Below are 144,179 nucleotides of genomic sequence, written 5' to 3' on the forward strand. Positions count from 1 at the left end.
ACCACGTTGGTAGGAATTTTAAAACTTTTCATATATTAGTTATATTCAATGAATCTTTGCTATATTAACATATTACATGTATGTGTTTTGTTTAATTCTTAGGACATAGCAGCATCAAAATGAAGTGAGAATTGTATGCTCTTATTGTTAGATAAGTTTCTTTTAAGGCTAGAAGTCATGAACCTTTCAAATGTAAAAGAAAAAAACTTACCACTATATCACACTAATATTAATAGTATGAGTTTCATCTATTAATATTTAAGGGGACCTTAAAAATTTAATCAAAAAATTTTAGAAAATATTGGGGTCTTGGTACCCCGTTTATTTCTACGTGGGTCCGCCCATGACTATTTCTCAAGTCCACAAGAGTGGAAACCCATGTTAGATTTTCTCATGTAAGTGGGGACAAAATAGGAGCGGTTGACTGCACTTTAATTTATTTTGTTTTATTTATAATTAAAAGATTTTCTCTTTTTAATATTATATTTAAACATAGGTTTTCTTTTCATTTTTGAACCAAACTATTGTGAAGTTGAAATTATTTATACATCGTGACTCAATAGACAAGAACGTGCGACCATAGTATTCATTGTTGTCCTCCACTCCAGCTTAAAAAAACCCATTCACAAATTTGTTTAAAATAATATTTCATAGTTTAAAGCAAATTTTCAATTCAATTGTTTTAACGGGGATTACACATTCACACCACCGGTCTTGTAAATCGTCTTCATTTGTGTTGACCACCGACAAACTAGCTACCAGATTTTCAACTTTTTTTCTCCTCTAAAATCACATTTCTTGTTTCATTTATTAGCCCAAGCTCATTTTGTCTTTTTTTATGACGTGATGCTTATAATAATCTCTTTATTCATTTAAAGCTTTTCCAATTTACTTTTGCAGACAATTGTGTAATATTATTCAAAAAGAAAAAAAAAACAACACTTTATTAAAAATTAGAATCACCCAACAATAAAAATAACAATAACAAAAACCATAACCATCCTTATAGTATAATATTATTAATTAATACAATAATATAATACATAAATTGGTCAAATCCAAGATTGAAAAATGTTACAACTTTGAAGCTGAATCTTTTCTAATCTAATTCTGAGTCCGCAATTCTGGGGTTTTTCCAACCCAACCCCAAGATCAAGAACCCAGATAAGTCTTCAATTCCAAATATTTATATTTAATTAATCTTCTTATAAGTTGAAATTGAGGGTTTAGAATGAATCACACACCAGCACCACATTGTTAAGGTCTTAGATTTGAATTCTGTTTGTGGGTTTGATGATTGATTTATCATCAAAAGAAGCATAATTGATAGACTTTGGCAATTTCAAGAAATTAAATCAGATACTTCTTGAATGGGAAAACAATCAAGAAAAAGCAAGAAAGTAGGATCAAACCCAACGGATAATGTTAATCTAAAGCAAAACAATCTTGATGAAGGTAATAGCGTCAAGATTTACGATAACGACACTGCGCTTTTCATTTCAATGGCACAGCAACTTAAGGAAGAAGGAATAAGTTATTCCAGACAAAATGTTACGAAAGCGCGATATTAAAGTACCAAAAAGCACTCAAATTGCTTCCTGGAAACCATCTGGATGTACCATATCTTCATAGCAACATTGCAGCGTGTTATATGCAGATGGGTATCACCGATTTCCCCAGGGCTATTCACGAGTGCAATTTAGCTCTTGAAATCACACCGAAATATAGTAAAGCGCTCTTGAAACGAGCCCGGTGTTACGAGGCTTTGAATCGACTTGATCTGGCTTTAAAAGATGTCAACATGGTGTTAGGTATAGAGCCCAATAATCTCATGGCAACCGAGATTCTTGAAAGAGTGAACTCCTGTATGGGGGATAAGTTTACCGAAGAGAAAGTCAATGAAGGCCAACAAGAAGTGAATGCAAGTCAAATCCCCGAACCGTTGAAGGAGAAGGCGCATAAGAAGAAAAGGAACAAACCCGACAAGAAACGTGAGAAACCTGATCGCGTTTTAAATGAGTTAAAAGATTTTGAAAAAGACGAGAAAAAGACGGAAGATAAGTTAGTTGTGGAAGAAAAGGTTAATGTTATTAATACCAAAGAAGAAGAACCGAAACGTGTTGTGAATTGGTATACGGGGAAGATATAAGATTTGCGAAAATCCCATTTAATTGTGATATTCTAAAAGTAAGAGAGATTGTAAGCGATCGATTTCCCGTTTCAAAGGCGGCTCTTATAAAATATAAAGATGAAGAAGACGATATGGTAACAATCACCACAAACGAAGAACTAAAATGGGCCGAATCATCAACATCCGGTCAAAGCGCGTTAAGGCTCTACATTGTTGAAGTCAACCGTGAACAAGACCCGTTCTTTGACCATATTAAAAATCGAGAGAAAAAACAAAAGCTTTTAAACTCGTCTGCTTGTATCGATGATTGGATTCTAGAGTTTGCGCAACTTTTTAAAAACTATGTCGGTTTCAACACGGATTCATATTGGGGTCTTCATGAGCTCGGTATGAAGCTTTACTCAGAAGCTATGGAGGAAGTTGTAACGAGTCAAGAAAGTCAAGATTTTTTTAATCTTGCAGCCGATAACTTTCAAGAAATGGTGGCATTGGCTTATTTTAATTGGGGAAATGTTCATATGTCACGAGCACGAAAAAGGGTATATGATACTGAAAACGATTCTCAAAGCAGTCCTAAAAATTCTGTACTTTTAGAGATTAAAGATTCATACGAGTGGACACAGATGGAGTATTTAAAAGCCGGTGAACGATATAAAGAAGCAGTTAAAATTAAGCCCGATTTTTATGAAGGTTTTGTTGCTTTAGGACAACAGCAATTTGAACAAGCTAAACTTTCTTGGTATTATGCAATTGGTACTAAAACTAATCTTGAAACATGGGATTCAACTGAAACAGTTCGGTTGTATAACGAGGCAGAAGATAATATGGAAAAGGGGTTAGAATTTGGGAGGAAGTGGAAATGAAGCGGCTTGGTGAAGTTTCGAGGCCAAATGAGGTGAAACTAGAGCTAAGGAAGACGGAATTGGGGAAACATGTTAAGGATTTTACACAAGATGAAATGGCTGAGGTGGCGGCCAATGTCAGGTCCCGGGTGAATGTTTTGTGGGGTACGATGTTCTATGAAAGATCGATGATGGAGTATAAACTCGGGGTTGGTGATTGGCGGGAGTGTTTGGAAATTGCGGTTGAAAAGTTTGAACTTGCAGGTGCTTCTCAAGCACATATTGGTGTTATGATAAAGAATCATTGTTCTAATGATACTGCACCCGAAGGTAATTTTTATGTTCTGGTTTTCTTGAAAAAAATATATTGTAGTTTAAAAAATATGATCAAAATGATGTTTATGTTTTTTAGAGGTGGTATGATGGGTGTCAGGAGGGTTGGTAACAATTCTGTAGTGGAGTTAGAACAAGCCAAGGTGGGTCGGGTTGACCCGAAACACCTTTTATCTATTTATTTCCGAACTTTAGTATTTGATAAATTAAATGTAAATGTTTTTATTTAAATAATCCATGTTTTTAAGAAAAAAGTCATATAGAAGCTTGTAAGCAACTAAGCATTAAAAATACAGTTAGGGAGACTTTTGACTTGTTTTCTTTTTAGCTAAATTTTATTATTTGACCCATTAGGGCGACTTTTAACCCGTTGCTTGTAAGCTAAACTTTTTATATAACCCATTAGGGCTACTTATGACCCGCTTTCTTTTTAGCTAAATTTTTATCTACCCCATTAGGGCGACTTATGACCCGTTTTCTTTTTACCCAACCTTTTTATGTAACCTTTAAGGGCGAATTTTGACCCGTTTTCTTTTTACCTAGTTTTTTTTTATCTAACCCATTAGGGTAATTATGGCCTGTTTTCATTTTAGCTAATTTTTTACCTAACCCGTTAGGCGACTTTTGATCCCATTTCCTTTAAGAGCTAAATTTTTTACCTAATCGATTAGTGACTTGTTTCCTTTTTAGCTAAATCTTTTGTTTCGCTCATAAGAGATGATACATGACCCAAACTGACCCATTCAAAACTAAACGAGTCAAAATGGGCACCTCTAATGTTTTCTAGAAATCACTTCCAAACTTCTGTGTTTTAAGTTTTGTGGACACAAGTTCTCATTTTTAGGGTGCTACTTGTGTCTTTATGATTCTATCGATGTGTACTACTTCATGTTTTCTATCATACATAATTTCAAGACATCTTGGAAGTGAATCTTGATCGTCCATTTTATGGTTTGTAGGGGTGGGATTCAATATTGATGAGATCGTGCAGGCGTGGAATGACATGTATGATGCAAAAATGTGGCAACTTGGTGTTCCTTCTTTTGTATTAGAGCCGTTGCTTCAAAGACGTGTTCCAAAGATTTTTCACGCCTTAAAACAAACATGAAGATTTACTATGTTTTTTGCTACTTTAACGGGATAGATCGTTGAAGCGTCAAACTAATAGAAAAGTTAAAGACTTTACCCTGCAATTTTACTGCTGGTGAAAGATTATAGTCGATAGCTCCTCGGACACAAGATAACGATTCAAACACTTACCTCTTCGGCTTTTCCTTTTTATTTTCTTTTATACAAACTAACTCATATATTTTATTTTTCTCAATTTGAGTGTAGTATAAGTGTGTTTCTTTTGCTTCTTTTTCTGTCAGATTTGAGTGATACAAGTTCTTGGTTGTGTTCTGTTTATTTGGAGACTTGGAAGTCTGGATTTTTTGGACAAACATCCATAAATATATGTTGTTTAATTGTTGACTATAAAAGTCACTTCATCAAATTGTGGCCACTGGCCCCTATAAAGTTAAAAGACTTGACAAATGAAAACCATATAATGGATTTTTCTATACAAATACTAAGTATCTTTAAAAAAAAAAGAATTAGTACCAACTCATTTAAACATAACAAATACTAATGTAATATTTCAATACAATCAAAAAGGGCAATCTCGTCCATGTACAAATTATAAATAGCAAAAGAAGGGTTCAACTTTAAGCAAGATACAAGTGTAAATAAGAGCCAAGCATGAGCATTGCAAGCTACAAAACCTGAATTGTATCTTATAAACATTAAAAAATTGATACAACATATGACGTCTTCAGACCATATTAAACCTCAGAGCAAAATAAATCATGACCGCGGATCTCGGCCTAAACCCAGACCTAGTCCTAACCCGAACGGGGCAGAATCCGTCTTATTTTTACCTTGATTCCCATGGCCATGACTACAACTAGAAGAATGAACATGACCCTCGTGTGTTTTCAAGATATTATCATTATTGTTCACATCAATAGCATGTGTGCCGTTTCCATTCCGCCCGTTCATATTCCTGCTCATAGGCATCATATCGATCTCGTTTGATCGAGCCGCTTATTCAATCAACTCTATGTCTTCATTGTAACCATTTATAAACAAATCTGAACAGTTTTTCTTGCACCCGTGGTCATACGGGTTTCTAAACCGACCTTCGGGACCTCTTAAGTAGCTATACCGCATTGCATTTGCCATTTCGTTTGTGGTTATATTACGACCGACCTTAAAAAAAAGTTTCATGATAAGTTATTATTTTAAACCAGTTTTAATAAAAGAAAAAAATATTTAAAATATACCTGAGAAATTTGCATAGAAGTTAGCGCTGCTACACCGGTAACAGAAAACCATCTGAAATTAAAAATAAAAGGGCTCCAGTGTGGTGGGTACCCGCGTGGTTCAACCATGCCCCAAAAGAAGACGGGGCTGATGGGTCAGTCAACATTCCTGCATTGACATGTTCTTTTAGCATGAAAAAGTCAACCATGAAAATTAAAGGCGGTTTAAATGAGAGAATAATACTTGTAAGAGTGACTATGCCGGTTATCAGCATGGCAAGTAATTCAATAACAAGGAAGCCCAGGAAATCCCTTTTATTCCTCTGCAATTATGGTTTTTAAAGATATTATATACAACTACGACAGTAAGTCAACCATACGAGAAAAGGTCAACAAACCTTGCCGATGCAATTAGACACCCATGGGCAATGATGGTCAAATTGTTCAACACATCGGTCGCAAGTGGAACAATGCTTTGAGCGAGTAGGTCGAACGATCTAATCAACAAACACAAACAGTTATAAGAAAATGTCAACCAAAAAGGAAAAAAAATGGTAAATTTAAATCGGTTTTAACATAATTACCTTACAAGTTGCACAAAGTTGAGACCAATTACCAGCCAGCAAAGCCGGATCGTTTATCTCAATCTTCAACAAAGGCTCCTGTTTACAAAAACAAAGTCTATAAGAGAATATTGACTTTGAGAATAGTAAACATTTAGTTTTGACCAACAAAATCTTACATCATCTTTCGTGTCATGTGAATCATGCCTGTTGGTTTTCACATAACCTGGATCTTTGCTACAAAGACCAAACCAACACCATAAGTCAAAATACCAAATTTATTACCCTTAAGTAACATAAAAAGGTAAAAGAAAATACCAGCTACACTGGTAGAATAGTAACAATCCCGAGCTTGCCAACACTACACCAATCCATGCAAACAATGCAGAGCCAGCTGTCATCTTTGGCAGATTTGAAGCTACAGTCACAAATATTGGTTACACCACATTAATCCAACGTTATAACACAAGGGTTTTCCATTCAAAGGTTAGAAAATTACCCATAATAACTGAATTAATATATGTCATAAGTAGCACAAATATTACACACACGAGTACAGGTGCCATCCCTAGTTTTGAAAACCGCCCCATAATACTGTTTCCATCCCAACGTTTATCTAAAACCCTTCTAGCATTACCCTGCAGAGTCAAGACACAATAAAACTGATAAATTTAAATATTTATATAACTTGTATTATTTGAAAAATATACCTACAAGGAAAAAAGCAACTTGTCGATGATTCTTATCAGAGGCGAGTTGTGCTGGTGTGAGACCAGTGTTATCAGTTGCCATCAAATCCTCCTTTTTTCCAGCTTGCACAAGTACTGTGCATGCTTCCAAATTTCCTCTGATAGCAGCCCAGTGTAGAGGCGTACAACCTATCATAAAACAATATAACCAATATATGACCTTCTTTTATATAAAGCAAGAAGTAACATGCAATTAAATTAATATATACCTTCTTTGTCTTGGCGACCTCTATATGCATCCAAGAATAGAAGAAGGCGTATGCAGTCTGCAAAACCTTTATATGCAGCCCTAGAGACACAAATATACAATAAGATATCGGTATGGAAAAATGTAATGTGAATAAAGTACCAATGCAAAGGGGTTCTTCCATCATTGTCGGGTGCATCAGGGTCTGCATTCCATTTAGTTATAATGTGGTAAAGAAGAGCAGTCTGACCATATTGTGCAGCAACATGAGTTGTCTGCAAGTTTGGAGGTTTCGTTTACATAATAATAATAATGCAGGTAGGTTTGTAGATAAGTAAGGAATAATAATAATAATAATAATAATAATAATAATAACAAAGAGAGTAACCTGATATCCATAGACATCAGGAAGATGAATATGAGCAGCTTCTTGCAGCAAGAGATCTGCAACCTGAAGAGATCCCCGAACAGCACTCCAGTGCAAAGCGGTTTGACCAGTAAGATCGGTTGCATTAATATCTCCGCCATGCTGCAGGGAGGGGTTGTATTATTTAACAGAAAGTACCATTTTTTTATAAAAAAAAAAAAAAGAAAAAGAAAAAACAAAGACCTGTATAATGTACTGAGCAGCAGCCGCACGGTTGTTAAGAGCGGCCCATTGGAGAGCGTAATAACCGTTGGCATCTGGTTGTGAAACGGAGCAGCCTTCGGACTCGACCAAATCACCGTAGGCGGCTGCAGTGTAAACATCGTCTTTCTTCTTATACTACCACCGGAGGATGATATGACTCTTCCACCTCCTCGATCTCAGACGGCATGCTTGCTTAATTCAATTCAATTCAATTCAATTGATTGAAGAACATATTAATATTAATATTAATCGAGGTGAAATTAGGGTTTTTCGTGAAGGAGCGAGTCAACGCCGATTGGCCTCTAGAAACATATACAGCTTTGACTTTTCTTTTGTCTTGTATATCAAAATCCAGCTCAAACTATTTCTCCATCTGGAACTGGTCTTACCGGCATTGTACATCACACACGTTCATATCATATTTTACATAAAAATAATAACAACTAAAAACATTTAAGTTTTATTTATAAAACTACCGTGTTGTATTATTTCATCTTCTGATTTTCTTAAAGAGATAATACGATCGTTTAACGGTTTGACCATATATCCGACCGTGATTTTCCGTAACATTCTAGTTCTTCAGACTAATTTGGTTTGATCGCCGTACCGACTGTGAGATTTCTCAAGTGGTATATAGATAAAAATGTTGGCGGTCAATCCACGACTTGACTGTGCCAATATCAATGTTGGAACTTAAACTATTCTCGGAATTGACTAATCAACTAACTCGAGAAATGCTTAGGTTTGCTAGATCTTGTCCCGGACTCACTAACTCAACTAAATGAACCTAAGGGTTGTTTAAAGCTCACCAGGATAATGGTATGGACCGCCTTTCGGTTTCACCAAACACAAAATGCTAAGATAGCCAAATGTTGCATCACTTCACAATCTCAACAACACAGTATCCTCAAAGAACTAGTGCTAGCAATTCACAAATAAAGAAATAATTATGTCTAACACAATCTAAGACACAAAATCACAAGAATCGGGGATGAATATATTGGTAAAGCTAACTCTCGTGAAACCCTATCCTAATCAAACAATGAACAATATGAAATTGACAATCTATCACCTCCAGCTTTCAAGATTGGTAGGACACGAATTAGACAATTTCACAAGTGGTTAGTTTCATGTTCCTAGCTCAACCATAATCAGAGCAAAGACACAAAGTAGATGATCTAAGCTAGCAATTCGACCCGAAAGACATGAAATCAATCAAAGACAATAGCAAGAGAAACAACCAAGCAATTTTATCTTTTTATTCAATATTCATATACACAAAAGATCATGATTAAAGAGAAACTCCAAATAACATTCAAGCCAATTGATAAAATAAAAAGCCGAAAATAGTCTAAGCATTCAATAATCAACTAGGTTTTGCTTAACCGTTTAGCCAGTTAAAATTAAAAAACACGAAATCAGGTAAAATATATATTATGGTTCATTAAAAAGTTTTAAGAAGATATAAAAATAGTTCAGCTACTAGTTTGCTTACTTAAATTAATTGACATGCATGTCTATGTCTAATGGGACACCTTCAAACTCATGGATATACCTTAATCATATGGGCCATCGCCATTTACCGCTTTATTTCTCTAGAGCTCATAATCCATTATTTTTGTTGTCTATTAAGCCAACGATTCATTTTAGTTCTTTAATGTTGTTTATTTGAATTCTCACCTAAGAAAGATTCATAGATCATGTACTATCTTTTAATCCTTTTATAACTAGAAAACATTCTTTAATAACATTAAGTTTAGATGAGCACTAGAATCAATTTCTAATTCCACATCCATATCAAATTTCAAATTAATTCTAGTTTGTAGTTAAAATTAAATATCCAACATTAATTATTACTTTTTAAACTGTTATAACTCGTTGTCTCTAAGAGCTTTAAAATTAATATACACTAATTAGGAGCAATAACAAATAAAATTTACCCGAAAATAATTTAAAGTATAAAAAATAATTCCTATAAAATATGTATAGTTTAGACCACATTATTTTAAAAAATAAACATAAGTCAAACATAAAAACTTCTAAATATATGCCCATCTCTAGCCCGGATAGCACGCCAATGCGCTCCAGCTAGCTCAAACATACTTGCAATCCACTTTATGGTCCTAAAAGTCGGCTACGTTGAGTGAATTCTAACTTTAAGGGGGCATAACGAAACTTTTATAAAATAACACATTTTAATCCTGTGTTAGCATAAACGGTTATAACATAACATAATTAATAACGTATCAATATCACAACAACTTATAGCATATACATTCAATCATAATTTATCACAGTGTACATATCCTTTCCACACGTCTCATAAGACCCTCATAGCCTCATGAGAGATGGTCGTTGTCATCATCATTTGACACGTCGCGCAGGACCAATTAATATAATGTAAACATATACAAGGGTCATAGGGCTTCCCAATGCTTACAATTCCACATGTTGCATTTTGTTCTATCCAACATTGGTGATATCAAATTAACATTACGCAGACTTTAAATTGGTAGTACATATTCAATAAAAGTGTTGCTATTATGAATTGGTATGTTGATTAATTTACATCAGTTTTTTTAAGAGGACGGGGCATCCATATGGGTAAGGTGTATGGCTTTCGAACCACATGGTAACACCACACCATCCCATGTGGGTAAGGTGTATGGTTTCATTCCATGGAAAATGTTTGCCACACAAAATTGATTTATTATTGACTATTGAAGAATAAAATGAATTAATAAAATTCTAGGATACTTGTGGGTAGGTGTCGCCTGTAAGTTTGTGGTTTGTGGTTATTAAGGGTAGAAATGAAGATTCGAATTCGATTTCATAATATTCGAATTCGATTCGGTTCGTATTCGACTATAGTAATCGAATACGAATCGAATACAAATTCATGATTTTTTATTCGATTCGATTCGAAATTCGAATTCAAATTATATAGTATATTAATATATATTTAATTTATTAATTTTGGTCAAATTTGTAAATAATAAATGTCCAAAACATATAATTAATCCCATACTGATATTTCTTAATTTTGAACTTATTATCATGTGATATTGTAGCTACTTTAAACTTATATTTATGTGTTTTACATTGATAATTATGGTTTTTAAAGTTCTGGACATAGGTGAACTTGATTCCATTCAAATTTATTCGAATTCGAGTTTCAAATACGAATAGAATCGAATTTCGAATATGGGATATAATACGAATACGAATCGAATAATCCAACTTTTAAACGAATACGAATCGAATACGAATACTAGCAAAAAAATAAATTATTCAAATTATTCGATTTGATTAACTTGAAAATCCGTTATTCGATTCGATGAACACCCCTACATGAAACCCTATCCTAATCAAACAATGAACAATATCAAATTGACAATCTATCACCTCCAGGTTTCAAGATTGGTAGGACACGAGTTAGACAATTTCACAAGTGGTTAGTTTCCTATTCCTAGCTCAACCATAATCAGAGCAAAGACACAAAGTAGATGATCTAAGCTAGCAATTCGGCCCGAAAGACATGAAATCAGTCAAAGACAATAGCAAGAGAAACAAGCAAGCAATTTTATCTTTTTATTCAATATTCATATACACAAAAGATCATGATTAAAGAGAAACTCCAAATAACATTCAAGCCAGTTGATAAAATAAAAAGCCGAAAATGGTCTAAGCATTCAATAATCAACTAGGTTTTGCTTAACCGTTTAGCCAGTTAAAATTAAAAAAAAAACGAAATCAGGTAAAATATATATTATGGTTCATTAAAAAGTTTTAAGAAGATATAAAAGTAGTTCAGCTACTAGTCTGCTAACTTAAATTAATTGACATGCATGTCTATGTCTGATGGGACACCTCCAAACTCATGGATATACCTTAATCTTGTGGGCCATTGCCAATTACCGCTTTATTTCTCTAGAGCCCGTATGTAAGGCCCCGTTACCGGTAGCCCTACTTTCGTGTTGGATTTACTCATAAACGCAGTTCTAAATATCAGAGTTAATTAAAACATTCGCGGAACATTAAAAACATTCAAACCATTACATTCCGTAACCAAAATTCTGGTCTTATCGAGCATTCATAGTCATTTAAAAACAAAACATAGTCTTTTAAAATAAAACATCATAGCAAAATCTTCAGATGCCAGCTTCGTCCAACTCTGCCATGTGTCCTCCTCAAGCTACCTGCCTCATTCTACTCACCTGCGTGCATACTAAAAGTCAGCTACGCTGAGTGAGTTCTAGTTAATCACATAATCATACAATACCTTCTTACATTTCATACTTAACCTCTTAACTTTCTTTCATACACACGTAAGTGCACATACTTTCATTCTTACCTTCATACTTCCTTTACATACATAATCATACGTTTTAAAGAGCCTTTCGCCCTATAACCTCACAGATATTATAAGGGTCTGGTCCCTAACATCACAGATATTATAAGGGTCTGGTCCCCAACATCACAGATATTATTAGGGTCTGGTCCCTACCATCACAGATATTATTAGGGTCTGGTCCCAACCATCACAGATATTATTAGGGTCTGGTCCCTTTGTTCGTGTAACTGTACCGTACATGTTCATACATATACTTTCCTTGACAATACGTACAATCTCCGAAAAGCGTTCACGTACCATCATCATAACATACATACATTATGTATACATCTTATATTCATACACACATCATATTTTCATCATACTTATTGATCATATCTTAACTACCACCTGACGGTTCATGCAATATCCGAAGATCGTTCACGCACCGTCAAGCAATCATCATACATAAATCATACAGGGCATACACTTACCACTTAAGATAAGTGTATTAACTATCACATCGAGTATGCACACAGCCCCGAAAACATAACAAGGAAGTGGGGCTAGAAACTCACCTCAATGCGGTTGCGTTCACCGTTTACGGTTATTCCCTTCTTGAGCTGTGCACGACTAACTGTATAATAATTATACGTTTCAGTAAACTATCACTACACATATCGCCTTTCTAGTTTAATCATTACCCTCAACGAACGGGGGTCCGGGGGCAGCGCCCCTGGCAGCGGGGTTCTAGGGGCGGCAACCCCTAGCGGGGTCCAAGGGGCAGAGCCCCTGGCTGGGGTTAAGCTGCCAGGTCAGCTTGGAAAAATTTTATTTTCATTAACCGTCTTAACACATTTTCCATTAGCATTTTGAATCATTAATTAATATGCTACTTAAAAGCTCAAGGGGTGAATTGTAATTAATTCTTTCTTTTTCTAAGTCCAAGGACTGTTATTGTCATTCAGTTAAACTTCTAATTCGTTATTGGTTCATAGCGAATTGGATTATCCTAGCGAACTGATTCTTATAGCGAATTGAACCCTTAACGAACTGGAATTCTTAACGAATCAGTCCATATAGCGAATTGGACCTTCTAATTCGTTATTTCTTTTAACGAACTAATCATAACGAATCAAGGGTAATTCGTTACCCTTTTCCCTTAACGAATCGGGACACGAACTAAGGCTAGTTCGTTATCTTACCTTAACGAATCAGGACACGAACTAAGGCTAGTTCGTTATCTTCCTTAACGAATCAGGACACGAACTAAGGCTAGTTCGTTATCTTACCTTAACGAATCAGGACACGAACTAAGGCTAGTTCGTTATCTTCCTTAACGAATCAGGACACGAACTAAGGCTAGTTCGTTATCTTCCCTAACGAATCAGGACACGAACTAAGGCTAGTTCGTTATCTTTCTTAACGAATCAGGACACGAACTAAGGCTAGTTCGTTATCTTACCTTAACGAATCAGGACACGAACTAAGGCTAGTTCGTTATTTTCCTTAACGAATCAGGACACGAACTAAGGCTAGTTCGTTATCTTCCTTAACGAATCAGGACATGAACTAAGGCTAGTTCGTTATCTTCCTTAACGAATTAGCGGGCGAATCACACCTACTTCGCTAATTACCCTTAGCGAATTAGGGTTAGGTCAGGGAATGTCAGAACATTCCCTGACATCGCTAACCTCGTACCAACCTTTTCCGGCGCCGCCTTTCCGGCACCGTCATTGCCGGAAAGCCGCCGGAAAAAACGCGTTTTCACCGGAAAAAACGGGTTTTGGCTCGTTTTTCACCGTTTTTCGTCCCGTTCGATCCAGATCTGAGCTAGGGTGACTCCTAAGCTCATCATAGGTTCGGTTTATACCCGAATCCACCCGGATCTCGTGACTTAAACGGTTTAACGGTGTCGGCTCGTCGTTCCATGATTATATCTAACGGATTTAAGCTCAAACAATAAAATACTATCATTACCTCGGGTCGGTTCTCGGTTTCCTTCTTGATATCAGTTTAGAGAGAGAGAACTAGAGAGAGAATCTTAAGTGTGTGTTTTGGGTGGTGTATGGAATGTGTGAGAATGAATTAAATGAGGGATTAATGGTTTATATAATTATGGATTATGGGCTTAGGCCCATGGTCCTTTCCCCTTTCTTTCATAATCCAAGTCCATAATCCATATCCATTTAACCCAGTAGTAGCCCAACTTGTATTCTATTTCTCTAACCGATAACGACCCACTATAAAATAGACGATATTTATTCTATTAATAAAATCGAAATTAGGATGTTACACCATAACCCATTATTTTCGTTGTCTATTGAGCCAACGATTCATTTTAGTTCTTTAATGTCATTTAGTTGAATTCTCACCTAAAAAAGATTCATAGATCATGTACAATATTTTAATCCTTTTATAACTAGGAAACATTCTTTATTTTAAAGAATATTAAGTTTAGATGAGCACTATAATCAATTTCTAATTCCACATCCTATATTATCATTCTATGGCAAAGGTTTGCCACACAAAATTGATTCATTATTAACCATTGAAGAATTAAAATGAATTAATAAAATTTTAGGGTACTTGTGGGTAAGTGTTGTCTGTAAGTTTGTGGTTTGTGAGTATTAAGGGTAGAAATGCGGTGGCAATATATGATTGACTAATGCATGGGTAATGCTCATGAGTGCCCATTCCTCTCATAGAAAGATTTATAAGTTCACTAGTTTAAGGCCCGTGTATTACACAGGTAATTGATGAAAATTTGAAACTTTGATCATTATAAGTGATATACAGCCAACAACATGATCATATATTATTAATATAATTACAATTTACATTAAAGTTACAAAAATTATATAACTAAAATTACACAAATATGTTAGAAATAAGTAAAACCTTCCTTGTACACTACATTTGTGATTGTATTGGTTGGTATACATTGTTTATCAAAAATAAAAATCTTTAATGCATGTCTGCTTGCAACTCTTTATGAGGTAGCATATATCTCTGCTTATAACTCTTCCGTGTGCAAGTAAGGTTCTTTAAGTACATACCAACCCGAAATAAATGATATGTATCCATGAAACTAACAAAAAAAATATTCATACACATAAAATATCATACATTTTAATCAATTAATATGGTGTCATTTGCGATTATATGCTCATGTTTATCCAAAAATCATGATTATCCCAAAAACCAGATTACCTGAACTTTGATGAGATAATCATCCTTACAATCTTTAGAATTTGAAATTGATTGATCATGATAAAATTGTTGTCATTAATATTCGGTGTATTACAAATTTTTAATTGATATTATATCTTACAATTAACAATTGTATAATCAAAGAACATATAAAATTGAAAATTAAAATATAACAAAATGATTTGTTTCATTTCATATGAATGCTGTAATGTTGGAATTGATCTGCCCAAGACACATATTAGAGTTTATGTGGCTAGTACGTATTGATCCAAGTCGGGTCATACCCAATAACAAGCTAGACAAACGCCACGATAATTATTATTAGATATGATCTAAGTAGTAATTATCAACACTTGTATATTTGGAAAATGGGTTTTCTAAATATTTGCATTTGTGAGTAAAATAAATTATATGGATAATTTACGAGAGACGTTATTTATTCGATAAGTAACAAAAACGTATATATGGAAATTGGACAAAATTGAAAAAGGTTTTTGGGGGGAAAAAGCCCCATGGGGCCGGCCACCACTCTCTCTCCTCTTTCCCTTTTGTTTATTTCCATAACATGCAAGAAACATGTATGGATGTGTAAGTAAAATCACTTCCACACATCTTTCTCTCATACACACACAAGAGTTCTCTCTCTTTCTCTCTTCCTTCTCTCGGCCGGAAAAAAACAAGGGAAGAACAAGAAGAGTTCAAGCAAGTGTAAGATCCCTAGCAACTTGATTTTTGTTGATTAGCTTGTCGGGTATACAAGCTTGAGGATTCCTCCTTTGGATTCTAATCCATTCAACTCATTCATCCCTCTCATTCTCGTTCTTGAAAGGTATGTTTATTTAACACCCTATGGTTGTGTTCTTGATAGCTTGATAATCGTATATGGATCCTGGATTGGGTTATACATAAACGGGTTTATGTGTTTGGTAAAAACAAGATTTAAATCTAATATCTTCCGCTGTGTTTTCCTTAATAAATGGTTATTTTGGACTTTGATAATCTTGCTAAAACCCAACAATGGCATCAAGAGCCGCTTATACGATTACATGCTTCAAAATGAGTTCTAAAGTGCTCGGTTTTGATGGTATTATTTACCATTTTGGCCGAGAATTTTAGGCATATTGGTTATCCCTTGTTTTTCCAAGTTCATACCATACATGCATGTGGTAAAAATCTGGAAAAAATGGTCATTTGGTTACCAGATCTTGTTCGGACAGATTCTGGATTGTTTTCAGCTCTGGCCGAAAACTCTTGGTTGGGAACCAAAGGTTTTCAGTCTAGCCGAAATCACCAAATACCCGGGTTTTCGGTCTGGCCGAGAACTCTTGTTCTCGGTTGACCGAAAACACGTTCTCGGTTGGACCGAGAACTCATGATGATGAATCATGGTTCTCGGTGTTGACCGAGAACAAAAGGTTCTCGGTTTTGACCGAGAACCATAGGTTCTCGGTGAACCAAAGCTTCAGGGCCGAAAACTCTGAAGCTTTGGTCTTCTGGCCGAGAACTATGTGTTCTCTGTTTTAGGCCGAGAACTAAGGGAAAGAGGAACCATTTCTGGTCAAGGGTTGACCTGCCTGGTCAAAGGTTGACCTGTTTGTGTGGATGTTTATAACCTAGCCATGACCTTGTGTATATTGAAGAATTATCGTTTGTGATTTGTACATTTGGATGTAATATTCTTTATTCGGGTTGTAATCTATTTATTCTTTCAAATGGTTTGTAATAATAAGTAGAATAGTTGTACTTCCTTTTACTAGACAAAATGTATTAGGATATATTTTGTAAAAGAAGATGCAACTACCACATTCTTGGATCAAGCCCAATTAAAGAAGATGGATCACAACGAGAAGTGCACGCTTGAAGCATTTGGATGCTAAGTCAAGTGGGAGTTCACCATCTTATGCCTTGTGTCATGCTCGTCCCTTAGGAGAGACCTATTGACCCACTTTTTTCGGTCAACAAGTGTTTTCTATCTAAGTGGCTATGGTTATAAACATGTATTTGTATTTTATGCTTGTTTGGTTGTTTTAGTTTTATTGTTTTATCTTGCATGGATGTTACAATTAAAATCGACAACTAGCATAAAAGTGATTCCTTTGAAATTATTAAGTTATAAAATTGGTTTTATTAACCATTAATGATTTCATAATAAAATGGGTTTTATTAAAAGGAATTTGAAAATTGGTTTTTCAAAGGTACCATACATTTGAATGCATGCAAATGGAAGGTACAATAAATAATTTTCCAATCTAGAATTTTGAAAAACTAAAATCCCTTTTATAAACAAGTTGAACACCATCCTTTTACACGACACTTAAGTCACTTGTAGACTTAAAAGTGGGTTAGGGTCACCTAAGCACATTAAGAAAACTTGTGATCTTAAGGTGGTTTTACAAATACTTTTGGCATTAGGGTCACCTAACCACCTGTATGAGTAAACTCACACGTATGTGTAAGTAGGACGACTTGATTTGTAAACCATGACTATAGGGTCACCTTAACATGGCATTCAAAGGTGTTGATGGGATTAAACATACCAACTAAACATATGATATTTAACCGATCCCATAAAACTAGAAGTTGCAAAGGGTTGCAATCGTCAAACGTTGACTACCTTGTTATTTCAAATAGTAGGATAAAGGTCATCTAACTACTATTTGAATGAAACGTTGGGTTCTAGATTTTAATCAAAAATTGTCTTGGAGACACTAAAGGGTATTAAAGATTAAAATTTTATTGATATCAAAAATACTAATTTGAACTTTGTAAAAATCTTTTATAGACGGCCGCAAACAATCCACCGAACGCAATTATCCCACCTGTGCATAACTTATCACTGAGATCCATTCTGGATAAGGATCGTCTAAACTATAATAACTTTATGGACTGGTATCGAAACTTGAGAATTGTTCTCAAGCAAGAGAAAAAGTCCTATATTTTAGATGACCCTATTCCCGATGAACCCGATGTTAACAACTTGGATGCCTATGCGGATTGGCTCAAATACACCGAGGATTCGGTGCAAGTTTCTTGCCTCATGTTGGGAACAATGATTCCCGAGATCCAAAAGGATTTCGAGAATCATGGGGCGTATGACATGATTACCCAGCTTAAGGAAATGTTCCTTACTCAAGCTAGGGTTGAGCATTTCAAAACGGTTCGAGCGCTTCATGCATGTCATATGGAAGAAACCCAATCTGTATCATCTTATGTGCTTAAGATGAAAAGCCACATTGATCGGCTTGAACGGCTTAACTGTCCCGTCTCAAAAGATTTGGCCACGGATTTGATCCTGAACGGCCTAACTAAAAGGTTTGAGACATTCGTCATGAACTACAACATGAACGGATGGGACAAAAGCATTGGTGAGCTTCAGGCAATGCTTAAGATAGCCGAAGCCGGCATGGGTAAAAAGGTTTTACCCGTTCTTGCGATCAATGAGGGTGGCTCTAAGAAGAGGCATCATCCTGAACCCAAGGCAAAGGTTGCTATGGGTAAAGGGCAAGTAAAGAATGGGTTCAAGGGAAAGGCTAAGGCGGAACCAAAACCAAAGAAGCTAAAGGTTAGCGCTGAGGATCCGTGCTTTGGTTGTGGTGAGATTGGTCACTGGATGAGAAATTGTCCGACCTATCTCAAAGAGTTGAAAGCTAAGAGGGATGCAGGGCAAACCTCAGGTACAACTTTCATGAGCCACATTGATTTTAATATTATTTCTTCTAACACATGGGTATTGGATACCGGATGTGGAACTCATATCTGCAATTCATTGCAGGGGTTCAAAAGAAGAATGATGTCAAGAAAGGAGATATAAGTCTCTACATGGGCAATGTAGCAAAGGTTGACGTCCAAGCCCGAGGAGATTATGTTTTAAAGCTTCTAAATGGTTTGGAAATTGTTTTGAAAAACATTCTATATTCCCCTAGTTTGACTAGGAATATTATCTCTATTTTTGTATTAAGACAATTAGGTTATGATTTTAAGTTTGTTGACAATGGTATTTATGTTTTCATGGATATTGTCTTTTATTTTAAAGCGATGCCGTTTAATGGCATTTATGAATTAATTCATGATGACTCATACATTGATAACTCGTTGTACCAAGCTAGCACAAAAAAACTCAAAATGGATTTGAGTAATACTTTTCTTTGGCATTGTCGCCTTGGTCACATAAACAAGAATCGTATTCATACACTTCGAAAGAATGGTCTTTTGAAATCAAATGTTGATTCATTTGATGAATGTGAGTCTTGTTTATTGGGAAAGATGACCAAGGAGCCCTTTAGTGGAACTAATGAAAGGGCGAAAGACTTATTAGGTATCATACATTCGGATGTATGTGGTCCTTTTAGGACAATGACAAGGAATGGTGAAAGATACTTCATTACCTTTACCGATTATTATAGTCGTTATGGGTATGTGTTCTTGTTAAGACACAAAAATGAAGCCTTTAAAATGTTCAAAATCTTCCAAAATGAAGTACAAAATCAACTCAACAAAACAATCAAAATACTATGTTCTGATAGAGGAGGTGAATACCTCAATGATGCGTTTCTAGAACATCTTAGGAGTTGTGGGATTGTCTCACAACTTACTCCACCTGGAACACCACAACATAATGGTGTGTCTGAAAGGAGGAATCGAACTTTATCTGATATGGTTCGATCCATGATGGCTAGAAGCTCATTACCTCTATCATTTTGGGGTTTCGCTGTGATCTCCGCAGCACGTATTTTAAATATGGCACCAACCAAGAAAGTGGATAGGACACCTTTTGAAATATGGCATGGAAAGGCTCCATCATTATCATATTTAAAGGTATGGGGTTGTGAGGCTTATGTTAAGATCTACACCCCTGACAAACTTGAATGTCGATCCACTAAGTGTATATTTGTAGGATATCCCACAGATTCGATGGGATATTATTTCTACATGTAAGTCCCCGCTGGGCGTCGCCGATCGATACGAGATCCGCACGAGGTCTAGGAGTGCGGAATCCTCCTAGACTCGTTTAATGGTGTAGAAGACGAAGAACACGATTACACACATACAAACACACGAACAAACACACGAATGGGATAAACACATCTGCAGATCTTTTATATAATAACCGAAACACATTACATACCAAACATAAAAACAAACGACGGCCGACCCGAGGTGAGCTCTACCTCGGGTCGTCCCACACGACTCTCTCTCTCGGTTTCTCTCTAGCTACTTGAACTGAACACAAAACACTCTTACTTTTCTGGATTCTCAAACCTAAACAAGACACGTATATATATATTGAAACAACTTCGCGGGCTTGGGCTTGGGCCAGTAGGCGAAGTTGTTATAACTTCGCCTATGGCGAAGTTATTCTAACTTCGCCTATGGCAGAAGTTGTTACAACTTCGCCTATGGCGGAGTTGTTCTAACTTCGTCCTTCGTTTCCGCTGATCAGAATTGCATAGCGACGGTCACAAAATGCACCAACAGACTCCCCTTTGACCGTTGCTCTCAATTCTAACAAACACAAAAGATCATCTGTTACAAAACATGCACCAACAGACTCCCTCTTAACTGATGATCTTCTGTTTTCTCTTCAACCAGCCGTGTCTGAAACTGTCTTGTAGCTTCACAAATCTACCAATCACCCAGCATCTTCCATATCAGATCTCCCCTTCAGTGTAAGCTTCTCCGACTATATAGATTGAGGTCTTTGAAATGCATGCATCCCCGTGCCTAATTGATCATCTCAACCAATCACGTGAGTCCTTCTGACTTCACTAACACGTGAAGTTGGGCTCCCTCCACAACTTCACCAACACGTCGGTATACGATAAGGTTTAATCTTCAACTACTCAACATCAAGTGATCAATTTCATCACAAAACCACCTTGACAGAATCTAACACACATGACCATTAATTAATCCGAAGCATCTTCAATCACCAGGGATAACGATCAAGAACATAAACACTTTAATTCCCGATTAAATCCAACTCGTTCCAGAATTTTCACTTTAATAAAAAGCATCACGTTTCAGGATCCAATTCTCGAACGCCTTGAAAATAACATAAATAATATGCTCTGACCGCAATCCAGTAATGACGAAAACCTTCAGTTCAATTTGACTTTCTTCAGTTGGTCAACCTCGAACAACAACTATTTCATTGCCCACAAACACCCAAATATGTGTCAATATCCAGTTTCAATCAATATCCCATTCACAACCTCAACTCCAAATCCAGAGTTGACACGTATTTGTTCACACGTAAGACCAAGAGATAACAAGTTTCACTCATTGACGGAACAACGTCTTCGGTCTCACAATAATCGTGTACACCTGGCCATAGCGACGGTCACAAAATGCACCAACACTACAATCCAAGCGAGCATAAAGTGTTTATAGCTCGGAAGGCAAAGTTCTTGGAAAGAAGGTTCCTTATGGAAGAAACTGACAGAATTGTGGAACTCGAGGAGGATCGAGAACCACAAGCCGATACACGTTTGGTTGACACTAGCAATCAACAAGAGGTTGTTGAGGATGATCAAATGGTTATCAAAACACACAATACGTTCGCAAATCTGGTAGAATTAGCACTCCACCTGAAAGATATGGATTTTTCATGGATGGATGCTATGTGGTGGATTAAGACGAACCAACCACATACCGAGATGCAATGTCACAATCTGAATGTCGAGATGCAATCCATGCATGACAACCAAGTATGGGACCTGGTTGCTCCACCTCTAAATTCCAAACTGGTTGGAAGTAAGTGGGTTTTCAAGAAGAAAACTGATATGCATGGAAACATGGATACTTACAAAGCTAGACTTGTAGCAAAGGGTTTCACTCAAACTCAAGGGGTTGATTATGATGAAACTTTCTCGCCTGTGGCGATGCTAAAGTCTATAAGGATATTGTTTACCATAGCAGCATATTATGACTATGAGATATGGCAAATGGATGTCAAAACTGCTTTTCTAAATGGCCATCTTGAGGAAGATGTCTATATGGTTCAGCCTGAAGGTTTTGTCGATCCACAACATCCTAGTAAAGTATGCAAGTTAAAGAAATCAATCTATGGATTGAAACAAGCATCTAGGAGCTGGAATCGCCGTTTTGATGATGAAGTCAAGAAATTTGGATTCATCAAAAACGCTGATGAAGCTTGTGTGTATAAAAAGGCTAGTGGGAGTATCATTACCTTTCTGGTATTATATGTCGATGACATATTGTTGTTTGGAAATGACATTCCAACCTTGGAAGGTGTAAAATCCTGGCTTGGAAGTTGCTTTTCCATAAAGGATCTTGGTGAAGCCGCCTATATTCTAGGAATAAGGATCCAGAGGGATAGATCAAGGCGGTTGATAGGTTTGAATCAAAGTGCATACATTGACAAAATCTTGAAGAGGTTCAAGATGGAAAACTCTAAGAAAGGTTTAGTACCTATTCAAAGAGGAACGATGCTGAGTGCTTCTCAATGTCCAAGCTCAAAGGATGAGCAAGACAAAATGAGTGGAATCCTATATGCATCTGCTATAGGATCCATCATGTATGTCATGATTTGCACTAGACCGGATGTGTCATGCGCTTTGAGCATGACAAGTAGATACCAACAAAATCCAGGAACTGGCCATTGGATGGCTGTTAAGAGCATATTGAAATACCTTAGGAGAACTAAGGATATGTTTCTTATATATGGCTCTGGTGAGGAAGAACTCGTTGTAAAGGGTTACACTGATGCGAGTTTCTAAACTGATCGAGATGATTCTCGATCACAATCGGGATATGTTTTCGTTCTCAATGGTGGTGCTGTCTCATGGAAGAGCGCATATTAGAGTTGATGTGGCTAGTATGTATTGATCCAAGTCAGGTCATATCCAATAACAAGCTAGACAAACGCCACGATAATTATTATTAGATATGATCTAAGTAGTAATTATCAACACTTGTATATTTGGAAAATGGGTTTTCTAAATATTTGCATTTGTGTGTAAAATAAATTATATGGATAATTTACGAGAGACGCTATTTATTCGATAAGTAACAAAAATGTATATATGGAAGTTGGACAAAATTGAAAAAGGTTTTTTGGGGGAAAAAGCCCCATGGGGCCGGCCACCACTTTCTCTCCTCTTTCCCTTTTGTTTATTTCCATAACATGCAAGAAACATGTATGGATGTGTAAGTAAAATCACTTCCACACATCTTTCTCTCATACACACACAAGAGTTCTCTCTCTTTCTCTCTTCCTTCTCTCGGCCGAAAAAAAACAAGGGAAGAACAAGAAGAGTTCAAGCTAGTGTAAGATCCCTAGCAACTTGATGTTTGTTGATTAGCTTGTCGGGTATACAAGCTTGAGGATTCCTCCTTTGGATTCTAATCCATTCAACTCATTCATCCCTCTCATTCTCGTTCTTGAAAGGTATGTTTGTTTAACACCCTATGGTTGTGTTCTTGATAGCTTGATAATCGTATATGGATCCTGGATTGGATTATACATAAACGGGTTTATGTGTTTGGTAAAAACAAGATTTAAATCTAATATCTTCCGCTGCGTTTTCCTTAATAAATGGTTATTTTGGACTCTGATAATCTTGCTAAAACCCAACATGTAAAGCCCCGGTCCCGGTGCCCTACTTCGGCGTTAGATTAACTAATAAACACAGTTTTATTTATTAGAGTTAATTAAAACTTTCACGGAATAATAATTAAAGTCAACCATTCATTACAGACATTCATAACTTATCTTTTAAACAAAACATAAAATATAAAACATCATGACAAATCTTCAGATGTCAGCTTCCTCAGTTCCTGCCATGTGTCTCCCTCAAGCTAGCTGCTTCTGTCTATATACCTGCGTGCATACTAAAAGTCACTTACGCTAAGTGAGTTCGAGTTAATAAGGTGTAACATCCCAAAATTTCAAGTAATAATAATATTTTATATTTTTTCTTATGATAAACGAGTTTACTAGAATCGACAAAGAAATAATAAAATATTAAGGGGAGATAAGTAGGCTAATTAAAGGGAATTAAGCATGGACCAAAAAGGAAAGATGGGCTTTAGGTCCATGGGATTAAGGGAGTATAAATACCTCTTAAACCCTAAATATTTCCATTTCCATCCATCTTATCCATATTATTCCTTTCACACTCAAAACACACACACATAAACACTCCCATTTCGGCCGCGAGAGAAAAAACGAGATCCAAGGCCAAAACCATGCCGAACATCGATAGATAGTGATTGATCAAGCTAGATACAAGATCATCGTTGAACATCAAGCAAAACCGTAACCTAAGAACACAAAGAGGTATGTTCTTGATCTTAAAGTTTATGTTTTTGTGAACGGTTAGCCTTAAAACTTAAACATAAAATAGATCGGGTCTAAATAAATCATAAAGTTTCAAACTTGATGACTAAAACGGACTTAACGAATTTATGATTATGAACGGTTCATCAAGAAAACCCTAGATCTAGCTTAAAGAACATTTTTATGATTAAAGGTTCAAGCTTTGCGAATAAAACGAGTTAGACCTTGAAGTCGTGGGGTTAATGGGTGTTAAACAGTTAGGAATGGTGGTGATAGGTGGTTAAAAGAGCAATTTTGAACCGTTAGCCGTTATAGAATGGATTTAAAGATAAGAATCTGAGCTGAAAGCATCAGGCAAGGGTTCTCGGTGACCTGAGCCTCCGTCTGGGGTTCTCGGTCAACGAGAGAACTCGGTCAATATGGGTTCTCGGTGACCAGGTTCTCGGTCAACCCATGTTCTCGGCCAAGTTTGGGATCTCGGTCAAACCTGGGATCTCGGTCAAACAGGGGATCTCGGTCAACATAGGTTCTCTGCCAAGGGTTCTCGGCTGGACCAGTTCTGTTGGGCCTGAACCTAGTTGGGCCTAGATGCTTTAATGGACTGTTGGGTCTGACTTGACTAAATCCACGAGCTTAAGCCCACAACCCATCTAAATAAAACAAGCCCAACTTTGGGAGTGTGTTGGTTAATTAAAACACCAACTTAAATAATTATATGATTAATTAACAAATGCATATCTAACAATTAGCCATGCACAATTAAGGAAGGGGATAACAATTTACGGTGAACGCAACAGGATCCAGGTGTGTTTCTAGCCTCATTTCCTTGTTATGTTTTCGGGGCTGTGTTTATACTCGATGTGATTGTTAATACACTTATCCTAAGTGATAAGTGCATGTCTTACGTGATTATGTGAAAGATATGAATGATTGCTTGACGGTACGTGAACTATCTTCGGATATTGCACGTACTGTCAGGTTGTAATGTTATGTATAATGTAAGTATAATATGTATGCACATATGTTTGTATGTAAAATGATGTATGTTGTATGGTAACTAAGAGGGAATCGAACCCTACTACTATTCGAGAAAGAGGGAACCGAACCTTACTAATATTCAAGGAAGGAGGGAACCGGGCCCTAATAATACTCGAGGAAGGAGGGAACCGGGCCCTAATAATACTCGTGGAAGGAGGGAACTGGGCCCTAATAATACTCGAGGTAAGAGGAAACCGAACCCTAATAATATTCGAGGAAAGAGGGAACCGGACCCTAATAATACTCGAGGAAGTAGGGCATAATGCTCTTTATAACGTAAGATATGAATGTAAGTAAGTATGAATGAAAGTATGAAAGTATGAATGAAAGTATGTAAGTATGAATGTATTATATGATGTATGATTAACTAGAACTCACTTAGCGAAGCTGACTTTTAGTATGTACGCAGGTGAGTAGGATGAGGCAGCTCGCTTGAGGGGAATGCGCGACATTGAATAAGAGGCTGGCATCGGAAGATTCAAGACGTGTTATATTTAATTACTTAGTTTTTGGAAAGACAAGTTGTTTGTTTAAGACAAGTTTTGGATTGTTATGAAATGTTTAATGAAAGTTTTTATGTTCTGCGAATGTTTTTAATAACTTTGACGATTAGAACTATGTTAATGAGTAAATCCAACGTTCAAATGTGAGGTACCATTTACGGGGCCTTACAAGTTGGTATCAGAGCAAAGTTCGAGAGATTTAAGCATCCTACATGCTTAGACTCGAACATAGAATGGGATTTAAGTAAGAAAAGAAAGAAGATGCTAGTTCAAGAATGCCACGTGTCACTCAAGCAAGCCCAGTAAAGGTAAAGGTATGATTGAATAATTGTGTAATATTAGAGATAAGATTAACTGATTTCCTTGTTTGATTAACTGTTTAAAGTAGAACCAACACAAATAGACTCAAAAAGGGAAGTGTATAGGACACGGGAAGTAACGTGATCAGCTAATCACAGCTAGCCACTGTTATTACCTGTTAGCCTTACTATCCTTGTACGAGATAGTTCATTGAGTGATGACGTTTGTGTTTTCCCTTTTAGAATACAATGGCTAAAACGGAAGGAAATGTGGGAACTGGAGGAATTGTGAGGGCTGGAGGTCGTACCGGACGTCGTGGCAGGCCTTGTCACGCCCAACAACCTTTGGTTGAGACAGCCTCCAACACCGGAGATGAAGGAAGCACAGCTGGAAGAGACCCGAACAACAACGAAGGGGTTCAACTGGATCCCGCAATTCAAGTAGCTATTTTCAAGATGTAGCTACTACTGTGAAGAATATGACTCCTGGAGGGTCTGCCGGAAGCCGTGAAAGAACTGCTGAAGGAGCGGGTGGTGATGGTAGGAGATATGAGGAAGGAGAGAGGGAGGCCTCAAGTGGGGATAATTTGGTGAAGGTCTATGGCAGGAAAAGAGGCCGAGGTGGGTGCAACTATAAGTCCTTCAAGGGATGCGACCCGCTTAAGCTGACTGGTTTGGGAGACGCAATCGCTACTCTCCAATGGATAACCACTATGGACAATGTTATCCGTATTAGCGAGTGCCATCTGGATCAAGCTGTCGCTTATGCCACCCAATCGCTTGGTAATGAGGCGATGTACTGGTGGGAATCGATTGAGCAGAGGAAGAGTCAAGAGGAAATCAAGGCTATGAAGTGGGAGGATATGAAAGAACTGGTTATGAAGAAATTATGTGCAGACACCGAGGTTGAGAGGGCGGAGATGAAGTTTCTGAACTTGAAAGCTAGGACGATGACACATCGTGAGTACACCACCGAGTTCAACCGAATGTCTAGGTTGGTGCCCGATATGGTCAACACTGAAGCTAAAAGAATCAAGTGCTACGTGAGGGGATTGCCACAGAAAGTCTGCATACTAGTCAGGGCAAATAAACCTGCTACTTTTGACTCTGCTGTCGAACTTGCAGAGATGGTTCATGAGGACCTGACTGTGGATGATGTTGTTGTGGAGGAGAAGAAGGATAAAAAGTGGGTCGCTCTTGTTAAACGGCCCTGTACTCAGTTGTGGAACTCCAAAGACAAGAAACAGAAGGTGTGGGAGAGGAAGTCGTGTAAGACTTGCGGTAAGATGCACGGTGGAGAGTATAGGTGGGGTACTAGTTCCGATACGTGCCATAAGTGCGGGAAAATGTGTGCTGGGGAGTGTAGGTCAGGTCTAATGTCTGCTATAAATGTGGAAAGATAGGTCATTATGCTCAGGAGTGCAGTGCTAAGCCTGCTTGTTACAAGTGCGGTAAAACAGGTCACTTTGCTAGAGAGTGTACCGATGGTGGGGCTGGAGGAAGTGGAAAGAAAGATGCCGAACCAACGAGACCTAAGACCAGAGCTTACATGCTGACCCAAGAGCAAGCCAAGAAAATCCCAGATGTCGTCACAGATTCGTTTCTAGTAAACAGTATTTCCGCTTTAGTATTATTTAATTCGGGTGCGAACAAAAGTTTCGTAGCCATGCCTTTTAGTAAATTAGCTAAAATGAACTGTTTCCAAGTGTCTGAAAATTTTATAGTAGAAACCGCTAGTGACACTTCGGTTAAAATAATGAGAATGGTTAAGGACTGTAAGATAGAGCTAGAGGGATATGAGTTCCCTGTCACCTTGTACGTAATGACCTTAGAAGGGTTCGATGTGGTTTTGGGAATGGATTGGTTGTCTGAGTATGAAGCTCAGATTGTGTGTAAGAGTAGGATAATAAGGTTAAAGTCCTTGGATGGCAGTGCGGTGACGGTTTATGGTGATAAGGAAAGTTCTGGGCTTAATGTCATTTCAATGATAAAAGCCGAGGGATTGTTAAGGCGAGGGTGCGGTGCCTACCTGGCGTATGTTGTCAACGCTACGGCCGAGACGAAGGAAATGAAAGATGTTCCTGTCGTGTGCGACTACCCAGAAGTTTTCCCTGAGGATCTCCCGAGGTTTCTACCGGAGCGAGAGATAGAATTCCAGATAGATTTAATACCAGGAGCCCAGCCCGTCGCAAAAGCGCCTTACCGTGTAGCACCGTCCGAAATGAAAGAATTGATGTCTCAACAACAAGAACTCCTCGACAAAGGTTTCATAAGACCAAGTGTTTCCCCTTGGGGTGCACCGGTGTTGTTCGTGAAGAAGAAGGATGGAAGTATGAGGATGTGCATAGACTATCGTGAGTTTAACAAGCTTACGGTAAAGAATAGATATCCTTTGCCATGGACTGATGATCTGTTTGACCAACTGCAAGGTTCAAGTTGGTTCTCACGAATAGATCTCAGATCAGGCTATCATCAATTGAAAGTGAAAGAGGCAGACATCCCAAAAACAGCGTTTCGGACGCGGTATGGACACTACGAGTTCCTCGTGATGTCATTTGGTCTAACAAATGATCCCGCTGCATTTATAGACATGATGAACAGGGTGTGTCGGCCTATGTTGGATAAGTCGGTAATCGTCTTTATCGACGATATATTGATTTATTCTAGAAGCGAGTCTGATCATGCAGAGCATTTGAAGGAAGTGTTGGAAACTCTGAAGAAAGACAAATTGTATGCTAAATTTTCGAAATGCGCGTTCTGGTTAAGAGAAGTGCAATTCCTAGGTCACGTGATAAATTCTGAAGGGATTACCATGGACCCAGCTAAAATTGAAGCTATAACGAACTGGAAGACTCCACAAAATCCGACTGACATACGAAGCTTCTTAGGGTTAGCTGGCTACTATAAGAGATTCATCGAAGGTTTCTCCAAGATAGCCGCACCGTTGACTGGTATGACCCGAAAGACAGTAGTATTCAGTTGGGGAATGTTCCAAGAAGAAGCTTTTGAGGATTTAAAGAAGAGACTCACGCAAGCTCCAATCCTAGCTTTACCCGATGGTGATGAGGATTTGGTTGTTTGTACTGATATTTCGTATCGTGGGTTAGGCTGCGTGTTGATGCAGTGAGGGAAAGTGATAGCATATGCGTTAAGACAGTTGAAAGTTCACAAGAGTACTTATCCAACGCATGATTTAGAACTAGCATCCGTTGTGCACGCTCTTAAGATTTGGAGACACTACTTGTATGGTACTAAGTGTGCCATCTACACCGATCATAAGAGTTTGAAGTATTTTTTCGAGCAGAAGGAACTGAATATTAGACAGAGGAGATGGTTGGAGTTGATAAAGGATTACGACTACGACATCAAGTACTATCCTAGTAAAGCTAATGTGGTCGCTGACACACTAAGTCGTAAGAATGAGGAAGTCATTGCTACAGTGAAGTCGTACCAGCTGATTATGAATTCAAGCCTTTTTGAGGAAATCATTAAAGTACAGTCAGAGGTGTTAGTAGATGAAGGGTTAGTGAAGAAAGAGAGGGTTTACGGCCAGAAAGATGAGTTGATGGAAAACACTCATGGCGTTAAGACTAGATTTGACCGTATGTGGATTCCACGCCATGGAGATCTTAGAGGTCGAATCTTAGATGAAGCTCATAAGTCAAGATACTCGATTCATCCTGGAGCTACAAAGATGTACCAAGATTTGAAAAGAGACTAATGGTGGCCAGGAATGAAAAACGATGTAGTGGATTATGTTAGTAGTGCTTAACTTGCTTACAAGTCAAAGCCGAACATCAGAAGCCTTATGGAAAAATGCAACCTCTTGAGATACCTGAATGGAAATGGGAACACATCACCATGGATTTCATAACTAAGCTATCCCGTACAGCTAAGCATCATGATACCATCTGGGTGATTGTTGACCGTTTGACCAAAAGTGCTCACTTTCTGCCTATACGAGAGGCTATCTCGTCAGAAATGTTAGCAAGTTTGTTCATCAAAGAGGTTGTGTCCAAGCATGGAGTGTCGTTATCGATCGTGTCTGATAGGGATACTCGGTTTACTTCGAGGTTTTGGAAGAAGTTTCATGAAGCTATGGGAATGAGATTAAACATCAGTACGGCATATCATCCTCAAACAGACGGACAGTCTGAATGGACGATCCAAACACTTGAGGATATGCTACGTGCTTGTGTTTTAGACTTTGGTGGAAGTTGGGATGATCATCTGTATCTGGTAGAGTTCTCCTATAACAACAGTTACCATTCAAGTATTGGTATGCCACCGTTTGAAATGCTTTATGGTAGACGATGTAGAACCCCGATATATTGGGCAGAGATTGGACAGAAAGAAATGGGAAGCCTAGAAGTGGTTCAAGAAACGTCTTCAAAGTTCGATCAGGATAAGACTAGAATGAAAGCTGCACAAGACAGACAGAAGTCGTATGCTGATAAGCGGCGACGACCGATTGAGTTTAAAGTTGACGACAATGTGATGCTCAAGGTCTCGCCTTGGAAAGGAATCATTCGATTCCGAAAAAGATGAAAGTTGAGTCCAAGGTACATTGGACCGTTTAAGATTTTAGATCGTGTGGATGAAGTAGCTTATAAGCTGAATTCGCCCGAGGGGCTAGAAGGAATTCATTCAACCTTCCATGTTTCCCATCTGAGAAAGTGTCTGGCTGATGACACGTCGCACGTGCCATTGATGGACATTGAGGTTGATGAACAATTGAACTACATTGAGTAACCGATAAATATAGTTAATCGCAAGGAGAAGCAACTTCGTCATAAGGTTATACCCTTAGTGAAAGTGATATGCAAACACCGCAAGGGACCGGATGCCACTAGGGAATTCGAGGAAGAGATGCGCAAGTTTTACTCTAATATGTTCATGTAATAGTTAGGTTTCGGGGACGAAACCTCTTTAAGAAGGGAAGACTTGTAACATCCCAAAATTTCAAGTAATAATAATATTTTATATTATTTATTATGATAAATGAGTTTACTTAAATTGGCAAAGAAATAATAAAATATTATAGGGAAGATAAGTAGGCTAATTAAAGGGAATTAAGCATGGACCAAAAAGGAAAGATGGGCTTTAGGTCCATGGGCTTAAGGGAGTATAAATACCCCTTAAACCCTATATCTTTCCATTTCCATCCATCTTATCCATATTATTCCTTTCACACTCAAAACACACACACATAAACACTCCCATTTCGGCCGCGAGAGAGAAAATGAGATCCAAGGCCAAAACCAAGCCGAACATCGATAGATAGTGATTGATCAAGCTAGATACAAGATCATCGTTGAACATCAAGCAAAACCGTAACCTAAGAACACAAAGAGGTATATTCTTGATCTTAAAGTTTATGTTTTTGTGAACGGTTAGCCTTAAAACTTAAACATAAAATAGATCGGGTCTAAATAAATCATAAAGTTTCAAACTTGATGACTAAAACGGACTTAACGAATTTATGATTATGAACGGTTCATCAAGAAAACCCTAGATCTAGCTTAAAGAACATTTTTATGATTAAAGGTTCAAGCTTTGCGACTAAAACGAGTTAGACCTTGAAGTCGTGGGGTTAATGGGTGTTAAACAGTTAGGAATGGTGGTGATAGGTGGTTAAAAGAGCAATTTTGAACCGTTAGCCGTTATAGAATGGATTTAAAGATAAGAATCTGAGCTGAAAGCATCAGGCTAGGGTTCTCGGTGACCTGAGCCTCCGTCTGGGGTTCTCGGTCAACGCGAGAACTAGGTCAATATGGGTTCTCGATGACCAGGTTCTCGGTCAACCCATGTTCTCGGCCAAGTTTGGGATCTCGGTCAAACCTAGGATCTCGGTCAAACAGGGGATCTCGGTCACACCTGGGATCTCGGTCACACCTGAGATCTCGGTCAACATAGGTTCTGTGCCAAGGGTTCTCGGCTGGCCCAGTTATGTTGGGCCTTAACCTAGATGGGCCTAGATGCTTTAACGACAATTGGGTCTGACTTGACTAAATCCATGAGCTTTAAGCCTAAAACCCATCCAAATAAAACAAACCCAACTTAGGGAGTGTGTTGATTAATTAAAACACCAACTTAAATAATTATACTATTAATTAACAAATGCATATCTAACAGTTAGCCGTGCATAATTAAGGAAGGGGATAACAATTAACTGTGAATGCAACAGGATCCAGGTGAGTTTCTAGCCCCATTTCCTTGTTATATTTTCGGGGCTGTGTTTATACTCGATGTGATTGTTAATACACTTATCCTAAGTGATAAGTGTATGCCTTACGTGATTATGTGAAATATATGAATGATTGCTTGACGGTACGTGAACGATCTTCGGATATTGCACGTACTGTCAGGTTGTAATGTTATGTATAATGTAAGTATGATATGTATGCACATATGTATGTATGTAAAATGATGTATGGTTGTATGGTAACGAAAAGGGAATCGAACCCTACTAATATTCAAGAAAGAGGGAACCGAACTCTACTAATATTCGAGGAAGGAGGGAACCGGGCCCTAATAATACTCGAGGAAGGAGGGAACCGGGCCCTAGTAATACTCGAGGTAAGAGGGAACCGAACCCTAATAATATTCGAGGAAAGAGGGAACCGGGCCCTAATAATACTCGAGGAAGTAGGGCGTAATGCTCTCTATAACGTAAGATATGAATGTAAGTAAGTATGAATGAAAGTATGTAAGTATGAATGTTTTATATGATGTATGATTAACTAGAACTCACTCAGCGTAGCAGACTTTTAGTATGTACGCATGTGAGTAGGATGAGGCAGCTCACTTGAGGGGAACACGCGTCATTGAATAAGAGGCTGACCTCGGAAGACTCAAGACGTGTTATGTTTAATTACTTAGTTTTTGGAAAGACAAGTTGTTTGTTTAAGACAAGTTTTGGATTGTTATGAAATGTTTTATGAAAGTTTTTATGTTCCGCGAATGATTTTAATAACTCTAAAGATTAGAACTATGTTAATGAGTAAATCCAACGTCCAAATGTGAGGTACCGGTAACGGGGCCTTACATTAGGCAACATACAATGCATTCATATACTTACTCATTCGTATCCGAAGATACATATTACTTACTTGTTTATCTTTATTGTGTACATACATAAGTATATACTTTCTTTCTTTCTTTCTTTCATTCTTTACTTCTCTTATTCTTTTATATTATATTACTTACTTTACTTACTTACACGTTTTAAAAAGCATTTCACCCTACTTCCTCTAGTATTATTAGGGTTTGGTTCTCTTCTTCCTAGAGTATTATTAGGGCTCGGTTCCCTTCTTCCTCGAGTATTATTAGGGCCCGATTCTTTTTCTTCCATACAACCATACCACCTTTCTATATATTCATAATTATAACTTTTCATACATACTCTTGAGCTTTTCTATTGCATACATACATCATTCATATCATATATAAACAATCACACCTTCAAACTATCACCTGGCGGTACATGCAACATCCAAAGATCGTTAACACATCGTAAAGCATTCATTTATACATATATCATATAAGGCATACACTTACCACTTAAGGTAAGTGTATTAACTAATCACATCGAGTATGCACACAGCCCCGAAAACATAACAAGGAAATGGGGCTAGAAACTCACCTGCAAACGGTTTCTCTCTGAATTTACTGTTATCCCTTCTTGAGCTGTGCACGGCTAACTGTGTATCAATCATAGTATCAGTTAACTACTTCTAGATATACCATACTTCTAAGTTATTGTAACCCCTAGCTACGGGGGTCCAGGGGCAGCGCTCCTGGCAGCGGGGTTCTAGGGGCGGCAGCCCCTAACGGGGTCCATGTCAGCTTGGAAAAATTTTATTTTCATTAATAAGTCTTTACTAAAAACCTCATAAGAAAACCGAAGTTCAAATATTTAATCAATTCAAATCTTCATTTTAAACGTTACCATTCATTATTAATTATTTCATATTTCATACAAGTCAGTGTCTATCGTTTATGTACGTGTACATTGTTTATAGCTTGCTTATTCATAAAATCATTAATTCTGGCGTATAAGATTATTATGGGCGTATAAGCTGCTACGACGCGTAAGTCTTCTCCACGTATAAGTCATCCTTAGCGTATAAGTCTATCCCAACGTATAAGTGATATCCAACGTATAAGTTATACATATACATATATACATATACGGTGCTTGTATACATATACGCTATGTATATACATATACGTCATGCATACATATGCGTGGCTCACACTATACGCTGTCCAACCTTATGCGTTGTCTACTTACACGTTTCCTACTTATATGATGTTATACATATACGGCGTATATAATTATACGCGGTATACGTTCTGTTCAGCTCTTGTATACGCGTTTTTGGGGGTTTTTCTTCCATTCCGCCTCGTCAGCCACTGTTAACCACCATGGTTGATCGGGGATTGATCGTTTATAGTCTAGGTAGATTCGGGGTGTCTAGATCTGAGCTAAGATGGTCCTTAAGCTAGTTTTGGTTGATTAAACGCCCGAACAAAGCTAGATCTAGATCCAAACGACTCACTCGGCATCCCGGAGCTGCGGTGTCGGGTTCTAATATATTGATACAGCTGAGATAAATCATTTCTTACATTCAATTGGTCTCGGATCATTGAATATAGTAGAGTAGAGAGTGTTTGGCTTAAGTGTGTAGAATGGATGAAAATGGAAAGGATTAGGTTTTAAGGGGTATTTATACTCCCTTAAGCCCAGGTCCATCTTTCCTTTTTGGTCCATCTTTAATTCTATTTTAATTAGCCTACTTATCCTTCTAGCTTTATTATTTTATTATTTCTCTACTAACTCAAGTAAACTTTTTCCATCTTAATTAAATAATATATAAAATATTATTCTTAGAAATTTCGGGATGTTACAAACGCAATTGCCAGAAAAATGACAAAGACATACTAACCTTAAAACATATTCAAATAACAGTGATTATTCTAAGCAGGTATTCTTCTTTATAATACTTGAAAGTACTTGATTAAGAATGTTTAAATTTTGAATACTAATCTCATGTAATTAGTTAATATTATGGGAAGTTGTTGGAATATTTAACAAATCGATATATATATTTTAACAACTTATAGAAAGAAAAAGAAAGGAAGCAAGGATTTCAGATTTTATGAAAGCATGGTAAATTTCTTTTAACCGGATTAACTATATTTTTAAAAAATAATTAATGTGAATGTGGAATGTCTTTGAAATCTAATGAGAAACATGATTAAGTTAAAACTAATAAAAAACATAAACAAAAATAATATATATTTCTATTAAGTTACATTATAATTAAGATGTGAATCTTAAATAATTTTATAAATTTTAATAATAAATGTTATAACTGTAATTCTTTTTTATTTTTTTATATAACTTTATTATTTTAAATATAAAACACATTGAACACTTTAATTTTGTACTGACCAACAAGTAAAACTAAGATACCCCAGTTCATTGTATTTGTATAAAAATAAAATTAATAGTTAATATAATATTGAAATTATGTAAATAATTGATGAAAACAATATTCTAGATTTCAAGATCCTAAAAGATTTTTGAAAACGAAAATAGTGGAATGAGATTGAAACAAATTTTTTGGTATAACGTGTTGAATGTTTTTAGTTAAGTAATTTGTCTTATAAGGCATATTAAATTAAATATATTTAAATATATTAAAAAATTATTAATCAAGCCATAATATATATATTTTTGAAGCATTTCAGTCTGAGTTATAGAAGAAAATATTGAAAACTAAATATTGATCTTCTTATTGCTAAAACCATTTATACTAAACAAAAAAATCATATAAATAAATGACAAATGACTCGTATAGTAAATCATTATACATATGGATTATAATTATAATGTTAAAGATATATAAAAATAAGTATTCTCCATGTTTGAGATATTTATACAAAATGTTCGAAGAAAATTAAGAAAAATACATATTTTCCTGAGTTTAAATGCATAAGAGAAAATTTTAAATCCAAATTTGAATCCAGTTTTATATAAAAAAATTATGCACTGATGCTCGAATTCCAGTTTAAAAACAATTTGTAGTTTCCATACAAATCTGAATTCTTCAACAATGATGCACCTTTATTTTCTTTAATTTGCAATTACCTGTGAGTTTAAAATTTTATTCTAACAAACTTGCAACTTCAATTTTAAAATTTTCTCATTTTCTTATTTCACAATTAATGTTAATGAATGAATGTGTTAAGATTTTCATTTAATAAAAATTGAATTCATATATTGAAATGACTCAAAAGATAAGGACCATATATTGAAATTGATTGAAAAAAAAGGTAAGGATTGCTAAGAGATTGACAAGTGGCAAAATTGAGTAGTCTTTTATTAGAATAGATAGATATAAAGGATAAGTTTTTACAATAATGACATTCAAAAAGTACCTCAAAAAATCCTCTTTAGGCCTCCAATAATTGAACAGGCCTGACGGTGGTCAAATTTCATCTTACCAAACAAGACAGAAGAAGGAGAGTGTTGGATGTCAGTTTCATGGTTTATAACTGAGAAAGAAAGAGCCTATTTTGTGATATGCCAACAGTAGTCAGCAGAAGACGTATGTGTAACAGTAGACGGAGAGTGTAGATTGTGTTCACTAGGACTTGTGGGTTATATGCAAGTCTATAATATATTAAAAATAATTAATTATTACTAAAGTTATTGAGAAATTAGTTTTAAATGAATTTAACAAGAATAAACAATTGGTCAACGATAGACCGTTGTGTTGGCTTAACTGGTAAGAGCTAAACTTGATTGAAAGATGTGTTGGATATATGGATTGGTTCAGGTCAAGTTAACGCGGGCCGACCCGATTATGACCCGTGAGAGTTACACCGGGGATAACGAACATCAAGCCCGCTTAAATTAGTTAACCGGGCCAAACACAATTAAACAAGGTTTAATGGTGGATAAGGCTTTTAGTGTGGTGTTTGGGCTCAAAGCCCATTGGGTTTACTAGTAGATTAAACCATAATCTACTAGTTATGAATACCCATATATTATCATAATATGTTAACATACTTGCTCCACACTAAACCCTAGCCATCACCTCTCACCACCGCCGGCCGCCACTACCCCCGCCGGACCTCCGCCGCCGCCGGACACCAGTGCCACCACCGCCGCTGCTGCCGCGTTTCTGCTGTTGCTGTTGCTCCGCCGCTGCTCACCGGAACCACCGACGCCACCGGAATTCTCGGTTCGATCTTTTTGTGTCGCCTAGCATCGTTCTTTACTCCTCGGTGTCTCAATCGGTTATTCGTAACCGAGGTACATTTAATTACGGTCATTTACGTTTATGGTTGCTTGGTTGTTTAGATCTCGTACTCGTATTGATTGCTACCGGATCCTTGTTTTGGTTTCGTTATGGTGGTTACTCGTTATTCCGATGTGCTTGTTTATTTGTTAATATGATTAATATATATGAAACGAATATTAAAATCGGGTTTAAACCGTTAAACCGTTCTTGACCACCGTTGAAACCCAACAGTGGTATCAGAGCCGAGGTTTCAACGTACGAGTCGATTCCGGTCTTTTTACTGGATCTACATCATAAAATTTAATTGGTTCAAGTTTTTTTTATCTAGATATTATTTTGGGTAATTTTGGATTAGGTCAAAATTATGTTTATTTTATTTGACCAAAATATTACCCGATCTTATAGTTTTGAATATGTAAATCCGACCCCGACCTTTGTATGATTGGATGTTTGAGCTTGGTTTTTGGCCATTTGGATGGTTCAAAGTTGTATTCGGTTATATTTTATTTTATGGTTTTCCTTTGGCCATATGGATGGTTCAAAATTGTAATAGGAAGTATGTTAGTATTTTACATTTGTAATAAAGAAGACCCGAAGATAACCGAGGACAAGCTCACGGGATCGTTGGAGTTAGTGGAAGTTTGGACAAGATAACGGGATGCACCAAGAATCCATCCTTGTGGTTGTTTTATGTTGTGACCCCTTGACCCGATCGGTCTTGCTAATTGGCTCTAGCAAGACCGCTCACCTATATTGGCCATTCGAGATTTACATATTACTATTTGCTATTGTGGTTGCTTGGTTGTTTATAATAGGTTATAATATCACCAACCTAATACCAAATAATTTTAAAATAAATATATTAACCAATTATGTTTTTACAAATTAAAGACTATTTAATTTACAAAAGCTTATAACTTAATAGATTTTCTATTAACTTAAAATTTGTTAGTTTTATCGCGACAAACTTAGTTTTAATAGGTTATTTAAAACTAAGTGTCCTGAGAGATGAAAGGGTTTATCATGATGTCTCGATAATATACAGTAAAATTTGACTTTTACTCTATTCGGTAATTTAAAATTAATCCCAATTTGAAATCAATAGTCTTTGTCATCCTACTATAAGTTACACTTGAGGCATACTGCGAAATTTCAAATGTTTGGAGCTACAACACTGCACTGGATTTCTAGCCTATCCCATCAAGGTGAAAGAGTTTCGTTGACACATCCGGCCCTTCCACATGTGACTGTACTAGGACGACTATTACTTTACTCTTCTGTTACCTGTTACAGATGTCTGAAGACTTAAAGTGGGCATAGATGAGGCTAAACGTATCTATTTAGACAATCGCTGTCTCAATAGGCCTCATAACCGGGAGTTGTGCTATATTCACAATTGGCTATCATTGTCAGTCTGCCTAACCACTTATTAATGTTGTGTGCTACAGCTGCCATTAATAACTGGAAGCTAGATTCTCAAGTTCCTATTTTATTAATGTTAATTGGGTCATTAATAATAGGATTACAACGTCGAAAATACTAATAAACTTTACTTTTGCTTTATTAATCAGATGTCAACTAACGAAAACTCGTCCTACGCCCTTAAGTCTATCCTTGAGAAGGATAAACTGAATGGCACCAACTTCATCGAATAGAACCACAACTTAAGACTTGTTATCACCATGGAAAAGAAACTGTATGTTCTCGATGGACCTGTTTCTGAGCCTGAAAAAAATACAGTCACTGCTCGAAAAGTTCTTGAGAAGCATAAGAATGACTCGGCTGAGGTCTCCTGCATTAAGCTAGCCACCATGACATCTGAGCTTGCTAAAGGCTTGGAAGACTTTGGTGCCTATGAGATGCTTGAGCAACTCAAGGGCATGTTTCAGAAACAAGAACGTTTCGACACCATGAAACAACTCATTAGCTGCAGGATGGTATAGGGGTCTTCCGTCAGTGCGCATGTTATTAAGATGAAAGGGCACATCGATCAACTCAAGAAACTTGATTATCCCATGCCAGATGAGATGGTAGCGGACTTCATCTTGAACTCTCTCCCTAGCTCTTACGACCAGTTCGTAATGAATTTCAACATGAATGTCTGGGTGAAGACAGTGCCAGAGCTTCACAACATGCTCAAGACGGCTGAGATGAACATTCCCTCTAAAACCAATCAAGTTCTGATGATCCGATCTGCAGGTGTCAAGAAGCCTAAACCCAAGAGTGGGGGTTGTAAAGGCAAATGCAAGAAAAAGGTTACCATTGCTGCCCCTCGTGCCACCAATGCTAACAAAGGGGTTCCAAAGATACCACCGCCGCCCCCAAAAGAGCGCCAGTGCTACCGATGCAACCAAATGGGACACTGGAAGCGAAACTGTCCCGAGTATCTTGCTGGGATCAGAATGAAGAGAGCCAATGGGATGAGAGTACCAGTTCTGGCAACTGGAATATTTCATTTTACTTGTCCACCTGGCCTAGTTTTTCTTTTGAATAATTGTTTGTATGCTCCTGGTTTGACCAGAAACATCGTTTCAGTTTCTTTACTGTTTGAACAAGGATTTTAAGTATGGTTTTAATGACATGGATATTTCTTCTTACTTAAATGATATTTTTTTATTTTGAGGCTAAACCTCGAAATGGTATTTATGAGATTGATGTTCAAACTAATAATAACGTATATAATCTTTCAAAACATATCAGATCTAGCATCAATAATGCATTTCTATGGCATTGCCGACTTGGTCACAAAAGAAAGGAACGAATTAAAAGACTCCACTCCGAAGGGATTCTTGAATCCACAGGACCATACTCTTTTGACGATTGTGAATCTTACTTAGCTGGCAAACTCGCCAATGACTCCTTCACTCATAAAAGTGAACGAGCAAACGATCTGTCAGGACTCATACATACTAATGTATGTGGACCTTTCGAAACCATGTCTAGAAACCATGAAAGATACTTCATTTCTTTTATCGACGATTATAGACGATACGCTTATGTGTATCTCATGAAACACAAGCATGAAAGTTTGGAAAAGTTCAAAGAGTTTCAAAACAAAGTGGAAAACCAACTTGGGAAAACCATTAAGATACTTCGATCATATCGATGTGGAGAGTATCTCAGCTCAGAGTTCATCAGTCATCTAAAAGAGCGTGGAATTGTTTCACAGATCACTCCACTCAGCACACCCCAACATAATGGCATGAGCGAGAGGAGAAATCAAACTTTGCTAAACATGGTTCGATCGATTATGTGTAGAACTAAGTTGCCTCACTCCTTTTGGAGTTTCGCTCTTATGCCCGCCGCCCTCATTGTCAATCTGGCTCTAACTAAGAAGGTAAACAAAACCCCATATGAGATATGGCATGGGCGAAAGCCCAATTTGTCTTTCCTTATAGTATAGGGATGCGATGCATATGTCACAAGTGAATCTGATGACAAACTTGATCCCCACGGTGTAAAAGTTGTTTTCATCGGATACTATAACCAAAGCGGTTATTACTTATTTCATACTGATACAAACCTGATTTCTATCAAGAGGAAAGGCCACTTCCTCGAAAAGGAATTTCTCGATCGAGGAACTGGAGATAACATTGTCGATCTTGAAGAAATTCAGGAACCACAAACAACCGTTGAGGAAGTTGGAGCGTCTGATCAACAAGTTGTTGTTGCTGATACATTAGATATGAACACGAGCGTTCGCAGAAGTAGTAGGACTCCCGAACCAAATTCTAAATACTTATGGCATTTAGATGGTCCAGAGGTCTTATTAGTAGCCGAGTCTAACGACGAACTTACTAACTACAAATCTGCTATCTTGGATGCGGAATCTGAGAAATGGCAAGATGCCATGAACGCCGAGATGCAGTCTATGCATAATAACCAAGTTTGGAACTTGGTTGAGCTACCCCCGATGGTCGGGCAGTAGGAAGCAAGTGGATTTTCAAAAGAAAAACCGACATTCATGGAAATGTACAAACCTATAAAGCATGGCTAGTCGCGAAAGGTTTTACTCAAACTCAAAGTGTTGACTATGATGAGACCTCTTCGCTTGTTTCTATGACTAAGTCAATAAGGATATTGCTTGCTATAGCCGCGTACTATGACTACGAGATATGGCAAATGGATGTCAAAACCGCTTTTCTAAATGGACATCTTTCTAAAGATGTCTATATGGTTCAGCCTGAAGGTTTTATCGATCCTAAATATCCTAATAGGGTGTGCAAATTGAACAAGTCCATTTATGGACTTAAGCAAGCATCTCACAGCTGGAATCTTCATTTTGATTTGAAAATCAAAGAGTTTGGTTTTATCAAAAATGAATATGAGCCTTGTGTTTACAGAAAGGCTAGTGGGAGCGCTATATCATTCCTCATCTTGTATGTGGATGATATACTGATCATTGGAAAAAACATTCCTATGCTTAAGGAAGTTAAGCACTGGTTGAAATCTTGTTTTGCAATGAAAGATCTTAGAGAAGCCGCATACATTCCAGGGATAAAGATCTACTGAGATAGATCTAAGCGGCTTCTAGGGCTAAGTCAAAGTACTTACATAGACAAAGTAATGGCACACTTCTCAATGGAAAACTCCAAGAAAGGAGCTGTTCCAATGACTAAAGGAACCATGTTGAACAAATCGCAATCTCTAGCAACGGACATTGAAGCTAAGCATATGAAAGCAATTCCATATGCTTCTGAGGTTGGTTCCATCATGTATGCTATGTTATGTAATAGACCTGAAGTCTCGTATGCCTTGAGCATGACCAGTCGTTTTCAGCAGAGTCCTGGCATTGCCTATTGGACTGAAGTGAAGAACATTCTGAGGTACTTGAATAGGAACAATGATATGTTCTTGGTGTTTGGAGGAGTGGAAGAGGAGCTCACTGTAAGGTGTTACACTGATGCTAGCTTCCAAACTGACCGAGATGATTCTCGCTCATAGTCAGGATTCGTTTTCACTCTCAATGGAGGAGCTATTTATTGGAAGAGCCCCAAATAGAGTGTAGTGGTGGATTCAACCACCGAATCCGAATATATAGGTGCATCAGATGCTACTAAGGAGGCTGCTTGGATGAAGAAGTTCATCACCGACCTTGTTGTGGTCCCGAGTATCAATAAACCAATTGAGGTGCTCTATGATAACACAGGTGCTATTGCTCATGCTAAGTAGCCCAAGTCTCGTCACAGAGCCAAGCACATCCTAAGGAAGTTCCACCTTATTCGAGAAATATTGGAACGATGTGACATCATAATAAGAAAAGTAGACACAGATCAAAACCTAGCATACCCGTTCACTAAGCCAATGACTTAGGACAAGCATGATCAGCATAGAGATGCTATCGAGCTTAGATTTGCTAGTGATTTATTTTGATTTTGTATTTGGATGTATGAACATTTAAGCAGTTGTACTTTTCAGTTCACTTTTGATTTAATGGTTAAATGCAAACGTTGAATGATACAACTGTGTTCTTTTAATACGTTTAATCCGTGAATATTATATTCTAAATTATCCGTAGTCGGTCAGATTCGTGGGAACGATTCTGAATTAAGACTATTCTGACTTTGGACTCAAGGAGTTGACTTCCAAACTCACATACCTCATTCTGAATGACGTTGGATGTAACTCGCATCAAATCATCTTCATGGATCTTGATCACAAGATATATTGATAATGGTATACTCATTTAGTATCCTTAGACCTGAGATACAAATTAGAACTTTCGTTTACCGAAGAGTATTCTTTGATCATGTTAACCTCTATTGCGTAACTGCCAGTCATAAATAAATTGAATGGGAATATTCTGGAGTTCAGTGGGAGTTGTATGTAATCAAGATGGGATTTTGTACTCTTACATATATGTAACAGTTAGACATCTTGGCGCCATCGTTGATTCAAACTGGTAAAGTGTGAGGCCTCACCCAAACTTACTGTGTGTTTGATTGGACCACTTTGACTCAATATCAAGAATAAAATAATTGAACACTATATGAGATTGATATGATCCATGTCTCATACGGAAAGGATAGATGACAACGATTACTATAAGTTCATTATCTTACAATAATGAATTCCAAGATATTTTGGTTAATGAATTTAAAAATGTCATAATCGGTTGGGGACAACCATGTGTAGCTAGAGCACCTCTAGCTGTCAGCATTGTGCTACTTGATCAAAAACCGTCCAAGTGGGAGACTGTTGGATATATGGATCGGTTCGGGTCAAGTCAAGGCGGGTCGACTCGGTTATGACTCGTGAGAGTTTCACCGGGGATAAAGAACAGCAAGCCGCTTAAATTAGTTAACCGGGCAGACACAATTAAACAAGGTTTAATGGTGGATAAGGGTTTTAGTGTGGTGTTTGGGCTCAAAGCACATTGGGTTTACTAGTAGATCAATTCCTAATCTACTAGTTATAAATACCCACATATTATCATAATATGTTAACATACTTGCTCCACACTAAATCCTAGCCATCACCTCTCACCACCGTTGGCCGCCACTGCCCCAGCCGGACAACCGTCGTCGTCGGACCTCCGCCGCCACCAGACACCAGCTCCACCACCGCAGCTGCTGCGTGTGCTGCTGATGCGTTTCTGCTGTTGTTGTTGCTCCGCTGCTGCTCACCGGAATCGCCGCCACTGGAATTTTGGGTTCGATCATCTTGTGTTGCCTAGCATCGTTCTTTACTCCTCGGTGTCTCAATCGGTTATTCGTAACCGAGGTACATTTAAATGCGGTCATTTACTTTTATAGCTGTTTGGCTGTTTAAATCTCGTACTCGTATTGATTGTAACCGAATACTTGTTTTGATTTCATTATTTTGGTTACTCGTAATTCCGCCGTGCTTGTTTATTTGTTAATACGATTAGTAAATATGAAACAAATATTAAAATAGGGTTTAAACTGTTAAACCGTTCTTGACCACCGTTGAAACCCAACAAGATGGTAAACGAACGATGGTGAGGGAGGGTTGTGGTTTTATGTGACTATCTTAATTTCATTGCTTCTACATTATTTTAAATTAATTAGCAATATAATATTCTTCGTATATTAATTAAAGTTTAGAGACCGTCAATTTTGTAATAGGTAAAATTTACTTACTTATGTAGCTAAGACAAATATAATACTTAGTTTTTATTTATATTTTATTTTTTGTAGTCTCCTAGTTTAAGTCAAACTCATATTGATTTAGTTTATAAATAGGGTCTTTTATTTATTTGAAGAAGAGAAGTTGAGGTTTAAGTTTATTGTTGTTTAAAAGCCATATTATGTTCCTACCGATTAGTTAATGTTAAATCATCACAATATTTGATTTTCCATATATCTACTTCAAGTTTCCTCATACCAAATAATAATTCTACACGGCAACGTGAAGGTTTCGATTCTGTTTCTGTATTTAAGTTTCAAGAAAGTAATTCATTGATTCGACCCAATTTGTTTCTCCAACAACTGGTATCAAGAGCGTAGGTGATCTACGATCTTTGGGAAGTTTAAGAACAGTGTGGGGTGACTAACCACATCAAATCGGAAACTCAAAGACCGGTATTATGACGGATGAAAGACCGGTTGTGCAAGCAATAGAACCAAGTTCAACTTCATTACAGTGTCCAATGTTAACAAAAACAAACTACAAAAAGTGGATTGTAATTATGGAATCAAATTTTGATGCTCAAGAATTATGGGAGCTGGTGTCCAGAGACGCCGTAGACGAGAGAAAGTACAAGATGGCTAGGGATATTATTTTTCAATCCTTACTGGAAAACGTGTTGATGCAAGTGGAAAGAACCCTTAGTGCTCAGGAAATTTGGGAATCATTACGGGTCAGATTCACCGGGGTTGATCGTGTGCAACAAGCTTGCTTAAGATCATTAAAGCGGGATTTTAATCAATTGAAGATGGGTGAAAAGAATCTGTTGAAGACTTTGTCGGAAAGATAACGTATTACGCTTCGCAATTTAATAGTTTGCGTAGTCCGATGAAAGAACATGAACTCGTGAAATAACTGCTCGATAGTGTTCAAGACCGTTTTATTGCTATTGTAGCAACTATCGAATAATGGGCCGATCTTAACACTATGGTTTTTGAAGATTTTATAGAAAGGTTAAAGTATTTTGAAGAGAGAATCAAAGGCAAGGAAGCATTGGCCGATATGGGAAAATTATTGTATGCCAAAAACGATAATCAAGGAAGAAATGACACCGATCATGACCGAAAAATTATGCTCAAGGTCTTGGCTCCTCGGGTATGACCAACGACGCCATGGAAGAGGTCATGGTCGAGGTTCGAGTAGAGGATGGGGTTGGTTTAATCAGAACTATGATAAGTAAAGAGATGGTAACCAACCGAACACGAACAACCAAGACAGAGATGGCAATCAAGGTAATGATCATAATAATCAAAATTAGGGTAATGATAAAAGCGGTGTTCAGTGTTATAATTGCAATCTTTTGAGTCACTTTGCGTGGGAATGTCCGAGACCACCGACTCAATAAGGGAATCTGAACCTAGCTGAGGGTAAGCCGCCAATTCTTATGATGGCATTGGTTGAAGTTGATAAAGAACAGGTTATGTTAAACCAAGAGAAGGTTCATCCAATCCGTTACGCATACAACTCGGTAAGCGATTCAATTTGGTATTTAGATAATGGAGCGTCTAATCACATGACCGGATGTGAAGCCCACTTTGCCCAAATTGATTATCGAGTGAGCGATCTGGAGAAATTTGGAGATGGGTCCAAAACAAATATTAAAGGGAGAGGCTCCATAATTTTTTATTACAAGAATGGTGAGCAACGGGTTATGAATGACGTTTATTACATACCCGACTTATGTAGCAACATATTGAGCATCAATTAGTTAACCGAAGAAGGCTGCAAGGTTTGGATAGCAAACGACCACTTGTGGATATACGAGGAAGGAGATCGCTTGCTAATGAGAGTCCCAAGAAGTCCAAACTGTCTTTATAAGATCGAGCTCATAACTGGAACCCTGTTATGTCTTTTAGCTTCCTTTAAAGACCAAGGATGGCTATGGCACGCCAGACTTGGTCATGTTATTTTGAAACATTAACTAATATGAAGTCTAAAAATATGGTATGTGGTGTCTAGGATATTCTAACTTTTCACTGTGAGCATATTTGCGATGCATGTATGCTAGCAAACATAGTGGAAACCCATTTCCTAAAAGCGCCATGTTCCATGCCACGAGACCATGCAAGTTGATTCACACCGATTTATGTGGACCAATCTCACCTCCTACCTTAAGGAAACCGGTATTTTATGCTTTTTGTAGATGATCATACGAGGTATATGTGGGTTTATACTATTAAAAATAAGAATGATGCTTTGGGTATTTTCAAAAAGTTTAAATAGGAAGTGGAGTTAGAGCATGTCACACCCCGACTTACGGCCTGGGCGTATGACCAACAGTTGGTACCGGTTTTGTAAATGTATCAGAGCTCAGCGGAAGTCCTTTAAAAATATATTTTGAAATATTAATTTATTTATAAACTTTTTATTTATAATAAAATATAATATATATATATTTATATTTAAACATTAGTTAATTTGTACATCTTAATGAAATGTTTTGATTTATTAGAAAACTTCATGGATAATAAATATCCACATGGTTGATTAATAAACTTTGTTTAGATTTTTATAAAACTCGTTTAAATATTTCTTTCAATTTTTAACTTATTTGAAACTTTGAGCCATCTCTACCTTACGAACATCCACTCCATGAATGGCTCCGATTCATGATACTTTAATCATCTGAAATGTTAGAAAATACGTCAGCGATGTGCTGGTGAATACGCTGACGCTAAAATATTTTCTTTTACTTTATTACCCCTAGCGACTACGCCTGCCTCGGCCCATCGTGGCTTAGGAATAACAAAGTTAAAACAACCTATTTATAAATTCAAGTCTCTACTCTAGGTCACCTCAGCAAACACCGCAGCGTTCGACTTAGTTAAGTACCCGTAAGTATACACAATGATCGTACTTCCCGCGGGAAAGCGTCCTACGATCAAGGTGGTGCGATGTGCCCATCGCATACTACCACATATGTAAGGATCCAGACACACGTATACCACAGCTTGAGGGCTAGGTTTATACTTTGATTTATAATGGTTTTAGGAACACGTAGTCCCTTGTAAATAATTTTCATATAATCATGTTTGACTCATTTGAAAACAAGTTTAAAAGTTTGGGGGCGTATTCACCTTTTCGCTTTGGGATCGGCTTCAACACCATCCGAGAGTCTTTCCCTTGCTATCTCGCACCTATAGTACGAGTATAGCCTTCTCTTTTGGATCAGCTTCAATACACTGTCCGAGGGTCTTTCCCTCTTCTTTGTTATCTCGCACCTATAGTACGAGTATAACTTTTTGTTAGTCGGATATACAATCTGGCTTAAGACCTCTAGTCTCTTTTGTAAAATCTTTACCTCGATTTTAAATTTCTTTATGAACCTTTAGTTCAAAACATCTTTTCTTTATTTTAACCCTTTAGTTTAAAATATTATTTCTTTCTTTTCTTTTTCAAGTTAAAATTCTTTCTTTTAACTTATTTACTTTTCTTTTCTTTCACAAGATAAACCTCTAGTTTAACTTGTTGTCTTTTTCTACGTTTCTTCATCATTAAGAAACGTATCTTTTTATTTTCTTATTATTTAAGAATAATAACTTAAATAATATTATCAACTATAACTCTTTTCTACTTCCATCTTTTTCTTTTCTTTTATAGTATGTTTGAACCTATAGTTCAACTCATATATCTTTTTATTTTCATATTCGGGTCTATAGTCCAACATGTTTTTCTTTTCTAAATTCCACGTTTTCCAACAGCGTATACTTATATATATATATATATATATATATATATATATATATATATATATATTTCATTTATTTATTATTATTTAAAGTATCTTTAAATAATACTTTTATCTTTATTTATTAAAAAAGATTATTTTATTTGTTTCTTTATTCTTTCTTTTTCTATTATTATTTAAAATTTATAACAATATTTATGTCTTTCTCTTTGTATAATTTCTTTCCTTTATTTTCTTTTGTATATTTTCGAGGTATAGACTATACCCTTGACTAGAGTCTAAGCCTTTATTATTTTATTAATATTTTATTCGGGCATTATGCATACCTTGTTCGGTTTATTATTTTATAAACTCACAGGCAGCACTTCGACGCTTGCACGTATATCGAGAATCTTGATCAACACCTCCTTGGCGGGCAAATCGAGGCACACCAGTCTTCAAATCTCGTCGGCACGCACTTCGGGGCGGGTCGTCGGGTCATCTCAGGTTGGCACCTACTTTGAGGCGGAACGTCGGTATGTCGGGTTATCGTTGGTTTATTGGTACAGATTACAAGGTAAGATGTCATGGTTTTATGGTCACAGAAAACGAGGTGGTCGGTACACGTTTATCGAGGTATTTTTAGAGAGATGTTAGAGAGAGAAAGTGTGTGCGAAAATGGTGTGTGAAAAATGAGGTTGGAGTCCTCTATTTATAAGCTGGCCAGGAGACCCGTTGCGATACGCGATGGGCCCAGACATAGCCGTCGCGTATCGCGACGTAGCTATTGTGAGTCACGATGTAGGTTTGCCATGTGGTGCCACTTGGCGGACGTGGTGCCACGTGGCGAGCTTTATGCCACGTTGTGACACGTGTCAGCTGGTGTGCCACGTGTTGACACGTGGCATGACACGTGTCTGGTTGTCAGACATCGCCATCGCGATACACGATGGCGTTGCGCCCAAGTACGTCGCGTATCGCGATTGACCGCGAATTCAGAATTTTTTTCATTTTTTATCCTTGGACTTTTTGAACTTTGATATTTTTGACCCGACGTTTTCGTGATGTTACAGAGTATTCGTTTAAGGTTAAAGCTCTAAGAAGTGATCGAGGTGGCGAGTTTCCAAAAAAAATTTTCATTGAATATTGTGATCAAGAATGAATCGACTACAACAAGTTCACGACTCTAATAGAAAGAAAGGGTAAGCTCTCTGCTCTATTTGCTTGCAATGCTATGCCTATCAAAGTTGGCGAACGCTTCTGTAACCTTACGGCTCCTAACTCTCCTAAAAAAATGGTGTAGTCAAAAGGCGAAACCGAACGGTCCTTAATGAAACAAGAAGTATGATGAAAGTTTTGGACCTTCCACAAAGTTTATGGGGAGAAACGGTGAGAGACTCAGTTTACGTGTTGAATCGGCTAACATCTAAAGCATTTAAGACAATAACCCCCTATGAAGCCTTGATGGGCCAAAAGGCCAACGTAACACACTTACGAGTGTTTGGGGTGTTTGGGTGCTTAACGTACATGAATATACCCACAATCAACCTACAAAAATTAGATGATCAGAGTATGGAGGTTGTACATCTTGGAACCGAACCGGGATCAAAAGCTTATGGATTGTATGACCCGGCTCAAAACCGTATTTATGTGAGCTGGGATGTCCTTTCTAAGAAAGTCAAAAGTTTTACTGGTCTCAACATACCGACTTGTTTCAAGTCTGAACCGAAACTGAATGGGTTGAATTTATAATTGAGTCAGTCCAAGAACAAGTTCAACAGGAAACTTTAGCCGAAAATGAAGACCCAATACGCCTTAACGAGCCTGAATTTGAAGACCAACCGGAAGCAAATCCTGAAACCGAGTTGCGAAGAACTGGTCGTCAATCAGTCCCTCCTAAAAGGTTTGAAGATTATGTAATGTTGAGTGAAGCAGAATGTCTTCTCCTAGATGAAGAGCCAACTACCTTTGAAGAGGCAAAGAATTCAAAAAAATGACGAGAAACAATGAGATCTGAATTAGTCTCAATCGAACGAACAATACGTGGGACTTATGTAACCCACCAGTTGGTCATAAGGCAATCTGTTTGAAATGGGTGTTTAAAACGAAACGTGATGCAGACGGGTTGATAACAAAGTAGAAAACAAGATTAGTCGCGAAGGGTACGTGCAAGAGCACATGGTAGACTTTGATGAGGTTTTTGCCCCGGTGGCGAGAATGGAAACCGTACGTTTGATTTTAGAAATTGCAGCATATTAAGGTTGGTTCGTTTACCATTTGGACGTTAAAACGGCGTTCTTAAATAGCGAATTGAAGGAAGAAGTGTACGTGAAGAAACCTGATGGTTTTGAAGTTCCCGGAAAACACGGTATGGTTTATAAGTTACAAAAGGCTTTATACGGTCTTCGTCAAGCCCCACGAGCTTGGTATGAAAAACTCGACAAAACGTTGAAAGGTTTTGATTTTATTCAATGTCCAAGAGAACCGGCGGTGTACAAGCGGAATACGAGAACTGACATTCTCATTATTGGTGTATACGTCGATGATCTTATCGTGTCTGGATCGAGTCAAGCCGAGATTGAGAAATTTAAAAGTCAAATGAAGAATGAGTTCGAGATGCAAGATCTAGGAATGCTATCTTATTATTTGGGCATCAAAGTAACACAAAAGAACCATGAGATAAAGTTGAAACAAGAAGCTTATGCTAATAAAATTTTTATGAGTGCATGTTTAAGCGTGCAATCCGACTCGATTTCCTATGGAACATCGGTTGCAAGTGACGAAAGATGAAGAAGAAGGAGAACCCGTTGATGCAACTGAATATCGAAGAATAATCGGTAGCTTAAGGTATTTAACATACACGAGGCCCGATTTGAGTTACTCAGTTGCAGTTGGTAGTAGGTTCATGCAAGAACGGAAACAATCCCATATGCAAATTTTAAAGTATATATTACGATACGTACATGGAATGAGTGGATATGGTTTAACGTATGGATGCGATAGTAGAGAGTTGGTTGGTTTTTGTGATAGTAGTTACGGTATGGATCAGTCAGACGGACGAGGTACCACCGGAATGACGTTTTATTATAGTGGTGCATTGATATCATGGCTCTCACAAAAACAACAAACCGTAGCCGTGTCATCATGTGAATATGAGTATATGGCAGCAGCAGCAACCGTGGCTTGTCAAGCTATATGGTTAGGGGATTGTTAAGCGAGTTGACCGGGCATGAAAAAAAGGTGGTGACGTTACATGTGGATAATATATCTGCCATAGATTTGATGAAGAATGTGACATTCGTCAAAATCGGATCCCGTTTGTACTCGCTTCTATTCGTTTATGATCCGTTTATCATGTAACCCGACCTGTTTTGTAAACCGAAACTTATGATATAATCAAAATGATGGTTTTGATGTTACAATATTGTTTTACACTTGTTGGGTCTTGAAAACATCCTTTTCGGGCCTTAAAACACGTTAAAATCACTTAAAACAAACTTCGGGGGGGGGGGGGGAATGTCATTTTTGAAAGTCTGAAAAATACCATCAGCCCCACCCTGTCGCGCCGCGCGACGAGGGAGCTTCTTGAGGTCAAGTGGCGCGGCCACCTGTAGACAGAAATGTTTTCTTGGTCTCCTTGCTTGTTTTATTGACCATTAAATCCGAGTTTTAACCAATAAACCTCTTGTTTAACCTACTTAAGCTTGTCCTATAAATACCCAACCCTTTCCCACATAAATCCTTGCCAATAAACTCTTTCCTCATTCAAATTCAAGAAACATTCAAGGTTGTTTTTCATTTTATGTCAAGTTTGACTTCCAAAGTCAAACTAAGTTAGTTCTTCATTTTTATTAGTTTACTAACTCTTAATTAATATTTGAATAATATGGCACAACATATATATAATATACACCCCTTGTTACCTTTGGTTGTTACTTATCTGGCCCCGGTTGGTTAAGTTTTAGGCCTCGTAAGGCAAGGCTACATGGAGGCCTTTCGTGGTCTTTGTTATATATTTTCCGCACCTAACAATCTAAATTTATTATTGCTTACTAACCATGCTTAACTTATACTTATCTTGCTTATTTATCAAGTTCCATGGTTATGGGTTTGAAGAGACTAGCCTCGGTTTAACCGTAAATAGCTCCAAACCGTAAACCGAACTTTGTTTACTAGTTTTGTTAAATAATTATTTAAACATGATTTATGTTGGATTTAAGTTTATAAAAATCATTATTATAAGTTCTATGGTTATGGGTTTTTAGATTCTAACCTCGGTCTTAACCCGAAACTAGATCCGAACCGAAAACCGAACTTCCGTTTAAAGACATTATTGTTAACTTTTTGGTTGTAAAACTTAATTTTCATCATTTATAAGTTATTATAAAAGTTCTTTGATATCTGGGCATGTGGAAACCATCTATGAACTTATTGTGAGATGAAAACCGAACCAAACCAAACTAAGCCGATCTTCACTCGCTTAAGACAAGTGTGTTTTTAGCTATCAAGACTTGTATATTTATTTAAAAATACTTTACAAACTGATTTTAAATATTTTATTTAAGTACTTGGAATGTTGAATCCAACTTGATCTTATAACAAAGTTGAACCGACAAAACCGAACACTCGCTTAAGGTACGTTGTTAGTTCTAAAACAATAGAACTACATACTTGGTTAAGTATTATTAGATTTTATTGAGTTATCTCATAACATTTATTATTCCGGAAAGTTGACTTTGGGATTGACCAATTATCAAGACCCGAACCAACCACCCGAACACTCGTTAAAACCCTTTTTAGTATCTATATTCTAAAGAGAGTTGCATTCTTGCATTTTTACCCACCTTATTACTTAACATAGGTTGAGTAAATATTAAAGTTAGATAGTTTAACCCGGTTTCGAGCAAACTTACATTTTTAAAGGATTATTATTATAATTTCTTAGATAGTTACATTTTAAACCATAAACTTTAATTATTTACATTTCTTATCTTTTATTTTAAAGCTTTTCTAAAAACAACCTTTCTAATTCAAGGCTTTTACTTATATTTAGGCTTTGCTTGCTAGACTCGTCCTTCCGTTTCCCGCCTTTTACCGACCAAGTTTTATACTTGAATGTGAGTACTTTCATACCCCGTTTTTCATCTTTTGTTTTGGGGTGACATTTCATACTTATTCAAATTAAATGATTTATACTTGAGTCTTAAACCACAAACGTTATTGTAAACTTTACTTGAGTAAATGCTCGATTTGGTGTTCTATGCGTACATGTTTATATGTTTATGTGTTTACCGCTTTTTGTTGGTTGAACTATAAATCCTTGTCTATTTTCACTACAACAAAAAGGGCTTTTTAGTACTCACAAAAGCGTCCTAAAATGCTATTTTATAGGACCTTTCATTTAATATGACCAACGAAAAAAGCGTTTCATGTAAAGGGGTCGTAATAAGTCTCGAAACTCAAAAAGCGTCCTGATATCCCAAATAAGATTATGAAACCAATTTTATGGTCGCTTAATATATCCATTAACAATCCAAAAAGCGTCCCAATAAAAACATATTATGACACTTTTACAGTGTTTTAACATGTTCTTACCTACCTTTAATCTTTTAATACACATACAAGCGTCCTTAAAATTTAATTTATAGGACCCTTATGATGGAACATTATATTACCAAGAAAATGGTCATAATATCCCAAACAAGATTATGAAACTAAATTTTATGGTCGCGTAAATGTCTATGAACAACTTAAATAGCGTCCTAAAAAACATTTTAGGACACTTTTATAATATTCTAATGTTTAATAGGACAAACATGTGTAGTTCTAACAAATCATATTATACAACCATTTTTTAAAAGTCCACACACACAATTTTACGATACGGTTATAAACATCTAAATAATGGTTCTTATTAAACAATAAAAAGACCATCAACATATATAATCCTAATAGTTATTATGTATAACGTCACTATTGAAAGAAATAAAACTTCATTATATTAAATAAGCTTATTCATAATAAAAACACTAAACATAAATAAGTTATAACATTATCCAATATAAACTCTTGTAACATTCAACAAAGAAATTAAAAGCAATAAAAGAAACAAGCACCATAAAATCCCGAGTCATCATGCGTCCTCAATCCTCACGGACTATCTACAAATAAACCATCAATGTATAAGCATTAAGCTCCATATTAATAAATTACTCGTATCCCAAGTTTAACAAATACATACCGAGATGAATGGACAAGGCCATGCGATGGATGCACCGATACAATCTTGAATTGTGGAATATAACCCATATGGTCTCACCAAATTTTCATCTATTTTTATTGGTACTTGAACATTTACCTCACACCAGTTTGTTCCAATCTATGTACCACCAACTAGCTCATTTGGGTCCAAGCTCTTCACCCATCCTCTTGCTACAGTCTCAGTAGAGTTTAAAATGCTTTTGAGGAAAACTTCATCTCCGACCTGGATTTTAGATTTCAAAAAACAGTTATTAAACTCAAGTCATTATAGTGCAAAAATCATTTCACAAAAAAAAAAGGTTTTACACTAGCAGACTAACATTTTATAGAAAAAATAATATGAAAAATAAACATCAAAGTCAGAACTAGGCATATACTCTACATCTTGCTCACAAGTATCCACTTATTTCTTTTTCTTTTTCTTTGTTTTGTCACTCTCTGCTAGACTTGTCGAAGACTTAACAATATTTTTCAATCCCATAGCTTGTAATTTTTTTTGGTTCTCTTGAACCCTCAACCTTCTACTCTTTTCATAATCATTCATTTGTCTTGTGGAGCTTTGGCCTTGCATACTTTTATCTTGTGGTCTTCAATATATACGATTTATTAGCAATCAATTTAAATTGTTGAGAAATCACAGCGACAATGTAACACCTAAATTGTAAGAATCTTCTTCGGGCATTTCATCAAACAACACATATGCACTATCCACATCACAAGATTTTCCAAAATCACCTAGCCCCCATCACAAACCTTATCCAAAATTAGTGTTTTTTTATTAATTGGATATATATATATATACACTAACTATATTATAAACCATATAAACAAGCATTAGTATCAATTCTCAAAAAAACTAAAAGTTACTTTTTTAAGTCATTGTTCTTAACTCAAAAGTAAAATATAAAAAGAAAAGGGCCCAAACACTTAACAATTAGACAAAAAAAAAACTAACACGTTACCTTTAACGGCAATGTAAACAAAAATTTAAAGATTAATTGTCAAGTAACCAATAAGCAAGACCACATTAGTAAATAGCTTGTTAAAAAAAACTTAAAACCATTTTAATACACTTTCTTATAACTTATAACTATGGCAAAAAGATCATTATGGTGGCTGAGTTTAAATAATCATTTCTCTTTTGTAAACATCAATGTTGAAGACATTAACACTTTGACTCGCTTAATTTAAGTTTTCCATCATCGTGTTATGAACTAAAATACTGATTCTTGATTAATCTAACTAATTTTGAGGATTGAAGTACCTTTATTTTAATTTCTCAACATGCGTCTCACATGCAGCCCATAAAAAGGTCTTCTTCTACCCATTCTATGTTCCCTGTATAGCCTGCAAATAAAAAAAGTTCAATGGTTGTAGCATTACAGTGCATAAAGGGGAGACTAAATGAAGACATGTGGAGACTTATGAGAGGTTACAAAATCGTGAAGTCAGTGCAATTTATTATATTGTTATTCGAATTCAGTTAATTTATGAATAAGTCATTTGTTTATTGAACCAAGTTATGAATTATATAATTTATGAAAAAGTTGAGTTCTTATCTAGTGTGTAGTGGGGTGAATAACAAAATTAGTTTTAATTTAATAACAACAATCATATGCATATATATATATACACACACACACGTACACATAGTGTTATGAACTAACATATATGAAACATAATTTATGTTTCTATCACATGAAACGTACATCAAACAACTGGTATGTCATCTTCTTAATTGTGTTTTCCATTAGCAAGCTAAGATGGAAGGCTAGGATCATGGTTCGATAAATCGTAAACGGGTAGTAACATATTGAAATTAGTTCAGAAAATAATCGACTTTAAATAGCTAATGACATAAATTGATGAGTATGATTCAGTTTCCAAATTCAACTAACAGTTCATATGACAACTGCACATCAATTTAACAGTAGTCAAAAGTTTTCAAGTATAAACTAACAAAACGGAGGATCTGTATCTTAGTCTTATTGTACATTCAGACTTTTGATAATGTATTGTAATAATTAGCTAAACCCATTATCATTGGTCAAACAAACTAGGGTTTACCAGACCCTCACCTCTGGCTGAACAGAATCGTGAGGTAGGCACATGTGTGATGATAACTTGCCTTGAAATCGAGAATTGAATTCGTAGGTTGATTCTAAGCGGCGGCAGGGCTAATCCAATGAACGGAAGCATCTTTAATTAGGGTTTGGGGGGTATTATCCGAATTGACTGTACTTATGTGGATGTGGGTGAACCAAACGTAGCATAGCAAATGGAATTTATTGAAAGCTTTAAGTATATCTCCATTTAAACAACCCTAAGTGATGGTACACAACACACAATGGTGGTTGTGTAATTATCATAACGAATTACATATCTTCCTATTATAACTTGCATAAAACATAATTCAAAAGATAGACAAAAAAACACTTATTTTTGTACCTGGGTGGTGAGCGGTACATAAAGAAAAAAAATAACATGTTTTTCAGGTGTTAGGCTATGTGTTGTGAAGGGGCTACAAATTGGGACGAATTGCGACACGTGGCGCCAAGTTAATGAATGGTGGGTTTTTTGTTTTTGGGGTGTAGTGGTGTGGTTGCCATATATATATATATATATATATATATATATATATAGGGGTAAGATATAAAGAGAACTCCTCTTAAAGAGAGAACTAGATAACTATTAAAGAATTATTTTTAACTATTTTATAAAAAATTATTTTGTGATTTTTTTTCTTTTCTCATTATAATAAGATGATATTGATACTAAAAAAAAACTTGTCGGTGTAGTACTGTAGTGCATATATGCACTTATGCATATTGCATATATACAATAGTGTTTTATTGCATATAATACAACACAATTGCATTTTGCAATACACACTATTGAATATATACAAATACGACACTAACATTTATATGCAAAACACATTATCGCATATATGTAATACAACACTAATGCACATATGCACTATATCGATTTTTTTAATTTTTGTATATAATATAACACTATTGCAAATAAACAATACAAACAACTATATATATGTTATTCAACATTATTTCAAATATCAAAATGCACACTATTGCACATATGCATTATAAAAAAGTCGGTGTATTGCATATATGCATTACTCGTTAATTTTTTTTTTGATGAAGAATAACAACATATAAGAAGGATGAAAGAAAAAAAATTTAAAAAATATTTTTTTTAATTAAATTAAAAATACTTCATTATTAGTTCTCTAGTTCTCTCCATAAAATGGAGTTCTCTCATGATCCTCTCCCTTCAACACTATTTCAAATATCAAAATGCAAACTATTGCACATATGCATTATAAAAAAATCGGTGTATTGCATATATGCATTACTCGTTAATTTTTTTTATTTTATTTTTATTTTTATTTTTTTATGGTGAAGAATAACAACATATAAGAAGGATGAAAGAAAACAAATTTATTTTTTTTAATTAAATTTAAAATACTTCATTATTAGTTCTCTAGTTCTCTCCATAAAATGGAGTTCTCTCATGATCCTCTCCCTTCAACACTATTTCAAATATCAAAATACACACTATTGCACATATGCATTATAAAAAAATCGGTGTATTGCATATATGCATTACTCGTTAATTTTTTTTATTTTATTTTTATTTTTATTTTTTTATGATGAAGAATAACAACATATAAGAAGGATGAAAGAAAAAAAATTTAATTTTTTTTTAATTAAATTAAAAATACTTCATTATTAGTTCTCTAGTTCTCTTAATAAAATGGAGTTCTCTCATGATCCTCTATATATATATATATATATATATCACATAAAAACATATCATAATAATAAAACAATAACACACATGGTGACAACCGCATGCCTCCCCCCCCAAAAAAAATCGTCCATTTGTCTCCCAGGGTGGTATTCTCGTCCCAAATAATTTATTGCCCACTACACACACCCTTACGGGTCTAACTAAGCATACTCGTACATAATTGGTCCTACTTGACTATTAATAAACCTGTTTAATTAGTAATCACACAAAACAGTGATTAATAACTCTAACTTGTTATCGTTAACTCTAGTTCAACAATGATGATCTTATTTGATAAAAATGAACTAATTCATCATAAACGATCCCTGTTAATGATAATTAGCTATCAATGATTCTAATTGACCATTATTACGACCACTTCACCACCGTTGACCATCAATGACACCAATTGACCATCTTTTTTTCAAATTAACCAATGGTGACCTCAACCAACTGTAGTTGACCAACAATAAACCTAACAAATCGTATTTGACCGTTAATAGACCCGTTTGATCAAAAGCTAACAAATCCACCATTCACAATCCTGACTAACAACACGATGCATCATTATGTCAACCAAAGTAAATGTTGGTCATACTTGGCTAACTCGGTTAATTTATTTTTCTCTTTCAACAACTTAGCCAAATTCACGATAAGTGAACCATGTTATCCATAGTGATTTATGTACACATTATGACTTATTAAGATAAATTATGATTTGTATTTTCAATATAACAAATTAAGAGCCATCGTGACAGTTATGTCATATTACGACGACTGGCTAAACCTAGTAGATATTAGTCATAGTTAGATTTGGTAAATTACAAGCAGAAAGTTTGCGTACAGTAAAATTTTGTACATATATAACTTACACTATATTTTATTTCTTTATTATACGTACAACACTTAATTTTATAATATTAAAAAATAGAAATATTAATTATATACGTTTTAATTTTAGATTATAGGGATCTGTATTTTTTATTGTGATAATTTTATATACAAGAGTACCCGGCGTTACTTAGTTTGTCGTTCAAGAAAGAAAAAACTAAATATTATGATTATTTCTTAATCTGAAATAAAACATTCAATATAATTAATAAACTTCCCTCTCAAGTTAATTGATTTCCCACCATAAATCTTTCAATTTTAAGACTTTTTCCCTCCTTTCTTAAACTCCCTCCAACTTAAATCATATTCCCACTAAACTCTATGACTCTATTCATTACTGATTTTGGTTTTATTTTTGACACATAAAATGTTCGTTTAAGTTCCATAAACATCTTAGATAGTTAATCCCGTTAACTTGTAATTGTTGGGTCAAACAAAAATCAAGCCTTTATTGACTTTGTGGTGTTATAGGCTTAAAAAAATCAAGCAATTGCAATGATATCATATCATGCTTCATCATGAGAACTGGCTCAGGTTACGAGGGAAATCGGGCCTAAAATTGTCAGGTTAGGTTAGTACCATGTTTTTTGTCACACTCAGTTTGAATCTTCGATTAGCTTCTGGATAATCATTTTGATGAAGCATGATTGTGATTATAATGTGTTTATTGTTCTAGTTAATTTTTTTTTCTTTTTTGTTTATATCATTTTTAGAACAACCAGTCTTGACTCGTACACATTTTGGTCAAATTGTTGGATATCAAGAATACTTTATCACGAATCCAGATACGTAAGTGTGATTCATCAGATTAAGAACGAGGGTTAAATAATAACACCACAATGATTAAGCGTCTTATAAAGGTTAAAGTTATAAGACTCAAGTGTCAAGTGTCCTATTAAGTTATGTTATAATAAAACTCTAGCGAATAAACGTCTTATAAACCAGATGTTTTATGACTAAAATATCAAATGCCCTATTACGATGTATTATAATAACACCACAATGATTATGCGTCTTATAAAGGTTAAAGTTATAAGACCATAGTGTAAAATGTCCTATTAAGTTATGTTCTTATATGACTTCGACTAGAAAGAATCCTATAACACCAAACATTTATGACTTAAATACAAAGTGTCATATTAACTTATGTTATAATAAGACCTCCAGTGACAAAGTGTCTTATAACATTACCACATAATGGGACACCAACAACTACATGTCTTATACATTTTAGGTGTCTTATTAAGTTATATGATAATACGACCCCAAAGAATCATCCATCCTATTAAATAACTTTTTAGGACACCGGTTCTGTAGCGTGTATTGTAAAAGGACCCCAAATGATCATTTGTCCTATTAAATAGATTTTAGGACCCTATTTTACAAGCGTTCCACACAAAAGGTCCTAAAAAACTTTTTTTGTTGTAGTGTTGGCAACCCCTTATAGCAAGGTGTCGTTAATGTATTCTTATTAACGGTAACTATAAATCCTAGTCTATTTGGCAACCCCTTATAGCAATGTGTCATTAATGTATTCTTATTAACGGTAACTATAACTGGTTTCGTTATTGTAACACCCCGCAACCGCAGCGGAAACGTAAACGGGATGCGACAGACACCTCTGATATCAACCACATTGTTTATAAAGAAAACTGAATGCATTAATATACTTCAAAATTACATTATCTCATCTTTCATTACCGTCTAGGTGATACACACATCATACAGTACGATTCATAATTCTATCTGTTATAATGTATCCTAACATCCCGCACACAAATCTTACACACATCAAGCACTTAGCACGTAAGCAATCACTTCATCTAAATTGTACCTGAAAAGCATGTGAGAAAACGGGTCAACTACGAATAGTTGGTGAGTTTCACAATTTTTGTAAACCATGATATATCAATATCAAAATATAATATTATCGATGTAATTATGCTGAGCCCACAAGTGAAACCTCTGTTAACCTAGAATACTTCCAATAACCTCTGGGGACACTGTTAACCCAGAACACTTTCAACAATCTCTGGGGACACTGTTAACCCAGAACACTTCCAATAATCTCTGGGGACACTGTTAACCCAGAACACTTCCAATGACATCTGGGGACACTGTTAACCCAGAACACTGTTGCGGGACCTTACAATATTAACAACTCAGACAATTACCATCTTGGTACATTTCCGTACGATTCCCGTACAATAAACAATATATATAAATCCACGCAAATCCATGCGTTCAGTAAAATTCACGCAAATCCATGCGTTCAGTATGTACTTAAATATTTCAGTAGTAACATGCTTCCGCCCCGGGAAAACATTTGAAACAATTCAAAAAAAAAAGGGGCTCGTGAAACTCGCCTTAGCACATGCAAGCAGGTAGCAACAATCATTATCAGTTAACACGTCCAATCTGTAATATGATCCATACGATCGTTACTATACACTCATTATTAATATAACTTTAACCAGGTTAACCGGTACATCTGCGGACACTGTTAACCCAGCACTGTACCCGTTCTGGGGGCAAGGTTAACCCAGAAACACTTTTCCGGATTCAGATTGTGATGTCGTTTAGAGTTCAACGGTCAAATCTTCTAATAGCTTGTTTTCCCAGTTTTGCGTGCCTAGCACGGTTATCCAATTTTATGTTTCAAAATGAGTTTGGTCACACACGACCCGAAAATAGTTGTTGGCTGATAATTTAATTAAAGTGGTGAAATTAGTACTCGGTTTAGAAGCCCCCGATTGACCGCGGGACCCGTTTCCGTCTTTGGCGTACCGGAAACTGTTAAATCGGTTAAAAATACCCAAATCATCCGAATTATTTTCGGATGATTCATTTTTACTTGTTTAACTGAATTATATGAAAATAGTCCATTTTTAGGGTTTTTATACACCAGTCAGCTCGCTTAAGCGAACTTCACCGGTTTACGCGTTTTAACTTTAAAAGTTTGATAATTAGCACAAATAATTATCCGTTTAACCTCGGACCTGGAAATTTTGTACAAATAACATTTTGACCATGGGGAAATTTATAAAAATATTTCCAGAATTAATTTCTATATTTAAAATTTATTTATCTATTTTTAAACACCATTTAAACACTAAATATGTCGTAAATACCAAACGATCTTAGAAAAATCCCAAATTTTTCCTGGATGTCCCCTGCCATCCACATAGTCCCCTGTAATTTTTCCAGAACCAAAATATTCTTTTACATGCCCTTTTTACTAAAACCGAGCTAGAAATCCCTAGAACTCGTTTAACCGAAAAGCCTACTTAGACTTCTCCAACAGACCTCAAATTTTGTGTGTGACTTATACATGATATGAAAAGCTTATCTGCAATTTTCCAGAATTTTTTCATGATATTTAACTATTTTTCACCATTTTTGGCCAAAACCGAGCATTAAATTCACCAAATATTCATCCTTTATCCAAAAATTACCAAAAATTCACAGAACTCATATTTTCATGTGTTTAACACCTCTGTAAAATTTCATGACCTAACTCTAAACGACCAACAATCTGTCCAAAAACACATACACCAACATAAACCGAATATACCTTTCGTTTTCCGCCACTACAAGCTACAAACTCGTCTTTCCGCCTTATCTACCACTAAACACAGAGCCTACAAACAACATACCACAATACCAAGCAAGTTACACTCACGATCAAGCCATTTCTTTCATGGTTTCGGTTATGATTCAAAAACAAATATTTAAACCGTAAAAATTCGTTTTGGTTCGTTTAACTCCTTTCTTGGACCAAGATCCCTTGTATAACCCGTATACATCACTTGATCATGCAAGAATCGGTTTTCATCTTTGAAACCTCATTTTCTTGCAAACAAACTCAAGAAACGAAGATGAACACGTATATAACACGATTTTTACCTCGGTTTTCTTGCTCAAGTTCCGGATTTTTGGATGTTAAAGTTGAGAGAGATGAAGGATTGTTGAATGGATGATGAGAAAAGAAAATAAAAATGGGATTGTGGACTTAATGGTCCGATCGGAATTTTGGATGGGTGGGGTGGGACCCACAACTTCATTTTAAGCCACATATTTGGATTCTCGTAATCCGGATAATGTTTTGGATAATCTGGTTCAGTTCGTTTTTCGGTTAAACGTTTAATTCGGCTTAAAACGAAGCTAAAACGGTCGTTTTTCGGCTTAAAAAATGAAATATATATAAAACCGATTTAAAACTTAAACCATGACATTTATTAACTTAAAACATCATAGTATTAATAATTGTGCATCTTTTTCGTCTTGATCGATCGTCTCTTGCTCGGTTTGGTATTAAAGGTTTCGTTTAACGTACCGACGTACTATTAAATCGAAATCCTTTTTCTGTGCTTTAATCCACTTATCCCGAAGCTTTAATACTTCGTAACATCACTAAATATCATATATCTCGTCTATAATTGAACCCTCGGTTCATTCGGGTTTCAATAACTATCGATCGTTTGATCGCATATTCAATACGGTGAATTATATATTCACGTAAAATCAATACAATGAACCATGTTTTCTCGTATAATTACCATGGTAACTCATGTACCCGACATTACATATGACGTAACTAACGTCTACCGGTTAGGGTATACCTGGTTTCGTCGGAATCGTTACATTCTCCCCCCGTTAAGAAATTTCGTCCTCGAAATTTTACACGCCCACTATCTCCTTTCGAGAGAAAGGTGGGGGGGGGGGGGGTTTTTCACTTCAGAATTCACCCTCGCGTTACCAAGTATAATCTTGTCCTCGCTGTGAATTCCACTTAATCTTAATTAATAAAGCTTGGTATGTCCAAACTGTTTAGTTTTCCGTCTACTATCTCTACGGAATTAGTTATGATATCAAGCATGTCTTCTATGAGTACCTCTATTACTTGTACTTTCGTTGCCTCATCGCTTAGGCACTTTTCAATCCGTATACATGGCAAAATATCATGTATAGTACTTAGCCCCTGGAATACTTTAATCAATAAACTAAGTGACCAATCATGGAGATAGTCTCATGAGGCCCAATATGTTAAGGAGCTATTTTCAGTTTTGCCAAACCTCATATCACCTTTCTCTAAGGTGATGCCTTAAAATGCCTTGTCACCTCTATTCTGGGACAATGGTTTCCTTTGAACGTTGGCATAAATCCTTTGCCAATCTCGCGATGCTTTCAACTCATCTTAAATATTATAAATCCGATTGGTTGTTTCTCGAATCAATTCAAATCTTATGGCTTGATTGACGCCCGTTTTCAATTTAACAAATTGGTGATAATTACTTCACCCATAAAAAGCTTCAAGCTCTCGATGCTTCCTTCCCCGCCTTCCAATAATGGAAGTATGATGACTATTTTGATCTGAGATAATTGAAAATGGCACTCCACGACGAGATACCATTTCACCATCGGGAATTTAGGCAAGAATTCATTGTAATTTATTCCCACTATCATTGGCGAATTTTCTGTCGTTGTGGCGTTCCCTAGGGTTTTCGGTGTGCAGCCTTATCTCTTGCATAACTCAATATTCACCAACACACGTAACCATATCTTTCTCCAAACTCGACCATTAATAAAAATCCTTTCAGATATCCGTATCATCAATAGTCAAATCCGATCCCGGATGTATGGATTATTTCGATCTATGCGCTTCGTCAATGATTAATTCATGAAGGTCATGGAGGGTCGGGATCCAAACCCGATTTTTGAAGTAGAGAATTTAGTCCACGCGCTGTTCGAAATTCTCCTCATTGCCGTAAGATTCATTCTTTTCCAATTGTTCATCTTTCAACGCCTCACGTTGAGCGACTCGAATCAGGTTCGAAGGTTTGACTGGACTATCATCCCCAGCACTTGCACTCGCAATGGCTTAACCCGATCTTTCTTACTCAAGGCATCGGCTACGACGTTAGCCTTGCCAGGGTGATAACGGATGTCACAGTCATAATCGCTTAACAACTCGACCCATCTTCGTTGCCTCATATTCAGTTCCTTCTGATCAAATATGTGCTGCAAACTTTTATGATCGGTGAAGATGGTGCACTTCGTATCGTAGAGACAATGTCTCCACATTTTAAGTGCGTAGATAACCGCTCCCAGTTCTAAGTCGTGAGTAGTGTAATTTTACTCGTGTACTTTTAACTGTCGGGAAGCATAGGCTATAACTTTAATATACTGCGGCAACACGCATCCTAACCCTTTACGCGATGCGTCACAATACGCGACAAAACCATCGTCTCCATCGGGGAGACTTAAAATCGGCGCTTGGCACAATTTTAATGGTTTCTATCTTATTTGGATCTTTGTGAAATTTTTGTTGCTTTACAACATGACCAAGGGATTATGCCTTCTTTATTCAAAATCACATTTTGAAAACTTCGCGTATAGCTCTTCTTGTTTTAACACTTCCACAATTTTCCTTAATCGTCGTTCGTGCTCTTCTTTACGTTGCGAATATATCAAAATATCATCAATGAATGCTATGACAAATTTGTCAAAGTAAGGTTTACAGACTCGATTCATGAGTTCCATGAATACTGCCTGCGCATTTGTTAACCCGAACGGCATGAATAAGAATTCATAATGGCCGTAGCGAGTCCGCCACGCTGTTGCTGCAACGTCCTCCTCTTGGATTTTTCATTTGGTGATAACTATATATAAGATCAATTTTCTAAAGATAAATCGCCCTTTGCAGTTGGTTAAACAGATCATTTGCTTCGAAGAAGTGAATACCTATTCTTGATCGTCACTTTATTCAATTCTCCCTAATCAACACATATCCTAACACTTCCGTCCTTCATTTCCCAATTAAAACTGGTGCACCCCATGGTGACTAACTAGGTCGTATAAAATCTTATCCAACAATTCTTGTAACTGATTGGATAATTCTTGCATCTCGGACGGTGCAAGTCGGTAGGGTGCTTTAGAAACAGGGCCAGCTTGAGACATTAAATCGATTCTGAATTCGACCTGTCGGGTTGGCGGTAATCCAGGGAGTTCTTCTGGGAAAAACTTGTGGAAATTTGCGTACCACCGGGATATTTTCTATATGTTTTCTTTTAAATACTTTGGCAATCACGTTTGTTAAATACACCACGTCTTCTTGTCGTAAATATTATAACATCTCAAGATGAGATTTGAGTGGCAACATAATACCGTACACTTTTCTCTGTATTTAATCGCTTCATCGTCCGAAAGAGAGCTTCTAATCATCTTCTTTTCATATTTGATTTCTGCTTCATGTTGAGTTAGCCAATCCATGCTAACTATTACGTCAAAACTTCTTTGCTTTACTGGTCGTAGGTCAATAAGGAAAGGTTAATCGTTCAGAATAATAGGACAATTCCGTACAATTTAGTTAACCATTAGGGATTTACCGTTAGCGATTCTACAGTATAGGGTTCTATAGTTTCACTAATCGGTATCTTTCCAAAGGGTAGGAGGTTAGCAGGAACTAACTTCTATCGACGACCGTAAAAATATCACTGAAGCCTATTGATTTAAAACTACAACGTACTTAATACCACTTTTGGATCATGACGTGCTTTATTTGAATTACTCACAAAAGCACGGCTCCTTGCTTGATCAGAGGTTGATGCTTGTCATGAGGTTCATCTTCCACGACACCTTGGTTCAACTTTGGGCAATCTCTCTTGAAACGTTCCGTACTGCCACATTCATAGCAAGTACAACTGTTTGGCATAATTTGATTTCTTCGGATGGATTGTTATTGAAGTTGTTGGGTTCGGAGTGGTTGTACATGAATGGGTTGGGGTTGCCGGTTCACATGGCTTCAATTGGTTCTACAAATGGGGCATTACGTCCATCTTTACCACACCCGTGGCCTACTATCACTCGACATTCTTCTTCCTGCTGATAACCATATTTTCCACAGTTAGGGAAGGACCCTTCATGTGGTTCATGTTTTCACACCAGAACTAGTCTTAGTATAATTCTGTGTTGTAGGACATACCTACTTATTCAAAGCCTATCTTGCACTATACCTTTATCATTTCTCTTCTTTATTACTCGACGTCTCACCTAACGTCCTTCCAGTCCACGTCCCATAGAGTAAAATATATCAATGCGGGCTTGCGACACAACCCTTTCAAAGGTTGTATATTTTACAGGATTGACTATACTCTTTATCGATGGAGTTAGTCCCCAATATTGCGCTCACTTCGCTTAGTTTCAGGAGTAATTAGCCATGTTACCAGACATGACAATTCCTTCAAACGATTAGCGTGTTCCAAGTGATCAGCGCAAAACATTTCTACCTTTCATAGCTCAGTTTCCAATCTCTGAACTTAATTACTCGAATAAAAGTGTTCTAGCCCAAGAATTTTAAATTCCGACCATAACATCTGAGTAACAATTTTCTAACTATAATTTTGTACCATCGTGTTCCATCACGATACAACATAATCTACCAACATATCTGTAGCATATTTCACTACACAATGTTCTAGACTCATACCAATATCCTTAACCATTTTGATCTTTTCTATCCACTCACTAATCTATTCCTCCCTTTACCATCAGTAAACTATTAATAATTTCCTTAACACAATCAACAGACATATCCTTCATACCGGATCTAATTCATTGCGACTACTATTCATGTTTAGTTTATAACTAATACTTGTAGTCATAATAGTATTCGGTGGAACATTATCACTTTTAGTAATACCACCAAGAATTGAAATATTCATATTCATGTGATTGCTCGATCTACAATCTTGCGATCACATTTGCATCAACACTAGCAGTGATCTATGATACGACATTCGGTATCATCATCTGCTATCTTTGAGCAATCAACTGAATCATATCAATCTCCATCATTGGAGTTACTCTTTTTATGTCATTCTGCCGTACTCATCCCGTACGCAGTAATCAATACTAATCTCACCGTATAACTCATTACCAGCTCAATCATGACAGCAGGTACACATACACACCAAATATTATCATACATATTACACATATCAGTATCTAATATATATGTCCCACAAATATAATAACATATGGATTTAACCTGACGTCGGTTAACGTTCAAATATGTTTCATAATCCTTGTCACCAATCGACGTATAGATCTTTCTCAACAAAGATTAATGTTTAACATGCTTGATTTCAATATCCTTCTGCATGTCAGCATAACCGATACATGCTCACCGTGAGCACCAAACGATTAAATACCACGGAGTTATAATGTCCGTGTTTATTCGTATATCCGGCATACACAGTATACCTCCTACGAACGAACAACCAACTATGCTATAATGATTCCAACACTTCCTTGTGTATAGGTAATCATTCTATTCGAGCATACATGGGTGTAGACATCTAACGGATGCAAGGATAACATAGGGAGTTGCAAGGTTCAAGGTAATTGCGCAACATGGGTTGCCTTCAAATATTATTAATTACTATTATGGGAAGCTCTACACTTGCTCAGTCAATGTCCTCAGGCGTTCTAGGTTTGCTAAAATTGGTAATTCTCGATCTGAAGTTGGTCTGTCTCATATGTTTGTGAGTGAGCAATACATATATATATATTTCTATATATTATTTTATTTTATTTTATTTATTTATTTATTTATTTATTTACTCCTTTACCTTAATGGAATAAGAATGGGTTCAGGTACGGATCCGTCTGTACGTGAGGGTCGACGGTTCGGGTGAACATCTGGGGTTATTAGGATATACGGTACCGATGTTGGTAGGGTAAGGGATTCATCAATTTTGGTTGGGAGTGACGGTTACTAGATATTTCTGGTTAATGTCAAACGGGAGATCTAACTTGGTACTATCATAATTATGACCCGATAAGTCAGACTCATTATCAACCGATGCTCTTAGAAATTTCGGCATCCTCGGTAGTTTTATTATTTCATCCCCCTGTTCCTTATCCGGGTCCCATTTCTCAATACATGTACCCACAAGATATGCACGTATATATATATATACACATTAGCACACATAAATAATATTATATACTTTACACATATGTTGCCATTTTTACCTATTAATGTACCCCGTGACTTGCGGACAAGTCTGTTATTATGTTCCGGACCATAATAACTCACTTGTCCATCCAAGTTCATCCAGATATCGTCACAATAAATTATTAGTTGATATTCAGATCCTATAACACTTGAGCTACTGGTTATATTTTAGGTATCTTTTAAAGACATCCTAATTCTTTATAACCAATGGCTCTGATACCAAGTTCTGTAACACCCCACAACCGCAGCGGAAACGTAAATGGGATGCGACAGACACCTCTGATATCAACCACATTGTTTATAAAGAAAACTGAATGCATTAATATACTTCAAAATTACATTATATCATCTTTCATTACCGTCTAGGTGATACACACATCATACAGTACGATTCATAATTCTATCTGTTATAATGTATCCTAACATCCCGCACACAAATCTTACACACATCAAGTATTTAGCACGTAAGCAATCACTTCATCTAAATTGTACCTGAACAGCATGTGAGAAAACGGGTCAACTACGAATAGTTGGTGAGTTTCACAATTTTTGTAAACCATGATATATCAATATCAAAATATAATATTATCGATGTAATTATGCTGAGCCCACAAGTGAAACCTCTGTTAACCCAGAATACTTCCAATAACCTCTGGGGACACTGTTAACCCAGAACACTTTCAATAATCTCTGGGGTCACTGTTAACCCAGAACACTTCCAATAATCTCTGGGGACACTGTTAACCCAGAACACTTCCAATGACATCTGGGGACACTGTTAACCCAGAACACTGTTGCGGGACCTTACAATATTAACAACTCAGACAATTACCATCTTGGTACATTTCCGTACGATTCTCGTACAATAAACAATATATATAAATCCACGCAAATCCATGCGTTCAGTAAAATTCACGCAAATCCATGCGTTCAGTATGTACTTAAATATTTCAGTAGTAACATGCTTCCGCCCCGGGAAAACATTTGAAACAATTAAAAAAAAAAAGGGGCTCGTGAAACTCACCTTAGCACATGCAAGCAGGTAGCAACAATCATTATCAGTTAACACGTCCAATCTGTAATATGATCCCTACGATCGTTACTATACACTCATTATTAATATAACTTTAACCAGGTTAACCGGTACATCTGGGGACACTGTTAACCCAGCACTGTACTCGTTCTGGGGGCAAAGTTAACCCAGAAACACTTTTCCGGACTCAGATTGTGATGTCGTTTAGAGTTCAACAGTCAAATCTTCTAATAGCTTGTTTTCCCCATTTTGCGTGCCTAGCACGGTTATCCAATTTTATGTTTCAAAATGAGTTTGGTCACACACGACCCGAAAATAGTTGTTGACTGATAATTTAATTAAAGTGGTGAAATTAGTACTCGGTTTAGAAGCCCCGATTGACCGCGGGACCCGTTTCCGTCTTTGGCGTACCGGAAACTGTTAAATCGGTTAAAAATACCCAAATCATCCGAATTATTTTCGGATGATTCATTTTTACTTGTTTAACTCAATTATATGAAAATAGTCCATTTTTAGGGTTTTTATACACCAGTCAGCTCGCTTAAGCGAACTTCACCGGTTTACGCGTTTTAACTTTAAAAGTTTGATAATTAGCACAAATAATTATCCGTTTAACCTCGGATCTGGAAATTTTGTACAAATAACATTTTGACCGTGGGGAAATTTATAAAAATATTTCCAGAATTAATTTCTATATTTAAAATTTATTTATCTATTTTTAAACACCATTTAAACACTAAATATGTCGTAAATACCAAACGATCTTAGAAAAATCCCAAATTTTTCCTGGATGTCCCCTGCCATCCACATAGTCCCCTGTAATTTTTCCAGAACCAAAATATTCTTTTACATGCCCTTTTTACTAAAACCGAGCTAGAAATCCCTAGAACTCGTTTAACCGAAAAGCCTACTTAGACTTCTCCAACAGACCTCAAATTTTGTGTGTGACTTATACATGATATGAAAAGCTTATCTGAAATTTTCCAGAATTTTTCATGATATTTAACTATTTTTCACCATTTTTGGCCAAAACCGAGCATTAAATTCACCAAATATTCATCCTTTATCCAAAAATTACCAAAAATTCACAGAACTCATATTTTCATGTGTTTAACACCTCTGTAAAATTTCATGACCTAACTCTAAACGACCAACAATCTGTCCAAAAACACATACACCGACATAAACCGAATATACCTTTCGTTTTCCGCCACTACAAGCTACAAACTCGTCTTTCCGCCTTATCTACCACTAAACACAGAGCCTACAAACAACATACCACAATACCAAGCAAGTTACACTCACGATCAAGCCATTTCTTTCATGGTTTCGGTTATGATTTAAAAACAAAGATTTAAACCGTAAAAATTCGTTTTTGGTTCGTTTAACTCCTTTCTTGGACCAAGATCCCTTGTATAACCCGTATACATCACTTGATCATGCAAGAATCGGTTTTCATCTTTGAAACCTCATTTTCTTGCAAACAAACTCAAGAAACGAAGATGAACACGTATATAACACGATTTTTACCTCGGTTTTCTTGCTCAATTTCTGGATTTTTGGATGTTAAAGTTGAGAGAGATGAAGGATTGTTGAATGGATGATGAGAAAAGAAAATAAAAATGGGATTGTGGACTTAATGGTCCGATCGGAATTTTGGATGGGTGGGGTGGGACCCACAACTTCATTTTAAGCCACATATTTGGATTCTCGTAATCCGGATAATGTTTTGGATAATCTGGTTCAGTTCGTTTTTCGGTTAAACGTTTAATTCGGCTTAAAACGAAGCTAAAACGGTCGTTTTTCGGCTTAAAAAATGAAATATATATAAAACCGATTTAAAACTTAAACCATGACATTTATTAACTTAAAACATTATAGTATTAATAATTGTGCATTTTTTTCGGCTTGATCGATCGTCTCTTGCTCGGTTTGTTATTAAAGGTTTCGTTTAACGTACCGACGTACTATTAAATCGAAATCATTTTTCTGTGCTTTAATCCACTTATCCCGAAGCTTTAATACTTCGTAACATCACTAAATATCATATATCTCGTCTATAATTGAACCCTCGATTCATTCGGGGTTTCAATAACTATCGATCGTTTGATCGCATATTCAATACGGTGAATTATATATTCACGTAAAATCAATACAATGAACCATGTTTTCTCGTATAATTACCATGGTAACTCATGTACCCGACATTACATATGACGTAACTAACGTTTACCGGTTAGGGTATACCTGGTTTCGTCGGAATCGTTACAGTTATCCAAGCTATTGCTATTATTTATTGTTTCGTATACAAGATTGTGGACATTTCTTATTATATACATATTGTTTCAAAACTATGAATTGCTCACCAACCTTTGTGTTGATAAACTTTATTTTATGAAATGTTACAGGTTTGCATTTAGGTTGATATTGGGAGCTTGAAGAAAACGTCACAAATACCTTTAGGATATTAGCAAAAAGAACAATATATTTATTTGCTATGCTTTGTTTTGTTCATTGTATGAACATGTTATGTGACATCTTATGATTTTGTGAAATTAAATGAGTTGTTAAATATTGTCGCTTTAAATAGTGTCAGGCGCTTATGGGCAATCCGTCGCATCCCGGCATGTTCTGCCGCCTTTGGTCGGGGTGTGACAAAGAATGTCGTGTTTCATGGGAGAAGTAAGCATACCGATATTAGATTTCACTTCATTCGTGAATGTATTAAACGTGGTGAAATCCAAGTTGAGCATATTAGTGGTGAGAAACAAAATGCGGATATTCTTACAAAAGTGCTACCGAATTTAAAGTTTGAAGAGATGAGGAAATTGCTCGAGATTGAAGATCTGAAAGGAACGAATCAAGATTAATGAGGCGAGTGATAATTATAATCCCGATTCATTAAAGATAAAATCGAGGGATGGCTAGGTTGATCTCAAGGGGATGATAAGAAGGAGATCAAAACAAATCTATCTTTTATTTAAAGTTTATATTTATGTTTCTTTTATATTTATTAGTCTCCTAGTTCAAGTCAAACTCATATTTGTTTAGTTTATAAATATGGTTTTTTTTATTTATTTGAAGAAGAGAAGTTGAGGCTTAAGTTTATTGAAGTTAAAAAGCCATATTATGTTTCCTTCCGATTAGTTAATATTAAATCATCACAGTATTTGATTTTCCATATATCTACTTCTAGTTTCCTCATACGAAATAATAATTCTACACGGCAACTTGAAGGTTCTGTTTCCGTTTCCGTTTTTGTATTTAAGTCTCAAGAAGATAATTCATTGGTTCGATCCAATTTGTTTCTCCAACACATTTGACCATGTAGGAACACGCACCGTTGCGTGATTTAATTTGTTTGAGGCGTGGTCTAATAACATATTTTTCAAAACTATGGATGATATTATAATTACTTGTACCAACCAATCTACTAGCTATTGAATCCTTGATGACATTAAGTTTGATGAACTTAAAATAGTTGTATTTCTAGAAAGCCAAAGTTAAATTATGGAGTTAATATAGTATAGCATATAAATTTGACTACAAGATTGGCATGCCAAGGCCAAACGTAATGATTTTGTTATGCTTTTGGTCGATTCTTTATTTTGTATTACAAACATTATCTTTACACCTCTTTAACACGCTATTATATTAATTTCACCCATAGCAATCTTCACGTATTAAAATTCTCTATCTATGTGTGTATCTATAATATATATAAACGAAGACATAAAAATCCTATGTGTCACGATGTGGTCGTTTCCTTTTTATTTGGAGTCACCAAATTTGCTTGATTTTAAATGGAGCCTTCTCATGCATTTGACCCGAATACATGGGTATGGATCTTACCAAACCCAGATATTCCTTAAACGGGTTATAACATCTCATTAAATTAAAAATTATTCTTACCAAATTATTGATTTAAAAATCCTATAAAATAGGATATAATAAAAATTAATATCTTATTTATTTTTAAAAAGATATATATATATATATATATATATATATATATATATATATATATATATATAGGGTATGGTTAATGTAAAAAACAATATTTTTGTGAGAAGAATAAGAATAGATCTAGGCCCTTGGATCTATGATCTAGTGGTTGAGATTGGTAGTTTCTAAATAATTGTATTGTTTCATATTTACATTGTATAGTGTCATATTTAGATGGTTTGTTTTATTTTAAAGCTCTTCTCACACTTCTCACAAAACACTTGTTTTTTATTTGAACTCTTTTATATATATATATATATATTATTTAAATTAGAAAACCAATTTGATAGTAAAAAAAATAAACAAGTCTTGGGTCCCATCAGACCATAAGTATATTATTAACTTTCATAAATATTATTTATAATTAAAAAACCAATTTTATAGTAAAAAAAATAAACGGGTCTTGGGTCTCATCAAAACCATATAGCTTTTAAACTGGGTTATAATATCTCATTTATTTGTGAAACAATTTATTATCAAACCATAAGTACATTATTAACTTTAATACAATAAAAAAAATATAAATTCAAAAAATAAATAAATATTATAACAAACAATATAAAACAACCCCCGTAATACGGGAGATAAAAACTAGTATTTTATATATATATATATATATATATGCATGTATACTCACACAAACTCACAATAACCCATGGCTTCAGTAACTCTACTTTCATTTTTAATATCATGCATTTTCTTAGCAGCTTACCCTAGCAGATCAAGGATCTAGCTCAGCACCTAATTTCAATCCCGTTTCATCCCGAAAAGCGAATATTATAGATTGTCGAGCCGCGTTTTTAACTGTTGGAGATTGTTATCTGGAGACCGTGAGAGCTTTCAGAACCGGTCAAGTATGAATCTTTTTGGGGCCACACTGCTGTAGAGCTGTTAAAGAAATGAATTTGGGATGTTGGCCGAGTGTGTTCGGTTTTAATCCTTTCATCCCTCCGTTTCTTCAGTCTTATTGTTCGGCCTTTGTCGATCCACCAATATCATTATCTGGTATTCACCTTGAAACTGGACGCAACCAAGCAGCCGAAACTGAAAGCAATGATTTTAAAGCAGCACCTTGAATTCTGATTACATAAATTGATATTTATTTTAGCAATTTGATTATGCACATGTTACGTATCTTGATTTACCATGTTGGTGAAGTAGGTTGCATTGATGATTAATAAGTTGTTGGAATAAAAGTAAAAATATTTAGTATGGACAAGGATGCAGAATGCATGTCTCAATTTTTTTTTGAATTATGTAACGTCTCATATTTCGTCGAATATTATTATTGATATTATAGTACTTGAAGTCTTTGTCATAGGTATCGACCTATGTCTGATATAATCGCGTTGTTGCTAATTGCTAAAAAGTCGAAAATATTGAGTTTGTGCGTGTTAAAAGTGTAAACTTAATTCAAAGGGCCATAACTCGAATTTGCAAATGGTCAGAGGGGTTAAGATAGTTTTGTATGATTATTAAAACTCATTAGAATTCGATGATTGAATCCAGTTAGAAATCATTTTATTCAGTTATAAGGTGAAATCAAGAAACTAACAATTTTGGTTTTCTTGGCGTTTATGAACCAACGTCGCTATTTCTACATATTGTACTTATCTTGAGAGGTAAACTTATCGTGTATATATATAATGTATAGAGTTTATTAGTATTCGCTAGTGATAAACATGCATGCTAATCAAATCAAGAAATGGGCGACCGTGTGCTGTTATACAACGCTTGTCTACGTCTTTTTCCAGGAAAATACAGGTCCATACATAATTGAATCAGTTTTTGACTATGGGACAATTGAAATTTTTGATTCAAATGGCCAAAAATTCAAAGTAAATGGATATCGATTAAAGCCATATATCGATGGTCCATTTGAAGAAGTTCTGGAGGTATTAACTCTCCAACTCACTAAATAGGAAATCAAAGAAACCAAGGTCTGGCCAAGACCTTCAAAAAACTAGGCCTTGTAAATAATTATAAATTTTTTTTTTTAAAACCACGGGGGCGTGCTTCCCAAAGCACGGTCCCGTGCCAAAAATCGCGGACCAGCATCTTCGCTGCAAAAATCTCAGTCAGACTGGTTTGTAACAGAATTGTCAGAACAAAAACACGGGCCGTGCTTCCAAAAGCACGGGGGTCGTGCTTGGGGTGCTGGTTGGCTATAAAAGGCACCTTGTGTCATTGCATTCCTTGCACCAACCAAAAACAAACCAATAGTCTCTGAAAGTTCAAATATGCCGACTGAAATGAGTGAAGCAATCCCCGTTTCCCGACACCGAGAAACGATGCCCGCCATGTTTCCAAAACCGAGCTTCTCTTGAAACTTCAAGAACTCGTCAAGGAGCTCACCGAAATGAACGTCCTTGCAGAGATGCGCCTCGTTCAACTCACCGAATCGGTGGAAAATATGAAAATGGAACTTCGAGACATCAACGAACAACTCAAGTTTCAAGTTCTCGGTTTCACGTACTTTCCACCACCTGGACCATTCGGAGGAGGAGAGCCTTTTGGAAACATCTAGGAAACTTAATTTTCTGCTTTTATGTGTAAAAAAGTGCATTATGCACAATGTGTTAGGATTTCGGGCTTAACCCGATTATTTTCTTATTTTTAGGAAAACCGGGCTTATCCCGTAATTGTTTTAGGACTTTTTTAATTTTTTAATTTTAATAGAAAGTAATTTTTAGATGACCAAACTTCTAAATTATCATTCTAAACGTCATTCTAAGAATTCCAGCTCTCGCGTTTTGCTAAATATTACAAATAAAACATCTGTGACAATAAGCACGGGCCGTGCTTCCCTAAGCACGAGGCCGTGGTCACCCCAGAATCTTTAGCATGATACGCGCTGACTCTGTACAATTCTCTGAATCAGAAACATTTATTCCCCTAGCAGCACGGGGCCGTGCTTCTATAAGCACGGGGCCGTGTTCAACTTTCCAGTCTCTATATAATGCATGCATAAACTCACTATTCCATTCACACCAAACACAACATTACTGAAATGGTAAGCAAGAAGGTTGAAGGGAGACCAGTGAGGAAGGGCAAGCAACATGAATCTTCCTCAAATCTTGAGGAAGAGGTCATGAGGCTACAATGCATCATGAGAGACCAAGTTGAAAGCAACATTCAAACCGAAGCTCGCGTACTCGAGCTAATCAACAAAGTCGAACTACCGAGGTTCGAAAACTTCCATGTTGTGTATGGCCACCACAAAGATGTGGCCTCCAAGCTTAACTTTCTCAACCGAGAAATCGTTAAGCTCGATAAAAAGCTCCCCGAGCTCTTGGAAGCCAAACGAGCACCACCACACATCCAGGACTTGTTCGGGAATGGTGGTCGATGAAGTTCTGACTTTGTCTCATGTTGAAGTTGTTCCCGCTAGTGTTATGTGTTACAATCAAGAATTGTTGTTGTACTTTTCATTTCCGCTATGTTTAACTATGTTTTTATGTTTTGTGTTTTATGTTTTAATGAAGTTTAGAATTTTTGATTACTGTCTCAAACTAACCAGAAAATAAAACCAGATAAAAAACGAACCAGCTCGAAAAATAAACAAAAAAAAGGATACTGTCTGCATCATGCAGCACGGCGCCGTGCTTTTGGTCCCAGTGCAGTTACGAGTTTTAAATTATTAAAATAACCTTTTCCAACCACCAACCCTAACATTTACTACGTTTGCGGACCAAAAACCGCCGACCATCCAAAAATTCACTAATTTCTTCATCGAATCTTCAATTCAAAACCTAAGGTATGTTAATTTAACAATTGCATTGTTCAAATTCGTCATTCTAGGTTTAGTTTAACCCTAAAATCTCTCGAATCAATCAAATCGGATCTAAACCAGAAAAGGATATGGGTTATTTTGCTAGGATAAGATGAATAGATTGTTGAATGTTTGATGGTTAAGGTTTAATTGAGAGGGACAATTCGGGTTTTGGTCTTGGCATAAACACCCGACAATCCAATAAACCTAATTGTTATAACCGGTCAGAAACGAGGGTTTGAATATGAATATGAAAGAAGTCATTATTAAAAACACGAGCCGTGCCCAAAACATCACGAACCGTGGTCAACCAAAAGTCAAAACCATAGGAAACTGAAACAGTGGCAACAGCACGGGGCCATGCTTTTTAAAGCACGCCGCCGTGCTTTGCTCTCTGTTCCAGGAAATTAAATTTTTTTTCAGAAATTTGACTAGTTCGGATGTAAATTGCAGATGGCCGAGTATGGAGAGGATGTTCATGCATTTCTAGTCTTCCCAAACCGCAAAACAAGGGATAGACAAGCAAATGAAAGATTAACTCATCTTAACCGAAGGTATGGAGAACCTAACTTCTATGCATGTGAAGACACTCTGAGACACGTCAACCAATGGAACCGTTATGAGAACATTGTAAGAGGACCATGGAGATGGGTTTTTGGTCAAACAGGGGAAGCAGTGACAGAACTAACAAAGGAATTCTTGGCCTCTTTCAATATAAAAAAGAAGAAGTTTGACATATGGGATGAAGAGGCAATCGAGTTTCGATGTGGGGGTACATGCCATACAACTTCTGTCACCCAACTAGGAGTTGATCTGGGCATTTACACGACCGAGGAAACTGACTCAGACATCTGGTTTGACGCCAAAATAACATTTACAGACGAAGGTGATGATGATGATGAAGCTGAAGCAGGTGACACAAGGGCAGAGGCTTGGGAACAGTTGAGTTATGGTACAACAGAATATAAGGCAAGCGTTTCAAAAGGCACAGCACTGCGTGACCCACTCATGAGGTACATCCACCGTTTTCTCAGTCACACCGTCACGGCTCGAGGTCAGAGTGAAGGGGTTGTCAACCTGAGAGATCTTTGGGCATTGTACTGCATGAAGAACGACATAGCATGCAATATCACGATGCTATTCTGCAAACTATTTGTGACAATTGCAAGTGCTCGAGGAAACACCCCAATCTTCGGTGGTCCTTGGATCTGCAACCTTTATGAGGCCTATGGTGTGGATACAAAAGTAACTCCAAGCCCAGGCCCGATAGCTCTCAACCTTGATTACTGTGAAATCATGCAAATGGTTCAGCAAATTGACCCGATTGTGTGGAGATTTTGTGATAAGTACAACTTGGTTTGGGATCCGGAAGACCCGGCATAGATGATGATACAGGATGTGCCCGAGAGAAGAAGGACATCACCACCCAGACAGAGCCGCCACCGCACTTACCATCAGAGAGGAGGCCCATCTTCATCAGGGGCCGGCCCCAGCTCGTCACACGACAACCGATACACTTTCGAGGGTATATATAAACTAATTGATCAATTCTCAGCTAACACTACCGCCTCATTTAACAGGATTACAGAGCATATGGCTGCCTCAGATGCACAACGAGCAACCAAATACGTAGAGACGAGGCGAGAGATTGATCGATTAGGCTATCGCATGGACAGGCAGTTGGGACCATTTGACCCAGACACGGGTAACTGATGACTGGCAGCACATGTAGGTTGGGCATGGGCATGGGCATGGGCATGGTCTGGTAGTATTTCAAGACATTATTATGTGTTTTTATACAATTTACTTTCTGTCTTATTTGTGTGTTTGTTTATTTGATGGTTTGGATACTCTTATGGCCATAGGTGCCAAGACATTATGGTAGGCACTAATTTAGCCCGATAGGGCAAGGGATGGATGATTCCATACCCAATTTTCAGCAAATTATGCTTGTGGCTGTTTGCAGGTTTATATTATATAGGTACAAAAACAGGAAAACGGACGATAAACAGGGGACGCTCTGTCAAAATTTCGTTAACCCGTAGGGAAATAACTCTCCATTTTAACCCATAATACTCAATTAGAATTTTTATCTTTTCATGAATCTTTTTACATTGAGGACAATGTGAGATTCAAGTGTGGGGAGGGGAATTACTTGACCAATTGTTTGTTCAATTAATTATAAAAATTCTCTAAATCAACAAATATTTTTGCAGCAAACAAAGATTATTTTAAACCTAAAGAGAAAACCAAGAAATTTTTTTCGCAAATAACCAATCACTAAAAAGTGAAAAGGTAAAAAGAAGTTTTGTAATATTGAGAATAAATTTGTGCAAAATATGGCATTAATACCCAATTCCTCCATTACTGTGAGATAAACTTCATGCCATATAAATAATTTTTTCGGAAGCTTTGAGTGAGTCATATGTTTCGTGTGATTTAGAACTTGTCACAATTATTCATTTCAAGATCGCACGAAGCGTTGTATAAGGAAGAAGGTAATATTATCACAATTCCATCAAACCATTCGCCAAATTACAATACCAAAACATAAACCCTACCACTTTATCAATTTCACCGGTAAAATACAACACTGGTCTTTTACCGGTAGACCCTAAAGAACTAGTAATGCATTATTTCGATTTCAATTTCCTTTGCTGCATACACTTCACAAAACCTAGGTTGCCTCCTGAACTTAGGGAGATAATCTTTCTCTTTAGCAATGAGATGAGGAAAAAGTGGCGCCAAGATGAACAAAGGCCACCATTCTATGGAATTTCAAAAACGCAATGAAGAGAAGAGCAAAAAGATATGAACGATGCTTAGGTTGAGGAAGCTGGTCCCACGAAGGAAGATGTAGAAAAAGTCAAACTCAGTCTCACATGAATATACCAAACTAATGAGGGTGGGGGCTATTAGGCTCAAAGTCGAACGGTCCATTAGATTTGGGAGTTAAATTCATAGCAGAATTGAGGAAGAACTGATCCACATCCTCGACAAAACTGGTCTTGACGATCTGACCTAAAAAGAGTCACTAGGTTTGTTTAAAAAAAGTTTAGCAATCGGGAGAAAGGAGCTAACCGTTGAAGACATCTTAAGACTCCCGACAATCAGTAGAAGTTGTAATTACCATCATCATTAACCTAAGCCCTTGAACCACCACAAAATAACAAAATCCTTACTCACACAAAACCAACCCAATTACCTTCTGATCTATGCAACCCTTCACAAAGGTGGAGATTTGAACTTGTTACAAGCCTATTTATCACAGGTTACATTTTGACTAAGAGTGTTCACATACATACATCACAGGTATGATCAGATATAAAACCGAGTGTGAGTGAACATTATGAGAACGTGACATTTTGCATAAACAGAAACTCATAAAAACAAATCACCTTTTTATATATCACTACATATATTCCTATGATTTAAGGTTGGCTATTTTGTTCCTATTTTCTTGGAACTCTTTTAGGATGTTTAAGCTATAGTCCTAACTTGCTATTTTTAGAGAATATTTATAAGTAGCTTGCTTGAGGACAAGCAAGGTTCAAGTGTGGGGATGTTTGATGTATATAAAAATATACATCTTTTTAGCATCAAATAATCTCTAAAAACTGCAACTTCTATATTATAATATTGTTAAAATAACTACTTATCATGTTAAAATGTATTTTCAGGTGAATCCAAGCCTCAAACGAAGAAACACACGAAAAACCGAAGAAAAACCAAAGAAAACCCAAGAAAACAGCAAAGCATGGGGTTGTGCTTCTGGAAACACGGGGTTGTGCTTCTGGAAGCACGGGGCCGTGCTTACCTATCAGAAAAGACAAAAATCTACAAGAAAAGAAAAAATAGCGGACAACTAGACATGGGCCATGCTTCAATGGACACGGGGCCGTGGCCACCTTCTAGAAAAAGACAAAATGAATATGGCACATGTCATAATAAAATACGGGGGCGTGCCTACCTAAGCACAGGGCCGTGCTCACCTTTCAGAAATGACTAAAAGAATTAGCACATGTCACTAAAAAGCACGGGGCCGTGCCTCAGGAAGCACGGGGTCGTGGTGAGTCATCATGTACAATCTGACAACATGCAACTGGACACGTAGACACGAGGCCATTCTTAATAAAGCACGGGGCCGTGCTTCTCTTTTAGACAACCTATACATAGTGGCTCTTGTGCTATTTGAAGAGTGTGCCTTGAAAAGACTTCTATCTGATTCTCTCTTATAAAAACACACACTAACACTCACATAGAAGGTTTAGTGAAGAGTTTGAAGGTTTGGAGATCATCATCATCAACCATCATCATCAACCATCATCACCATCATTAAGAAGGAAGATTCATCTACATTTGGTTAGATCATTCTAAGTTTAATCATGCATTTGGTATCATCATTCATCTTAATGTTTATCTTTATGCTCATTATGAGCTAAACTCCTTTTACCATCTAAAATCTATGAAGAAGCTTTGTTTTGCTTGATAAATACACAAAACATGTGGTGTAGTCTAGTAAAGTACATTGTTATATTACAATTACCTTTTGATGAGAAATGTTTCACCATCTTAAATTACTAATTCAAAGTTGGTGGTTGTCAATTATATTGGCAATCGTTCATGATCAATTCATGTTCTTGAAAGACAGAAATACTTTGATACATTATCGAAACACGGATCCTTATATTGTACTTATAAATGATGAGATGTAAGTTTTGATGTATTTCTATAAATCTTGGTAATCCGAAAATGGCTTTGCTTAGGATATCAAGATAGTTAAAGAAATCATATGTTAACGGAATGTGTAATCATAACCTACATACATCAACCAAGGGGAGGTTGTGTGATGAACTACAACCACCCGAAGTTGTTAGAATTGGTATTTGAGAAATCGAAGTCAATCCTAATCTTTCTACTTTATGAAACTACTTGCCAACTTAAATTAACATCATTGAGATGGCATGACATTAGGAAATGGTGGACTTTAAAATGCGAATGCTATCTCCTTAGTGCCAAAGATGCTCACTTAAGGTTTAAGGAGCTATCTATCATATATTACTACGGCAAGTTTACCACATGTTTAAATATTATTTATCAATGCTAAAATGGAGTGGATTCTTGATCTTAGATGGTAACCTTCGCATAATTGAACAACTCGTTTAGAATCTCTTGTCTTGGTCACCTATATATTATATATAAGTATATATATTTTATAAAAAGTTCAAAAATTAACCCCAAAATGATTAAAACCTCCGATTAAAGTAAAACAACGATTTATCATTAGAAACATTGTCCACGGATCGATACTTGGTTCTTACCAATACTATTCTACATACACGATAGGTACACTTGGCTATTTTGTGTGTGTTTAGTCTTTGTAGAAATCATTTTTATAAATTTAAAACACGATCTTGTGCAAAAGCAAATCATTCCAACCTCAACAATTTTTATATTTCACCAAACGCACATCACGCATCACATTCCTCAACGAGTTTTTGTTAATCAACTCTTGCTGGTTGTTGATTCTTTTCTACAACAAGTCAATCCAATCCTTCTGAATTGCAATTTCTGCTTGATCCAAATCACGTCTTTCTTGTAAAATAGCCAATTGATCAGCCAGAGCGTCTCTTTGTCGAGTAACTTCTTGATTGATTGATTGATTGTAGATCTATTATGAACTTGATCAACGTCAACTCACGCTTGGCTCTATTCTCGTTCGCTTCCTCCAATGATTTAATCCTATCAAGGATAGGATCTCGAAACACTGGCGAATTCTTCTACTTCCCACTTGAGATGGGAGTGGCAGCTATGACAGGGCTCCTATGGGCTGAGGGAGGTGTGGTTGAGATGGTTGAATTGGTGTGGTTGGTATGGGTAAAGTTAGGGATAAGTTTGGGAATGATGTGGTTAAAACTAAGGGTAGGCTGGTCGGTGTGGTTGTGGTTTCTAGGGTGGATGCGGTGGTTTGGGATTGAATGGATGAAGTGATTGTAGCGGACCATGAGGTTGTGCCTCTGATTGGTGAAGTGAATTGGTAGGTTTGGGAGGTAACGGGTGTGATGGTCCTAGGTGAGGTCAGGGTTTCGGCTTGGGTGGTCATGGGAATGCCTTCGAACATAGATGGCATGGGCTCATCTAGTCGGTTAGGTGAGGTTTCAAGAGAGGTGATGGCTTCATCTCTAAGGGAAGGTTTCTTAGGCTTGGGTTTGTTTTTTAAGGATTATCCTAGTCTTTGGTTTGGCTTGGGGTTTGGGTGGTGATTTGAGTTTGGTTTTGGATTTGGTTTTTGGTGAGGTCGAGGTTTGGGTTTTGGTAAACTTTATTTGTTTGGCTTGAAGGGCTTCTATGGTTTTGGCTAAGGTGGTAGGGGATTCAATGTGTGGGTCAGGTAAAGTGGTGGTCTGTGGTGTGGTGGTTTGTGTAGCTAGGGAATGGCTCATCATCTCAGAAATCGAAGGAAAACGTACCTTGATGTGAGGTACCTTTGAAGGCGAAGACTTCGAGGAATCTTTGGCCTTCTTCAAGATTTTAGTTGGATGCTCTGGCTCCTATTCCTTCTCTTCATCAATGTCAACACCAGCAGCAGAATTCTTATAGGATTCACCAGCTTTCTTCTTGCTTTTGTCATGTTTCTTTTTCCACCTGCCTTCAACCATAGTGTCCACCTCTGGCTCTGTCTTAATTTCACCAGCCGGCTCATCAACAGGTTCATCCTGTACCTCCTCTTACTCATCATTAACCTCATCATGGCCATCATCATCATCATGGTCGTCATCATCATCATCATCACCTTCCTCCACTACTTCCGCCTCCTCACTATCCGTTTCAGTCTCAGCAAACTGACCAAACTTAACCCCGGGCTCTTCACCTTCATATTTGTCAGTACTTTTCCCAGAAGGCTCAAGAATAGCCTTCATGGTAGATTGTTGATCACTTTCACATGAAAGGGTTCATATGCTTCAACAACATTTCCTTCTTCATCAACTTCATCAGTGTGCACTGGATTGGTAGTGTTTGGAAGCAGGTGATCCAAGATCAATTGTATAAATCTTGGATATAACATCCTTATATTCTTGGCAAGCACATTCATTTGAATATACTTGAAAAACAGCCTTGAATAATTATACTTCCTCTTTCTAGTCAAACACATAATCACTACCACACAGTCTGCATTCAACTTGTCAAACCCACCCTTTTGAGAAGATAAGCAGTTTGCCACCATGTGAGACAGAAGCTTCCAATAAACAGGCATATGCTTCTTCTCACAAGTTTACCACTTAAAATCATATTCAATCTCCTCCAAGAACTCACCAATCTCTTCCTTGGTAAAAGTCGTGATAGGGTCATTTGCATTATCCTTGATCTGTAGATCTTGTCGAATAACTTCCTCATTAACTACCACACTCAATCCATCTACCTTGGATGTGATCTTGGAACTACCCTTCTTTGATCTTGCTTTGGTCCAGAACTGCTATCCCAATGAATAATGAACTTCAGGGTCAGCAGAGATTGCATAGGATAGAGGACACTCTTGTAATTCCTTGATCATTTTAATAAACACTTTATACTTTCTCTTTCTCACGATTTCCAAGGAACAAGAGCTGTTATGACCTTATAAGACACAAAATGAACGTTAGTGTTGATAATTGAGTTATTAAGTTAAAACTATGTGCAAAGGATAAATTTAAAGTGAATCAAACTTAAAATAAAACTTTATAAAGTTTATATACAAGTTATGGATAAAAGACAGAAAATTGTCTAAGTACAATGTATTCGAATCGAATGGGTATGAAGTTTTGGCAAAAGAGTCTAAGGCAAGAATATTCGAATCGAATAAGAGGTAAATAGCTCTTTTGAGGGAATATTGATTTTAAGCTAATCTGAATCAGTTTAGATTTTCACAACTATAGATCATTTGAATAGAATGAACATTCTATTCGAATCGAATGACCATTCGATTCGAATACAACTTTCATTTGATTCGAATAAGATCTTTGTTTGATTAGAAAGCCTTTTGTCTATTATACTTCTGATTCTTTAATCAAATTGAGGTTCGATTATACATGCCTTAGAAACTTTCAGGGTATTTATCTTCTAATCGAATGGTCATTCGAATAAATTGTCCTTGGGATTTTTCTGAGTTTTTCCTTTCAAATTGAATGTACATTCGAATTGATTGTCCATGGTTGATATTATTCGAATCGAATAGCCATTCGAATCAAATGATCATTCGAATCGAATAGCTATTCGAATGCGTTGTCCTTTAACATTTTTACACCATTATCCTTCAATCAAATTCCCATTCAAACACACCAGATCATTCGAATACCATGGTCATTCGAATACACAGTTCATTCCATTCGAATACTTATCAAATTTCCAAAACATCATTTACTCAACCCTTAAACGTGTTTATGGGTTCATATTCATCTGTCATGAAGATCTGGGCTACACTTACCCACATTCAAATCCTTTTTCTGGGTTTATTAACCCCAAACAAGATCGAAGAACCCTAAAATATCAAAATCTATACAAAAGATAACAAAAACTCAATTAAATCAACACACGGTGTCCTATTGATATAGACAACAGGATTATAAAAACAAATATAACAAAGAACAACATTAAGAGACTCAATTGGACATGAACATTTTCGAAGGGAACTGTTCATAAGTCCAGAAACACCCGAACATGAATCAAAAGCATAAAAGCTTTACCACAGGGAATAAATCCATGTTTTGTGATGATTAAAGAATGATTTTGAAGCAGATCTTGTGATTGATTGAAGATCTGGGCACAGATCTTGAAGGCGGTTTTGGATAAGATGAGAGAAAAAGGTAGAGAGAGAAAAAGAAGTGGAAAAGGTTTGGGAGTAAATGAATGAAAGATATTTTGGGTTGACCAATTTATAGGGTCAGCATATCTCATGATAGGGTCAAAATATCTCGAGTTATAAACGATTTTACACACTCAACCCCCAAACTTTGAAAATATTTACAAATTTAAACCTGCAAATCATTTACCCACCGAATCCAAACACTCTAAATATATATACAAGATATATTTTTATCGGGTCAACACTTAACAAACGTTGCATAGAGGACCTTGTTATAAAAACCATTTAACTAGACACAAAGTTAAAAAAAGAAATAAAGTTTAAAATAAATGCCATTTAAAAGAAATTAAAGAAAATAAAGAAAAATAAAAGGAGATAAAAATAAAATTTAAAAATAATACAAGTTAAAGTAATTTTAATATGTAAATAAAAACTTAAAAATGAAATGAAATAAAATTTAAAATTTGAAGTAAAGATGAAATTAATATTATATTAATTAATTAATTTACTTAATTTGAGAGTTTTGTTTTTGGTGAGAAAGATCTCGACATGGAATCACATTATCTACAACGTCCTAGATCAAACTTCTATTTGGACATTATTATGCCAAGAACTCAAAGTCGATTGTAGATATATTGGTCCATTTTAAACATAACAAGTATTTTAATTTCACTGTGATACTTTAAGGTATGAATTAGGCACAATACTTATGTGATTCCTTGTTAATCCGACAAATTACAAACTCCGTCATACCTCAGGCATAGTTTGTGTTCATCGCAATCACCCTGAATTGACTCCAACCTCCTACTGATTGATCAAAATATTTTAAGCTTATTTAAACTTTTTGCAAATTTTCTTTCAAACATTTTAAAGGTTGAACCATGGACTTACATGCCATCCGGACTTACAAGCCTTCATATAAATTGTTAAGGTCTTACTTGTTTTCCTCAAGTCACATAGTTCTAATATACCCCTTTTTGTTTGATAATTTATCAACATTTTTGTTGTTGATTTTGAATACTTTTGAGCACTTTGTAGTTTTTCTGCTTTAACATTTTAATTTCCAATAATAATATTTTAAAGCAATAACAATTTTTTGGTGATCAATCACTAACGGGCTCGTGCATGACGGGCTCGTGCATGACTCCTATATGACTTATATAGGAGTCGGCAACCGCTTCATGAGAGTATAACCACTAGCATAGGCAAGTATTTAAGTTTATATCACTGTGATACTTACTTATTTGTCAAGCCTATTTACACATCAATCAATGATCTTGCTGGCTTTTGATATACTCTTTTCATGTGCTAGGATCGTTAAAAATAATTTCTTATCATTTTCCAAAGGTCGGATCAATTTCTCAAATTTTAGAATTTTATATTATCCGACTTCCTCTAAACAAGAGCTCCCTCTAAACGAGAGAATATATTTTTGAATCTTTTTAATATTTTCTTAACAAGGAATAATTGAATAAAATATTTTTGGTAAGTCAAGTACCTTAATTTTTGTTTTTCTAAAAAGTAACTTAAAATCTTTTTGGCAAGTCATACTTAACTCATTTTCTTTCTCTAAAATTGTGACATATTTTTAAAAAATATTTACAACTTTATATATAAAAAAATAGAAAAATAAAAATATTAATTTAGAAATGAAACTAAAAATTAGAACAAAATAAATTAAAATTATTTTAAAATATAAGAACCTATGAGTAAAATAAAATAAAATAAAAAAATAAAAATAAAAGAAACTAAAAATAAAATTAAAATTAAAATAAGATAAAATAGAAGAGAAAATTACTGTTTTAGTCCCCGTGGTTTTTAAGCGGAGTCACTTTTAGTCCCTGAACAAAAACTTGAACTGTTTTACTCCTTGTGGTTTTTAAGCGGGGTCAGTGTTAGTCCCTCCATCAATTTCAAGTTATTTTTTCCATCCAAATATGCATGCATTTACAATTTTGCCTCTGTTCAATAAAGTATACCATGTTTAAGGAACATTACTGTGCTAATGATAGATTGCATGTTTCTTTGTATTTAGGAGGTAAAAGAAGTAATTTTTTTTGCAATTTTCTTTTGTTCATGCATGTCCTAAAAGACGTAAAAAATTTAATATTTTAATAAAATGTCATTTTTATCAATATAACTTTTGTGTCCCCCACCAATCCACCACCATTTATATCCTTTTTAAACTCATAAATAAGTATCCTGCCATTTTCTATGGATTCTATCATGGAACCACATCAGATAATGGTGATGAACAGTAGAAGACTATTGACGTTGACCATGTGTATAGTGATGAAGATAATTCCATTGTCTTGTATAACTTGAAATTGACGGAGGGACTAACAGTGACCCCGCCTAAAAACCACATGGAGTAAAACAATTCAAGTTTTTGTTTAGGGACTAAAAGTGACCCCGCTTAAAAACCACAGGGAGTAAAACAGTTCAAGTTTTTGTTCAGGGACTAAAAGTGACCCCGCTTAAAAACCTCGGGGACTAAAGCAGTAATTTTCTCTAAAATAGAAAGATAAAATACAATAAAATAAAAATAAGAACAAAATAAAATAAAGAAAAACTTAATTTTGAACAACAGAGATCATGCCCAGAGACTCAACAAGAAACAAAAACGGGAACGATCAAAGGCTTTTGTAAACAGGTCTGCAAAGTTGTAATCAGTATGGACCCATTCAATAGTGACAAGTTTCCGGTCATAACAATCACGAATGAAATGCATTCAGATGTCAATGTGTTTTGTCTTTAAGTGTTGGACCGGGTTTTTGACAATACAAACCGCTGCTTCATTATCACACTTAATGGAGGTGTTAAAGAAATCCAAACATCCAGCAGCTGATGTTGGATCCATATCACTTGTGAACAGCAAGCAGAGGCAGCAATGTATTCTGCTTCACCAGTGGAGGTGGACACGGTGACTTGTTTCTTGCATTGCCAGGAGATCAACCTATCACCCAGGAACTGACATCCACCTGATGTTGACTTTCGATCGAGATTACATAGCCCATAATCGCTATCGATGTAAGCATGCAGTACCATGGGGGAGTCTTTGGGATACCAAAGACCTAAGCAAGGCTTTACCTTTAGGTACGAAAGATGCGCTTTACAGCGGTTAGACGAGATTATTTTGGATTACACTGATATCTGGCACATTGACAGACAGGGAACATGATGTCCGGCCTGCCGGCAGTGAGATACATCAAGGAACCGATCATGGATCTGTAAAGATGTTGATTAACTGGATTCCCGATGGATCTAGAGCGAGCACAGGTCTGGTTCAATCGGATTGAGAAAAGGAGAGGAGTCCTTGAACCCAAATTTCTGGACGATGTCTCGAACATACTTTTCTTGATGAATTAAAATTCCGTCCCCCTTTTGTTCAACTTGGGGTCCTAGGAAGAAATTCATCTCTCCTAACGAGTTCATCTCAAACCGGTTTCGCATGACCTCAGCAAACTCTCTTCACAGTTTATTAGATGTAGACCCAAAGATAATGTCATCAACATACACTTGGACCAAGATCTGATCACCCTTCACCTTCTTGATAAATAGCTTTAGATCGATAACTCATCTTCTATAGCCGTTCTTTAGCAAGTGTTCTGCTAGGATAGCATACCACACATGAGGTGCTTGGTGCAGGACATAAAGAGCTTTATCAAGTCGTTAAACATGGTTTGGACGATCAGGATCCTCAAAACCTGCTGGTTGTTTCACGTATATCTCATCTTTAACTTTTCCAACAAGAAAGCGGTCTTCACATCGATTTGATACACTTTGAAATTCATGTACGAGGCATAGGCTAGAAAAAGACGAATTTCTTCAAGCCTAGCCACAAGTGCATAAGTTTCATCATAATCATGTAACATCCCGAAATTTCTAGAATAATATTTAAATATATCATTTAGTTATGGCATAATAGTTACTTGGATTAATAGAGAAATAATAAAATAATAAAAATGGAAGGGAAAGTAGGCTATTAGGTGGGATTAATTATGGACCAAAAAAGGAAAGATGGGCCTTAGGTCCATGGGCTTAAGGGAGTATAAATACCCCTTAAATCGTAATCCTTTCCATTTCCCATCCATCTTATTCTCTACACACTAAAACACACACACCCCCATTGCCACTTACGGATGAAAGAGAGAAAGATGGAATTCGAGACCAAAATCAAGCCGAATATTGATAGATCTATGATATATTAGCTAGATACAAGATAACCAAGTTAAAACGTAACCTAAAAACGTTGAAAGGTACGTTCTTGATCTTTAAAGTTTATAAACAGTGTTTCTTCTATGGATAATATATAGAGTTCCTTCTATGGATAATGTATAATGTTCCTTCTATGGATAGCATAGTGTTCCTTCTATGGATAGTGTAGTGTTTCTTCTATGGATAGTGTAGTGTTTCTTCTCTGGATAGTATAGTGTTTCTTGGATAATACATAGAGTATTCCTTCTGTGGAAAGTATATAGAGTGTTCCTTCTATGGAGAATATATATATGTAGTATGAGTAACAGTAATAGTTCTTTTAATAGATATTACGTGACGTTCCTCTTATGGATATTTATACAAGGTTAAGGTATTAATACGTGTCTTCGGATACGTGAAGGAATGCATGAGAATGAATTGTATGTTGCCTGATTAACTAGAACTCACTCAGCGTAGCTGACTTTTAGTATGCACGCAAGTAAACATGTTTAATGAGCTAGCATGAGGAGGGCACATGGCGTGGACTGAATGGCTGGCATCTGAAGTCAGAAGAGAATTAATGTTTTAAATGTGATGTTTTATATTATGTTTTAAATAAAAGATCGAATGTTTTGTATCGAATGATTAAAGTAACGTTTCCGCGAAAGTTTTAATAAACTCTGACTTGTAGAACTGTGTTTATGAGTAAATCCAACGTCCAAATGTAGGGCACCGGTAACGGGGCCTTACAAGTTGGTATCAAAGAAAAGTTCGAGAGATTTAAGCATCCTACATGCTTAGACTCGAACATAGAATGAGATTTAAGTAAGAAAATAAAGTAGATGCCAGTTTAAAAAAGCCATGTGTCACTCAAGCAAGCTTAGTAAAGGTAAATGTATGATTAAATAATGTATGTTAATGTTACTTAATTGCTAAAGAAAGGATATGTGAATGTTAGGGATAGGATTAACTGATTACCTAATTGGTTAAATGTTTAAGAGTAGACTTAGCACAAATAGACTCATAAAAGGAAGTGTATAGGACACGGAAAGTAACGTGATCGGCTAATCATAGCTGGCCACTGTTATTACCTGTTAGTCTTACTAGCCTTGTACTAAATATTTCCTTGAGTGATGACGTTTGTGTTTTCCCATCCAGAATACGATGGTTGGAGCTAGAGGAGTTGTTGGAACAGGAGGTCGCACTGGGCGTCGTGGCAGGCCACGTACTGTCCGACCACCGTCTGTAGAAACGGCTTCCAACACGGAAGACGAAGGAAGCGTTGCTGGACGAAACCCAAGAAACGACGAAGGGTATCAACTTGACCCTGCAGTTCAAGCAGCCATTGTCCAAGCTGTAGCCACTGCTATGAAAAACTTGACTCCTGAAGGGTCTGCTAGAAGCCAGGAAAGAGCTGAGAAGTCTGGGGAAAAGAGTAAGAAAGATGATGAAGGAGAGAAAGGTGATTCAAGTGAAGTTCGATTTGTGAAAACTGTAGATGTGAAGGGAGCCCGAGGCGGGTGTAACTACAAGTCCTTTAAGGGTTGTGACCCGCCAAAGCTAACTGGTTTGGGAGACGCAATCACTACTCTCCAATGGATAACCGCAATGGATAAAATTATCCGGATCAGCGAGTGTCATCCCGACCAAGCTGTGGGTTATACCTCCCAATCATTTGGTGATGAGGCAATGTACTAGTGGGAAAGTGTGGAGCAGAGGAAGACTCAGGAGGAGATTAAGGCGATGAGGTAGAATGATCTGAAAGAGTTGGTGATGAAGAGGTTTTGTGCCGATACCGAAGTTGAAAGAGCTGAGATGAAGTTCCTGACCTTGAAGGCGGGAAAGATGACACACCGTGAGTATACTACTGAATTCAACCGCATGTATAGGCTAGTACCAGACATGGTAAACACCAAATCTAAGAGGATTAAGTGTTACATCAGAGGACTTTCGCATAATGTTCGCACATTGGTTAAGGCTAGTAAACCCGCAACGTTTGACTTAGCTGTGGAATTGGCCGAGATGGTTTATGAGGACCTTGCCATCAGTGAAGAGGAAAAGACTGAACCGAAGAGAAAGAACCCAACCCCAAAACGAAATGAAGCTGACGAAGAGGATCTACGTATGAAGAAGGCAAGGCATGAGGAGTTCACTGTTTGTGAAAAATGTGGAAAGAAACACCCGGGGGAATGCAGAATGGGATTAGGTGTTTGCTACAGGTGTGGGAAAGCAGGACATTCCTCATGGAAGTGCAAGGATCATCATAGGTGTCATAACTGTGGAGGGCATGGACACCTAGCAAGGGACCGCAGGAAGCCAAGGGACGAGAGCAGAGCAGAGAAAAATGCTTAAGAACAGTTTCCTCCGTTTGCTTAGAGAAGACCATTCAAGAATGCTTGCTACTAGCCATAAGTTTAATTTATGTTTGACTTATTAATGACTCAAGGCGTGTTGTTTTATATTGAAGTTTAGACTGGTGTTATTGATATGAAATGTCTAAGATGCATGATTACTTATGTTATGATAAAATTTCGTTTTAAACAATAGTGTTAGATAGTACGAAACAACGTCCCCTGGAAGGACAAGATGAGACTTGAAACATCAAGGGCCTCATTGACAAGCTACCTTGAATAGCTAAATCACATGAACATCACTCGGTGACTGCAAGTCGGAAGTAAGAAGGATAACCCAGAAAGCAAAGACGATCCAAGAAAGTGCGTGAATACGGGAAGTGTTCTTCCTACAAAGAATAAGCTAGGTTTCGGGGATGAAAACTTTCTATGGAGAGAAGACTTGTAACATCCCGAAATTTCTAGAATAATTTTTAAATATATCATTTATTTATGGCATAATAGTTACTTGGATTAATAGAGAAATAATAAAATAATAAAAATGGAAGGAAAAGTAGGCTATTAGGTGGGATTAATTATGGACCAAAAAGGAAAGATGGGCCTTAGGTCCATGGGCTTAAGTTAAACCCTAATCCTTTCCATTTCCCATCCATCTTATCCATCTTATTCTCTACACACTCAAAACACACACACACACATTGCCACTTACGGCCGTAAGAGAGAAAGAAGGAATCCGAGACCAAAATCAAGCCGAATAGTGATAGATCTATGATATATAAACTAGATATAAGATAACCAAGTTAAACCGTAACCTAAAAACGTTGAAAGGTACGTTCTTTATCTTTAAAGTTTACATTTTTATTAACGGTTGGCCTTGAAACTTAAACTATAGTAGATCGGGTCTAAGCGAACCATAAAGTTACTAACTTGATGATTGAAATGGACTTAACGAACCTACGGGTAAGGACGGCTCGTTTAAAGAAAACCTTAGATCTAGTTTGAACGTCTAAGCCTAAAGGTTAAAATTTTGTAACCTTACGAGTCAAGATATGGCTAAGAGCGGTTGGGGGAACACTTATGAATTGATGTTAAACCCTTATAAGGTGTACGGCCGAAAGATGAAACGGAAACAAGGGTTAAGTGACCAAACCCGTAACCCTTGGTATATTCATGTATATAAGTCCTACAGTTCGTTTGTATACACACACTTAACCATATTACAATACTAGGTCACATACAAGTAATCAAGTCGATTACGTCGCTAAGCACGCATGCACCCTTAACTCGATTACATTGTGATCGTTACAATGAGACCCAAATACAAGTTGATTCGAACACAATGGTACCATCAACTACAATGGACATTCATTCACAACTTATACTCTATTACACCTAGGAACTCGCATACAATGAGAACGATTTCATTGACTTGCACACAATGTACTCGATTACAATCTGGATTCGCATACAGCTTACTCGCATACATTGATCAGTCACTTACATTGGCTATCAAACACATTGTACACTCGATCACGTTATGGCTATTGATCACAAGAGATAATCGCTTACAGTGATTCAATTACATTATATACACTCGATTACACCATGATTACTCGCATAAATGGTGGTAGTTCGATTAACTCATATACTCGCACACAATGAGTTCGAATACAATGAATTTCGCTTACAATATACATATATACATGCATTCGCATACAGTAGGGATTTCGATTACAATATGGACTCGAATACATTCATGATACCCGATTACAACTATACTTGCATACATGTTAACTCGATCACTTTTTGAGTTCGATTACACCTGCAAACCCGAATACAATAAGAGGACTCGATTACAAGCTCTGATTGATCACTTTATATGTACCGGTTACATTGAGGCCGCGTGTATAAACTTGCATACAATAGGGTCGATTACATTGACTCACATACATACATACACACACACACACACACACACACACACACACACACACACACATATATATATATATATATATTCGGTTACTTGGTCATCCTTAACTCGAAAATAAGATAAGGGTTCACACGTTCTTATGTAGTGAATACATTAGCATACACGTAACCCGTGCATGCGTAGGCATGCATGTATACACCCTTATGCATGCACCAGATAAGACATGGTCTAACCATGAGCTGGGTATATATATGTGCATACATATATACATAGGGTAGTATAGCTTGATGGATCAAAAAAGGAAGAAAAGATTACGAAAGAAAGAAATGTAAAAGTAAATGAAAACCTTAAATCCAAATACCTTAGGATAGTGGGAATAAAATAATCTAAGTATAAAGTAATCTAAAACAAACCATTAGATTAGGCCAGACTTAGCCATTTTGGCTGAAATATGAATAATATTAATAAGATATGTATTGATACGTGTAACTTATATACATTCCTCAGAGCTCAGTTAAGAAGAGGAATAACGATTAACGGAGAGCGAAACAGGATCCAGGTGAGTTTCTAGCCCCATTTCCTTGTTATGTTTTCGGGGCTGTGTGCATACTCAATGAGATTTGTTAATACACTTATCCTAAGTGATAAGTGTATGCCATGTATGTTATATGTGATAAATACGAATGATTTCTTGTCCTATGTGAACGATCTTCGGATATTGCACGTACTGTTAGGTTATAAAGAAAATATATGAATATTGTATATAATGTAAGAATGATGTATGAACGTTATGAATGAAAGCTTATCGGTACGCGAATGATCTTCGAATATTGCACGTATTGCCAAAGGACGTGATTAGCTCCTTACAAGGACATTAAATAATAACTTATATACAGTGTTTCTTATATGGATAATATATAGAGTTCCTTCTATGAATAATGTATAATGTTCCTTCTATGGATAGTGTATTGTTCCTTCTATGGATAGTATAGTGTTCCTTTTATGGATAATACATAGAGTGTTCCTTCTATGGAAAGTATATAGCGTGTTCCTTCTATGGAGAATATATATGTAGTATGAGTAACAGTAATAGTTCTTTTAACAGATATTACGTGACGTTCCTCTTATGGATATTTATACAAGGTTAAGGTATTAATACGTGTCTTCGGATACGTGAAGGAATGTATGAGAATGAATTGTATGTTGCCTGATTAACTAGAACTCACTCAGCGTAGATGACTTTTAGTATGCACGCAAGTTGTCACACCCCGATCGTGATGGCGGAAAAATCGAGGTGCGGCGACTAAGTCGTGATTGTTGAGCACAATAGTATAAAAGTCTAAATGCATAAACATAACCAAAATGTCAAATATTACATCAACCAGGTAACATGAAACAAATTGTTTTAATACAAAATATCAAGTTTCCAACAACTCCTAGTCTAGCCTTCATCTTTCTAAGGCCTCTAAACTTGCTAGGGATTTCTTGCTGCATTATTTCCTGAAAACATGTAACAAACTGTCAACTACATAAAGTAGATGAGTGAATTCATAGGTTTAAAGAAAAGAGTTTTATACACAAACATACTAGTATAGGTTGTAGGGGTTTATATATAGGGTGTACCTGCGGCTAACCCACCACTCCTACAACTTATACTACTATGTTTGGGTATAATTCCCAGTTTTTAAAATGGTTTGTAAGAAAAGATCTCTTGGTTTTCCCACAGAGGTTTTTGTAGTAAGTCAAACATGAAATGTTCTCCTGGGCTCTCAACGGGCTTATCAATCTCCCATTAGAGTCGTATGTGATAAGATTACTCAAAGATTTGCGGTCTCCCAACGGTACATGTAGCACATAACAGTTAAGCATAAACAAGGACATATAGATTTGAGCATGCTAAGTTTACTAGATAAACCAACACCAAAATCCCATTGTTTACTAGTATCCAAGATGATGGTGAACAAATGATGATGATGATGAATGATGATGAAACCCAATGATCACACAAGACTTGATTGAACTCACGCAAGACTTAAACCAAGACTACCTCGTTCTTGCCATCCAGGACTCAGCTAGGTTCTACCGAGAGTAGGATAGACACCCCAAAGAATCCTGGGTTCCCTTGGTCCCTACCGAGAATAGTATAGGTCCTCAAGAGTTATGGATTTCACCGAGACTAGTATGAAATCCCATGAGTTACGAGTGCCACCGAGAATAGAATGCCACTCATGGTCGTGAGTTCTACCGAGAGTAGAATAGACTCTCGCGTCCAATTCAACTCATGATGTTTTGATCTCTAGATTTCCATGCTGACACAATGACTATGATGATATGAATTTGATTCCCGTTCCCATGATGTCAATGTTCACAGAATTTCCCATACTCATTGATTTCCAATGTTCTTAGATCTCCATGAGTTAATGGGTTTTCCCCATGTTCATAGATTTCCAAAGTTTATAGATTACCAAGAAGCTCATGGATTTCCGCACGTGTGTAGAAATCCAAATGTTTATAGTTTAAAGAATGTTTGCATAAATGATTTTATCCAAACGTGTAAAGTTACCATGTTTCCACCCCATAGTTTTGAAAAGCTTAAATAGGGGCTATGAACTCACCTTGATCTTGGGTTAGGATGGTGCTACAATAGATCTCCTTAGCCTAGAGTTGGACATATATATAAGGTTAACAACGTGCTATAAGTCTAAGAAAACAAGCTTACGTGACCTCGAGCAAAAACTGGGTTTTAAAGACGAAAACAGCTTGGTTCTGGCTTGATTCGATCGAATAGGAACACGTTCGATCGAATAGGAACTTGTTCGATCGAATAGACACACATTCGATCGAATAGACACACATTCGATCGAATCTGAGGCACACTCGATCGAACTAGAAACACATTTGGTCGAACCAGTTGGGAAAACTCGTTCGGTCGAACATGGAACTTATTCGATCGAATAGACACTCGTTCGATCGAATACGAAACTCGTTCGGTCGAATGAGTTGGAGACCATTCGGTTGCTTTCCTATTCGGTCGACCGGACTGGTTCGATCGACTGGTTCGATCGAATGGGCTGATTCGATCGACTGATTCGATCGAATGAGTCTGATTCGACTCCTTCAAGCTGGGCGACGGAGAAACCTACGGGTTTTTCAGATTTTCCGGATTTTTGACCCAAAATCGAAGTTTTTGACATGGAAATGCTCGGGATTGAAGGGACTATCGATTCCCAGTGATTTTAAACACAAAAGCCTGCATTTTGACACCAAAACAAGACGGTTTTTGACCCGTAAACTCAAGAAACGAAAATGGGTGTTTTTGCTCGATTTGAGGCCGAAAATGGTTATGAAAATGGATGATTTTCAAGAAGATCTTACCAAGAACAACAACAAACAGATTTGTGGACTCGGATTTGAAGTTTGAAGACTTTCTCTCTCTAGTTTCTCTCTCTAGAATGAGAGTGTTTGGGTGGGAAGTGTTGGTGGAAATGAAAGAGATGGTGTAAGAATACTTGATTTTCCGCTTAAATACTCGGGTGACTCGGGTTCGGGTTTAGGCTACCGACGGGTCAAGACTAGTCGAGTTCATAAGTGTTTAAACAAACTAAAACTTTTTCAGCAAAACTTTTATAAAACCATTTTCCGAATAATTATTTGAAATCTTTTTAAATAAGAATATTTAATTTTTCGAAAGCATAAAAATTAATATTTTTCAGGCGTAAATGTCGTTTTATAAAATAAACATTTTAGATGATAAAAGCAGATTTTTCCAATGATATGGGTTCCGAACTTATCGTCCAGAATCCCAAAGTCTATAGTTTCCGATGATTTCACGATCCTAGTTTACCAATCGAATTTCAGGGCGTTACATCCTCCCCAATTTAGAGGAATTTCGTCCCGAAATTTAGAATTTAGTATAGTTGATGCAATGATGTTTTAGATTAAATGATCCCATAATGACCACTATGCGCCACTACCCCTAATATTCGTCTTGGATACCACCCAAATCAAGTTGAAGGGGTTTATATATAGGGTGTACCAGCGGCTAACCCACCACTCCCTCAACTCCACTTGGGTGTTTCTTTCGACTCCTATTAGTTCAATGACACACAGGACGACACACTATTTTCCACTACAAGGCATCACCTTCAAGCTTTACATCAGACATATTCATTTCGGATTGAAGGGGTTTATATATAGGGTGTACCAGCGGCTAACCCACCACTCCTTCAATCTCCAATGAATAATTCCCTCAATAACTCTTGAATTTAACGCCTCACAGCTGCCACGCTAACTATGAGTCCCTAATTCCAAGTCTCGCTTCAGACATAATCAACTTGTGCCGAAGGGGTTTATATATAGGGTGTACCAGCGGCTAACCCACCACTCCTTCAACATTCATTGATTAATTCCCTACACGAAGCTTGAGTTCACGACTCATAGTTACACAATAGCATATTGTTTATACACGTATACACCTGTGAACTTGATGTTATTATATTCCGGACTATAATTACGAGTTCACCTTGTATCAATGTATAAACTCCATTGTGTGCGGCTAGAAAAATCGACACGACACCACACACACACACACAACCATGCTTCATGAATGTTAGAATGATGACAAATTTTGGCTCAATGATACATAGTTTACCCCAATGTTTACATGATTAAGTATGCACAACTTGTGTTTTCCAGCACGAGTCATGGGTAGCCAAACTTGGTGTTATGCAAATAAGAGAATATTTATAAGCAAATAGGAACAACATGATACTTCATTGATTGATATTGGTCCCTGATTACATGATTACGATTACATAGACTCCAAGATTTCTAGAATTACAAAGATGATGACTATGCGAACAGATGAGGGTATTCCTCCTTCATCTTATCCTCTCGTTCCCATGTGAACTCGGGTCCACGATGGTTGTTCCAACGTACCTTGACTATAGGTATCCGGCTTCGCTTAGTCTTTTTGACTTCTCGATCTAGGATCTCGACAGGTTCCTCAACAAAGTATAGTTTGTCGTCGATGTGAACCGTGTCGATCGGGATTTGAGCGGTCTCGTCAACGAGGCACTTTTTGAGTTGCGACACATGAAAAACGTTGTGAACACGGCTGAGTTCTGGAGGCAATTCCAAGCGATAGGCTACAGGTCCGACCTTTTCGATGATCTTGAAAGGTCCTACGTACCTTGGAGCAAACTTTCCCTTTTTCCCGAAGCGAACAATGCCCTTCCAGGGGGAAACTTTGAGCATTACGTGATCGCCTATTTGGAACTCCAGAGGTTTGCGGCGTTTGTCAGCGTAATACTTGTGTCGACAGCGGGCGTCCTTAAGTCTTTGCTGAATGATGGCGATACTGTCAGTGGTTTCCTGTATCAGTTCCGGGCCGAGGATTTGAGAATCTCCGGTCTCGGACCAACACAGTGGGGAACGACATTTCCTGCCATAGAGTGCCTCGAATGGCGCGCATTTGATGGTAGCATGATAGCTGTTATTGTATGAGAACTCTGCAAGAGGAAGGTGAGTCTCCCAGCTACTACCGAATTCAAGGATACAGGCTCTGAGCATATCCTCCAGGGTTTGTATGGTCCTTTCGCTCTGTCCGTCCGTTTCAGGATGATAGGCAGAGCTAAGTTTCACACTTGTCCCAAAGGCTTTCTGAAATGACTTCCAGAACCTTGACGCAAAAGAGGGGTCACGGTCAGACGTGATGCCCTTAGGCACACCGTGACGGGTTACGATCTCACGAATGTAAATCCGCGCCAGCTTCTCCGTAGTGTAGTCCTCGCGGACAGGGAGAAAGTGGGCAGACTTGGTCAAGTAATCCACGATAACCCAAATCGTGTCATAACCGCTGGGTGTCCGCGGGAGTTTGGTAATGAAGTCCATAGCGACTTCGTCCCACTTCCACTGTGGTATGATCGGTTTTTGTAACAGGCCAGATGGTCTCTGATGTTCAGTCTTGATCCGCGAGCATGTTAGACACTTACCGACGTATAAAGCTATGTCTTTCTTCATACCCGGCCACCAGAAATGAGACTTGAGATTCTGATACATTTTATCACTGCCCGGGTGAATAGAGTATCTGGATTTGTGCGCTTCGTTCAGGATAAGTTCTCGAAGTGGTTCAGAGTTTGGAATCCACATGCGATTTAAGTAGTAAAGTATACCATCAGACTTGGTTTCAAACTTCCGTTCGGCACCGCAAGATAGCATATTTTTGAGATCACCACCAGCAATCGCTTGCTTTTGAGCTTCAAGAACCAAGGAGGGAAGATTGGACTGAATACGGATCGCATGCAACTGGGTCCTTTCCTTGCGACTTAACGCGTCAGCCACTACGTTAGCCTTTCCAGGGTGGTAGCGGATTTCGCAGTCATAGTCACTTAGGAGTTCAACCCATCGACGTTGTCGCATATTTAGCTCCCTTTGGTTGAGGATGTGTTGTAGGCTCTTGTGGTCGGTGAAGATGACACATTTCGTACCGTATAGGTAGTGTCTCCATATTTTTAAGGCAAAGACCACAGCACCCAATTCCAAGTCGTGAGTGACATAATTCCTCTCATGACTCTTGAGTTGACGCGAGGCGTAAGCGACGACCTTACCGCGTTGCATTAAGACGCAGCCTAGACCTTGGCTCGAGGCGTCGCAATAAACAACAAAATCATCGTTACCCTCAGGAAGCGACAGGATTGGTGCATGGCAGAGTTTATGTTTCAATGTTTGGAAAGCCTCTTCTTGCTCTTGGTTCCAAATGAATGGTTCCCCTTTTTGAGTTAACATTGTGAGGGGCAACGCGATCTTTGAAAAGTTCGAGATGAATCGACGGTAGTACCCAGCCAAACCAAGAAATGAACGAATTTCGGTTGGCGTTGTAGGCGCTCCCCATTTTTTTATGGCTTCAATCTTGGCAGGGTCGACATGAATGCCTTCCTTGTTAATGATGTGACCTAAGAATTGAACTTCCCTTAGCCAGAATTCGCATTTGGAGAATTTGGCGTAGAGTTGCTCTTTCCTCAGCAGATCCAAGGTAAGCCTGAGATGAAGCTCATGGTCGGCTTTAGAGCGGGAATAAACGAGAATATCGTCAATGAAGACGATAACAAACTGGTCCAGGTATGGACGACAAATGCGATTCATGAGATCCATGAACACTGCAGGGGCATTCGTCAAACCAAAAGGCATGACTAGGAACTCGTAGTGCCCATATCGAGTTCTGAAAGCGGTTTTCGCGATGTCGTCCTCCATGACACGCACTTGGTGATAACCTGAGCGTAGGTCGATCTTGGAAAAGTAGGTGGCTCCTTGCAGCTGGTCGAAAAGATCGTCAATCCTCGGTAATGGATACCGATTCTTGACTGTGAGTTTGTTAAGCTCACGATAGTCTATGCACATCCGAAAAGATCCGTCCTTCTTCTTGACGAAGAGGACTGGAGCTCCCCATGGAGACGAACTAGGGCGAATAAAACCCTTGTCCAGTAGTTCCTGCAGCTGGCTCGATAATTCCTGCATTTCAGACGGAGCCAAACGATACGGAGATTTTGCCACGGGGGTTGCACCGGGAACTAACTCGATGTGGAATTTGACTTGTCGGCTAGGAGGAAGTCCGGGTAAGTCTTTAGGAAAAACGTCTGGAAATTCACGCACGACGGGGACATCAGAGAGCTTCTTCCCCAAAGATTTCTTGATGGAGACATGAGCTAGGAAGGCGAGACACTTCTTTCGAAGGCATCGCCGAGCTTTAAAGCAGGAGATTAATTTCAGACATCTGCCTGATCTTTCTCCTTGAATAATTATGGACTCGCCAGAAGAACAAGGAACGCGAATGAGCTTCTCAGCACACACCACTTCCGCGTGGTTGATGGACAACCAATCCATCCCAACAATTACATCGAAACTTCCTAAATGCATAGGGATGAGGTCAATGTTAAGAGACGTCCGATCAAACGTAAGCGTGCAATTGCGAACGATTTTGTTCACTTGGGTAGACTCTCCGTTTGCCATTTCGACAGAGAAAGCGGGGTCTAAGACAGAGGTTCCTAGATTAAGCAATGGGACCAACTCGCTAGAAATAAAACTCCTATCTGCACCCGTGTCAAATAGAATAGAAACCCAGAGATTGTTAAGGATGAACGTACCAGTAATGACGTCAGGATTTTGGCGAGCTTCAGCAGCGCCAATAGTAAAGGCTCGGCCTCGGGCCGGAGGAAGATTTGCAAGACGAGGACACCTGCTCCTGAAATGGTCCATGGCTCCACACTCGAAACAGCTTCGAGAGTTGCTGGGTTGGGAACTGCTGCTCTGTATCGCCAGTTGATTACCTTGAAATCTGCAGCGTTCCGCTAGGTGCCCCAAACGTCCACAGTTCGTGCATTTCCAGCACGGGGTTCCGGCAGGATGATGAAATTGGCAAGTGCCGCACTTGGGGTGAACCCCAGTGTACTCCCTCTTTGGCCTTCCTGAAGGGGTGGGAGCAGGAGCGACAGAGCTGATTGGGGTTGCGGGAGTAACCATCGCGTAACTGCTAGCCTTACGCTTTTTGATGCGGTTGATCTTTTTGGATGAGCCTTCAGCGGCCTTGCCCGTACCTTTGGCTAGGACCCCAGTCTTAACCTGGTCCTGGGTCAGTCGGGCAGCTAGTTCAATGGCCGCTTGTAGGGTTGATGGGTCAGCCCCGATAACGATTCCACGGACAGTGTCAGGTAGGCCATTGATGTAAAGCTCAATAGCCCGGGAGGGAGGGGTGACCAAGTGTGGTACGAGAAGGGAGAGCTCGTGAAAACGCTCCGTGTACCCTTGGTGATCGGCGCCCTTCATTTTGTGTACCCAAAACTCAGCTTCAAGTTTCTGCACCTCACTGCGAGGTACGAACTCGCGGGTAGCCAATGCTACAAATTCCGACCAGGTCATGGCCAAGGCAGCCTCACGCCCACGGGTTCTTATCTCGTTGTTCCACCAGGTCAGCGCGCGTTTAGACAACATGCTTGCCGCGTGCGTGACTTTCAGTGTCTCAGGGCACGAGCTAATAACAAAGGCTGCCTCCATCTTTTCGATCCACTGGAGGAGACCAACGGCGCCTTCTGTGCCGCTGAAGCTGGTGGGTTTGGTAACCATGAAATCCTTGTATGGCTTATTAGCTGGTTCATTTGCGTTCTGAGCTGGAATTTGGTTGGCCCCAGAGGTTCCTTCTTGCCTCAGCCCTTGGCTGATGGTTGTTACCATGCCTGGTAACACAGCCGCGATCTGCTGGGCTATAAGGTTGGCTAATTCAGCGGAGTCCATGGAAGCGGGTGCACGTCTGGGAGGCATTCTTCGCAAAACGAAAAAAACGAGCGTTAAATAGAATCAATGACACGCCAAAGATTATGAATAGAGGACATAGATTATACCAAGAACACATAATGACATGACTCAAGAGATTAACAGTTAATATGCAACACATAAGCACGTAGCACGTATATAAGTGTAGACATGTGATTGTGATGCATGAGCTATCTAGAGTCAAGGATCCTAGGTTATAGTCTAGGTCGGTTTCCTAATTCCCTATAACCATTGGCTCTGATACCAATCTGTCACACCCCGATCGTGATGGCGGAAAAATCGAGGTGCGGCGACTAAGTCGTGATTGTTGAGCACAATAGTATAAAAGTCTAAATGCATAAACATAACCAAAATGTCAAATATTACATCAACCAGGTAACATGAAACAAATTGTTTTAATACAAAATATCAAGTTTCCAACAACTCCTAGTCTAGCCTTCATCTTTCTAAGGCCTCTAAACTTGCTAGGGATTTCTTGCTGCATTATTTCCTGAAAACATGTAACAAACTGTCAACTACATAAAGTAGATGAGTGAATTCATAGGTTTAAAGAAAAGAGTTTTATACACAAACATACTAGTATAGGTTGTAGGGGTTTATATATAGGGTGTACCTGCGGCTAACCCACCACTCCTACAACTTATACTACTATGTTTGGGTATAATTCCCAGTTTTTAAAATGGTTTGTAAGAAAAGATCTCTTGGTTTTCCCACAGAGGTTTTTGTAGTAAGTCAAACATGAAATGTTCTCCTGGGCTCTCAACGGGCTTATCAATCTCCCATTAGAGTCGTATGTGATAAGATTACTCAAAGATTTGCGGTCTCCCAACGGTACATGTAGCACATAACAGTTAAGCATAAACAAGGACATATAGATTTGAGCATGCTAAGTTTACTAGATAAACCAACACCAAAATCCCATTGTTTACTAGTATCCAAGATGATGGTGAACAAATGATGATGATGATGAATGATGATGAAACCCAATGATCACACAAGACTTGATTGAACTCACGCAAGACTTAAACCAAGACTACCTCGTTCTTGCCATCCAGGACTCAGCTAGGTTCTACCGAGAGTAGGATAGACACCCCAAAGAATCCTGGGTTCCCTTGGTCCCTACCGAGAATAGTATAGGTCCTCAAGAGTTATGGATTTCACCGAGACTAGTATGAAATCCCATGAGTTACGAGTGCCACCGAGAATAGAATGCCACTCATGGTCGTGAGTTCTACCGAGAGTAGAATAGACTCTCGCGTCCAATTCAACTCATGATGTTTTGATCTCTAGATTTCCATGCTGACACAATGACTATGATGATATGAATTTGATTCCCGTTCCCATGATGTCAATGTTCACAGAATTTCCCATACTCATTGATTTCCAATGTTCTTAGATCTCCATGAGTTAATGGGTTTTCCCCATGTTCATAGATTTCCAAAGTTTATAGATTACCAAGAAGCTCATGGATTTCCGCACGTGTGTAGAAATCCAAATGTTTATAGTTTAAAGAATGTTTGCATAAATGATTTTATCCAAACGTGTAAAGTTACCATGTTTCCACCCCATAGTTTTGAAAAGCTTAAATAGGGGCTATGAACTCACCTTGATCTTGGGTTAGGATGGTGCTACAATAGATCTCCTTAGCCTAGAGTTGGACATATATATAAGGTTAACAACGTGCTATAAGTCTAAGAAAACAAGCTTACGTGACCTCGAGCAAAAACTGGGTTTTAAAGACGAAAACAGCTTGGTTCTGGCTTGATTCGATCGAATAGGAACACGTTCGATCGAATAGGAACTTGTTCGATCGAATAGACACACATTCGATCGAATAGACACACATTCGATCGAATCTGAGGCACACTCGATCGAACTAGAAACACATTTGGTCGAACCAGTTGGGAAAACTCGTTCGGTCGAACATGGAACTTATTCGATCGAATAGACACTCGTTCGATCGAATACGAAACTCGTTCGGTCGAATGAGTTGGAGACCATTCGGTTGCTTTCCTATTCGGTCGACCGGACTGGTTCGATCGACTGGTTCGATCGAATGGGCTGATTCGATCGACTGATTCGATCGAATGAGTCTGATTCGACTCCTTCAAGCTGGGCGACGGAGAAACCTACGGGTTTTTCAGATTTTCCGGATTTTTGACCCAAAATCGAAGTTTTTGACATGGAAATGCTCGGGATTGAAGGGACTATCGATTCCCAGTGATTTTAAACACAAAAGCCTGCATTTTGACACCAAAACAAGACGGTTTTTGACCCGTAAACTCAAGAAACGAAAATGGGTGTTTTTGCTCGATTTGAGGCCGAAAATGGTTATGAAAATGGATGATTTTCAAGAAGATCTTACCAAGAACAACAACAAACAGATTTGTGGACTCGGATTTGAAGTTTGAAGACTTTCTCTCTCTAGTTTCTCTCTCTAGAATGAGAGTGTTTGGGTGGGAAGTGTTGGTGGAAATGAAAGAGATGGTGTAAGAATACTTGATTTTCCGCTTAAATACTCGGGTGACTCGGGTTCGGGTTTAGGCTACCGACGGGTCAAGACTAGTCGAGTTCATAAGTGTTTAAACAAACTAAAACTTTTTCAGCAAAACTTTTATAAAACCATTTTCCGAATAATTATTTGAAATCTTTTTAAATAAGAATATTTAATTTTTCGAAAGCATAAAAATTAATATTTTTCAGGCGTAAATGTCGTTTTATAAAATAAACATTTTAGATGATAAAAGCAGATTTTTCCAATGATATGGGTTCCGAACTTATCGTCCAGAATCCCAAAGTCTATAGTTTCCGATGATTTCACGATCCTAGTTTACCAATCGAATTTCAGGGCGTTACACAAGTAAACATGTTTAATGAGCTAGCATGAGGAGGGCACATGGTGTAGATTGAATGGCTGGCATCTGAAGTCAGAAGAGAATTAATTTTTTAAATATGACGTTGTATATTATGTTTTAAATAAAAGATCGAATTTTTTGTATCAAATGATTAAAGTAACGTGTTCGCGAAAGTTTTAATAAACTCTTACTTGTAGAACTGTGTTTATGAGTAAGTCCAACGTCCAAATGTAGGGCACCGGTAACGGGGCCTTACAAATCAAGACCTTCACGCTGAGAGAAGCCTTGCACAAGACAATGGACTTTTCGGCTGATTGCCATAGGACGGATAGGACCACATAAATCCATATGTAACAGCTGAAGAATGGAATCTATGGAGTTGATCGTCTTGGGTTTGTGAAGGAGCTTGTGTTGCTTGCATTTAAAGCATGAAATACATTTTTTAATTCCAGAGAAAAATTTAACAGGCAATCCCCTCACATGTTCCCCTTTAACCAATTTGTTTATGTTTTTGAAATTCACATGGCCAAGATGTCTATGCCATAGGTATGTGTCGTTCTCTGAGGCCTTAGATAATAAACAAGAAGCGATCTTACGTGAATAAGAGCTATTCATATCTATTATGTAAGCATCATTATGCCTCGGAGTATGAATCAAAATCCATTCTTCTGGGACTTTGAAACCTGGTTTGAGAATCAAGCATTCATTTTCAGTGAATAATGTGGAATACTGTCGATCGCAAATTTGTGAAACACTGAGCAAATTATGATTCAACTGCTCCGCCAGATTGACGTCATCGAATGTCAGGATCCCATTTGACACTCTTCCCTGTTTGGTAATATTCCCTCCCATATCTCTGGCAAAAGAAACGTATCTACCATCAAACGGTTTAACGTCGAGTCTCCAGTCATGATTCGGGTACAAACATTGTCCAAGTACGAAATACTATTTACAGGGCGTCTTGGCTGACCCTACACACATTAACAGCTTAATTAGATACGGGTTCCTGAGACTTAGTTGTCTCAGGAGGGTCAACCACAAGGTTGTTAAATTTTATTTTCACATCTTGATTTATGAAGTTTTGGGACATGTCGGAATCAGAAGAACATTCTCTAGGAGTCCATGCACGTGCAGGTTTCCTGTTTTTGGAAGATTTTCTAAACTGTCTTCTCCTTGGTTTTAAAACAAAATCCTCAGATTTCTCAATCTTTGGATTCCTTTTGTTGATTCTTTTTGATGAACTCCTTGACTTTTTAGTCTTGGAATTCCTTTTTGCTCTCTCCTTTTTGGTTATCCAGATAGGAGGTTTGCTGTTTTTCTTATTTCTGGATCTCACGTCCATTTCACTGGCAGAACTATCAGATCGATTCTTGAGCTAGGTTTAGCTCTGGAACGGAATTGATTAAACTGACTGTACCACACCCCAACCTACGGCGGAAATGCCGGGGCGTGAGCTGATTGCTCACAGCTCTCAAGGTGCTATCATGCAATATTGTATGTAACAATATCTATTAAATTTAATTAAATAATCACAGTAACCAAAGTACATAAAATTCTAAATTAACAAGTAAAAATAAACATCCAAAATTAAATTCTTGTATCTTCTTCTCTAACAGGCACCCTAAGTTGCTTCAAACAATCTTGATAATCACCTCACACGATAACCTGCATATGCATTAAAAATACAAATAATTTTGTCAACACTAGGTTGTGTGAGTAAAACACCAGATGAATGAATGTATAGTAAGTATAGAAAAGATGTGCCAAGTGAGATAAACAATTTAACCAATGAGCAAGTAAATAATGTTGTCGGTAAGAACGATTTCAGATAAACTGAACGATGGCTAACACAACGGACTTATGATCATACTAGACTGAGAATATGTTGGACCTCTCCGACATGTATACAAGTAAAGCATATAAGCATATAACACGTTAGGTATAAACTGTTAAACACACAAGACTAACAGTTGCAAGTTGAGTAATATATAGTAATAAAATAAATAGAACGCATATGTCTCCAAAACGATTAAAAATGAGTTAAAAGGGGGAGTGAGATACTCACCTGATCGGATAAACGAAATAAATGATGATGTGAGAATGATGAACCCTTAGGGATACACCGACAAGGTTTCCTAATTGAATAACATTATTTCATGGGTTAATAAAAATAACATGATTTAATGAATTATGATTTCGATGTGATTTGAGTTATGTTAGCGATTAACATGTTATTGATTGAACGATAGAGTTCTATTATTAATATTATTGCAAACCATTATTATTGTTATCAGTTTAAAGAATTATTACTTTTATTTATATTTATTAAGGTTTTTGTCATAAATAATAAAAGATGTAAAAATACTTAAATAAATATTTATAATAATTTTATAGTTAATAAGAGAGACTTGTTTTAAATATTTATTTAAATATATAAATAAAAAAAATACATTGATTATAATTTTGTTTAAAAGAGTAATACATATATATCAAATATACATATATATAAAATGAATATAAGCAAATTTATAAAGACGTTTCAGCGACGAGAAATAATGGTTTCGTATTTTGGTAAAATAATGTTTATTATTAATAATAAGTACTTAGAATACCTACATACACACACACATACACATATATATACAAAACTTGTAACGAGCTTAGTTGACGGGAAACTAGCTTACGAATATCGATCTAATAAAATAACGTTTATTCGACGTTTAATATTAATTATAATATAGTTATAAATCATTAAAAACATTAAAAAAATTGAAAAATAAAAATAATAAAAACTGAGTGCGACCTGACTCGAACTTGCGACTGTGGTCGGCTTAAAGTAATATCGTACACATTAACAACCAACTGGGCTGGGGTACCAGTTGGTTATTAGACAAGAAAGATTTCTTAAATATAATATCTAGTTTAACCCTATATCAACTATGAACCCTATGATCTGAAATCATCGAATCTGCTTAAAGGTTGTTCGATTAACGTTAGGGGTTTTGATATTTGTTGAAAATAGACTAGAATAAATACAACAATTACCTTTGGTTGTTTCCAATTGATGATGAACGATGAGCAAAACCTGTCGGCCCTAACCTTGAATGTGAATGGGACCATTAGACGATTTTAGTTAAATTAATTAGAGGGGTTTCGGCCACGAGTGTTTCAGGAATCTATAGATGAGTATAATTGTATTATTATAGAGTCTAGGTATTGATTTGATGATTGATTAAAGTCGGTTCGTTTAAAATAGGTAATTCGTATCAATCCGGATCTTGTTCTTCAATTTAAATGTCGGTGGAACCGTTTATGGAATTTAAGATCGGAATCCCGAATCAGTTTCAATTCATATGAGCTTATTGATCAAGAAATCATAAACGGGTATATGGATAAGACTATACGGGTCACGGGTATGGTTTGTGGAAATGGGTTAATAGGCATGGTTTTAATATAATATTATAATATGTTTGGTCAGATTTGCCTTTAAGTCCTTGCAGTTTGAGGATGGACACATAAAGAGGTAATACTTATAGTTTGGGTTAAAATTGCTATAAAGTGAAAGCTGTAATTATGTTTTAAATAATTAATTTAGTAATAATATTATAACAATTAATTTCACTTGATAATTGAGGTATTTTATTTGATAAAATAACCCATACATAAAAACAGGTCGGGTATAATATATGGAAAATCCAAGTTGTTACAGACTGTTCGTTTCTATTTGCATTTTATGTCAGCTCTTGCAATGTCTTGTAAGGTGAGATAGGTGAACACACACATAACAAAGCCTTTTTCTATTATCCCTAAAGAATTCATCAGAACTATGATACATAGGCTTTGGTGAATAAGGTGATGCTTGGAACGGAACACACAAGTTGTCAGATCTATAACCCCGATCATCAAAAACATTTGAATAGAAAGAGTTGACATAATCTTGTGGATAATAACCACAGTAGCTATTTCAAATTTATTGTACAGTTGAGGTTGATACAATTGATTAGTTGATCGATAAAAATTATTTCTATGAGGTGGAACATATTTACTTGAGGTACTTGCCTTTTCCTTTTCAAAACTACTTTTATTTTCTTTAATTTCCTCAACTTTACAATCATTTGATGAACAACTAGGTAAGTTCGTATTCATCGATACCTTTTCTTGCACATTTCTATTATAAACAGTATCATAAAAATAATTTCAGATTCACTATCAAAAGTGGAAACATCATTTTCATTCTCAACATTAAGAGAAGTTCTAACATGAACACTCTCACAAGTTACATATTTGTTCAAAATGTTTTTAGAAGAATTATTACAGACCGGGTTAACAACAGATATTTTTAGATTCACATGGGAAACAAAAAGTGAATTTAAAATCTTTTTATCTCCACAACCCTTGTTTGTTTCCACACACTCACTTTCTTCTACACAACATGCCGAAGAAGATGAACTACCATTAGGACTAACGGATGGAAGAATTGTATCAACTGTCTTGGGAACAGCAGGAACAAATGTCTTTGATATTGGCACATGACCAATACCATAGACCATTTCATCCTAAGGTGGGGAATTAAAACTAAAGTGAGGAAGGCTAGTATAGTTATCATTGAAAGGGGGTGGAACTGCAGTACTATCATAGCCAAATCCTGTCTTTATGTTTAATCTCATCTGTGCCCCAATTATTCTATTCAGCTTTTCAAAAGCTAACTCAAAGTTTTCAATGGTTATTTTCCGTTGGGCTAAATCTAGTTCTAACTCGACAATTTTAGCATTCAGCTCACCTACACGTCTTTCATGATCTTCAGCTAATTTTTGAGTTATAAAAACGTTTTCACTAAGTTAACCATGTCATTACCATGAGTTTTAATCCTAGTAGCATAGATCTTTTCAGCCTTTTTAAGTTCATCATTCTAACATTTAATGCTCTGGATTTGATCTAAAATTTTAGCATTATGATTTCTATAATGTAAGAATTTATCAATGCAAGCTTGTGAGCAAAGTTTGTGTACCACGGGAATGAGAGAGGCAGGTGTAGGTATTCCATCAACATTGCTTGACGAGGTGCTTACTTGATCAGTGAAGGCCATTCCAGCAAGGTCAGAGGATTCTTCAACTCCTCAAACTGATGATCTTCCCAATCCGGTTGAGTTGATTAAGCAGTTCTTGTGATCATGGCCTTTGAGCTCGACTCGAAGTTTCTCTGGGATCCACTTCCTTGACCGATTCTTGGGATTCTTGGCTTCGAGGAGTAACTTGGAACGTGCCTCTTGTCAGGCCTTTTACCACCTTCATTAACAGACATCTCGGCGATCTTGATGTCATTCACAGCCATCGATGGATTTTTGCATTTTCAAGCGAAATGACCAGGTTCGTTGCAGTTGTAACATTGCAACTTGTCCTTCTCAAACCTAATGTTCTTCCCATTAGCATCCTTGAAACTGTTCTTCCCATACTTTTTCATGAAGTTTGTGGCTCGGTGAACAGCCATGGCCATCTGGTACTTTATGTCCATTTTCTTGAGATCTTTCTTATTGATCTCGGGAAGATCCCATTGCTCAAACGAAGGAGGAAGCAACTTTCCTTGGAATAACTCCTCGTGGCTTGCCATAAAGGCATGAAACAGTGCCATGTTGGAGTCATTAGGTGAGATGGTCTAAGGGGCAGAGTGAGCTTGAGTGTTGGTTGATGCTTTAATCCCATGAGCCTTTAAGGCTTGTGCAACGGCTTTATAGACTGCATTCTGAAAGGAACTAGAGCTTGAGTTTGATGAAGCTTGAGGTATGGCAGAGGTCTTGATGGCTGAGTTTGCATTGTGACCAGCAGGGTGAGCTTGACTTATGAATGACATGCTTACACTTGATCCAGTAGTCATGCCAGCTTGAGAAAGAGAACTAATGTGATTACCCATCCTTAGTTTCTCATCTATTTCAAATGACTTGATATTTGAGGTCAAGTCAGCAAGGCTGGTAATCAGAAAATTAGTAGTTCTCTTGATTGTAATGACATTATTGTTCCATCACTAAGGAAGAGAGTTAATGTCACACCCCGACCAAAGGCGGAACATGCCGGGGTGCAACCGATTGCCCAAAACACAAGACACTATTAAAGTGATAATATTTAATCAACTCATTTATTTCAAAATCAATAAACAATACATCTTGGTCATACAAACAAATTGAACACAAGTAAACAAATATATTTTTCGTTTTACTAATATCCTAATAGCCTTGGTAACGTTTTCCGTCAAGTCCTCAAGTCGATAAAAGTCAAACCTGTAACAATGCATAAAATAATATTTTGTCAGCACGTATGTTGGTGAGCAATTTTATAGTTTGAGTATATATAATATAAGCGAAATCCACAAACGTATATGAGACTATATATAAAAGCATCAATCGTGGCATATAAAACATATGTAAATGAGGATCCTTTATGATCGGTAATAACCGATATACTTGGATAATGAGGCCCTATTCTACTAGCACATGGCTAAGTAGTTAGGGGAGAGTATGATCATACATAATGAGGCTCAACAACAACATAAAAATAAACACTCGTGCATGTAAAGCATATGAGGCATATAACACACAAAAGAGCAAGTATTCTAAGTATCATATACCCTAAAGGTTGTGGTTTGAGAAAAGTGTATAATAAATCATTCTTGTTTTAAATAAGTATGCATGTTACCCCCAAAACATAAAAGGGAAAACGGGGGATGAAATGTACTCACCTCGATTGACGAATCGAGAACTAATAAATGATCGAAATATGGAAAGCTTGTGAACGAAACGAACGAATCTGACTTGAAAGCTAATTGAAAACGAATAAATAAAATATATTAATGAACTTGAACTTTAGTTGAAATTACATTTGAACACTGAACGAGAAGGTTCGGTTGTTAATCGGGTTACTGGTTAATTCGTTAACGATTAGAGACTCGTACTTAATTTGGTAGTTTAAAATATTATTTTATTGGACTTTTAAATAGCTAAACCAATACTAAAAGAAACAAGACGGGTTTAAATCAAGAGTTCGGTTTTATGAAAATGAATAGATAATAAAGTTTATAATAATATTATTAATGATAATGATAGTAATGATAATAATAATTCTAAAAAGATATGTTATATATATTTATATATATATATATGATAATGACGATAATAATATGTAAATATACTACTAATCGAGAATTGTTGTTAAAACTAATAATAGTAGTAGTAATAATAAATATAATAATTATTACTTTATTGTTGAAAACGATATTAATAGATTAATAGGTTTTAATACTACTACTAATAATAATAATAATCATTATTATAATTATATGTTCCATATTAATAATAACTAATACTTATAACATTTTAATAATAGTAGTATTAGTGAAAAGGATATAACTCGAGGTAACGTCGACGTTAAATGGTAACTAGGCTCGACATGGTTTTCGGTTCAATAAACAAGTGGATAACATCAACAATATTAGAATTTGGTAATATTGCTTAATAATCATAATAAAAACAAATGATAATAATAATCATAATAATAAAATCTATTAATTATGAAAATAATGATAATAACAATAATAAGAAAAATAAAAATTGTTTTGTTAAAGATACTAATAACAATAATAATAATAATAATAATAATAATAATAATAATAATAATAATTTAAAATGTAGATAATAAATATAATGTTAATAAAAATAATAATACTAACTTGAATAACTTGTTAACAAAAAACGAACCAAAGTTGGTCACGGAGGGAAATCGAACTAGTGACCTCAAGTTTAACGCACCCGCACCAACCAACTACTTTAAACGATCATCTAGTTAGGATTTAGGAACAGTTAGTTTTAATTCTTACACTTAAACACCATCATTCCCAAAATCAATTAAAATCCAGATCCAATTAGCTCGATTAATACCTGATTCGAAGTCGGAGAGGAGGAAATGGGGTCGTCAGAGCCGATGGAACAGCGCCAAAGGGAGGGAGAGAGAGAGAGAGATATATAGAGAGAGAGAGACGGATAGAGTGAGAGAGGGACAGGGAGAGGGACGCGGAGAGATAGAGAGGTTGGGCGTGGTTTTCCGGTCGCCGGAAAAGTGACCGGAGAGGGAATGGGAGAGAGGGAGATGGAGCAGGGAGCACGGGAGAGAGGGAGGGAAGGTGAGAGTTAGTGGTGGTGCGTCGGAGAAAGGGAAGGTGGGTCGCCGGAGATCGCCGGAACTTCGAGGTCGCCGGAAAACGGCGCCGGAGGTGCGAGAGGAAGAAGATAGGTGCGGCTGTGGTTTGTGTGTGTGTGTTTTAGGGTTTGAGCTATATATATGTATCAAATATTATCAAAAAAAACCCCTAAGTTCCAATCAATGTTTAATTCGAGATTTTAAGATTTCCAAAACTTATAACGACTTTACGAAAATCAGTTCGAATCCCTTATGTTCCTTAACGAAACTATAATATTACAAAACATCGATTTATTGATGATCGAGGTATATATTAATATTATATAATAATTAAAGAAGGAAACAAAAATGTTGAGTCGGGTTTACATAATAAAAGTTCAAAAAGGTTACAACTCGAGACTCAAATTTGACGGATGTCACAGTATCCCCAACTTTTTGGAAATTTCGTTCCGAAATTAAAATAAATTTAAAGAAAAAGTAATTATTAATGAATTTTGTCTTTAGTAAGAAAATGGCATGAACGATTTTTAAGCAAAAGAATAACGTCAAATCTTTGGATGACTCGAAAAACGTTACAAATTAGAACATAATAAAGGCACTTATATATAGGATGTACCGGCGGCGTATCCACCATGCCTTTATCACGATTCCCATTTCCAGCGTTTTTCCGCTATCATTCTCGGGTCTGAGTTATCACACACAACCGTACTTACCATTGCTTCCATACGGGGATTTTGATAATTAAGTGTGCACCCATAATTATTTCGATCGTCGTATGGTCCACATGGTTCGTTCAATTGCGTGGTTTAAGAGACATATTTATTTTGAAATCTTTAATTAATAAATGTGTAAATAATTTTTTTGAATTTTACCACTATTGATAAAACAGTACTAGCGGTTGAAATTTTCGGGATTGACTTTTTTAGTAGATAGGAAGACGGGATACATAAATGAAACAATTAAAATCTTAAAGTATAACCAAGGTGAAAATAACTATTTTGGTTTTAAATAGGTAAAGATGATCGTATAAATAAATAAAAAAAATATTCCAGGGTAGACAAATACGAGACAAGGATTGAAGTCAAATGTCCCCATCGTGAAGGAATAAATAAATCATTAAGATCCATAGTTTAAGTTTGGGTCACTAAATTAGTATAAACATCCGATGAGTGAAATTATAATAATGAGAACTCTGATAGGGAAATGAGAAATCCAATAAATGAAACGAGAATCTAAAGAGTGAAAATGAGAAATCCGATAGGTGTAAATGAGAAACCCAAAAAGTGAGTACGTGAGGTCGGGGTAAACAACGTTAAAATTTCATAATAATGTCGTACAATGAGTTTCATACGTGTACAAACTTGAGGTTATAAGTAATTGAGAATACGATTGCGTGAAATCACGAGAATGAGGCGAGTTTCTTTGGGGTGACGCATACGTGTATCAATAAAGATATAAAGTATTTGATTAACAACCAAAATAATCGATGAAATGTGATAAAACGTGAATACAGCCACTATTGTAAAACTATTTATATAATCGTCATTATAATAATGGTTTCTAATAGCGCCAAAACTTGCGGTCAACCACACATAGGTCACTTAATAGATTAGATGAAATGATGTAGAATAATACACAAAATTGTGTTTACATAAATGCTAAAATATAAATAACATAGTCACGAAAATATCGTTTAAAAGATAAACGAAATTTTTAGCGAAATTGATGATTAGAAAATATTCCACAAATTGTTATTGAATAACTTGAATTCTGTCAAAATCAAAACACCAAAATGAAATCTCATGTGCATGATATTGTCATCGAAACATTTCATCAAATGAAAAGAAATCGTAAAAAATCAGTGAGATTCGAATAAACGACGAAATATGTAAGTCGCGTGTCATACAGAATGAAATTGAAAAATGAAGTATTTAAGTAAGGTCGTTCATATAAAAAGAATATAGTAATAATATAGCCTCGCAGTATCGCGTAGCTAAAGAAAGTTTTGCTCATTATTGAAAGTAAATCTTGTAAGCCAATTTGTTAAGGAAATGTGTATACACAGAGCGGTTGTGATTAATTTTTTTTATAAAATAATAATTGCGATAATAAGAAGTAATAGTTTGCGTAAATCGTTATTGAACAAAAATTTGTGTAGCAATATAAAACATTTATAAGCGCGTCCCAAAAAGATTTATGAAGTCATTATCATTGCGTTTATGCAAAATTAAGAAAGTTGTAATTTGTTATTGAATAAAATTTGCATTCAACATTCAAAATGGAACCTCGTATTTATAAAGTCTTTATGAGATTTATCACATTAGGTGACAATATTTATGATCCTTGAAATCACCCATATATTCGTTTAATAATATTTGAAAGCAAATCCTCATAATCAAATTTTGTTGTCATGACAATAACATATATATATTTTTTAAAATGCTTCATAAAATACGAGCATGACACGTAAACCATTATTATTATTATTATTATTTTGAGTTTATAATTTAAAAGTGATTATTTGAACACATGAGGTTATTATAGATACGTTAGTTGTATATATATATACATAAAAATTTTTTTTTGGGGAAAAATGAAGTTTGCATGCGTAGGGAGGGGTTTCAGGCTTCGTACGGTGAATGGTTTGGAAATGTAGTAGTAAGTGTGAGTGTTTAGGTCGGCTTGGGTAGTTGAGTTTTTTTGAGTTGAATCAATGGGGTTTGTTGAGTCTAGGTCTTTTGAGTGGGTTAGGCTTGGATGATTTGTATGAGTAGTGGTTGGGCTAATAGGTGAGGTTTGGATAATTTTGATCTTGGTTAGTTTTGGTTGAGATTTGGTTTATACATGTATTTTGTAAGGAGTGTTTGGGTTGCTATTTTGATATCAACATCTAAGGTTGGATGTGAACGATGTGGCGATATGGTTTGTGACTCGACATGGTATGGGTCGAAGGGTTTTGAGTTTTAGTTGGGTAAACTTTGGTTTGCATATGTTCAAAGCATTCGTGAGTGTGTTTGTCGATGTCTTTGAAGTATTAGGATAGTGAGTTTGATAGGTTTTTGTGGTGTGTGAGTGTCGGTATTTAAGGCTTTTTGTTGGGTTAGTGTTGTACATCTTGAATTTTGCATGGGGCTTGAGTTGGTGAGAGTATACTTTGAATGTTTAGGTTTCGTTCATATTGAGGAAATACTTGAGTACGTGGGAAAGCTTTTGTAGTGGAAGGATGGTTTGATTTGAGGCGGTAGTTTGAGATGATGGGATACGGGTGTTTAGGAACTTGGGGTTGCGTATAAGGAGATTTTTTTTACTAATAATAGATACTAAATTGAAAATATCATAATTTATAAATAATGTTTGAAGCATTCATGAAAATTTTGATAATACAAATTACAAGTTAATAAATATATATATATATATATATATATATATATATATATATATATGAATATATATTATATAAATAGAATTTTTGAGATCCGAGCGTGTGAATCACACAAATTTTTTTTATAAAGATTAAATTTATTTATTTTTTTTATTTTAATTTTTTTTATCAAGTTCATTACTTAATATCGTGTGACGAAAATATCATTGTAAGTTAAAATGACCGGCATTGTAAATCGTGATATCACGAGCAAACGATTTTGTCTTTAAAGTAAAATTTCTATGAAATTTTGCATGAGGGCTTCAAGAAGATTACAAGCTATAAGTTTGTGACTTCTTGAAAAATCATGGCAAAACTATCATAAGAATTTTAGAACGCGAAAAATCGTATGTTGTAAATTTTTATTTGCGAAAATTTATAATGAACCAAAGATTGCATGGTGAAAGTTGTTATGAAAATAAATTTGAGTAGAGAAATTTTTAAATTTTTTTTACCACGTGTGTTATATAGTGTGGTATAATTGAAAACGTCGTGAGAAGTTTATATAATTAAAATTTGGAAGTGATCGTCCAAAATAAACGGAATGGTTATAGAAACATATATATATTTTTTTGTTTTTGTCCAATGACTTTAAAGACAATTTGAAGTTTATACAATAGGAAATTTACTTGAAAAGTTGAGGTGAAATTTATCATAAAACCTTCTTAATATGATTATATATATATATATATATATATATATATATATATATATATAACTTATGTCGAAGATATCATAATGAACGAAATTTGTAATAAAAATCATCGTGAAATCAAAATGAGAAAATTGGTGTAAAACTTTACCATATCAAATCGAGATATAGAATAATTATTAACAATATAAAAAACTATATATATAACATTTATAAATGAAGACTTGTGATAAGAATTTATAACAAAATAAAAGAAAAATGGTTTAAATTCTTGAAAATGCAATAATAATGTTTTAAGGTTTTAAGGCGAAAAAATCGTGCATGAACCACCATGACTTGATATTCTGACACTAAAAACCTTTATTATAAAAATACCATATTGGGGTCTAAACATGTGCACGTACCACCGCGTCTTTTTCACGTTTTCGACTCAAATAACGGTTGTAACAAAAATAATAAATCGGAATACAACGTCATGTCAAAACACTAGTTCACGTACCACCGCAGATCTATTGTTTTGAAACTGAAAATTAGGATGGCGAGCGGAACGCTCGCATTTGACTACTTAAAGTGGTCATCTCATATGAGACAATCTTTAAGGAGATTTGAAACAACGGGATCCAAGTTAAGCTCGTGATCCATAACACACAATAAAAACTAATGTTTTTGCGTTTTAAGGCAATGATACCATGTAGTACTATAAGTGTGTTTATGTGTATATATAAAATTAAACTAAAGTAAGGTAAGGATACCGTAATATGTTTCGAGTATTTGTGTATGTATACGATTTAATGAAATAAATAAGTATATAAATAAACAAGTGTATGGAACAATCAATTAGGGTAAACACGTATAGGCAACACGTATAAGGACCCTATGGTAAAGACAATACTAGGTCGTTACGTCTAACCACCTATCCTATAGTCTTGTGGCTCTGATACCAATCTGTCAAACCCCGACCAAAGGCGGAACATGCCGGGGTGCAACCGATTGCCCAAAACACAAGACACTATTAAAGTGACAATATTTAATCAACTCATTTATTTCACAAATCAATAAACAACACATCTTGGTCATACAAACAAATTGAACACAAGTAAACAAATATATTGTTCGTTTTACTAATATCCTAATAGCCTTGGTAACGTTTTCCGTCAAGTCCTCAAGTCGATAAAAGTCAAACCTGTAACAATGCATAAAATAATATTTTGTCAACACGTATGCTGGTGAGCAATTTCATAGTTTGAGTATATATAATATGAGCGAAATCCATAAACGTATATGAGACTATATATAAAAGCATCAATCGTGGCATATAAAACATATGTAAATGAGGATCCTTTCTGATCGGTAACAACCGACATACTTGGATAATGAGGCCCTATTCTACTAGCACAAGGCTAAGTAGTTAGGGGAGCGTATGATCATACATAATGAGGCTCAACAACAACATAAAAATAAACACTCGTGCACGTAAAGCATATGAGGCATATAACACACAAAAGAGCAAGTATTCCAAGTATCATATACCCTAAAGGTTGTGGTTTGAGAAAAGTGTATAATAAATCATTCTTGTTTTGAATAAGTATGCATGTTACCCCCCAAACATAAAAGGGAAAACGGTGGATGAAATGTACTCACCTCGATTGACGAATTTAGAACTAATAAATGATCGAAATATGGAAGCTTGTGAACGAAACGAACGAATCCGACTTGAAAGCTAATTGAAAACGAATAAATAAATTATATTAATGAACTTGAACTTTAGTTGAAATTACATTTGAAACACTGAACGAGAAGGTTCGGTTGTTAATCTGGTTACTGGCTAATTCGTTAACGATTAGAGACTCGTACTTAATTTGGTAGTTTAAAATATTATTTATTGGGCTTTTAAATAGCTAAACCAATATTAAAAGAAACAAGACGGGTTTAAATCAAGAGTTCGGTTTTATAAAAATGAATAGATAATAAAGTTTATAATAATATTATTAATGATAATGATAGTAATGATAATAATAATTCTAAAAAGATATGTTATATATATATATATGATAATGATGATAATAATATGTAAATATACTACTAATCGAGAATTGTTGTTAAAACTAATAATAGTAGTAGTAATAAATATAATAATTATTACTTTATTGTTGAAAACGTTATTAATAGATTTATAGGTTTTAATACCAATAATTATTATTATAATAATAATTATATGTGTCACATTTTAATAATAGTTGTATTAGTGAAAAGGATATAACTCGAGGTAACGTCGACGTTAAATGGTAACTAGGCCCGATATGGTTTTCGGTTCAACAAACAAGTGGATAACATCAACAATATTAGAATTTGGTAATATTACTTAATAATTATAATAAAAACAAATGATAATAATAATCATAATAATAAAATCTATTAATTATGAAAATAATGATAATAATAATAATAATAAGAAAAATAAAAATTGAATTGTTAAAGATACTAATAACAATTCAATTTTTATTAGTATAATAGATTTTATTATAATAATAATAATAATAATAATAATAATTATTATTATTATTATTAAAATGTAGAAAATAAATATAATGTTAATAAAAATAATAATATTAACTTGAATAACCTGTTAACAAAAAACGAACCAAAGTTGGTCACGGAGGGAAATCGAACCCGTGACCTCAAGTTTAACGCACCTGCACCAACCAACTACTTTAAACGATCATCTAGTAAGGATTTAGGAACAGTTAGTTTTAATTCTTACACTTAAACACCATCATTCCCAAAATCAATTAAAACCCAGATCCAATTAGCTCGATTAATACCTGATTCGAAGTCGGAGAGGAGGAAATGGGGTCGCCGGAGCCGATGGAACAGCGCCAGAGGGAGAGAGAGAGAGAGAGAGAGAGAGAGAGAGAGAGACGGATAGAGTGAGAGAGGGACAGGGAGAGAGACGCAGAGAGATAGAGAGGTTGGGTGCGGTTTTCCGGTCACCGGAAAAGCGACCAGAGAGGGAAAGGGAGAGAGGGAGATGAAGCAGGGAGCATGTGAGAGAGGGAGGGAAGGTGAGAGTTAGTGGTGGTGCGTCGGAGAAAGGGAAGGTGGGTAGCCGGAGGTCGCCGGAAAACGACGCCGGAGGTGCGAGAAGAAGAAGATAGGTGCGGCTGTGGTTTGTGTGTGTGTTTTTAGGGTTTGAGCTTTATATATGTATCAAATATTTTCAAAACAACCCCCTAAGTTCCAATCAATGTTTAATTCGAGATTTAAAGATTTCCAAAGCTTATAACGACTTTACGAAAATTAGTTCGAATCCCTTATGTTACTTAACGGCACTATAATATGACAAAACATCGATTTATTGATGATCGAGATATATATTAATATTATATAATAATGAAAGAAGAAACAAAAATGTTGAGTCGGGTTTACATAATAAAAGTTCAAAACGGTTACAACTCGAGACTCAAATTTGGCGGATGCCACAGTTAAGTAGCTTGCCATTGATTTCACCTTGATCATATTCAATACCGGCACTTTTAACCTTGGTAATTAATGCTTCCAATCTCTGAATGAGATTTTCAATTGATTCACCTTGAACATGATTAAACATGTTGAATTCTCCCTTCAACATCCCCTTCTTGCTGTTTCTCATCTCAAGATTTCCTTCAACTTGATTACCAATGCATCCCATAGTGTCTTGGCTGTAATGTAATCTCTTAAGGTTAGTGCAATTTCCCTTGAGAGACACACACTAAGAACATCGTAAGCTCTGTTGTCTTCATTAAGCATCCTTCTGTCAATATCATCATAATCAACCACCTTTTTGGAACATCAACATCAGCATTTGGGGATGTGGGAGTATGTGGACCTTGCTCAAATGGTCTAATGAGATTGTAGTCAATGATTTTAAGGTAGTTCTTAATCTCCACTTGAATTCATCAAAGTCACTATCCCAATTCATTAGCTTTGGAGGCTTTTTCGTAGTTCTGGCCTCGTTTTCAAACATCACACAACTCCTTATAGCTTTGTTACTGAATTCTGCACTTGGATTGGCCATTACTCAAACAACTTTAAGATCAAATACAAACACAACTAGGTTCTGCTGAAAATTACTAGTACAAACTGTTCGAATGATGAGTATTCGAATGTAAGGTAATCGAATGCAAGGTATTCGAATGAACAAGCAATTTCTAAAAAATGATTTAAGTATTAAACAATTGAATGATTTGATATACGAATCAGCTGATCTAATCGAATCACATTATATTCGAATCAAATGGTCTATTCGAATCGAATGGGATTCGATTAGAAGATGATCTTATTCGAATGCGATCTAGACTCGATTTGATTTGCAACTTGTATTCGAATCGAATGGTGATTCGATTCGAATGATCTTTGATTCGAATAGGCTGACTTGATTCAATTCGATTAAGCTTGAGTTCGATTAGATTACAATCTTGATTTGAATCGAATGGTGATTCGATTCGAATGAAGACTCGATTCAAATAGGGACCGTACTTTTGGAAGGTACAATATGTACTTTCCTGTCACCCTTTTCCAAAAAATCCCTTTTTATGTATGTCACTTCTTTCAACTAGACCCTTTATGGATCTACACAAACCCCAAAGTTTTCATACATTCAAACACCATTTTATTAAGATCTACAACCTCTTTATCCCGAATACTTGTACTTTTAACATAAACTTTTGAATTTTTGAAGCTTGAACACACCTTTTATGAACTTTTGAACATTTTTCTTCAATTTTTATGAACCCGAACCCACTAAAACTCTTGAAAATCCGTCTTTTAACACAATCAAGACCAAAATCCAAGGTTGTGACCCAAGATCTACAACTAGTAGAGCCTGAAAGCTTTGATACCAATTGTAGGTCCCTTGACCAGATCTAATAACACACACAACTATTACTACTTATCTTGGATAAACCTCTACACTAGTTGACGGAAACAACTAGTTAGGACCGAGATCTCGGATCTTGTTTGGTATTATTGCCGAGAAGGTTAGAGAGAAGAAAAAGGAGTTTGTGGTATGTAGATAAGGTTTGGAAAAAGGTTGGTGTTGTTTATGAGATACACACACTTTATATAGTGTGTGTGTGTGATCTCATGCACATGCATTCATTGAATACGGTCCAATGGGCTCCAAATACAAATGGCCTTGGACTCAAACATACATAAACAAAAGTCTAACAAACCAACATTACATAAACGAAACACAAAACACAAATACGAAACACTATTGCTATAAATGAGCCTTACAATGAGGCGTGAGGCTTGCATAATGGAAGGGTGAAATGAGGAATAAATATCTATAATATATATAAACGAAAACAATAAAATCTTACTTGTCGCGATGTGGTCGCTCCCCCTTTTTTTGGAGTCACTAAATTTCCTTGATTTTTGAATGAAGGCTTCTCATGCATTTGACCCGAATTCATGGGTATGGGTCTAATCAAACCCATATATTTCTTAAAAGGGTTATAACATCTCATTAAATTAAAAACTAATCCCACCAAATATTTGAAATTAAAGATCCTATAAAGTATGGATATACTAAAAATTAATATATTATTTATTTAAAAAAAGATATATATTATTTATAATTAAAAAACCAATTTTATAGTAAAAAAATAAATGGGTCTTGGTCTCATCAAATCATATAGCTTTTAAACCGGGTTATAACATTTCATTTATTTGTGAAACAATTTATCATCAAACCATAAGTATACTATTAACTTTCATACAATAAAAAAAATAAAAAATTTCAAAACATAAATAAATATTAGAAACAAATAATATAAAACAACCCCGGTAAATAAACGAAACATTTAAAAGCTTTATGATTGTTTCTAACATTTACTCAAGCCACCGTATTGTTTTATTTGTAAATGAAGAATTCAAGTGCATTTGACCGGAATTTACGGTATGGGTCTCACCATACCTAGCCTTAAACGAGTTATAACATCTCACTGTTTCAAAAATAAATCTCACAAAGTATTTGATATGTAAATCTTATAAAGTAGGCATATACTAAATATTAATATCCAATTTTTTAAGAAAAATATATTATTTATAATAAGAAACAATTTTATAGTAATAAAAAATAAGCGGGTCATGGTCTCACCAAACCCATAGCTTCTAAACGGGTTATAACATTTCATTTATTTGTGAAACTATTTCTTCATTCACTACTAGAAAACAAGTCATTTTCTCACAAAATTTTTCTACAAATTTCATACGACAAGTAGTTCCAACAGATTTTCAACAAAAAAATAAGCTCTAACTTTGCTACAATATTGTCTAATAAACATTATGTTAAGTCAAAACAGTTTTTGTAGAAAAGCTATAAGAATTTTACAACCACATGTTTTTGTAGCAATTTTGTGAGAAAAGTAATTGGAAAACTGTTGAAAATGATTTTCAAGCATGTGTTTTTCCAACGTAACTTTTTGTTGGAAAACTGTTAGAAACTGGATTTTCCAACAAATTTCCTACGAATTCAGTTGTAGAAAAACATCTCTTTTTCTAGTAGTGATCAAACCCTAAGTATATTATTAACTTTTTTATAATACATAAAATTAAAATGCAAAAAGAAAATATGAATATTAGACACGAAAAAGAAACACAACCTCCGTAATATGAAGAATAAAAATTAGTTAAATAATAAGCATTGATATGCAATAATATGAAAGTGCATAAATTTTTATGTTCCCACTTACCCCAAACAAACGCTTAAAATAAATACTTTTCTCACCATTGTGAAGGATAAGCATGGGCCTGAGTCTTCACATATTATAGAATCGAACATTACTTATACCATGTTAGATTTGAGATTAAGTTTGAAAAATACTTTTTAAAAAAGACTTAAATCCTAACTTTTCAAAATGACTTTATTAAACATTTTTCAACTCCATCCCAAAACCAACTTTTTAAATATAATATTAAACAAGTTTCCATGATATGTATTTGAGTCTAAACTTACTCATCTTGTAATTGGTTTTCAAATTAAATAATGTGAATTATCGATGGTGTTTTGCAAATCAAGATACTTGATTACATGCGTTTCTGGTGTTTGGGATTCCTTATTTTACCTTATAATTTTTTAATAAGGTAATAAGTTACAAAAAATGTAATTTATGAAATTTTTTCTCTTACAATATAAGCAATCTCAAACACCTTATTACTTTTTAAAAAAAACTAATAAGTCATAAGTTAATGAAAATAAGCAATCCCAAACAACCCTAAGTCTTAAAAAGAAAAAAAAAACTTTGTGATCAGTATTAAGGACATTATGAAAATAATAATATTCTTTGTTTAATGAAGTAGGGACGTTTTTATTATTTGTTATTTACATTACCAAAAAAACTAAGCATTTTTAACATTATTTTCATTTTCTGTCGCAAGTGAACTGCAAAAACTTTTACGACCGAAAATGAATTGACAAAAACACCCGGTGTGCATATAATTAAATTATAATGCAACCCGTCTATAGTCTTACAATCATTTATGGTAGATCGAGTACAATTAATGTGATTTTTTGATATAGAAGATTTTTAATGAACATTTAATCGCTGAAAGTGAGTCTTACAAACTTTAATTTTTTACTTAGTTTTCATACATAGCATTAAAGCAAAAAGATATGAATCAAATGTCAACGTTTTACTAGCTAATTAACAATAACACAATTTAAAATCCTTCCCAAAATGCTACCAAAAAACAATTATAAATTCGATCATCACCATTTCTTTCATTCATCCATTCATTCAACAAATACATTCATGGCTTTCACAAAACCATGTGTTCTCATTCTTTTGTTGTCTGCAACACTGCTAGCTGAAGCACAAATCCCGGGTTTTGGGCTCGACCCGTCGGCGCCTTCACAGTTCCCTTCGTTGGGGAACTTGCAACAATGCTGGATGTCTCTGGAAGAAATCACTGGTTGCAACACAGAAGTTTACCGAGCTTTCTTTACTGGCAAAGTAGGGCTCGAAGCTGTTGGCCCTTCGTGTTGCATGGCAATTAACGACATAACTTCACATTGCTGGTCTCAGATGTTTCCCAACACGCCATCTTTCCCTTCGTTGCTAGGTAACTATTGTGCAAAGTTTCAAAACGGACATGCTGACGCACCAGCGCCTTCCCTCGAGCCAGCCGACCTTTTGATTGAATAAGTGCGTGCACCGTGTCATTTTTGTTTTGTGGTTTTCATTTTAATTATGGTCTGATTTGATATTTCTCTGCACGTGAAAGAGGACTGCTTACTGATATTCCAAATGCTATAAAAGTATAAAGATTTATTTGCAGTTTTCTAATCAATTTGTTTTTGTGCTCAGTATCCTATACTTGTCCAACATTGTGTTAACAAAATGAAAATAGCGCGCAATTGATTAGTAAGATTATGACAAATTAATTAATCATTAGAGATAGAGAGGGGGGAAATCCGTCAAATACCCAATTGACCGGCCATTTGAGCAAATAATCATTGACTTTCAACATCAAATTAACCGGCAGTGTTTTAAAATCGGTTTGCAACCCCGATTGAACCGGTAATACCGGGTTTCACATATCCGGCCAGTAATTTGAGCCTGGTATTTTTGGACGGTTTGCTAGAATATTGAGCCGACGGTTTTTTTTAATACCTGTTGAAACAAGCAAATCAGTTTTAATCCCAAGAGATATTTGATTTTTTGCAATCCATATTTTAAAAAAATAGTTTTAACCTAGCTTAAAGGAGTAAACTTTTGGATTTTTTTTTAAATCGAGTGCTTTTGAATTATACTTAACTATGGATTAACTTTTGAATTATATTTTATTTTGAAACCATAAATACTTTTAGGTTATATTTTGAGTTAAAGTTGTGTTTATATGAAACTAGAATGTAAATTATAGTACCCCGGTTAAACTTCCCGTTTAACCTATTATACCAACTTTTAACCCAATCCGATAAGAGTTAAAAACCAGTTTTTAAAATGTTGAGGCCTAGAGATTGAGGCTTGGTGTTGCAAACGTTGGAGCAGACTAGGGGGTCGGGCCCATTTGTATTATTATTATTATTATTATTATTATTATTTTAGAGTTTAATACTTTAAATTCTCATTAAAATAAAAGAAAAACTATTGTAATAAAGTGGCCGAAAAACGGGTAACGTCGCAACCCCTTTTGTATTATTTAAAGGTTTAATAAAAAATATGAAGCATTATAAAACAAACAAGTTATCTTAAATCGATTTTTAAAAATATTAATAAATAATAAAATTTAATTATTAGTTTCTAAAAAGTAATAGTTTATAATAATGAAATAATCTAATAACTTAAATAAAAAATACATTAATTACACTCCAATAAATGAAAAAGAGTAAAGTGCCAAAATCATTCGTAAGGTTTGATCAACTATGCGACTTTCGTTAAAAAAGTTTTCTTTTTATAAATGGACTATTGACGTTTGACGTTTTACATTTCTTCCTAGTTACGTTCAAATCACTAACTACGTTAGTTTTCATGGTTTAGTCAAGGGCATAGTCGACTTTTCACTATAATATGTTTACATAAAATATAAATCAATGTTAAAAAGAAATTTTATATGTAATAATAATAACAAATATGATTAGATTAAACCCCCACCTAACCCTTTCATCCCCAATATCAAACCCTCTCGGAGATGTCGAGCTCCTACCATCACTTGATGCTGTTGTGTTCCCGGGATCATTAACTGAAGAAAGGAAAGGAATCACTTCCTTTCTCTTTCCTTTAATTTCCTTTCATTTTCTTCACTAACTTTCTTGCATTTCAATTCCTTTTAAATCGTAAAGAAAAAACTTTCCCCCCAATTTCCTCTTAAAAGCCCACGTTTTCCTTTATTTTCCTCTGTTAGATGACACATCATCTTTATCTTTTCCTTTCTTTACTTTAAAAAACTAAAGAACACACTCAATTCTCTTTTTTCATTTCGTCTCCTTTCATTTCTCTCCATAAATGAGACTTGGGAACACAATATTCGTCTTGTAATCTTCCACACCAACGCCAAAAACGTCCACCCAACAACCTACATATCGTTAGCCACCTACAACAACCAACATCAAACGGAAAAAAACCAAGATACTAAGTTTAATCACCTTCATTGCAACCAACCACCATCACTGCAGCGAACGCACCACCACCATTACCGATGAAGGCCTCATTAGCCTAATCGAGGAATACGATCGAAAATCTATTGGCATTCAAAATCAAAGCATTTCTATGGTTCTTCTTCCTCCACGAGTACCATCATGCACGTCGCTAAACCGACGATATGATACGAATTGACATCCCGTACTTATTATTATTTCATGTATTTGGTGTTTGGTTATTTATTATTTAGTTTGCATGACCCAAAGACCATTATGGCCTTTTACATTTGTTTGGGGATGTATTTTGTAAGTTGTTATTTTGATTGAATAAGTATTTGACCTAGCCGATTGCTTCTGGGAACACATCAAGACATCGGTTCTTTTCCAACCTCTTACCTTCTTCTTCCTAACCCTATCAAGGGTATCAGAGCCGTTCCGATCTACGGTCAGAATAACTCTCGTTACCATGACAAACACTCGCAACCATGATGTTGACAACACCCTCAAGAATCATGATAAGGTGATAATCGAGATCCAAGAAGCGTTATCGGCTCTCATGAAGCAACAGGAACAATCAGTCAAACAACATGAAGAGATCTTGAAGGTGGTCCAAGACAAATCCAGCCATAGTAGCGATGACGGGTTTAGCGCAGGTTCTTCGTTCTCGTTTGACGAAACTGAATCGATGGGTAACCGGCCCATACGGGTTGGAAAGATTGAATTCCCTAGGTTTTTGGGGGAAGACATGGAGTCTTGGGTTCACCGTTGCGAACACTTTTTCGCAATTGATGAGACTCCCGGCACGACGAAGCTTAGGCACGCTGTTATCCATTTTGATGGCGTGGCAATCCAGTGGCACCGGGCTTTCATGCGTATTCGCGGGGTTACCATATCTGAAATCTCATGGGAAGAATACGTAGAGGCCATTTCGACCCGTTTCTCTATTGCTATGTTTGAGGAGCCGATGGAAGAGATAGCCTCCCTTGACCAAACCGGTTCACTTCAGGAACTAAACACTAACTTCGATTCACTGTTGAATAAGGTAACACTAAGCGAAACCCAAGCTATTAGCCTCTATCTTAAGGCACTTAAACCAGAAAATCGGGGTCCGGTAAAGATGTTTAAACCAAGCACTTTGCATGAGGCATACGGGTTGGCAAAACTTCAAACACTTAACAATGAGAACTTGCATGGGAACCTGAAATAGGAGGCACAGGAACCACTAAGAGCAACACTAGTTCTAAGATCACGCCACCCACCAATGCTACCAAACTACCACTTCTGCCAACACCCAACCAAACAATCACCACGACAACTAAACCAATCGGGGGTTCTCGTCGTCTCACAAGCAAAGAACTGGAACAAAAACGAGCCAAAGAGGAGTGTTTTTGGTGCACGGAAAAATTCGTGCCCGGGCATAAGTGCAGCCGGAACCGAAATCAAGTTTACATTATCGAGGTGGGAGATGATGATGATGACGTGGAAGCGGAAGAGAGAGAAATTGAGGATGAAGGGAAGGACCATCATATTTCCATTCACGCGTTAACGGGTCTCCCCTCTTGTTCAACCATGCATGTTTAAGGGTCAATGGGTAACCGTCAGCTTCATATACTTATTGACTCGGGTTCGACACAATTTTCTTGACGACAGGTTAGAAAAAAGGTTGCAATGAGAAGTCGAAGATATTAACACTATTAATGTAAGTGTGGCAAATGGGAAGAAATTGAGTTGTACCCAAAGGTTCCCTGACTTCCAACGGTCCATGAAATGCAAATGGTTTACAACATAAGTGTTGGGTCAAGAAATTGACCTAAGGGGAAGATTGCTAAGTCAAAGATTTGTTCAAAATGACTTATGAAAGATTGGAATCTTCTCAACCTCCTCTGAATTCGCTAAGTATGGATCCGGGCACACCTTAGACCTCCGAGCAAGCTTTTACTTAGCCGGGTACGATATTTTTGTCTATCGGGCAGGGTTATCTTCTCTACGTCTTCTTTAGTAAATCTCCGAGCAAGGTTTGCAAATTAGTGCACTACCGGGTATGGTTCACTAGTATATGCAAGTCCGGGTAAGGATCACTTTATCAAGCAGGTTTGTTCTTCATAGCCAAGTAAAGTTCACTTCCGAGTAAGCTTTAGGATAACCAAGCTCATGAAGCCAAGAAATTGGAAGACCGGGCAATGTATTCATTAATAAGTATGGTCCAGGTAGGCTTGATGACTTAATGATATATCTCAAGTATCATCGAGCAAGGTTCAACTTAAGCAAGGAACAGTGCTACCGAGCACACTATGCTAATAAGCTTTTCTCTAGCAAATGTTGAAGGGACCATTGAAGAACAAGGTTACTCGTAAGGGTTTGTCGGGCAAAGTCTGGCAGAGTCAAGAAGATTGAAGTCTACCCGGTGAGTATTTTACTTTGTAAAATACTCTTCAAGTAAAGTCTACCCGGAAACTGATCCCGAGCACACTTCTATGTTACCAAGTTATGAAGGATGGCCGAGCATACTCGGAAAGACAAGATTGATGCCAAGCCTACCCGGAAGACTTGTGTTACACTTAGAATATTTCTGAATATGTAAATTTGAATATGTATTATCGGATAGGGTTTCTAGAAGGAATGACAGCTGTCCACAGGTGTCAAGCCTATAAATAGAATAGTTTAGGGCACACCTGAGAGACACACAACAAGGCAGACAGACACATTAATTAAGAAAGAATATTGTGTGTGACGGCTGAAACCTTCCTTAACAAGAAACCCTAAATCGATTATCCACTTTGTATGATTGATATTATTATATAAATGGAAATCTTTTGAGTGAATCTTGTTTGTGTTGGTTACCTCTGAATATTGATTAAGCAACCATATGTTTGTTATTGATTCCGCTTTTAATAAACGGTGAACTTTCTAAATATAGCAACCCGTCATTAACTCCCTTGTCGACACATTTATCTGTGTGAGTTATGACATGATTTGAGCAAGATCCCGTTGAAATCCGGGACCTGACAAGTGGTATCAGAGCGATGTTGCTGCTATTTTGGAAAGATTCTTGTTGCTGATTGAAGATTTGAAGAAAGATGACGTAAGCAGACCACTGTTCCATTGATTTATGACGTCAGCAGCTCTGTTCTTCATTTTTCTTCCAGATCTACAATCTACCGGTGTTTTCTCTTCCTTATTTCAATTAAATCTTTAATCTTTATATCTAAATCTTGCTCTAATCATATCAAAAACATCAGATCTGAACAATCTGTTTTCAGATCTGATTATTTTAAAACTTTGCTTTTTATAAAGAAACTGTTTTTGAGTCTTTGAAAAATGTCTGGATATGAGGAACAAGAGGTGTCTACTAACAAGATACCAAGATTGTATGGACATGAAAACTTTACCAAGTGGAAGGTGCTTTTTGAAGCAGTCGTTTGCTACAATGATGTTGATATGTGGAACTCCATCAAGAATGGTCCACAAGCTGCAGTTGAGGAAGGTGCAAACACAGCTGGAACTGATGCTGTCAGAGAGAGGATGAGAAAGGTGGATGACAGGGCCTTAGCTATGATTAAGCTAGGACTGTCTTGGGAGATTCTAACCAAGGTGGCACATCATACAACTGCCAAACAAATGTATGATGCCATCCTTGAGATGTATGAAGGGAATACTGAGTTGAAGAACATTAAGAAACAGAGATTGAAGCAACAGTTGGAAAGGTTCAAGTATAAGGAGGGAGAAAGGTTAAAATCAATACTAGAACGTTTTCTAGCTATTGTGAATGAGTTGAGGACAACTGATTATGTAATGACTGACTTTGATTTAAATACAAAGTTACTCAATTCAATGCCAAGGGAATGGTATACTGCTTGCAAGTTCATCCTTCAGAAGCATAATTTCAATGAATTAAAATTGGATGATGTAATATGCTTTCTTCAGGCTGCAGAGCTTGAAATGATTTAGAATGAAATGATTAAGGAAGAAAGACCCTGCTTCAATGTTTCAAATGCATTGATTGCACCAATGGGTAACTTGACTACCAAAAATTAACAGCAAATTCCCATCATTGAAGAACCAGTTGAGCATAATGCTGATACTCCAAAATCTTTCATTGGAGGTAGCACAAGTAATCAAGGAAATCAGCAGAGGTTCAATGTGCAACTGATTGATGACACTGATTCTGCCTCTATGGCAAGTGGGAATTTACCTCATTCTAGTGGTGGAAATGGACAAGGAAATGAAACACAGTCCTTACTTTCTATGTTCACTGAGTCATATAATGACTTTGTTGCAAAGAACTTGATTCACACCAGTGTGGTACAAGATGACTTAGAGCAAATTGATGCAGATGATTTGGAAGACATGGATTTTAAATGGCAAGCTACCATGTTGGCTTTGAGAAGTAAAAGGCTGTATAACAGAACTGGTAGGTCTCTGGTTTCTGGTCCTAATGACAGGATTGGGTTTGACAAGTCAAAAGCAATTTGCTACAATTGTCAGCAACCCGGTCATTTTGCAAGAGAGTGCAATCAACCAAGAAACTTTCAGATGAATCAATTCCAGAATCAACAACCAAGATGTCAGCAGCAATACCAACAAAATCAGCCAAGATTCAACAATAACAACTTCAATCCCAACAACAATTACAATCCCAACTTCAATAACTTTCAGCCTCAAATGAACAATCAACAACAAAGAATGCAACAGACTCAAGGTTTTCAAATGAACAACAATCAAAACCTTCAAGCAGCTCAAAATGTTCCAAACAACACTGTTCCAGCAAATCAAAATCAGATCAGAAATCAAGGGAATGTGGCAGCGACTACACAACATGAAGAAATTTTGATTGGAGCAATCATGAAGAGGGCGTTGCAGATGATATCAAGAAAGAAAATGTGGCATTCATGGCCATAATTGAGAAAGAAAAAGGATAATCATCTCAGGTACACTCTGCTCCCACTGTTGATTTGAATGAAATTATCAATGAATTAAAAACAAAAGTAGGCAAGCTGGAAAGTGAGTGTTTTAGGAAACAAAGTATCATCAATGGGTATGAGGCTAGTGAGCTGATCAGTGAAGAAAAGATTAAAAGCCTAGAAGATGACTGCATGATCAGTTACAGAGCTCAAACCAGATATATCACTGAGATAGATGGATTAAAGAAAATGTTATTTGAAGAAAAGGTGCAGAACACAAAACTGAAGGTTGAAACTGAATTTTTGAAGATTTTGGTCTCAACGGGCAACATATGTGGTATTCTGAACCAAGTAAATGATCAAGACAAATACAAAGCAGTTCCACCTCCATTCAATAACAACTTCATGCCAAAAGTTGACAAAGAGAAAAGAGATGCATACTTGCAACAATTCAGAGATGTCTTTCAAGACAGAGAAGAAATTGTTGATTTATACAAAAAGGTAGAAGTGAATGAAGAAGGAGAGTTTGTGATTAAGGAAGAAGTAAAAGATGATAAGTCAATTGGAGTTCAAGTCTCTGAGGATGACTTTGATCCTGTTGAATTGGATCAAGATGATTTAAGTGATCTGAGTGATCAAATCACTGAAGAAGAAATCAAATCTGCTGAAAGAAGAAGAAAATACAAGAAACCAGAATCTGTTGATAAACTTCCAAAGTATCCACCAGTCACACCAAGAATGAAGAAACAAAATGATAAGATGAAAAGAGATCAGGTATATTTTTATATTTGTGAAAAGAAGAAGATAAGATACAATGCAGTCAGGCCACCAAGCAAGGCTGTATTAGAAAGGATAAAACAAAACAAAAAGAAGATGGTGACTGAAAAAATTGATACAGAAAATTTTTTCCCAGTTTATCCAATCTTTCCTAGTCATGAGGTATTGGATGTTGGAGAAGTAGAAACTATGGAAGAGTATGAGAAGAGACAGTCAAGGTTTAAAGAAAGTATTGATGAAGAACCTATGATTATGGAGAAAGTTGTCTTTGTTAAAAGCACACTTGAAAGACAATACATCAAAATTGAGGAGTCTGTGCCATTCTCAATTAACTTTGACAGTTTAAAGAATCAGAAGACTCTAGGAGTCAAGTCACCTAAGCCAAGTGAAAGATTCAAGAAACCAAAAGAACATGAAAAATTCAAAGGCAAGGTATGGTGCAAGAAGTGTAATGAATACGGTCACCACACAGACTCATGCAATGAAAGACTGAAATTCCAACTATTTCATGTCCCAAATGGAACAAAATATGGACAAGACTTTGTCCTGTACAAAAAGAAGTATGATGTATATCTGGGAAAAGGAAAGGTGTGTGGAAATGAAACAATGAAAAGAAAAGAAAACAAATCTGCTAAGGAGACAAAGATTGAAAAGAAAGCTGATGATAGAACAAAGAAGCAAGAGACTAAATCAGCAAGAAGAAGCATATCTCCTAATAAGCATGAAAATGTGACCAAAAGGAACTCTCAGCCTTTGAGAATCAAACAAGATAGTCAATCAGTTAAATCTGATGAATCTCAAGGTTCACCTAGAAATGAAAAGACAAAAAACAAAGGTGTCTTTTCAAGAAAGAAATCAAAAGAACTGACAGGTGATGAGAAGTTCTTATTGAAACATGGATATGAACCACAAGGTTTTCTTTGGAAACCTAAGACTGAGATTAAGGTTGAGACAGTTGCTGATGTGAGAGACTACTCAGAAAAGGACTATGTGATTAAGGAGTATGCCACTGACTCAGCAAGAGTACCAGAACTCAACTTCATTTGTTAAAACCCCAAGAGAGTGTGGTTATGAAACTGATAATTCAGACAACTTAGAAGTCACTCATGAAGATCCTGAACCAACAACACTCACTTCCCAAGCTGTCATAGAAACTGAAAATGATGAGTTGCAAGCTGTAGAAGCCTGCACTTCATCACTCAACTAATCAAACTCTTTCTTTTGTGCAGGAACAGTCCACTCCTCTGAATGAAATATGGTATATGGATAGTGGTTGTTCTAGGCACATGACTTGTGACAAAAGATAACTTGTCAACTATGAAGAAAAGTATGAAGGACCTGTAGCCTTTGGGAGTGATGAAAATGGTGGAAAGATTGTGGGGAAAGGAATCTTAACAAATGGAAATGTTTCTTTTGATAATGTGTTTCATGTTGAAGGTCTTCAGTATAATCTACTGAGTATATCACAAATGTGTGATAAGGGATACAAAGTCAGTTTTGATGATTCCCACTGCTTCATCTTAAAACCTGAGTTTGTAATTCCACCTGAAATGATTATGATGATGGCACCAAGAAATGGCAACTTGTATGAATTAAATATGAAAGAAGCTGTTTCAAGAGGAGGTGCATGTTTTGTTTCCAAAGCCACTGAAAATGAATCCAAATTGTGGCATAGGAAACTGTGTCATGTGAACTTAAAGAACATGAATAGACTTGTCAAAGGTGGACATGTCATAGGCTTACCTACAAGAGAGTTCAAATTGGAAGATCATTGTAATTCATGCCAAAAGGGAAAACAATACAAATCTACTCATAAGCCTAAGCTCATCAACTCAATTGATCAAATATTTGAATTACTTCACATTGATCTCTTTGGTCCTGTAAGTGTGCCAAGTATAGGAAAGAAAAGATATTATCTTGTGATCATTGATGACTATTCAAGATATACTTGGGTTTATTTCCTAAGTACCAAAGATGAGACTGCAGAGTTGATTAAGGGTCGTGTAACAATGATTGAGAACAAGTTGAATAAGAAGGTTAAAATGATGAGAAGTGACAATGGTACTGAGTTCAAGAATGGAGTTATGCAAGAATTTTGTGTAGAAAAGGGAATACTTCAACAATTCTCAGCTCCTAGAACTCCTGAACAAAATGGTGTTGCAGAAAGAAGAAATAGAACTTTGATTGAAGCTGCAAGAACCATGCTAGCAGATGCTAACTTGCCTGTTACTTTTTGGGCTGAAGCCATAAACACTGCTTGCTATGCTCAGAACAGGGTGCTTGTATACAAAAGGTATAACAAAACTCCATATCAAATATTCCACAACAGAAAGCCTTATATCAAGTTCTTCAAGCCCTTTGGATGCAAATGTTTTCTCTTGAACACTAGGGACTATTTGAACAAGTTTCAAACAAAATCTCTAGATTGTTTCTTTATTGGATATTCTGCACACTCAAAAGCATACAGAGTATATGTGAAAGACCATTTGAGTGTTATAGAATCATCTGACATCATCTTTAATGAGAATCAATTCAATACAGTTGATGGCGCAGCATGGTTGTTTGATCATGAAAAGTTAATAAGGTCTTTCAAGATTTATCCTGAAGACTTTGATGACTCATTCTACAAGACCAGTGTAATTGAAGAGAAAAAGAAGAAACCATTGGACTTGGAAGAATTGTGGAAGAAGGTTGCTAGAAAAGAAAAAGAATATACTTTTGTGAAGAATTCCTCAAGTGATATTGTTGAACAAGTTCAAGAAGATAATCAAGAAAACAACTACAGTCCTGAACATGATCATAATGATCAAGTTCAGAATGAGGGAGACTCAAGCAACCAAGCAAGTGAAGAAGAAACTGCATCTACAACAAGATTTCAGCATTTGTTTGAAAACTTGAATATTGGAAACAATGGTGCATCTACTTCAGGACAACATAATGAAGAAGCACCAGAATTTCATGATGCAGAGACTGACTTGATCATTGAAGAACCAGAACTCAATGAGTCAAATCTTGACACAACTGTGTCTACAGATATGATTGTTCAAACTCCTTATGTAGAAAAGAATCATCTTTCTGAAAACATCGTTGGAAATTCGCATGAAAGAGTCACAAGAAGTCACTCAGAAATTGCAAACATCTGTCTTTACTCATGTTTTCTATCCCAAATAGAGCCTAAGAATATTGCTCAAGCACTGAAAGTTAACAGTTGGGTAGAAGCAATGCATGAAGAACTGGCCTAGTTCAGAGATCTACATGTGTGGGATCTTGTTGATAAGCCATTTGACAGATTTGCAATAGGAACAAAATGGGTTTTTAGAAACAAAAGGGATGAGAGGGGTTTTGTGATTAAGAATAAAGCTAGACTTGTGGCACTGGGATGCCTTAAAGAAGAAGGAATAGATTTGAGGAAGTCTTTGCTCCAGTGGCAAGAATTGAAGCTATCAGGATCTTTCTTGCATATGCTGCCTCAAAGAACATTAAGGTGTTCCAACTTGATGTTAATCTGCATTCCTAAATAGAAAGATTGATGAAGAGGTGTATGTAGCTCAACCACCAGGTTTTGAGGATCCAATGTATCCAAACAGGGTGTATAAGCTAAACAAAGCCCTTTATGGATTGCATCAAGCTCCTAGAGCATGGTATGATGAGCTGTCAAATCATCTTCTTGAAAATGGTTTTCAAAGAGGAGCCATTGACAAGACACTCTTCTACAAAAGAAATGGATCAGACTTACTGTTGTTACAAGTGTATGTAGATGACATCATCTTTGGTTCAACCAATGAACAAATGTGTTTGGAGTTTGAAGGGGTGATGAAGTCCAAATATAGCATGAGCTCTATGGGAGAAATGAACTTCTTTCTTGGATTACAAGTTCAACAGAAAGCTGAAGGGATCTTCATTCACCAAAATAAGTATGTGCAGGACATTTTGAACAAGTTCAACTGTCATGAGTACAAAACTGCTTCAACTCCAATGGACACCAAGGAAAAGATGATTGCTGATGAAAAGGGGGAGCCTGTGGATGAACATGAATATAGAGCCAAAATTGGATCTCTGATGTATCTGACTGCTACAAGACCAGATATCATGTTTGCTGTGTGTGTGTGTGCAAGATTTCAGTCAAGTCCAAAAGTCTCCCACATGAATGCTGTTAAAAGAATATTCAGATATTTGAAGGGAAGATCAGATTTGGGGATTTGGTATCTAAAGAATCAATCATTTGATCTAATTACCTACACAGATAGTGATTATGGTGGCTGCAACATGAGCAGAAAGTCAACCTTAGGAGGATGTCAATTCTTGGGAGAAAGGCTAGTGTCATGGCAATGCAAGAAGCAAAAAACTGTGTCAATCTCCACTGCAGAAGCTGAATATGTTGCTGCATCTGTATGCTGTGCACAAGTTCTGTGGATTCAAAACCAGATTCTGGATTATGGTTTGAATTTTCTGAACACCCCTATTCTTATTGATAATACTGCTGCATATTTTACTGTTAAGAATCCAGTTCAACATTCTAAGACTAAGCACATTGAAATCAAACATCACTTCTTTAGAGATTGTTGTGAAAAAGGTTTGATTGAAATGCAAAGAGTTGATACAAGTGACAATTTGGCTGACCTTTTCACCAAACCACTTGATAGAACCAGGTTCAACTTTCTTTTGAAAGCACTGGGAATGATCAACTCTGATGAAATCTGATTAAGGATGTGTGCTTGGTTGTTTACCTCTATGTGCTAACTGATTACTTTGTTTAGAGGTTTCACAAATTGAATGTTACGTTGAATGAATATGCTTGAGTATGTTACTGAATATGTTGACTGATATATGCTTTGACTGATTATGTGTGCAAAGAATGACATAAGTGCTTTGATTAATATGTTTGCATGTTTATCAGTGAATGTGTATTTGTGATGTTAAGATAAGCAGTCTTTTTATGAATTATCTGCTAAAATGCTTGTCTGACATCACAGACTTAATTGGTTGAATATGTACTTTATCTGATCTTCTGATGTTATTAAAATAGGTTAGACATTGAATGTTTGTACTGTCTGCTTGTCTTGATGATGTTATGTTTGATTAAGATTTGATTATGTGCTGCAACTGTTTATGTCAAAATGTGTTTTATGTCAAAATTAAGTGATAAAATGAATTTTCCTAATGAATTTTGCATAAATTCTATATTTTGAATCAAAACATGAGCATGTTGTTAATGGTGTAGAGATATGATAAGATTATTCAGTTCAAGCTTTAAAGAAGCTTAAAAGAAGGATTTTTCAATGAAAAGTCTCAGGTAGTATCTTTGCTGAAAATTATGTTATTTGCCTAGTTGGAAGGACATACACCTGTGTATGTTTGGTCCTGGAATCTGCAAAGATTAAAAGGATAGCCATTAACCAGAAAACTGAAAGCATTTGGGGCAATTATAACTTTTTTTCTATTCCTTCACTTAAAACTATGTCAATAGCTCTGACTTTGAAAGTACATATACTCACAAATGTATGTTTGGTCCTGTTGGCCACCTGTGGTCAAACAGAAAAACCATTTACCTGACAATTAAGAGAAATTGGGGTGATTGAATATTAAACTGAATAGAATGGGAAATAATAGTACATTGACTACTTAGCCAATCATATGGATTTATTAGGCTAAAAGGACTCTTAGTACAGTCATTGACATGTATGGTTGCTTTCTCATGATATGTAAAATCTAAAGTGATATAAACATAAAGAATATGCTAAGATCTATGTGGAGTTACATTGTTGTCTATGCATGTTCCTAGATAAATCTTTTCAAATGATAGGCAGAAAAGTGATTATCCAGTCATACACAAGCCTGTTGGTCTTTGGTTATCCAAAATGAAACATTTTTTAAAAGAATGACAAAGAACATCTGTGAACTACTTAAATTTCAAATGTTTATTCAACATGTTCACAAATTTTTATTGAGAAAATACAAACATGAGGGTTAATTACAGAACTACATGGGTGGAGGCAATTATATAAGTCCTTTAAACATCCTGAATGAAAGGCCTGTAGGTCCGACTTGCGTGGCATGTAAGTCCAACGTTTAACCTCACATATGTTTGTAGATTTGAAAAGAAATATCATATAAATTTTCAAAAATATGTTCTGTCATTGAAAGTTTTCAACCAAAACCAGGGGGTCAAAGTCAAATTAAGGTGATCTGGAGAAAGCCAAATAAGCCTTGAGGATAGATAAGGAGCATTAGAAAACAATATGTGTTATCCATTTAATTTTCTGCAAAATTAATTGAAATTAATCATATCACCAAAGAGATGAAAATCATGTTAAGTCTAGACCTGCTATTGACCTGTCTTTGTAGTTATAATAATGCTGAGAATGAAGTATTGAGAAAGCTACTTAGTCAATATGATCCCATTCCTGAGATCTTTTCAGTTTACAAAAGGAAATTATTTTGAAATGAAACATAACTGAAATTTGATCTCTAAATGCACCATTTGCTCTTAAACTATGATCTTTAAAGATAAAAGTGTTCTAACAAGTGGTTTAAGTCAAAAAGTGTTGCATTTTGCCTAAAATAGGTTGATTATGTAAGTTCGGGTAAGGTTTGATATTAATAAACCTTCCCAAGCACAAACTGTTTGAATATGTATCTTCGGGTAAGGTGTGATGTTCTCAAACCTTTCCGGGTACAAAACAGTTGAATATGTGTGAATATGTATTTTCGGGTAAGGTTTAATGTTTTATAACCTTTCCGGGTACACTTAGATGTTTTTATCTAAGTTTACTATTTTCGGGCATGTTTTGAAGTATTTGATACTTTTCGGGTAGAGTTACTATTTTAGTCACTTTCCGGGCAAGCCTGATTGTTTATAATTGCATATGAATTTTCGGGTAAGGTTTGATGATTCATAACCTTTCCGGGCAAGCTTTGTTATTTTTGACTAAGTTTATGATCTTCGGTCATGCTTTGAAGTGTTTACACTTTTCAGGTAAGGTACACCATTGTTCAAAATATCCTGAGCAAGCTTGAAGTCTTGAGATGATTATGTGTTTTAGCTAGCCTTTTAACAAAAGATAATTGCTTCGGGCAAGCTTTGCATTTTGTTTATGCTGATTGTTATTCCAAGCAAACTTTGTGAACTCTTTGAGTACACCAAGTAAGCTTTGTGTGTGTGAATATGTTTTCTTTGAAATTACAAGTGTTTTCGGGCAAACCTTGTTTTCCGAACACACTTTATATTTCGGGTACACTTTTGTTCCCCTAATATACTTGATAATTTAAAATTTGTTTTCCGAATACACTATCTGCTAGAAGTCCTTTTCGGGCACACTTTGTACTCTAGGAAGACTATTCGGGTATACTTTGTATAAGAAGGTTGTTCGGGCACACTAACATTATGAAGGTTGCTCGGGCACACTATGTTTTTAAAGTATACTTGATTGAATATACTTTTATTGTGATTGATTGAATATGTTTCTTATCTTTGGTAGGGTTTATGCTAGATTAAGATTTTAATTTAAATTTGAGAAATTTATATGGACATCTTAATTGATTCCTAGTAAGAACGTTTATTTGATATTTTATACTTGATTAATTATCTTGTGATTAATTTCTCAAGAAATCTGGTATTTCGGGTAAGCTTTCTTCATAGTGTCTTGACCTTAAATTACATAGCTTGATCAAGCAAGGTTTGTGATTAAGAGGAATCGGGTAAACCTTATAAAATTAAAAGAAAATGTTGTCAAGAAAGGTTTAATATTATTCGGGTAAGCATTGTATAAGTGGAAATATACCGAGCAGACTTTGCAAAGGATTACTTTTCCGAGTAAGGTTTGCTAAGTCTAAAATAACAAAGAGTTATATGTTTTAAAATTGGTTTTTAAAATATCAAGTGGATAATGTTACTATTTCATAGCTAATAATCCACAAAACGACAAAAAACATTTAAAACTCACTTTCAAAAGGTATATAAGAGGGAGTTAGGCAAAATTTTCAACATTATATTTCCCTCTCTCTCTCTTTCCACTGCAACTGCTTATTCGCAAAGAAACCCAAACCGACCTATCGCATTCATTCTTAATCCAAACCCTAATTTGAATCAACCCTCTAATTCCGACTCGGTAAGCATGAATAATGTGTTTTCCGACCACGATTATACTATATTGGACTTTGATTATGTGCTTGATTACTAACATTCTGTTTTTGAGTTTAGGTTATTAATTTTTCGAAGATCAGGTTCTTGAATAAAATTTCTCTCTTTCTTTTACAAACTTATAACTTGA

General features: G+C 36.2%; 1 protein-coding gene, 1 long non-coding RNA gene and 2 pseudogenes across 4 annotated transcripts; 2 read left to right on the top strand and 2 right to left on the bottom strand.

Annotated features, from left to right (window-relative positions):
- Window positions 1-1,370: 1,370 nt before the first annotated feature.
- On the top strand, window positions 1,371-4,719 carry LOC143580524 (protein PHOX1-like; annotated as a pseudogene). Its single transcript, XR_013143672.1, has 2 exons — window positions 1,371-3,303; window positions 4,266-4,719. The product of XR_013143672.1 is annotated as a protein PHOX1-like (transcript).
- A 264-nt stretch (window positions 4,720-4,983) lies between these two features.
- Window positions 4,984-34,144, bottom strand: LOC143580523 (protein S-acyltransferase 24-like; annotated as a pseudogene). Its single transcript, XR_013143671.1, has 14 exons — window positions 34,072-34,144; window positions 7,719-7,843; window positions 7,497-7,637; window positions 7,271-7,383; window positions 7,131-7,210; window positions 6,887-7,050; window positions 6,672-6,810; window positions 6,491-6,590; window positions 6,352-6,409; window positions 6,194-6,271; window positions 6,008-6,106; window positions 5,854-5,932; window positions 5,631-5,778; window positions 4,984-5,556 (listed from the first exon to the last, which is right to left on the bottom strand). The product of XR_013143671.1 is annotated as a protein S-acyltransferase 24-like (transcript).
- A 20,396-nt stretch (window positions 34,145-54,540) lies between these two features.
- LOC143580525 (uncharacterized) lies at window positions 54,541-55,103 on the bottom strand. The gene is made up of 2 exons (XR_013143673.1): window positions 54,798-55,103; window positions 54,541-54,717 (listed from the first exon to the last, which is right to left on the bottom strand). It is a non-coding gene; the product is annotated as an uncharacterized LOC143580525 (long non-coding RNA).
- A 72,801-nt stretch (window positions 55,104-127,904) lies between these two features.
- LOC143580520 (egg cell-secreted protein 1.4-like) lies at window positions 127,905-128,297 on the top strand. The gene has a single exon (XM_077063519.1). It carries the CDS (start codon window positions 127,905-127,907, stop codon window positions 128,295-128,297), a length of 393 nt encoding a protein of 130 aa, XP_076919634.1.
- Window positions 128,298-144,179: the final 15,882 nt, after the last annotated feature.

Source organism: Bidens hawaiensis, unplaced genomic scaffold, assembly GCF_021521415.1.
Source record: "Bidens hawaiensis isolate Kalapana, Puna unplaced genomic scaffold, B.hawaiensis_p1.1 tig00030512_1, whole genome shotgun sequence".
Lineage (NCBI taxonomy): Eukaryota > Viridiplantae > Streptophyta > Magnoliopsida > Asterales > Asteraceae > Bidens > Bidens hawaiensis.

Coding starts and splice junctions, on each gene's coding strand:
- LOC143580520 (XM_077063519.1), top strand. CDS start 127,905: ATGGCTTTCACAAAACCATGTGTTCTCATTCTTTTGTTGTCTGCAACA.